The 121,128-nt window shown below is 40.1% G+C and overlaps 5 protein-coding genes and 1 long non-coding RNA gene across 7 annotated transcripts; 3 read left to right on the forward strand and 3 right to left on the reverse strand.

The window, feature by feature from the left end:
• Positions 1 to 4,010: 4,010 nt before the first annotated feature.
• Positions 4,011 to 9,731, reverse strand: LOC146390710 (uncharacterized). 2 transcript variants are annotated; one of them, XR_014799854.1, is made up of 3 exons: positions 9,417 to 9,731; positions 8,342 to 8,420; positions 4,011 to 6,643 (listed from the first exon to the last, which is right to left on the reverse strand). It is a non-coding gene; the product is annotated as an uncharacterized LOC146390710 (long non-coding RNA). The 2 variants fall into 2 exon arrangements; XR_014799853.1 differs by having other exon boundaries at positions 4,011 to 6,705.
• A 12,323-nt stretch (positions 9,732 to 22,054) lies between these two features.
• LOC146390711 (C-type lectin BfL-1-like) lies at positions 22,055 to 27,691 on the forward strand. Its single transcript, XM_084922044.1, has 6 exons — positions 22,055 to 22,086; positions 24,121 to 24,228; positions 24,321 to 24,466; positions 24,722 to 24,977; positions 27,339 to 27,517; positions 27,627 to 27,691. Exons 1-6 carry the CDS (start codon positions 22,055 to 22,057, stop codon positions 27,689 to 27,691), a joined length of 786 nt encoding a protein of 261 aa, XP_084778170.1.
• Positions 27,692 to 47,978: 20,287 nt separating this feature from the next.
• On the forward strand, positions 47,979 to 51,251 carry LOC146390712 (rheacalcin-2-like). Its single transcript, XM_084922057.1, has 4 exons — positions 47,979 to 48,081; positions 48,323 to 48,569; positions 50,912 to 51,090; positions 51,187 to 51,251. The coding sequence occupies exons 1-4, from the start codon at positions 47,994 to 47,996 to the stop codon at positions 51,249 to 51,251; spliced, it is 579 nt and encodes a 192-aa protein (XP_084778183.1). The 5' UTR covers positions 47,979 to 47,993.
• A 2,968-nt stretch (positions 51,252 to 54,219) lies between these two features.
• On the reverse strand, positions 54,220 to 75,664 carry LOC146390713 (ras-related protein Rab-38). The gene is made up of 4 exons (XM_084923697.1): positions 74,353 to 75,664; positions 69,187 to 69,317; positions 63,975 to 64,124; positions 54,220 to 60,836 (listed from the first exon to the last, which is right to left on the reverse strand). Exons 1-4 carry the CDS (start codon positions 74,543 to 74,545, stop codon positions 60,618 to 60,620), a joined length of 693 nt encoding a protein of 230 aa, XP_084779823.1. The 5' UTR covers positions 74,546 to 75,664; the 3' UTR covers positions 54,220 to 60,617.
• Positions 75,665 to 78,101: 2,437 nt separating this feature from the next.
• Positions 78,102 to 94,808, forward strand: rab39bb (RAB39B, member RAS oncogene family b). The gene is made up of 4 exons (XM_084923698.1): positions 78,102 to 78,610; positions 81,330 to 81,611; positions 88,750 to 88,930; positions 89,885 to 94,808. The coding sequence occupies exons 2-4, from the start codon at positions 81,397 to 81,399 to the stop codon at positions 90,128 to 90,130; spliced, it is 642 nt and encodes a 213-aa protein (XP_084779824.1). The 5' UTR covers positions 78,102 to 78,610; positions 81,330 to 81,396; the 3' UTR covers positions 90,131 to 94,808.
• Positions 94,809 to 99,378: 4,570 nt separating this feature from the next.
• Positions 99,379 to 106,309, reverse strand: vbp1 (von Hippel-Lindau binding protein 1). The gene is made up of 6 exons (XM_084923699.1): positions 106,180 to 106,309; positions 104,347 to 104,471; positions 104,022 to 104,088; positions 101,831 to 101,929; positions 101,540 to 101,678; positions 99,379 to 100,213 (listed from the first exon to the last, which is right to left on the reverse strand). The coding sequence occupies exons 1-6, from the start codon at positions 106,258 to 106,260 to the stop codon at positions 100,137 to 100,139; spliced, it is 588 nt and encodes a 195-aa protein (XP_084779825.1). The 5' UTR covers positions 106,261 to 106,309; the 3' UTR covers positions 99,379 to 100,136.
• Positions 106,310 to 121,128: the final 14,819 nt, after the last annotated feature.

Below are 121,128 nucleotides of genomic sequence, written 5' to 3' on the forward strand. Positions count from 1 at the left end.
GGCTTCCTGTTAAATCCAGAATTGAATTCAAAATCCTGCTCCTCACATACAAGGTCTTAAATAATCAGGCCCCATCTTATCTTAATGACCTTGTAGTACCATATCACCCTATTAGAGCACTTCGCTCTCGCTCTGCAGGCCTACTTGTTGTTCCTAGAGTATTTAAAAGCAGAATGGGAGGCAGAGCCTTCAGTTTTCAGGCCCCTCTTCTGTGGAACCAGCTTCCAGTTTGGATTCGGGAGACAGACACTATCTCTACTTTTAAGATTAGGCTTAAAACTTCCTTTTTGCTAAAGCATATGTGACCCTGAATCCTCCCTTAGTTATGCTGCAGTAGATGTAGGCTGCCGGGGGATTCCCATGATGCATTGAGTTTTTCCTTTCCAGTCACCTTTCTCACTCACTATGTGTTAATAGACCTCTCTGCATTTAATCATACTGTTATTAACCTCTGTCTCTCTTCCATAGCATGTCTTTATCCTGTCTTCCTTCTCTCACCCCAACCAGTTGCATCAGATGGCCCCGCCCCTCCCTGAGCCTGGTTCTACCGGAGGTTTCTTCCTGTTAAAAGGGAGTTTTTCCTTCCCACTGTCGCCAAAGTGCTTGCTCTTAGGGGGTCATATGATTGTTGGGTTATTCTCTGTATCTATTATTGTACGATCTACTGTACAATATGAAGCGCCTTGAGGCGACTGTTGTTGTGATTTGGCGCTATATAAATAAAATTGAATTGAATTGTTACACAGGTACACCTTACGTCCCTGAAGATTATTATTCACGTCATGCATTATGATGTTATCGTATTTTTCAACAACCACCTAGCAACTGGCTAAAAAGACCACTTTTTATCATTTATGCATCTGTAAGTCCTTATAAAAGCACCACATGATTTTAATTCCCTGCCACGGTTTCCACATGAAACGAAGCATTCTGAAGTTTAGACACTCAGCTATAATTGGAGGGGTTGAACAAACACATATCATTAACCTTTGAGTAATTACAGCCACAGTGCTCCTTTTTCAGATGGAAGGAAATGAATTAGCATAATCATAAATTAGCTGTTTATTTTTAATACTCTGTTGAGAATTCTTTGCAGGCAGCGACTGAGACGTCACCAGAGAAAGGCTTTCGTGTTTTGTGATGCTTTGCCGAGCCTCGGCGGTTTCCCTCTTCAGCTGTTTGTTTTGTTTATGGATCATTCTGCCGTAGTTTCATCATGAGCGAAATGCAGCTCCATTCGCTCCAATATTCCACTTCTTTGCTTTGAGTCGCAATATGTTCGGGGTCATTGTCCATCTTTGCTGCGAAGCGCGGTTCAGTCAATTTTCCTGCTGTGTAGCTCATATTTCATTAGTGTGCAGCCTGTCAGTCACGTCTAGCTTGCATTGAGGAGAACAGTCTGAGCTATAAATGTTGAAAACTAAAAGCTGTCAACACAAACCCTCAAAACTGTCCTTCATTCGCTCCACAGCTTTCAGATAATGTTCTTCATTGAACACGTTCATATGTGTAAGACGCTGTGGATTTGTGCGTGCGTGCTTAATTCTAAAATGTAAAATGATGCCGCCTGGTTGAAATTCTCTCAGATAACTTATTCATTACCACAGCTTTTACTAGATACGAAGCTGATGAATTATGAGACTGATCAAATTTAATTGGATCCATTAAGATGCAAACTCAATAGCCTCCATCTTGCACAGACGTGGGTCCATTATTCAGGTGGGCTGCAAGGTGATTCGTCGTTCATGGAAAATGTTGTTTTGCTGTTTATTCAAGAGTAGACTCAGACGAGGCTGAGATTCAGGTGGAGCGGTGGAAAGAGTTTAGAGGACTTACCTTAAATAAATTGAAATGAAGCTTATGTTCAACAAGGAAGATCTGTATTTACTCTAGAATTAGAATCAAAAGCCTTTAATTTCATTACATGTGAACCTAACTGGCCATCTGTGAACAAGTAATTCCTACCTGTTAATTCATAAATGAGCACTTTGCTCATTGCAATGAGCAATGATCACCTTTTTTTGGAAAGCTGAGCTCAGTTTCACAAACCACACACAGGCCTGATTACTGGTGAAGCTGCTTGAAATAGGTTAAAAAGATCTCACAAATCAACACTTTAGATCACGCCATGATCTGAAGAAACAGCTGAAAAACAAAGTCATTGACATCCATCAGTCTGGAAAGATTTAAAAAGGGATTTCTAAGGTAAAAGACCCCAGAACAGCATGTAGAGACCTGCAGGCCTCACTTGCCTAAGTTAAGGTCAGAGTTCATGATTCAACAATAAGAAAGAGACTGGACGAAAACCACTGCTGATCAAGAAGAACACAAAGGCTCATCTCACATTTACCAAATAACATCTTGGTGATCCCCAAAAGTTTTGGGAAAATATTCTGTGGACTGACGAGATATAGAGCTGATTTTTTTTTTTTTTAGAAGGATTAAGTCCTGTTGCATTTGGTGTAAAAATCACATAATTTCAAAAAAAGACTATCACACCATCAGTCAGACGTGGTGGTGATAGCGTAGTGGTCGCAGGCTGCTCTGCTGCTTCAGGACAACTTGCTGCACTTGATGGAATCGTTAATTTTGCTATCCCATCAGTAAATCCTGAAGGATTATCAGTCTGAAGTCTGAAGCTCAAAGAAATGATCTGAAACACACCAGTGAGTCCACCTCTGAATGACTCAAAGACAGAAACAAAAAAACAAAATGAAGGTTTTGGAGTGACCCGGTCAAAGTGTGGACTTAAATCTGATGCTTTGGCATGACCTTAAACCGAGTTTAACCAGGGTTGTTCTTGCTGAGCTGTCTCAGGAAGTGAAGTCGCTAACCGTAACACCCATGCAGCAACTTGCGGTGCTGTGGATGTCAGACCTTATGGTCCATTACTCATGTGGATCATTTGACCCATGCATGAGTAAGCAGCTCGGCTTTTTAAATTGTTTCATTTTCAGCCACATATTAGTCACTTGAGCTCACTAATTTGTATCAAGTTGTACCAGTGGGAGTTAATTAGGCCAGGGGCTGTTACAATGAGTGTGTTAGCACTAAGCTAGCAGCTCTGGTTTGGGGTCTTTGATCCTGATAGATACTGAATCCATGTCTTGTGTTTTACACATTGTTCGGTTACATTCAGTACGCTTAATCTGTGTCCTCTCAGTTTGAGACCATGAGTTAATAATGAACACATGAATTATTAAACATGCTATAATAAATATTCACATTGATCAAATGATGTGAGTAACGTCAAAAGTGTGTCGGGTTGTAACAAACTTACGTAGATCAAACACATAGGGCTGGGTGAACAGAGATCCATCTTTTTATCCGTCGTCTCCAATACCACATATTGAGACAATGTCCTACATTTTGATTGGCTCTGCACTGCAGGACATGCACTTCTCTAAAATCTGTAATATATGAAGCGAAGACTTTTTATTACAGAAAAATGAAGGTTACTGAAGCCCAAAGGCTGTTACTAGGCAGAACAGCAGCTGAAACAACAGTGAACAAAAGCAGTCCCCCAACGGACAATGACTTTGGTGTTTTATGATGTTTTTATTACAATATGATGATTGTATGATGTCATTTAAAACAAAAGAAGAAAATGTTATGTACTGCCCTCTCCATGGCTTTTCATATGACAGATTACTTGATATGGTTTCTTCAAATTTGGGCACTAAAAATGAAAGTCAAAATCAAATGTTTAGCCAGCCAAAGTATTGATGTCTACCAAGGTGTAGCATATTGTTGTGAAGTTAGAAGATCCATCCATTAAAAAAACATGAGTAATATAAGGTTTTTTCTGATTTTCACATTTATTGTGACCTTGATCCGATTGCATGCTAGACTGTTAATAAACAGAACTGATTAAATACTCCTCCTCCTCAGAGGAATTAACAGATAATATAGACGATAAGAACAAACTTCAGCTTCCCTTTATTCACGTTATATTTACTTTTAGACTGTGATCTGGTCACCCTACACAGGACCCAATCACACAAGGCAAGTTTGAAGAAGAAAAGGAGATTTATTTGTGTCATTCAGCTGAGCAGAAATGCCAAGAACAGAGAAATCAACAGGTTGTACTTTCACAAAAACTTCAACCGCTAATTTCTTTTCCCATAAAGAGTGTAAATGGTCAAAATAACCATGTGGGTAAAATATACGGAGAAAAAAATAATAGAAAATGTCTGTGTTTTAAAACAAAACACTGTAGTATGTTTTTATGGATTTTTTTTTTTTTTTACATAATACTGAACCAGGAACAAAACACAAACTAACTTGACAGCTGAAAATGGGGACAGCATTATAAATCATCATTATAAATCCACAAAATACTAAATGGCTAATTGTTTACACACAAAACCCACTTGTGAAGGAGAAAGGCAGGAAGTAACAAAAGAAAACATTTAAAAATGGTTTCAAAATAAAACAGCCAAATTACACTGTTTCAAAAATAGTAATGTCAAAGTATCTTAGTGTGTATTTTACAGTTTTGTACTGTCTTTCTAGAATATAATTAAATTTACATAAGTAGACTGTGATTTTACATGTCAAAGGTAAAATAACATAACATCACTGTAAATATAGTAAAACACAATTTACTTGTTTTTTAAATATATTTTTTTGTACATATGCATATTTAGATTGTAAAAATACATTCAGAAATGTATCATAATTTCACAAATATTTGTCTGTTATGTGAGAGAATGATCTGTTAAATTCAAATGTAATACTATGGAAAAATATATAAAATGATCGAAAATTTATGAGAATAATCAATAATTGAAGGAGTACTTGAATTATAATTTTGCTGAAAATTTCATGTCATCTAGGTCTGATTCAATAATTCAGAGGTAACAAGTGAAAATATAATTAACAGGAATAAAAACATATAAAACATTGCACGGCCACGCTGTGCTAATTATATATTTTTAAAAATAAATGTAGAGGTAGGAATTGCAATTAATATAAATGTCAAAGTATTCACAACATTCCTGAACAGAAATAGGCCTCTGCACCTGGGGTGAGGGTGTGGCCATGAAAACAATGTGACATGCCATTGGATGTTGGGACACATAATAACATGACACTAAGCATCGGCCAATGAATGTGAACTAACAACCACAAGGTCGCGGGTGTGGCTGCACTGTAGGAAAAAATCCTAATATAAAAGTATTTTACTGTGCATTTTACAGTTTAGTTCTGTTCTTCTAGAATATCATTAAAGTTACATAAATAGACTGTGATTCCACAGTTCAAATGTAAATTAATGTTAAATCACTGTAATGTAATAAAACATAATTTTCATGATTATTAAATGTATCTGTCTGTACATATGCATATTTAGATTGTTAAAATACATTCACAAATGTATCGTGATTTCACAAATATCTGTCCGTTATTTGAAAGATCGAACTGTTGAATTCAAATGTAATGCTATGGAAAAGTATATAACATGATTCCTATAAGCTTGAGTTACATCACAGTCTTATTATCATTGCTATTTGGGGCGATCGTGGCTCAAGAGTTGGCAGTTCGCCTTGTGATCAGGAGGTTGCCGGTCCGAGCCCCGGCTCGGACACTCTCGGTATTGTGTCCGTGGTCAAGACTCTTCACCTACCGCCTACTGGTGATGGCCAGAGGGGCCGATGGTGCGATATGGCAGCCTCACCTCTGTCAGTCTGTCCGAGGGCATGCAATCCATTATTATTTAAACCAACTGTTAACTGTATATTTCTGTACATTTACGTATTATGATTCATATTGCCACATTCATTGACCTTGTTTATAGGTAATTTCATTGTTTGATCACGTTAAAATGTTCCTAATTTGATGTCTAAACGCACTTGGAAAAGGCAGAATCCCATGTAAAATTAGCGCAACAAACTCTATTTTCATTACTGAAAATAACTGTATTTTCATGAGAAAGTTTTTTTCTGTTATTTTACGGTAGTATTTTGGCGCCCCAGCTGCCGGACTATTACCATTTTTTTTAAGACATTTTTTTTTTTAACAGTGTACAAAGAAAACCCTAAAGCAAACACACAAAGTATTTTATCATCTTATTAGCTGAACGTTTTCTTGAATTTCTGCCACCCAGCTTTACAGTTGTGTCTCATGTTCACTGCTCAATAGCTTTTTAGCGATTTGTCAGGCATACTGTACAACAGATGTTTGCCAGATATCAGGTAAGCAGGGTGTAGAGGTAAGAGCAAAAGAGCTACTTTTCTCCTACTTACTTATTTTCCAGCATCGACACTGTCACCAAGTGCTCTGGAACTGAAAAAATAAGTATATGGGAGCACAAATGACACCTACTTCCCTTTGCAAAATGTATGACAAGTCTGATAGGCCGTGTCTTTTACCTGTAAATGTCCTGTGTGACTTGGTATCAGCCCAACTCAATCAGACAGGGGCCGATGACTTCACACCATCCCTGCCAGGGATTCTGATTCAACGCCGACTGCGATGGGCTGGCAGCAGCCGATGCAGACGTATCTGAGGATCCAGAGATAGACGCCGCCGAACACGACGACGGTCAGGCCCAGCAGCAGGAAGCTGATGTAGGATTGGGGACTGACGCTGAACAGCACAGGAGGGTGGGGGGTGTTGATGGAGTCATCACTGATTTTCTGGGCTGGATAAACCCGCAGGAGAGATGAGAAAATAGAGAGAAACTAGTCACGGAAAAGATGATTTCTGTGGAGTGAAACAAGGAACAGTGTCTCACAATGATGTCAAAACAATGATGTCAACAGGACTGAGAGTCCACAGTAGGGCTGGTAATCTGAAAGACAACCAATCACCAATTAACCTACCCAACTTACTGCATGTCTCTGGCACTGTGGGAGGAAACCACAGCACCCAGAGAGAACAAACTGCAAACAAACTCCACACAGAGTGGAACCCAGGGCCTTCTTGCTGTGAGCCAACAGTGGTAACTTCCCATGATTTTGCACTATACAAATAAAATTAAACTGAATGGGTCAGATGCTGATAGCCAGACTGATAAACCACGAGTTAGCTTAGAGTTGATAACCAGCTTTGTGTGACCGCTCATCCTTATTCCAGATGTTAGGCTAAGTGAGTCCTGATAACGGAAAGGTAACCTGGGTGTGTTGAAGTCATTTTGTGGGTCCTGAAAACGATGCCATGTGATCATGAAAGCTAATAAAATCATCCTGAGTGGAACACAAATGCTTTCATCAAAGCTCACGGCCACCTATAGAGACCAGCCATTGTAGCACTGACTGTCAGAGCTTCAGGAAGCAGTCGACACATCGTTTAAAAATTTTCACCAATTTATCTTGTGTGAACTTTGATATTCAGGGGAAAACACACCTGGTGACAGAACATTATTACAGTGAATCCTGAAAAGACTATGAGTATTCATTCACCATTTCCTCTATATATAAAAAAAGAAACTGTCAGCCTCCTAATGCTGTTGAAGGCACTGGGTATTTAGAGGGATTTCATCCCTGTGGACCGTTATTTTAGAACCACTACGATCTCTCAAACCACACTGCTGCAGCATTTTACCGAGGTGTTGCAAGAAAGATGGCGAGGAGGAGGAAACAGAACAAAGGAAAACAGTGATGAGGGAAGAAAAATAGATTGTTTTTGTTGTTGTTGTTTTTTAATGCAGCAGTCTTGATATATGCTTCTGTCTAATCAAGACTAATTAAAATTCCTGGTGTTCTAGCACGGAGGAACTCGATCACTGCACCTCAAGGGTAATTGAAGACGACAGGGTGCAGAGGGTTGGATTTTCCCCGACAGGTACTCTCCAGAAATTCAGCCTCCTTTAATTTGAAATTGAATCTATTTAGCTGGACGTCACAATTTAAAGGTTAAACCTGAAAACACCAAAACATTTGATGGATTTTTGCAATTTATACATGTACATATATATAAATCATATATAGAGCTCAACATAACTATTAATTCTTGATTAGGAGTAGAAAAGTAATTGTAATGTGATAAGAAGCATTTTGTATTTGATTCCTTAGAATGTCGTTTAAATTTTACTTAATTTTTATGGAGTTCTGTATCTTTTTTTGTTGTAGGAACTACTCGCAGTCGGTCCCACTCTAGCTCTTTATCAGAAAGTAATCTGCTGGGCAAATCTTACTCACCAAGCCTTGTGGATTTTTGTGTCACAAGGAGAATTAATGCACTTTTTGCTCAAAGGCTTTTCACTCATGTGGCACCTGCAAAGTGTTGTTAAGCATATGAGCCTCTCAAAAGCACACACGCAGGAATAAAAACTATTCAGAGCTCGTGATTATCAGCAGGGCTTTCAGATCACCTGATGAGCAACAAACTGCTCACTCACCTCTGCTGAAGTGTGTGATTAGCAGCAGACTAAAGAAGCTCCTAACGCCAGCGTTCATTTCGACAGTGGAGCAGATTTACTGTGAAGACAAGAAACACTTGGCATTTTTGCATCCACACATCTAAATGTGGTCTTAGAGGAGCTCACGCAGCAGGAATCGCAACAGAGGTGGACTTCAAAGCCATAGGAAATGAAATTCATACTGTAAGCACACATTTTCCTGCACATTGAGTTTAGCTGAACACAGAAAAACTGACATACAGTGTAATCTAAACATAGAGCAGTGACACAGGGAAGAGATTCAACACAGATGTACTTTCGATTGGATTTTTGGAGCAGACAGGTGGCTTATTTAGAATTCATAAGAAGCTTTTACATGAGAAAAGCAGAGTTATGAATAAATTTAAGCAAACAAGGAAAACATCTTGCTTACTTTTCATGTGGAAGGGAAACAGCTGCATCAGGGATGTGATTAGAACTAAAAGCCAGAAATGTGCCAATGAGGGGGAGGAAATACATTTTTTAAGGGAAGAAAAAGCAAGACTTTCCTACCTTTTGTTCCAAATATTTTACATAACAGAGAACACTCCATATGCAGGGCTACAAATGGACTAAAGATGCCAAAAGCCTGTGTGACAGGGGCTTATAGCAGAATGGGGTCATGAGCCCTCGGACCCTTTCTTGTGACTTCTTTCATTCAGTTTCTAACACATCAGATTCATTTAGATCCTAACTATAAACCTGTAAAGTTTGTGTCTGTGTCTTGGCTCAGTTTTAACACAGTTGTGTTGACAAAATCTTCCCACAAAGAGCCCAGCCATGCAAACACCTGCCGAAGAACTCACAGCAGCTGTCTGCAGGGGCGCTCTGTGCCACAATGACTCACACACAGAAACAATAATCTCGCTTGTAGACAATAATGCATTCCTGCTCTGCAAGGACTGAAGGAAAAACAACTTCGATTCAGCCAAGGAGATTTTCCCGCCCCCACACACTCAGGCAAATAAGCCGATACCTCTGTTACTGATGCGGCGCAGAGATCTGAGGAGACCCCTGCCTCGCCTCCTTCACTCACCGTTGATGTTTCCTTGCTTCTTCCTTGCTTCTTCCTTGCACCAGTTCTGGATGGTTTTGCTTTGCAGCAGAGTGAGAATGTGAATCAATAACAGTGACAAAGCAGCAAGAGAGCAACAGCAAGTGAGAGGAGAGGACATAGATCCAAATATTGGGGCAATTATCGAGAAAGGAACAGATTTCCCTCCTACGCCGGCAGGAGGTGGGGACTGCGAGAACAGACAGTCCTGGAGAATGAACAAAAAATTATAGCAAAAATGGAAATTATTCTGTACAAACAACACAATAAAATAACAGAAAAAATAGAACAGCTTGCTGCCCCCTAGTGGCACTTTTAAGGCACAGCAATCTACCTCAATAACATGCACATGATTTCATGTACAACCCCTTTCATTAAGGTTTAATGAAAATAATTAAAAATTAAATCTGGTCATTAAAACGAGATAAATAAAACCTGAGATGAACACACGACATATTTCACAGAGTCATTATTTATTTAATAATTTAATACAGACACACACACACACATATATACAAAGAATTTCACATGAAGGTTTTTAATTTAAATCTATATGAGCATAAGTATAAGTATACGTGTAAGGGAAGCCCATCGCTCCCTCTCCATTTCCCCGCAGATGCAGCAAAGCTCCTTCCTCAGGCATGTCCAACCCTGCTGCTTGTAACAGTTGATATTGTTGTAATACAGTGCATCACCACATGGTGGCGCCTCTCATCTCATGACTGGCAGGTCACCCTCTGTTTATTCTTCTTCGTCGTATACCATCTCTGCAATGGATTCTTCTGTGTGTACGCGGCAAGTGTATCTTCCACTAACGGGTGGTAAAGCCAGCACCTTCAATTTTAATATTTCAAATTAATCAGTACTTGTGTAAAGTCGTTTGGCTGGCTTCACCTCCGCTGCACGTCACATTTCAAGACACTTCAGGAGATCATTTTTGCTGTTCTCTATAAAACGCTACAACAGCTCTCATTTTTGTGTTTCAACCTCAGTGATAGTGGCGTGGAGCAGTGTCTTACAGAGGTCGACTCACATGATCAGCAGAGGGCCAACAACCCCTGTGACCACCTTCAAAGAGACAACCCTCACTAAGAGGTGACCCTTGTGGTGTCCTCGGGATTCCCATATACTTGTTTGCCATTCACCTAGGGACCATTTTTGAGCCGAGGACGACACAATTTCTTTGGATGAGAGGTGAAATGTCTTTGCAAACCTAAAGAACACCAGTTTCTTCCTTTTCAATCAATCGAGACAGTGACTCAGTGTGGAAGTATCGCTCAGGCCTCTTACTTATTGGATAATTCTCACCTGCCTACTTACCTCACCTGTCCTCCATCACAGTGATCCCTTCACAGTGCGCCCGCCTGTCCCACTGTCATCCCGCTGAAAGAAACTCACCTGTCTCAAAGCTTGTGGAAGCTGGAATCAGACCAGACCCTGAACTAAATCCTTTGAACATTATGTGAATTTAATTTCTGATCTGACTGCAAATACTAAGCAGCTGTAATGAGTCGCTAATTAAAAATGTGGAACTTTCTCTAGCAGCCTCCTGCCGTTCAGTCTTTTGACATGAACAATAACAGATTGGATTCAATGAACAAACTGGTGGATGATGTCACAGTCGCCATGCCCATCTTTTCTATAAAGTCTGTGGGATGGACTATAGTACTGGAGCGATGTGGTTAAAAACTTCAATTAATGGGATATTGGTGGCATTTGTTCAACAGTCTCCGCCATTTGACCTTAGAACTGAAGAAGCTTCTCGGAGGTGAAACGTCTTCAAGCAACTTAAAGAAGTCCAGACGCTTTTCTTTCCAAGCTCCTTAGACTACGATGACCTGGATGACTGAGAACCTTCACAGACATATTCAACAGTCTTTGTTGCTTCTACCAGCTGAAAACTATACATCTAATGACCCAGCATGAGGATGAAATAAAAGACTATTTTCCAGAAGGAGATTTAAAAAACAAAGCAACCCAAAACAATTACAAATGTTGGCCATTAAGTGTAAAATCAGGGCAGAATTTAGTTAAATTATCTGAAGATAATTTGAATGTTTTCAGTGCCACAGCAGGAGATCAAACATCAAGTGATCTCCTGCTGTGACGTTGAAGAGAGGACACAATAGCGCATCAATAAACAAGTCATTCATTTGTGTTTTGCAAAGCGTTTTCTCCACTCTTAAAGGGAACCTGTTGGTCTGATGGTGAATGCATACTGCTGAATGAACATAACAGGGCAGAAAAAAAGCCATTTTCCCCACAGGGTATCATACACAATCTGGCACAATGAACAGTAACAATCACATGGGTGAGCACAACAATATATTGCATTACCTGCCAGGCAGAACAACGGGGAGACTAGCGGAGCTGAACAAAACACACACACGCTGCTTTTGTGGCAATCTCTCTGTAGAGCTGATTGTCAAGCTTTTAGAGCAAAAGAAAGAGAAAGTGAAGCAAAAATGGTGAAAACAAATATGAATTCATGCTATTACATTCTACTCTGAAAAGAGACAAATGCTGTGATGTTTAGCTGTGTGCAACTTCTGTAATTACCATCAAAATATTTATTATTAGACATGTTTTTAGAAGCATTCCTGTAAAAGTAGCAACAAAACACTATGAACATGCCTCGTTACTCATTAAAGTGCTTTATGCAAAATGACCAGACTGTACATAAAGTATTCAAAGCAAAAGTAATGTTCCCCATCGGTGCATGGATCAACGCCACTATCTAATCTATCAAATCATCTGTTTGTGAGTAATGAGCTCAGAAACATGAGTACACATGTTCATTTTAAATTCTATGTCAGAACAACCGACTCAGCCGTGGGCAAAGATGAGAACCAATACAATTCTAAAAGATTATTTATTAGTACAATGATAAAACAAACAAACAAAGGGATAAGACAGTCCAGTGTCCCACTTGCAAAAGGGATCAAACACACAATCCAAGCTCAGAGCCAACTACGCCACAAGTCATTTACACTTTACATGTTGACCACTTTAAGTAGAAGGCCGGTGATCACGCCGGCCTCAGCAACCCAACTCTGCCTTTAGGCTGCAGCATGTAGTAAGCATCTTCGCTCTAAAAAGAACATGGGACCACAGCTTCAGTTTCTAAAGCCCCAATGACTTGTTGGATATTCCAGTGGCTCATCATCATCTGATGGTTCATCCTCATTCAGTGGCTTAAGAGAGTATGCAAAATAACCGTTGTCATTGGGGCTTTGGAAACAATGTCATTTGGAAAGACCAGAACAAAGTGGAGATATCTGGCTGTAATGCACAGTGTAAAACTGTGAGGAACGGTGGTGGAGGGGTGATTGAGCTTGTTTAGGCTGAAAAAAGTCACAAAAGTCTATTTTATGAAGTCCAATGAAAGCAAAGTTTTAAAAGTGTGTGCAAGGCTTTGTGTGTTTTTTTTCCATTAATGCTTGAATAAATGTACATAATTCAGGCAAAAGATTTAAGCTTCAGCCTCCTTAATTTGACCTATTTGTGTCATATCCATGCACATGTTCAGAAATAATTGTCATATTTGTTTTCTTTACTCAGAGATTGTTAAATATTGCAAATTAAGACTTAGGGTGTATCACTGTGTCCTGTGCAAATAAATGGACTTCTTTTTTTTTTTTTTTTTTTACCCCTTTTACTTCTTTTTACCCCCTAATTTACAATGGTTAATATATGGTTTAGTTATTGTACTACTACACAGTGAACTCATCTATGGTGGAAGATTGTTGGATATTCCAGTAGCTCATCCTCATCTGATGGTTCATCCTCATTCATCCTCCCAACTCTTGAGCCACGATCGCCTCAAGAGTTGAGGCAATCCTTCCGATTGTAATCGGAAGGTTGCCGGTTCGAGCCCCGGCTTGGGGGCTTGGTCGTTGTGTCCTTGGGCAAGACACTTCACCCGTTGCCTACTGGTGCCCGGTGGCGCCAGTGTCCGGCAGCCTCGCCTCTGTCAGTGCGCCCCAGGGTGGCTGTGGCTACAATGTAGCTTGCCATCACCAGTGTGTGAATGTGTGTGTGAATGGGTGGATGACTGGGTGTGTAAAGCACTTTGGGGTCCTTAGGGACTAGTAAAGTGCTATACAAATACAGGCCATTTACCATTCAGTGGCTCAAGAGAGTATGCAAAATAGAATTAATGTTAGTTAATTTTTGAATCCAAAAAGTTAAACCTTGTAGGCTAACCACTATTATGAGGGAAGGGAGATGGGGCAAAACATAAATTATAGGAGAGAGAGGCTGAGTTTAATTAGCAGTGCTGTATTAGTGCATGGAGACCAAAAAGAGTTTAGTGAAGAAGAAACCCTCAGTGCATTATGGGAAACTCCACAACAGTCTAGACCTATTTCACCTTAACTAAGGAAGGATTCAAGGTTACCTGAACGTGGTTCCATAGAAGAGCCTGAAAGCTGAATGCTCTGCCTCCCATCAACGTTCCCTCTAATTTTTCACGTGTCTGAGCGTTTCAATAAAGGTTGGAATTGTTTTTGTGCACAGCGCAGACTTTCTGTGTGTGGAGACTTTGTCAGCAGTGCACACTTGCGCACACGCACAGCTTAGAGAGAACATTGCCTCCCATTCTACTTTTAAATACTCTAGGGACCACAAGTAATCCTGCAGTCTGAGGGTGAAGGGCTCTAATGGAGTAATACGCTACCAAAAGGTCATTAAGATAAGATGGAGCCTGACACAAGACCTTGTATGTGAGGAACAGATTATTTTCCCTGTCCAGCACTGTAGCAATCAGAATTATCACCTGAAGGCCAAGAAAAATGCCCAACAGATTTGTTTTCCCAAGGGGACCATTACGGGTTTTGCTATGCTGGTCCACTTTTAGGGCCAAATACAGTAACCTCAGTTTTATCCGAATTCAGAAGCAGGAATTTAAGGATCATCTGGGTCTTTGTGTCTGAGACATTCCTGCACTTTTACTAACTGGTTTGTATCATCTCGCTTCATGGATAGATAAAGCTCGGTATCATCTGCATAGCAGGGAAATGGTCTAATCATACTCTCTAACGGAAGCACGGATAATGTAAACAGAATTAGTGTGAAGAGGACTCCGCATTTACAAGAAAAGAAAAGCGTCTGGACTTCTTTGAGTTGCTTGAAGACGTTTCACCTCTCATCCGAGAAGCTTCTTCAGTTCTAAGGTCAAATGGTGGAGAGCCCCAGATTTAAACCCAGTGGGAGTTACCCCCCAAAGAGGGACAAAGGACCCCCTGATGATCCTCTACCTAATCACATGAGCCAAGGTATGAAAGCGGGTGTGGGTCACAGTCAGCCAGGGTTTCGGGTGAGCTCATTGTGAAACCTGGCCCCACCCTATCATGTGATTTCCTGAGGTCAGATGGCCCAGGATGTGAGTGGGCGTTAAGGCGTCTGGGAAGGGATCTCAAAACTGGATTATAGATGGCAGACAGTTGGTGTCGTAAACCACCGCCTCTGTTCAAAGACGGTCGCTCACAGTGGACGAAAAAGTGTGACCTTTGTCCTTTAGATGCAGGGACAAGACTCAGCAGTCCATCTGCATCTAAAGGACAAAGGTCACTCTTTCGAGGATGCCAACGTTCACATTTTGGACAGAGAGGACAGATGGTTTGAAAGAGGAGTGAAAGAAGCCATTTACGTCCACTGTGAGCGACCATCTTTGAACAGAGGCGGTAGAACTCTAATTCAGAAATGACTAAACACCACCCCCTGGTGGACACAAATGGGCTGCTGCACAGGGATCGACTCCATCTTTACTTTGGGCAGCTCAGTCCACAAGGGTGGCGCCATTTTGGTCAAATCAACATGAGTAACTACAGTGTCTCGTGGCGACGCAAACCACTGGCAAACTCTATAAAAACATCACACAATATACATGAGCGAGTATAGGATGAGTTACAACCATAGAACAAACAAATACAAGGCACTTACTTATCATTCACGCACAACACATGTTCAGTGCAACAAACCAGCGCCATCACGGTGAACCAGCGCAAACCCGGGAGGGGAGGAATGTACCATCTTAGCAGTAGTTAGAGGGGGTGTGTGGAACAGTCTATATACACAAATCACAGGGGTTTTATACATCCCTACTTCCTAACAAGGGTTTTTCTACCAAGCATAAAGTTATGTTTTCATTCAGCATCAAATACTTATTTTGGTGATAACTTCTTAGTTTCAGTTTTGTAACAAAAACTCAGACATGCTCATACTGGTTCTTGAGAATGACAAGTGAATACTTTGCGGGGTAGTATATTTTCTAGTCCTTGAGTCTGTTACATCTCTTTTAACATGAGGCCCATAATACTAACATAATACTGCCCCCACACTCTCTGCTGTCAGGTGTGCTTCCATCTCACATATCAAAGCGGGTAAAACCTACACATACTGGTGTGATGGAGGCAGCATGGAGGGTCGCTTTGTGAACGTGTTTCTTCCTGGACAGAAGAAGACTCTCACCCTGTGTGAAGTGGAGGTGTATGCTGCCCCAGCAGGTAGAGCTTTAAGCGACTGGATCTGATCTACTGAAACATATCTGCCTGATACTAATTCATTCCTGTTTCCTTTCAACAATTTAGTCAAACCGCTTCCAAACATGGCCTTAGACAAACAAACAGCACAGTCATCGACTTGGCCCTATACACCTTTTACATCATCAAAAGCTGTTGATGGGTACAAAAATGGAAACTTGGCTGATGTAGGCTGTACCCATACTACAGAAGAGGAAAATCCCTGGTGGAGAGTAGACTTATTAGCTGTCTATAAGGTCACTCACTGTAAAATGTAATATTGTGTTTAATTAAAAATATTAAACAGGCTGAACTCAGTTTTTAACAATTTGTTATTAGAACTCGATTTAAATAAGTTACAAGTACTTTTTATGCAAAAAACGCTGATAAACTCAATTTATTTGAGTTGTCTTAACTTAGAAAAACTAAGTAAGCTGGAAGTTTTGCTTCTCAGGGCGGAAGGATGAAAGATGTGTTTTGAAAATGCCACGTGACTACCGTCCTCCTCTCTCTCGGATCAGTCCGCATGTTCATGGTGCCAGCATTTGTTATGGAATATGTTGAGCAAACCTGGAGAAGCGTCAGCTCAAGAGATTATTGTCATTGCTGTGAATCTTTACCTGATACACTGACTTGGTGAGTAAATGTTTACTCTTATTCAAACTGATTTTGTGGGTTCTCTTACTTTAGCACCAGGTTTATAATCTTGCTAGCTAGTTAGTGTTAGCCTAGCGTTGCTGCTGCCGCTGGGCTCATGTTACTTAAAAATTAACACCACAGCCTTAAAAACCTTATATAAGAATATGTCTGTGAAATTTTCTGTTGATTGTTTGAAATAAAAAAGTGAGATAAGAGCACAGACAAAATTCTTCGGGAGGTGCAGCCGTTAGGGGTAGGGTGGGGTGTGGGGGCAGGGCTCTAGACTAACTTTTTGCCATGGGCGTACCGGTACGCCTAACTTTTTAAAGTTAGGCGTACCGGCACAAAAGTTAGGCGCACACAAATTTTATAATAATTTATATAATATAATGTGTTTTCTGGATACACTGTGCTTTTTCAGCATTCAAAGATTGATGACACCGTGTCAGAGCACTGGCTATGAATTTCAGAAGGATCAGGCCTTAACTTAACAGAAAAGTTAGCAATACACTGTAATCCCAAAAGTTATTTGCATTCAAATGGTTTAGCTATAATCACTGATGGTAATTAATTTTCTTTGTAAAACTAAAATCATATAACTGTGTCAGACAGAACTCATTGGTGGAAGCTTTTTGCACTTAACCTATATTGTTTTGCATGTGATGCACTAAAATGAATACATTTAACATGGTCCTTTCTATTTTAAGTTTATTCTAATAAATAGTTTAAGTTCAATTTTTTTTATAAGAGAATAAGTTTTAAACTCAACACTCAAATAATAAAAGTAAATTTGATGTTTACTGATCATGTTTAGTTGAAAGCACTTTCACTATTTTTAAGTTTTTGTTGCCCCTCCCATATTTTTCCCGGCACTGGAACCGAAGAGACGTCTGGACTTGTTTGTCAGGAAAAATTAAGACAAGTCGTTTTTGGTGGTTTTGCCTGGGATTGGACATGTTTGTTTCAGTCTACAGTCGATAGGGAGTACTTTTCCTCAAACCTCCACGCAAACTGGTGAGTTAAATCTTTGTATTTCAACTTTAAGCAAAAATAGTTGCATGTTACATTACGCAAATGTGCACGCTAATTCAATCTACAGTGAACCCTCGTTTACCGCGGGGGTTACGTCCCAAAAACAACCCGCAATAAGTGAAATCCGCAAAGTAGTGAAAAGTATTTATTATAAATGTTTTAAGGCTGTAACCCTCACAGCCTTAACCCCTGCTCATGCGTAATGGTTCTAGCATCTTCCTCGTCCATCCAAACCGCGCGGTTCCATTGTGTGATGTGAGCCGGACTCCGGCCCCGGTCAGAGGAGGAGGACCAGAGCACGGCCGGGCACCTCCAGCCGTTCACACGGACAAATAAACCTGTCATTATTCTCTGCTCAGCCCCTCGCTGAGGCTCGAGGGGCTGAACACCGCTCCTCTGCACCTGTACGGCCTCTCGTAAAGTTTACTTTATTAACATGTGCGCCGCTGCAGCGCCATACAGAGCTGAGCAGCGTCTCGTCCTCGGCCCTCGCTGCTCCGTGCGGTACATCGTACTGAACTCTGCAAACGGGACTCGTGTTTCAGAAAAACTCGTGTTTTTTCCTCTCTCTGGACTTAACACTTTACTGAGGTTTAGATGTGACTAATAGCACTTCATTTGACAAACTGAAAGCATTCTGTGCCGTACAGGAGTCACGGTCCTCAGCCAATCAGAACGCAGAACACGTCGTGCTTCATAAACTGTAAAATAATGCATTCAAAATTGCACAAAAAAAATCTCTTGACGGGTTGCTGCCTTATCAACATTGAAGAATGGGTCAAATGCAGAGGACAAACTTCATTATACAGTTGTATAATGACAATAAGCCTTACAGATTCCCCAAATTTTCCTGTTTTTTTATTTTTTTTATTTGAACAATTAACTTGTACTTGAATAATAAACAGCATTTATAGAAATACAATACTTTGACCTTTTATACTTGTGTTACTCTCCACCAACAGGTTAACTCACAGTTTTTTCCCCCCCTCTGTAGAATGCTGCTGATGGTGACCTTGAAATCCCAATAGGAATCATCTTCGATGGTGAAAACGGAAGTCCAGAGCAAGAACTGAACCCCTCCCAGCTGGGGATCCTTCTAGAGGGCAATGTGGTAATGGATTCCATCTGCAGTCTTCCTTTGGCAATGTGTCTCCTGTTTGGACTGACTTATGCACTCCACTTGGAGTACCCAAAGTGCATGAAGAATACATTCCTGTTTATCCAGCAGATTATGCTGAATCTGGGACGAAACGATCCTCCTCCAAAACTCCAAAGGCTAAAAAATGAGCTTTCAATGTGTGCATAGATACATTGAATGTTCACTCTTCATTGAGCAGCTTTTTCTCAAGTTCAGGAAGTCATTATTGTGTTTGTAATTGTCTTTTTTTGTTTTTAGTGGATGGCAAAACCAGGGCTTAAAGGAGTAGTTCACTGATTTTACATACTGAGATATGTTCTTACCTTAGCTTTGAAGAGTTGATGCATACCTGTCTTGTCTTTGTGCGAGAGAAAGGCTCTCCCATATATTCCAACTACCTCCACTTTTTGCTCCTTTTAGAAGCTACCGAGCTCCTCCACGTTTTCCCTATTTATGTAAAATTACATGAAAAGTTACACTATCTAAGTTTAGTTTCACTAAATTTAACGTATAGATTTTTTAAGCCGATAAAAAGGGGCACTATATTACAAGCGCGCAGTAACCCTAGTGCACTCTGGAGCATAGACTGAGTTACTGGGGGGATGAAGAAGTGCTCCTACAGTGTTATTACACCTTGTAATATAGTACCCCTTCTTATCGGCTTAGAAAATCCACACGTTAAATTTAGTTAAACTAAACTTGGAGAGTGTCACTTTTCATGTAATTTTACATAAATAGGGAAAACGTGGGGGAGCTCGGTAGCTTCTAAAAGGAGCAAAAAGTGGAGGTATTTGGAATATATGGGAGAGGCTTTGCTCCATTTGCATGACTGAGGGCACGCACAAAGACAAGACTGGTACACATCAACTCGTCAAAGCTAAGGTAAGAACATATCTTATTATGTAAAATCAGTGAACTATTCCTTTAATTTCATTGTCTCGCTGAGGCCATTCCTTATTCCATAGTTTTTATTTTTCCAAGTTAAAATATTTGTGAAAATAAGTTTTACTGTTACAACTTGTTACCCAGAGTGTCGCACCAAAGTTCTTTACTTGTGATACACAGTTTTATCTGTTTAAAAGGATTGTTTTAAAGAAAATGTTTTATTGGAAGTCCAATTGTGCAAACAAAAAACTTACTGTTCAAAAAAAACTACCTCAGAGACCACAAATAAATTCTTGTCAAAAAGTGGCTAGGAACAACTGAAATATTGTGTTTGTTTCTGAAAGAAATGTCTTCTTAGAAGCGCCATGTGTAAAAATTGGAATACTGTTCAAAGGAAAACAAAAGTCTTGTTTTGTTATAAATAAAGTAAAAAACAAAAACAAAAAACACTTTAGTGGTCTTTGGTTTTGAGTGTGTTTGCCTTGACATATTAAGTTTTAGTAATAATAATACATTTAATTAAAAGACGCTTTTAATTAAACACTACGCAAAAAAGTGAGTTTTGTAATATTAGCACCACTTAAACAATTTAGTTTTTTCTATTAGTATTAAGTTAACTGTACTTAAACAAATTATTTTTGAAATATTGAATACTTAAACACTTTAGGTAGCGATGACTCAATATAGTAAATTGTGACAATTTTACTTTTAAGTTTACTTGACTAAATCAGTTAATTTTTTGTTTTGGGTTGATTACTCAAATCATTTGAAGGGAATCGGTTTCCTCAAACGATTTAAGTGTATTGAACTTATCCGGGTTTACAGTGTAGTTCTTTTCCTATTACAGCTACATCCACTTCTGTCGTGCCTAGGCTGCTCACTAGGGCTGGGTATCATCACTGATTTCTATAATCCATTCGATTCCGGTTTTCAAAGTCCCGATTCGATTCAGCTTAGCCTCAGACAGTCAGAAATATTATAATTCTGATCATTTATCAGTGCTGACTTCATCAGAATTGTGAACATCACAGCAGATGCCTTTGTGTGAAAGTAACTGAGAATAAAACACAGAAAAACATGAAGGAGATTTTCCTGGTCTGGCTTTTTATAGCAGATAACCTTAAAAATATTCTACAATGTTCTGCATATAAAGTTTAAATTTCTTCAGTATTGAACAACAGAAAAAATAGGCTTTCTTGTCCGAGGTCATTTAAGTGAAAAAAAGAAAAGAAAAAGACAGCAGCCGACAGCGCTGTAAACAACGGTAGACTGGTGGGTAATAAGCGAATGAATAATACAGAAAACAGAGATTGGAGACGGGAAACTGTTCTTGACGTACAGAGAGAGATAGAGAGAGAGCTAGCTGTGCATGAAGTGTGATTTTAATAGTCGTGGAAGAAAAACAGCAAAATTCATGACGACATTGATCAAATGTGAAGCGCAGTTTGCTGCTTCTTTTGCTGCTGGCTCGGTGAATTTTGGTTGGAGAGAGACAAAACCTGCAGCTCAGAATCAGCGCAAAAAGACATAATCACAGCGCGGACCGGACGCATCAGAATCGCTAAGCTCCGACAGCGTGTCCGTCTACGAGCCGTCGGGTGAGAAAGCCGAGAAAGACAAAGTTGATTCTGATGCGTCGGTTCCGCTCCGTGTTTACGTCTTTGTGTGGAATCCGTGTACCTGCTCTCATTTGCTGTTTGGTTGTTGTTGAAATGGTTTTGTGAGCTTTAATCTGAGAATCTGGCGTTTCTGGCAAAACACAGTTATATTTAAAAGTCGATTCAGGATTTAATGAATTGATATCGCTTTATTCAAGCTACTCACCTCCCACTTCCACCTGCACTTTCAACTGGACCACGGCCAATCAGAGAGGTCCCGCCCCTTACTATCTCTGATTGGTTTAGTCCACGATAGGGGCATAATGTGTGTCTGTTGTTGACCACAGGGAAGGTTGCAGATTTTTTTTTTTTTCGCTACCCGAACAGTTGGTCGCACAGGTGCAACCAAATATTTTTTTTTAGTCGCACCACTGAAAAATTTGGTCGCATTTGCGACCAAATTGGTCGCACTCTAGAGCCCTGGGGGGGTATTTTCAATCCATAGCCATAACTAACTAACTAACTATATATATATCATGTTTAACCTGAGTAGCAAAAGAGTGCAGGGGGGGTTGAAAACAATATGCCAGGAGTTAGCTGTGCTCGCGGACTCTATCAAGCCTTGACCCCCCGTCAGCTATCGCGCTGGTGGATAACAGAGCTCTCCGAAAACGTGGAAGCACTTTTGCAAATATGTGATATTTTGATAAATTAAGTAGATATTTGACCATTACACAGCTACATTCTCAGCTGAAAATATCTTAAAAGGTTATTTTGTGACCCAGAAAGGGTAGTCTGGGGAAAAGGATGATCGCATTTGTCGCTGGTTGTCGGAGCCTGTGCGTACTTGTAAGCGCCGCAATGGCGGAGGAGCGCGGCTAAAAAACTTATTACTTTTTCTGGGTCACAAAATAAACTTTTAAGATATTTTCAGGCGAGAATGTAGCTGTGTAAAGTTCAAGTATCTGCTCGATTTATCAAGACATCACATATTTGCAAAAATGCGCCAAAGTTTTCAGAGACGTCCATTTTTTTCATGCTTTGTGGCAGCTTTTGAACATCTGTGGCATCTATTAATGTCAAATCTAGCCTTTATTTAACAACATAAGCAATCTCTATGTTACAATAATTGCACAGCCATTAAGGGTAAAATCAGTTTCTGAAAAATGTTCTGTTTTTTCTCCCTCTGCTTGCTTCTTACTGTCTTTGAGGCTCGGGACCAGCACTCCTGTTGTTGGACAGAAAGACATATAACTCAGTGGTAAGTGTTTTGGTTTTCCAATATATTAGCAACTGTCAGTGACATTTATATTAATCAGGCTGAACTTTAATCATACTTTAGATCAGCCTGTTTTCCTTATTGTTTTATTTGTGCTTTGGTTTGGGGAAGTTGTTTCTTTACTGATCTTTTTCTGTCTTCTGTTATTAGACTTGAGATATGACTGCACTATGCTGTTGCTGGTGACTCCAGTTAAGACATGCTGTGTAAGTAAACAAACAACAACAGTTTGGTCTGCATTTCTTGAAGATCACATCCCCCAAACTTAGTTTAGAAGGTCTACACTGTAAATAGTGAAGTCTGCAAGTTTTCTAACAGCAAAATTTGTTTTGTTCCCAAATCATTTTGCACATCATTAGAATGAAAGTTATTGGCCATGTTTGCACAGCCCTTTTTAAAATGATGCTTTCATGACATTATTGTATGTTGGGTGGTGGTCACGGCTATCCAGACTGACAATTGGGACATTGAATGTCACCTCTCCGGTGGGGAGGGAGCCTGAGATTGTGTAAATTGGAGTCTGTTTTATACCAAATGCAGAAAAAAATGTTTTAAGAAAGCAATTAAGTTCATGTTCCAAAAAATATGATTGTTTGCTTGCAGGACACCAGGAGAGATGAGTCCTCCGTCACAGATGGTGTAGTCAGTGAAGATGGTCGCCTGCAGGTTCAAGCTCATTGCATCTCCAACCCACATCCACTGCCACTGTACTTAAGGGAAGTTAAAGACTTTCTTCTGCACCTACATTTGGATCACCTCGATCCATGATAGTCATTCGGGCAGTAATGCCTGCACTGGAAACAAGCCATCCTTAAAATAATACAACATTCCAGCTCCTGTGTTGGAATGAAAAACAAATGTGTTGTTTAAATCAGAGACTGCACTTGTGACAGAACAACAAATATTTTATTTTGATTATATAAGTAATGTAAGTACAAAACAAACTTGTGGTAGGCCTAAACTTATTTTCAGAATAATTACATCTGAGACTTTGTTTCATTGTATGATTATAACAGTGATGGCAATATAATTGTTTGTTGTTCAGCAGAACAGTGTCCAGTATGTTGGCTGTTATACTTTGTTGTGTTTGAAAATAAAAGTTGGGCTCATTTTAGCATCATTACAAAAAGTGTTGTTAATTATTTTTAATCATATTCAGGTTACCACAAATAGTTTTTTCATTTAGTTGAACTTGAAATGTTTGTCAGTAGGTAAACAATTAATATTGTACAGTCAGAAATATCAAGTTATTCTTAATACTGCAGACTTGCAATGTGTAAGTTGTCCTAACAGTCATCTTAAGTAAGCTTTACTTCGTTTTTTTGAGGCAATGAGTTTCCTTAATTTTTTTGAGTTCTGGGAACTAACAAGGCTGTACAGTGTACTCAAAATGAGTAAGTTGCCCTAACTTGGTCATCTTACGTAAACTTGATCCAATTTTTTTGAGTTCTGGGAACAAATGAGCTTGTACAGAGTAATCAAAATAAATAAGTTGTCCTAATTTAATAAATTTTAGCTAAGCTTTACTAAATTTTTTTGAGGCAACGAGTTTCCTCAATTTTTTTGAGTTCTGGGAACTAATTTGATTTTACAGTGCTGTTGTCACGATCATTAACAGACAAGATAATTTAATTGAAAGGATTCTTGGGGCAGAGATTTGGATCGGGGACTCACTGGATCAAAATGGAAATCAAAACCCGAGGTGAGACATGATTTCTGACAGCAGATAAATGTTTGAACAAATATTAGGTCAAACTGACACATTTCTCTTTGACGTTTCTACAACTCCATCAGGTGTGGCATTATTGAATCATTGGATGGTACACCAACATACACATTCCAGTGTAATGAAATGGAAGGTCGCTACATCAGTGTGATCATACCAGGATCTCAGAAAATTCTGACGCTGTGTGAAGTGGAGCTGTTTGCTTCTCTGCCTGGTATAGTGGTTGTGTTTTAGCGGTATATGTGGAAGCTGCTTGTTTTTATTTTCCCTTTTTATATTTTTTCTCATATTTATTATTTTACATGGGAATAATTGGACTTAATTCACCTTGCTAACTTTCTAGCTTTCAGTGTTCATTTTCATTTACTTTGGAGCTGAAGGAAGCATTACAGTTGAGTCTCTCAAAATAAAATAAAAACAAATAAACACGGTTTAAACAAACAGAATCCTAACAAACTTTGCTCTCCAGCACCAGAAGCTGTTACTCCTTCACCAACTCCTCCAACACCTCCTACTGCTCCTCCCACTGTGAGCCTGCAGTTTGGTGGCAGGAACGTGACGGTTGTAGGAGAGAGGCTCTGCTGGTCTGATGCTCTGATGTACTGTAGACGTTATTACTGGGACCTGCTCAGCCTTCACAGCCAACAGGAGCAAAGCGAGTTGGAGCAGCTGCTGGGCCTCATTCCTTTCTCCCTCACAGACCACGTCTGGATGGGACTGCGCAGGTACTGATACAGAAGATACTTCTAACAACTCAATGAATGAACAGGGAGGACACAGAGTCATCCAGGATTCAAAAGGTGATAGTTCAAGTTTTCTTGTGCAGGTACTCAATTCCACCAAATTAGCCCTGATAGTATACATTATCAAAACACAGATATCAAAAGCACATCAAAATAATTTCACTCCCTACCAGGGCGTCTGTATCCACTAAGGATCCCCAGGCTAGGTCCCCAAGCCTACCTTGGATATGAGCGAGAGAGATATAACTGAAGCCATACCAGCTCGGATGTTGCTTGGATTAACAAGGTCTACATCAGGTGTTAAGGAACCAGGACACCCTGACAAGAAATGTGGCTACTGGACCAAGAAGGCCAAGAAGGCATAGATGGACAAGGGATGGGGACAGGGTGTTGTTGGAATGCTACTATGCAAATAACACCAGCAGAAGGGATTCCATGAAAAGGCTGTGGGACCTATGGAATCATCAATACCCAGCATCCAGACTGACGGTGAAACAACTAATAGCCAAGTATTCCAAAATTCAGAAGAACCAACTGATGATTTACAACTGTCACAACTAGAGATTCGTGATGTACAACACAAATCACAGGTCAAGAGGGAGTCAACTGTACGAGATCAACAGGAACCTTCAGGAATTCGATAGGGATGTGACCAAAACCACTAGAGGCCAACTTCAAGCCAATTACACAAGTCAAGTGTGTTACACAAGTGTGGGATTTACCAAGGAGATGCTTATTGACAAGAGTGACTACGTTTACTGCCTATGGAATGGAGCAATTGTCAGCCACCTCCTCTGCATGGATGATATCAAGTTGAATGCCAGGAGTAAACAAGACATCAATTTACTGATCCACATCACTAGGATGTACAGCACTGATATTGGAATATCATTCGCACAGGAGAAGTGTAGTCGGATGGTAACAAAGCGAGGGAAGGTAGTCAGAAGTGAGGGGATCGCACTACTATAAGGCATCATTGCAGATTTCAAGGACAGCTACAAGAACCTGGGAATTACACAGGCAATAGGAACCATGGAGAGGCTGCTAGGAAAGCTGGGACATGCCTACAGAGAGTAAGGCAAGTCCTGAAGAGTCACCTAAATGAGAAGAACAAGATCCAGCGTCAATCAACACCTACACCCTGCTGGTGATTATATACCTTGCTAGGATAGTAAGCTGGGCAAAGAAGGAGATCGAAGCCACTGACATTAAGACAAGCTTCTTACCATTAATGGAGGGTTTCGCCCCAAATCCAGCACCCTGAGACTAAGTGAAAGGAAGGAGGCCGATGACTGGTAAGTGGCAGAACCGCTCTCCAGGAAGAAACAACATAACATCCATGAGTACATGAGGAAGATGACCACAACTGACTGCGTGCTTAGTGAATACCTCAGACAATAGAAACCCAAGAAAGAAAAGGAGCAACTAGAAGAACCATCATGGAAGGACAGGCCCGTTCACGGTATGAACTACTGTCAGATAGAAGAAGTGGCTGACATCTAGAAATCCTACCATTGGCTGGACAAAGCTGAACTGAAAGACAGCATAGATGCACTAATCATGGCAGCACAGGAACAAGCTCTGAGCAAAAGATCCTTTGAGGCTGGGGTCTATCACACCAGGCAAGACCCCAGGTGCAGGCTGTGCAAAGATGCGCCTGAGACAATCCAACACATAACAACAGGGTGCAAGATGTTGGCAGGCAGGACATACATGGAACGCCATAACCGAGTGGCCTGTAGAGCATACAGGAAAATATGTGCTAAGAATGGCCATGAGGCTTTTGCGACAGATGTAGCTATACCAGGTAACTGCAACATCAGGAAGAAAGAACATGAGAAGATCGAGAAGTACCAAGGGCTAAGAGAGGAACTCCAGGAGATGTGGTGAGAGAGGGCAACAGTGGTCTCAGTGATAATCAGAGCACTCGGGGCAGTGATACCCCGTGCTGGGCGTGTGGCTTCAGCAGATCCCAGGAACCACACAAAATCTCTGTCCAGAACAGTGCAGTTCTTGAAGGATAAAGTGCCAAAATAGTGACAGACCAGAAGTCCTGTTACCGTTGCAAATCAAAGTCACAACAGTTCAGACAATGAATGCTTGCATTTTCTTATTTTCATCGCTGCCATGCCAAACAGATAGCTTTAAATGCCCTAACCCAACCTCATATGACCCTGAATGGGTAAGAGGAAGAAGATGAATGAATACTTGGAGTGTTCTTTTTTGTTCATCATTAAGACAGTGTCATAAAGATAAAATTGGATCATATAACTTGAAAATGTGAAACAAGTGTTAAAATCAGTAGGCTACATAATTAGCATTTTTATTCACTACGTCCAACAGATCCCTAAGAGGAGACGACTGGTTCTGGATGTCTGGACATCCCATGAATTTCTTTAATTGGCCACAAGATTTTGTCCCTCACTATTACTTCAGCATCTGTGGAGCCATGGGCAATGGAGAGCCTTTCATGTGGCAGGACCTGCACTGTGGGGAGCAGCTCAACTTCATCTGCCAATCAGGTTGGACTTATACCACACCAATGCATCTGCACACTTTATTGTACACTCAGGGTTCCTCAGAAAGTTTTGTGCTTCTGAGGACTAATTACTCTACCTTCTCTTCATTTAGGTGCTGGGGACGATATGCAAAGAGTGCATTTCCACAGCACCATGAATGTCACAACTGTAAAGTAAAGCCATACTCTAAGACTTTACAAGTTAAACTTTTTTTGTTGGTTTGTTTTTTTCACTTTAACAATGTAAACCATTCTGTAGAAGACTCAAAAACTATCAAACTGAATTTAGCTGTAATTATCAAACAGTTAGTATGGTACCTTGTGTTAACCTTTAAATTAAATCTGAAAGAGTGCAGTGCACCAGGATCCTTTTTTTATGTAGCTGACAGCTGGTAACTGTGCAGGGGTCTAGCAAAGTTTTGCCAGGGGCCAGGTAGGGCATTAACAGGGAAAGGGGGTCATTTAAAATATCATTTATCATTTAAAATGTCTCGCTTTTAAAAAAATAATTATCTGAATCTTACAACAAACGATTGATAGATTGATGCATATATACCATCAAAACAGTGTACATCACTGTCACAACAGCGTTTGTTTTCATTCAAAGGCTCTATAATTTTTCCTATAATGGCGGGCCGGTCTCTAGTCAAAACGCCCGAGCCGATTTTTTGTCCCAGTCCAGTCCTGTATGCAGCTCATCTGCAGTCTGGTGTTACCTACACCTTCCTAATTGGAATGGTCGGGGGAAGTGATCCAAACAGCCAGGGAAGGCTGGAAAAGAGCTGTTGTAGCCGGGTTTCAACTGCGTGGCAAAGCTCTTCCGGGGAGTTTTCCAGCCACAGACCGAGGAGAATCTTCACACTGTAGGTAATGTCGCCCCGGAGCTCCTTGGACGGATTTAGTGCCACTGGGTGCATGGGGGCTGGTTCGTACTGTCACGGGTTGCCGGGGCAAACAGTGCGTGAATTATTTAGAACCCAAGATGCGGCAGCTCTGGTGCAAGTGAGTTTATTTACCAAATGTGGATTCAACAGAGATGGCGAGGGTGAACATGAAACTAAGAAAACTAGTGATGTGACGTTCTGTATCGAGGCTTTGAAGCTTGTGTCGAGTAATTTAGGGGGCGTTTCCGCGATGCGCGTATCGAGGCTTGCTTCATTTATGGGAGGAGCTGAAAATGATGACGTCTGAAGCCTTGCTGCCCGGCTGTACCACGTAACTGGTTCATGAAGTGGTTCGAACTTTGCCGCGAGCTATGACAGCGATATAAACCCCTCAGACTTCATTCAAAATGTAGGTGTTTGATGGAGAGTTGCGGTTAGTGAGAGTTTGGAGACAGTTTGGAGGTTTAGGAGAGAAAGTCAGGAGAGAATGGAGCCAGCTAAGAAGAGGAGGATGTCCTCCCCTGTGTGGGAACATTTTGATCTTATATCTCCCAACAAGGTATGTAAATTTCCACAGAAGATGTATTTTCATAATACTGATGGTGCAATACAATTTATGTTAAGCTGTCTGTACTTTTGTACAAGGTGAAGTGTTTGCTATGTGCCAGGGAGCTGGGATATAACAACAACACCTCATCCATGCTTAGGCACTACAGAGCTTTGCATGAGAATAAGGGGAACACCGATTGTGGAGCAAGATCAGGTGAGCCATCAAATGTCATGATAATATAGCATGCAGTAATGTTACTAAATGATATAACAATATTATACAACTGTAATAAGTTACGTGTGTGATATTTATATTTGTGCTTTGTTTTTATTGTCTTTCCTCAGGAGAACAATCTCAAATAGATGAAGACCTGGTTAGCATGGTGATTGAGGACTCCCAGCCATTTAGCATTGTGGATGACAAAGGATTTAAAAGATTTGTTAAATCATTAAATCCTAGCTATGTTCTCCCCACTAAAAAGGTCATAAAAGCAGTGAAAATTTAGTTTTTACAGAATAAAATGTGGGCAGGACTGAGGCTCAAAGCCTGTAGCTGTCCATACCTCAACGTTACAAAAGCACAACTACTGTCCACACCCCAACCACACCTCACCTTACAGTAAATGATCAATTCCATTTTAAGCATTTCCAAATAATAATTTTCCATACTGCCAGTATAAATATACACAGTATACTTCCATCACTACAATATACATGTTTTACACACTCCTTTAGTTGTTGACATTTACAGGCTGTGTGCAAAAGGCCACACTCTTCAAATTCATGCCAACTAATATTTTTACGTCCAGTAGGTGTCCTACTAGAGCAAATGAAGCTTCAAGAAGCTTTGTGCTGGGGTGAACCAATTGGATGAAAAGCTTCAGTGCTTCATGAAGCTTCATCTGCCCATCACTAAAGAAAACCTAAACTGCGAAAAACTAACAGAAACTAATCAGAAACAGAGATGCAGGGAGTCAAAGGGAAATACGCAGAATGACCGCCGGAGATTATGCAGACGAACCAGCAACTAACAGAGGCAGACACAAGGCTTAAATACACAGAGGGATAACGAGGGAATGAGACACAGAAGGAGGGCACAGCTGGGAGTAATCAGAGGATAAGTGAAGACCCATCCACTTCATTTAAGTCAGGGGTAGGCAACTAATGGCCTCAAGTGCCAGTGTCCTGCCGGTTTTGGATGTGTCCTTGATCCAACACAGCTTATTTAAAATGCTAAATTACCTCCTCAGCATGTCTTGAGGTCTGGTAATGAATCAATCGTCTGGTTCAGGTATGTTGACCCCAGTGTTGGGCAAGTTACTTTGAAAAAGTAATTAATTATAGTTACTAGTTACTTCTTCAAAAAAGTAACTGAGTTAGTAACTGAGTTACCAGATTCTAAAAGTAATTAATTACTTGAAAAGTAACTACTGCTTTACTTTAAAAAATCTTTAACCCTCTGGGGTCCAGGGTATAATTGGCTATTTTTAACCACTTTTGATTTTACCTCTACAGTTCACCTTTAAATATTATTTACTTTGCCTTGTTTGGTATCATCCTTTTCAGCACAACCTCACATGTCTGAATTTACAGATGTTTTCATTTTGACATACTGTATTAACAAAATTGATCTAAAATCAGACAGTAGATAAAGTTATATATTTTTTACTGTAATAACTAGAAACATGTTTATTAAATCATATTTCATAACTTTAAATGCAAATATAAATTGTCAATTTTAAAATCATATGCACAAATTTTGCAGCCACTTTACCCCTTTTTTAAATAACCATTTCAAACTATTTACAGAACAATCAGCTGTTCTGCATTCAATAAGATGCCACAAATTATTTGTGCCACTCCAAAAAATTAATTTCTGTCCACTATAAAGGAGAACATCACAGCCTGATACCTGCAGGTCTGACAGCAGCAGGTGTATCACTCCTTTTTCTACCTGGAGACAGCAGTTGCCTCATTGTTCTGACACACAATGCAAAACTATCCACAACACTACACCCTAACTACACAAGACAACACATTAACTACACACTCCAAACACGCTAAACGTCACAAATCTCTCACATCTCAAAACTCGCTCTCTCTCCTTTTCTGCTGTCTTTCTTTCTCTCTCACTCTCTGTCACTCCCACTCCCTAAACCTCCCCCCTCTTTCTAAACAACCAAATGTCATGTTGCCATATCATTTTTGATTGGTCAACATGGTACATTTTTCCACCAACATGAAAGGGGTGAGGTTTTTTTGTTGTTGTTTTTTTGCTCATAAGCAGAGAGCGCTTGCTGCGCTGTCCTTGGACAGCAAATGTGACGAAACTATTGAGGAAAAAACTCCGCGTATATATTGTTTATCATGACTCTGGTTTTATGTGGCCTATCAACACAATTTAAAAACTGGTATATATCACCTTGTTGCTTTGTCTTTAAGTGGTCATGTGATTGGCTTACCATGACTAACTATTTTATTGTTCCTCAGTCAAACTGCAGCACTCATGCGATTGTTTTGCCCCCTTAGCTCCAGGTGTTGTGCCAAAAAGTGATGGTTGGGCAGAAAGTGATTGCCGTCTGCGGGAGCGCGCAGCTGCTTAAAGCTGTAGCGCCCAGATTACTTACAGCTACTTCCGTGCAACTGATATAAGATGCAGTAAGCTGAACACAGCTTCAACCGTCTGTTTGTTGAAAAATAGTAATGGACCGCATTTTCTTGTTAGTAACAGAGTTTTAATGATACAAATAGTAATTAGTTAAATTACTTGTTACTGAAAAAAGTAATGCTGTTAGTAACGCCGTTACTTGTAACTAGTGATGGGTCCAGCAACAATGACGCACCGACGCATGTATCAAGCTCACAGAGCGAAGCCTGTATCGGTGCGTGCGTCGCTTTAAGAAAAAGTCACGTGATCGATACAGCCGCTGTATCGCTCATTGCCAACGCGCCAAGCTGTGTTTAAAAGGTACCGCATCCGCATCTGCCAACGGAATGAGGCCTCCAAAAAAACAAACAAACAAACACAAAATTACTTTCGCAAAGATTAAAAAATAAATACAAATACACATCTCTCCATAACAAAATGGAGCTTGAAAGAAAAACAGAAATGTTTCTGCTGTGTGGGATCATTTTGATCTTTTAACTGCAAATAGTTTGCCTGTCTTTGTTTCAGTGTAATCTATCAAAATAGGAAAAAACAGCAATGTGACTTAAATGTGTAAATTATTTATTTCATTTTATGCAGGTTAAATGTCGCATCTGTTCTGCGGAACTTTCTTACACAAACAAAAACACATCTTCACTGTTTAGGCCAGGCGTCGGCAACCTTTCTGATGACGAGTCCCATTTAAAATTTCCTCAGAGGACAGTGTGCCATATGATTGCATTAGCAATAAATTTAATAACGCTCTATATTAACAGTTACACACTATATAGAACCACTTTATAGAATTATATTTGTTCGCAGATGTTGGCAGCTATCAGCGAATAGTTATCAGCTATTTTGAAACAACAAAAAAAAAAACACTTTTTATCCATAACAGCAAATGAACTGTACAACAGAAAATACAAATGCTATTTATGGTCTCCTCACAACAATGATAAGAAAAATAAACTAAGCCAATATGGCATGTTTGTTAATACAGAGACACACATGTTAATGTGATCTCTGGTCTCCCACTCAGAGACACAGGTCTCCGAGTGTCCAGCATTCAGACGGCTACCTGAGGACACTCATGTGAGAGAAAATCTGCTCACACAGATATATAGAGCCAAATACTGTCAATAAGGCCTCTGCAATGTTCTGAAGACAGTTAAACTTGTCAGGTAGTGATGTCCAGCAGGTGAAAATGCAGCTCCATGAACACACACAGCTGTGGATTCCAGCTGCTTTCATGTCGCATTAACTGGCATTAACTCAGCCAGTTAATGCGAGACAAATCCAGCTGCTCATTAAAGCTTTCTGGTTTGATCAGAAAATAAAACATTGGTCCATACACCTGAAAGTCCCAAAAATGCATTGTGTCTCGAGTCTACGTATCCGTGTATCTCCGTGGTGCTGATGCTGTACTGAGCGGAAAGCTCCTGAAGCTTTTGAAGTGTCGGAATGTGGAAAGCTAACAACGTCCCTTTTACCAGTAGGCGAAGTTATTTTTAGCCAATTACAAGTTGAATCTGGTAGTTGGGGTTGTTAGCTAAGATACCGTCATTAAGAAGCAGCACAACTAATGCGTCTATGCGAGCTGATTTGCGATGTGCGCCGCTGGTGCGGCCATTTATTTTTTGATGCACCTTCTCACATTAATTCACTGCGTGTCGTGCCCAGGGCTGGACTGGGACAAAGAATCAGCCTCTGGCATTTTGACTAAAGACCGGCCCACCAGGTATTAAAGCCATAAAGCCTTTGAATGGAAACAAACGCTGTTGTGACAGTGATGTACAGTCTTGTTGGTATATGTATGATTTCTATTCATTTTACATCAGATAAAAACTTTGGTTGTTAGCTTCAGATAATTATTTAATAAAAGCCAGACATTTTAAATGAAAATAAGAAAGTATTTCTTTTTGCCCCCCTCTCCCTGTTAATGCCCTACCTGGCCCCCTGGCAAAACTTTGCTAGACCCGCCCCTGCACAGATACCAGCTGTCAGCTACATAGAAAAGGATCCTGGTGTTATTTGTCTCTCAGAAACAGTTCATAACTTCCCTTCAACTCATTCATGTCACCTAAAAGGTAAACCTGTTTCTCCATCACCTGTTCAGCTCTGATGATTCAGTAAGGACATCTCCTGGTTTCATCTTCATGTTTCCCTCTCATCACATATCCAAACCGACATCATGACCAGCAGCATTTACAGCTGTGGCTCCAGCAAACATCAGCTGATACTAGAAATTAATATTAAATAAATTCTAACAGCAGCTGATCAAGCTTAAACGTGCTGCTGTTGTTTAGCGCGACATCCGCTGGTTTCCTGTTTCTGGCGCAAAGTGGGCGATAAACAAGAGAGAAAAGCCGATCATTGATCAGTTTCATGATTGAAGTAGAAAGAGGAGAGAGGGGAGAGAATGAGAGAAGAAGAGGCAGCTGTGCAGCAAAGACAGAATAAATCCAGCTGTGTGTCTTTTTCATTGTAGCTGAAGTCCGGGACAAACTGTGTTCCTTTTCAGCTCAACATGAAACGCGTAATATTTTCTCTGAATGCGGGACGATTCCGTCTTTTTACGGGACGGTTGGGAACTCTACTAACTAACCTTATGAATAAAATAAAGTTCACTATCAGTAACATCAAAGCACCCACCCAGCTGTATAGAAACTCCGTCATGCTAGCTAGTACGCAGTACAAGTTATTGTAACTGACTGTAAAAAGTCAGCATAACGAAAATAAACTCCACCTAAACTTGGTTTATCTGACCCAGATAGACTGCAGGTCATAACTTCTTACCTGAACTTAAGTTCACCTGACACTTGGACCGGCAACCACCTTGGGTCTCTCCTCCTCCTGCCTCCGATCTCCCTCATCCACGTGCTGGCCTCCACCACTTGTTAATTTTACTGAATCTGTGGAAGCTCCGTGATGCCACCACCAAACAGTTATTTTTACACACTGGCCAGCATCTGGCCAATCCACCACCTTTCATTGTTTATACCGTTACAAAAAAAATAAATAAATAAATAAAAATCATCGGGCATACTGAGCAAATGCTCTGTTTTGGAAGTTCAAAGCTAGAAATGTGTTTTGGAATTTGTACGTGCTTTGTATCTAGGGGCCACCGCATATATTTATATATAAACATATATAAAACCACTTTTCTTTTACATTAGTAATTCCTTTTGTGCATAATTTTATATTATTGTTAATAATAAATTAATTAAAGCAACAAAACAACCTGAAGAGCCAGTTCGGAGCCGAAAGAGCCGGCTCTTTTTAGTGAGCCGAGCCGAAAGAGCCTAAAAAGAGCCGGAAATCCCATCACTAGAATAAAATAAACAATGTGGGCTTCATAGATAATTGGCAAACCTTCTGGAGGAAACCTGGTATTGTTAGGAGAGACGGCATCCATCCCAATTTGGATAGAGCAGCTCTCATTACTAGGAATTGCTGTCAGTCATTTCCAGTCACGGTCGTGGCTCCTGGTGTCTGTGCTTTTTACGGAGTCATAATTCCATCACTGATCTCTCTGCGCGCTGTCAGTTGGAGCTGGGCACGCTCTCTTCATCCCTCAGTTTTCGTTTTAATGCAGCTGTAGATTTAAAGGGCAGAGCACGTCGTACACCCCTGCAGTCTTCCTTAACGTCACCGTAGGGTCACTTTCCACCTTTTTGGATTTCACTGTTGTTCAAACTCTCCTCATGACGATTTCTAGGAAGCCAAGTTGTACAACCATCTGCTTTAACTCCTCTCGGGGTTGTCAGCTGTGCTGGAAATGGTCCCTGCTTCTCGCTGGTCCTCTTGAAGCCCTCTCTCCCACTCTCAGTCTGCATCTTATGCATGATCTCCTTCCGCCACACTCCACCTGTAATTTAAAAAATGAAAGCTCCCCCGGAAAACCCTTTTTTTGCCGCATGGTCCTTGCCATGCGTCAACTCAGAGAAGCACAAGAAAAATGTACATTGTCTCTTAAAAAAATTCCAGGGCTTCTCCCCTGGAGTAGCTCCACTCCAGGCCTGTAACCCTGTGTAAAGGGGGAAAAAAAACACAAGCCAGTGTGTGTCCTGCTGTAAACGATTAAATCACATGATTGACTCTCTGCTGCGGAAATAGTGATGTAGATGTTAGCACAGTGCATCTGTATGCACACTTTCTCACAGCGACCTTTGCATTGTAAGCAATACAAGGTCATGAATAACACACCGCTGGTAAATTCACACAGACACAGAAAGTGTCAATTAAAAGGTGAAGTTGGCATGGCCCAAAAGCTCTCGCAAACCTAGGATTTTGCTGTCACCTTTCTGCTCCTGCATAAAAAACATACATACATACATCCACCCTTTTGTCACGTCTGGGTGCAATCTTGCTTATTGGTGTCAAGCCAGTCAAGCTTTTGTCAGTCCAGTCAGTTCCCCATTTTTTTTATTGCTGATAGTGGAATCTCTCCTGTCGCATTGAGTTTCTACTGCCAGCAATTTGACGTAATTTCAAAAAAGAAAAAGAAGAATTTAGTCTGGATTACTTTGCTGAATCCTTTAAAACATTCACTATCTGATTACGTTCCAAATAAGTGGCTTTCTCCAGAACCCATTGTACTGTGGAGAAGTTTAGTTTACGATCGTTCCCGACAAAATGTTTTGTAGCGCTTTCAGTTCCAATCGTGCAGGCCTGCTCAAAGAAGAGAGATTACCAAACAAAACTCTCAGTGCACTGTGAAAGTGAAAAATAAAAAGGTCAAGGGAAGTCATGAAGCATGCTCTTCATCTTAGGTGGGTAAATCAAAACTAATTGTTAGGTTCACCTTGGTATCAGAAGAAAATGCATCAGCCAGATTAATCTCAAAAACATTAATCCATCAGCCACACACACACCACACAACCCTAATGTCCTATTAGATATTGAGTTTCTTCCCATGTAACCAGGTGCTAATCCACTAGTTTACATATCAGTTCTCATTCCACTAAGTGAACTGGACAAGATAGTAAAACAGAATCACATGCTTAAGATGCTGTCTGGTCTTCATGAGCCTTATTGAGTGTGCGTGTGTGTGTGTGTCTGTTAGTAGGATTAATGCATTTTCTTGTTTGTGTGTGTAATTTTGTGTACCTGTCCTATTTTGTGGTGTTCCAAGACACTTTCTCAATTTTCCACTTAAACAGTCAGTTTTTCCTCCCCAGGTTCCTTATCCCATTTTGATTTCCCACACTAAACAACAGCGCCCCTGCATGTGTCGTCCTTTCGCTGTGGTCTCCTCTCCCCCTTGCAGCAGTTAGTTGCAGTAAGTTCTCTTCAGCTTTGTGTTGTGTATTACCACTGTCTCTTCCCATTGCCATTTCACTCCAAACGTGGCAAATGTCAAACTCAGACAGTCTTCTCAAAGGTCCGTTCACATTCAGTGAAGTTGCAGCTTGTTGGAAATGCATCTCCATCAATCCAGCCATGATGATGGTGTTTTCTCCTTGCTGATGCCGTTTGCACATGCTGCTGCTGCTGGACCTATCACTGCTCAGGACACTGCTGTTGTCTCTTGACCTGCCATGTTGTTGCTTTTGGAACTGTGTTTCTTGTCTTCAGGGAGAGGTTAATGTCCTTGGAGCTTGCTTTTCAGGATGAGGAACACATGGAAGTGAAGCTGCAAGACAATTCAGCCAAAACTCGGCCTGGGTGTTTCTAATAATGTTAACCTATAATTTTCTTCTGAGTGCTGCCAGTGGAGATTGATCCAGGTCTGTTTCCCCACCTGCAACTGACAGACTGAGACATTTTGATCATTCTCATCATTGCTTAAACAACACATCATCCCTCTTTGGTTTTGAATTATCCTTTCTTAAAAACCCAGAAAGTGAGATTGTAGTTCTAGGCTGAGAAACACAAAAACCTCTTACTATTACTATTATATTTTCATCAACAACACTCCTATTCTCTTTTAACCTGCAATACCACCTTCTCCCACTAGTTGGAGACAATTCTTCTCACGCACATTTCTAGACTCCACTCTTTTTTTCTTTTCTTTTTCCTTTTGTTTTTGTTTTCCTTGCCCCCCCCCCATTGTTTTTACAGTTTAACACCCACAAACTAACTTATTAACTCACTTGTTCAACATTTCTGTTCATTTCTCTCCAGCTGCTCTTCTAACTTTCAACTGGCTCATGCAGAGTGAACCCTTTGTCACACAACCATTCTACCTTCTCTGCCATCTCGCACTACCCATCTCACTTTTACCCATAGTTCTTACCATACAGTCACATATTGAGTTTTATTGGCCGCCCGATGGCTTTACTGGATCCAGCTTCCCTTTACATTCAGAGCATCCTCTGCAATGGCCTTCTTCCCTTCTTGGCAGAAAAGTGCTAAAATACCGTCAATCTGGTATTTATTATTTATTTATGGTGCTTTATGCTGCACCATAAATAAATAAGCATACGAATTGCAACCCTGTCTGTGTTGATCCTTGGGTCCTGTGCTACATCTGCGCGATCTACTCCATGTCATGTCACAGTTATCCCCTTGAACCTTCCCACATTTTGTCACATTACAGCCACAAACATGAATCAATTTTATTGGAATTCCACATGAAAGACCAACACAAAGTGGTGTACACGTGAGAAGTGGAACGAAAATCATACATGATTCCAAACATTTTTTACAAATAAATAACTGCAAAGTGGGGATATCTGCGGTTCTGAACCGTAGTAAAGGACCTCTGGCTAATACGTCGGGTTCCGTGTCGGGCTCGTAGTCGAAAACTAGCTTTACTTTGTTGTCTGGGTCAACTTTGCTAGCGAGAGACAGAGAGAGGCGTTGAAAGGCTGCTCCAATGAATTCATTGTTTTGGAGAAAAACTTTTTCACTCTAACATATGAAACAGGAAAAGACTGTCGTGTAATCCCTTTATTTCAACACAGTAACTGTATTCTGAATACCACCTTTTTAAACGGTAACTGTAACGGAATACAGTTACTCATATTTTGTATCTTAAATACGTAACGGCGGTACATGTATTCCGTTACTCCCCAACACTGTCCATAATTAACCTAATTAACCTGACTGAAACTGCTTCAGGTAATATTTAAGTTATGACATGATCAGATGAGTGTGAAACACAGAGAGACGACACAAAAGATAGGTGAACTGTACATAAATGACTGAGCGAACAGGGCACACAAACATGAGGACGAGACGATGATGTGACCAGAAGCAGAAACAAACTGAGGGCTTAAATAGACAGGATAATGGAAGAAAAGGAAACAGGTGGGAAGACAACTGGACTAAACCTAACTAATGAAGCAGAGGAAGTAAAACTAAACATAATGCACACAGGACAAAAAAGGCTATCACAATAAAACAGGAAAAGACACAGAAAAACAAAACAATGACAAAAAGTCTAAAGTCAGAACACTGGGTCAACAATCCAGGTACCATGACAAATTGATTCAACAGTCATTAAAGTTCTTGTACTTAGTGACACTTGTCATCTTGGCTAATACTGAAAACACATGAGGGGTGTTACCATGCAAAATGTTTTTTAGAAAAGTGCAAAGTAATTTCTTTGGAAAATGGAAATATCCACTTGGATGTCTTGGATGCAAATCCTCACTAGTGCTGCTGGAATGTTCAGACTAAACGAACTAGTACAGTGTGGTATTAGAAGTACTCTGAAGAAACTACAGAGGAAGTAAGCCGATCTACAAGTCAGCAGGGATATACCAGTAACTAGCGTAATTTCTTTAATGTGGTAATTGATGTGAGAATTTTTTACTAGACAGTAGTGGAATGGATTATATTTGGATCTTCACTGGTAAGCCAAATTGTCTTCAACTAAATGTATTACTTATAAATAATCAGTACCAGATATTTTGTACTTTTTCATCTTTAAAACAAAACCCAGACCAAATACCACAGCTATGTTGTGAAAACACACAATTAACAGACTTCCTCCTCCTTTAATCATATCCTGGCTTACACAGAGAAAATGAGGAAACACACATTGGACTTTGTATTAAATGTATTAGACGCAGTGATGGGGAAGAGCTGACTCGTGCTCATGCAGATCAGTCAGTCAACAAAAATAACAGTGAGATAAATAATGCTAAAAGACTCGCTCAGCAGAGATAATTGAGGAATATTTACTTCTTTAAATAATAGTTGATGTTCATTTCACCGTCTATATGATTTTTAGAATCACTGCATATGTTTACAGGAACTTTCTTCATGATGACAACTGCAGCATTTCCAGGTAAAGATTTTTTTTCTCCTCTTTTGAAAACAATCTTTTTTGTTTAAATAATAGTTACGCATTTTTATTATTACAAAACCTCCATTACTTAGCACTGAATCAAAACGCTATCCCGTCTTCAGTCAGTGTTAATTTGTGATTTGTGGAAAGGCAAAAGTAATTTGACTGCTTGCTTTAAATACCCAAAACAGGATGTATCCCTGGGTGCGTAATATACTGGAATTCTTCCTGACCTTTACGCTTAACATGCTCTGTTCCATGCTGCTCATTTACCATGTTACAATCCAACTGCTGGAATGTAGACCTAGAAATAGTGGATTGGTGCTCCAGTGATAACCAGTAGAGTGGAATTGAAAAATGTATGGTGCTGAAATCTGGATCAGAAATGTAAAAAAAAAAGTGACCCTGATATAGATCCATATAATATAATCAATAATATTGGTATGGGGTCATCTCGCACATTTGCGGTGCACAAATAAATGAATGAATCTTGAATAACCCCAAGTCCCCAGTGCAATCTATGAATTTTGACTAATTATGTCTGTTTTTCCCATTGAGGTCATCTTCTTCATAACCTGGCACTAAAGAAGACAGCTGTGCAGTCTTCAAACGGAGACAACATCGGATTTGCTTTCAAGGCCGTCGATGGCAATAGAGATGAGAACTATCAGAAATGGTCCTGCACACTTACTTTACCACAGTCTGATCCGTGGTGGAGGGTAGACCTGGCAAGAGTGTATACAATTGGTGCTGTTGTGATAACCAATATAGCAGGATTTGAAAACAGGTTGAATGGTGCAGAAATCTGGATTGGAAACTCGGCAAACTTCGGTGACCCTGAGCGTGTGAGGTGAAACAGCATGATACAGACTAACATTATAAATTTGCAGTCAGTTATAGTTCCATCAATTTCTTTTCTTGTTCATACACAGGTGTGCGGTCATCTCTCACATTCCCAGCGGACAGATGTTTTACTTTCCATGTAGCTCTATTGAGGGACGCTATGTCACTGTGTTCCTCCCAGGAAGTGGGAAGGTCCTAAATCTCTGCGAGGTTGAAGTGTACTACGGTAATCACATTTTTATTCTGAAGCTGATACAGAAGCCTGGTAGTTCACAGACTCCATGTTGACAGCCAAATGCGATCTTTAAAATCACCACACAGGGCACCTTCTAGAGAAACTGACTCATACTGGTTTTCCTTCAAGGATACCCATTACCCAATGTGGCACTGAAAGGAGAAGCTGCCCAGTCATCTGCACTCTCTGTTGCCACTGCGTCCAAAGCCATCGATGGCAGACGGAACTCGTTCTATAGCAATGGGTTCTGTAGCCACACGGCTGAAGACGAGACCAACCCCTGGTGGAGGGTGGACCTGCAGCGAAGCTTTACAATCACTGCTGTAAAAGTCACCAACAGAGGAGACTGCTGTGCTGAAAGACTGGATGGAGCTGAGATCAGAATAGTAAACTCACTGGAGAACAATGGAAACAATAATTCCAGGTAATGATTAGAAGTTAGTTAATTTTAGAATAATTAGAACAGCAATATGTTAAAGTTTACAAGATATATACTATGTGCAGCATGACAACTAACATACTGAGGGCTAATTTTAAACCCCTGCTAAAATTAACAGTCTCCAGTTTATGGTAGTTTCATTTTAATGACAGTGGACAAAATATCCATAAAAAACCCATTATATAAAAGTTACAAATTGTTTTGGTATTTGATCCCCTACAAACCAGTCAGATTTCTGGCTTTCATAGATTGACTCAGTTCCTATTAGGCACAAATCAGTTACAGATAAAACTGATCTTAGTTAAGTATAAAGCACACCTGTCCAGAAAATCTATTTCGTCCAGTCCAACCTTTCCACCACAATGGGCAAGAGCAAAGAGCTTTTAAAGGGACAAGACTGCAAAAGGCTGGAAAGAGCTACAGGAGCATCAGCAATAAGCTTGTCGAGAACCCCAGACATACGGCCAAATCAACAAACTAGTAATTGTCCGAGCCAGTCTCCAGATAGAAAATCTGTGGAAGGAGCTAAGGCTTTGAGTTGATGTAAAACTAAACCTAAGAAACCTAAAAATCAACTCCTGACATGCTAAAGTTTCTCTTTAGCAGGAATTTGAGGAAAATTGAAACCACCCTGACCTCTGTCGTTTACGCTTCACTGCTGATCGCTTGTAGATGGCACAGTCTCGCTCTGCAAACCACCTAGTTGGGCTGGAGCTTGGCCCTCTCATTGAAGCTCTCATTGAAGGAGGACACTTTTTCACCTTTCACTCTTACTTTGTGTTCCAACATAGTTGTAGGTGATAAGGACAGAGCACATCCTACACCCTTGTTGTCTTCCTCAGTGTTAGTGTGGAGATCTTTTTACTTATTTGGGTAATCACTGTGATTCTGGAAATAACCCAAAGAACACATGTCAGGGAATGGAATGTCGCCATGGTAACAGATGAAGATACTGGATATCCTAAAGGCTGCTGGTACCAGCCTTGATGTGGGTTTGGAGGGTTTTGCTTGTTCACCTGGAGGTTTCTCAGACAGTTGTCACTCACTGGAGCAGCAGAGGATTTTAGTGTTTTAACGTCTGTTTCAGCCGATCTAAGCAGTTATCAGTACCATCACGGCCATTCGGGACCAGCCTCAGTGCAGCAGATCTCGCTTTTGCAGTCTGCGTCAGCCATTTCCTCCTTCAATGCCTTGCCTGAATTCATTCCCTAGATGTGCTCCTGTGTAACAGAATCCCAGCTGCTGCTGCTCTCCTCTCTCTGTGCAGTTACTCTGTGTGGTGAGGGATGGGTCCTGCATGCTCTCCTGGTTCTGTGGAGAATGCAGGGTCCTTCTTTTGCCTTAACCTCAAACTGAGGTGCTCACATTTCTCCTGAGAGTGTTTGCATCCATCATGCGATGGAGGCACTGCAGCGGGGCATGATCCGAACAGAGGGTGATAACGAAGGGAGTGGATCACCTGCTGTATCGCGAGACACTCTTTCTCTTTTTCTGGCACAACTGGGCCGCTGGCCCAACTTATCTGCTGGGTCAAAACTGCCCCCAGCCCACTATTCCAGGTGCTGGTGTGCAGAAAAGGGAGGGAAAAATTAGGCATTATTTTTTAATTAATTAATTAATTAGGCAAAATTAGCATTATACAGCAGTTGTTTTGTTTGCTCTCAATTTTAGCAGCCCTATTAAAGATTAATATCAGTCTGTACATTCTCCAGATAGCTTTTCTTCGAATTCTTTAATTCTCACTCACTTTTGCAACTTTGTACTTTTGTGTTACTCGCAGCAACAACTCCACCTCATTGTTAGTTCCTTTAAAAAACTCAGTGCTTTTCCTCAACATTTTGTCCACAATTAACCTAATTAACCTGCATTACTGTAATCCGATTGTTTGTTTGTTTTTAAGTAAGGAGTAAAGTAAGGGATTACTATTGCAAAAAAGGTAATTAGATTACTGTTGCTTTCCTGTAAGCACGCTGCGTTACTGCATTACTAAACCGTGATTTTGTTAGTGAGAGTATCTCACAACAATGATGTAAGCGCGTGTGATGTCCCTGGTATCAGCCTGCAGATCAACAATGGATGACATGGAGTGCAGGAGGGAGTACAACCATGTAGCGTTTAAAGTGTAGAAGTACTGACCTTACTTTGAGTTCTAAACTGGTGAAAATAAAGTGACAGGACTTAGTGCTGCTGAGTCTTTGATTTTATTTATTTTCTGCTGTTATTTTACTTGCATCTATTTGAAAGAGTGAGTGTACACACTGTTATAGACAGTGTTTTTGTTAATGTATGTTTGGGGGCATTGCACCCCGGAACCTTCAGAGGTTTTTCAGGGTTTTCCCTGCCAGAATGTTAGTGAGAAACAGTTTCCTGTATGTGTTGCGACTAGCTGTGGTTGTTTCTGAAAGTGATCAGTAAACGTCCTAAAATTGGCACTTGAGTTTCTGAACATTTTTATCCTGAGGTTATAACACACACTAAAAAATATTTTATATGCTAGAATATGCAGAAAATAGGTTTAGAGGTTAAACAAATTTCTTCAAGTCAAAGACAGTTGCATATAGTTTATTTTTTTCTTGATGGAATGTGCATAAAATCAAAAGATTAAAACTAACAAAACAAGTTTTTAAAAGAGACTTTTTCATTTGATAAAATTTTATATGATGTATTATGCAGAAAAATAGAATTGGGCTGAAAGGTCTATTGCTTCATTATGTATTCAAGTTGTGCATCATGTTTTTAAAAAGTAACTAAGCAACTAAGTAATAAATAATAATAACTATGGGGTGATCGTGGCTCAAGAGTTGGCAGTTCGTCTTGTGATTGGAAGGTTGCCGATTCGAGCCCCGGCTCAGACAGTCTCGGTCGTTGTGTCCTTGGGCAAGACACTTCACCCACTGCCTACTGGTGATGGCCAGAGGGGCCGATGGCGTGATAGGGCAGCCTCGCTTCTGTCAGTCTGCCCCAGGGCAGCTGTGGCTACAACTGTAGCTGCCTCCACCAGTGCGTGAATGTGAGAGTGAATGAATAGTGGCATTGTAAAGCGCTTTGAGGGTCTCGAAAAGCGCTATATAAATGCAATCCATTATTATTATTATTATTATTATAAAGTAACTAATTACTTTTAAAAATAATTAATCAGTAAAGTAACTGGATTACTTTTTTGGAGAAGTTATCATTAATTAGTAACTAATTACTTTTTTCAAGTAACTTGACCAACACTGGTCACAACTCACTCAGTAGAGCAGGGGTGGGCAACTCCAGGCCTCGAGAGCTGGTGTCCTGCAGGTTTTAAATGTGTCCTTGATCCAACACAGCTGATTTAAATGGCTGAATTACCTCCTCAGCATGTCTGGAATTTCACCAGAGGCCTGGTAATGAACTAATCATTTGATTCAGGTGTGTTGACCCAGGGTTATAGCTACATCCTGCAGGACACTGGCCCTCGATGCCTGGAGTTGTCCACCCCTGCAGCAGAGCCTGTCTTTCATCAATATGAACTGCGGGTAGGTCCATGAAACTTAAGGGTGCACCAAGTGACAATCGGTTTCTTTCACTTGGTCAAAGGCTGAGCATAGGGTGTCATCACGAGACTGCTCTAATGGAAAATCTTCTACTGACCAAATCACCGGAGCCAGCAGTGCCACCTGAGAAGGCCCTGCCAGCTCCTCCTCCCCAGAGGGGTCAGAATACCTTGAACCACAGCTGAGTGCAAAGCAAACGCTACATGCTATGAAAGGTTGTGAGCGCATCCTCATACACTGCCCTGTCAGGTGTCCTGGTTGCCTGCACTCCTGCTTCAGTGTTTGTGCAGCCCTCTGTGGGTCGGGTGCCGCCTTTAGGACCCGGGGAGGCAGATCACAAAAAAAAGGTTAGTGGGCAACAGCTGCAACTGGAAAGCCTTCAAGAACACCTCGGTTTAGAGTTAGGGTTAGGGGATTGTCACTGATAACAGAGGAGGGGCAGAGCCACAGTGACCCTGAGCAGCCTCTCCAACACCTGCGTCTGGTGTTTGGCCTGGTCCTGTAGTCTGTTTAATTGCTGTCTCTGTGCCAATGCCTGCTCCCTGTGCATAGCTGTCATCTCTGCTATCATCTCCTGCCATCTCTGCTAGCATCTGCACAGGCAATTGCACCGGCTAGGGAGGTAGCGCAGGTTGCAGGTCCGACATGATGACACTGGTTTCTGCACGACTTTGTTATCGCAGTCACGACTCTGGACACTTTGGTGTGATTTTTAATGGTCTTTACGAAAAACAGAGGATTTGTCTTGCGCCATTGTACAGTCCGTGGCTGGAAAGCTTACCAGCTTACCTCTCTCCAGGTCCCGGCATCACTGAAAAGAGTGAGAGAATCATCACAAACTGAGGTGCAGCTGCCCTGCCAAGCTCTCTGGCACTACACCTCAAGCCTGCTTGTAATGGAGCCACAGACCACACCTCTGCCACAACAGCATTTAATCTATTATTAGACTCAATTGCCTTCTTTCAAACTGTAAAAGAGCACTAGCCAGCACTTTAATCATGGTTTCCAGCATAGAGCATAGAAACTGAACATTTAACAGTATTTCCTGACATTCTTTTGGGGCTGATCAATTCCTAATAACGTTTAAATTTTCAGCAATTAATTACACAACAGTGGGAAGTAGATTTCATCACAGTAGATGTCTTTCTGAAAGTGCTGTAACTAAATGTAAGTATATTTGACTCACTATTGTCTTATTTGACACCTCGTGCCAACACAGAGCAGCGCAGCACTTATGCTACTTCAACAGAGGCCGATTATCTTGTTAATAACTTTACTTTTTCCACTCTGTGTGACCTTGGATACTGTATCTCCTCTGAAAAAGAGAGCGTCAAATCACAGGGACTTGAATCCTGGTATAATTCTCAAATTGCGCACCTTAAAGCAGATAACTCGTAAGCTGGACAGGAGGCATTTACACACACACACACACACACACACACACACACACACTAAGAAGATTGTTGATTTATGTATCTGTGTTTTTCCAATTTTTGTGTTCTAGGTGCTGAATGTTTGTTTTGGGATTTTTTTTGTGTCTCACAGGTGCAACAGTTGGCAATACATAATGCATTTCTATTTGTTTCTATCCCTCCCCATCTCTATTTCTATCCTCTTTTTTTCTCAAATTGCCTGTCTTGCCTTAGACATTGTCATACTGGTCTACAAATAATGTAATATCTGAAATAATACAAAAAGAAACAAATAAATAAACAGATGAAAGATTCTCATGAACAAGAGGAACACAGAAAATAGCATTACATTAGAATATTCAGTTACGTATAAATATGCTTCACTTTGTGTTTTATTCAGTTTATCTTTCTTCTATTAGATTTTATTATTCTCACATTTAAATTTAATCCATTTTAATCCAGTTATATAGACATACTTCTGTTTACTTTTTTGCTGTAAAATTCTGTTTTTGTCCATCACAATTTTCTCAATACAGCTTCTTTGACTGAATCGTACATTTTAAAGAGTAAGAGAAAAGAATAAAAATGATTCACTATTTACCAATATAAAATATAAATATATATAAAGCTCTGTTATAGCACTCTGTGTCATTTTAAACATAAAATGCTGGGTTTAAAAGCTGGGGGGACTTCAGTGTCTTTCAATCCCACCTTTTTCAACAGTTAAATAAAAAACAAAGAAACTTTTCTGTGGAGGGAGCTGAAGCTTTGAGTTGCCCAGCAGAAGCTAAGAAACTGCAAGGAGGGGTTTGAAAACCTATAAGAACTTATAAGAACCCAGTGTGTTCATTTTGGCCATCAAGAATGAAGAGAGAAGAAGATTATTTTCTAGTCCTTGAGTCATGTTATTTTAACATGAGGCCCATAATACTAACATAATACTGCCCCCACACTCTCTGCTGTCAGGTGTGCTTCCATCTCACATATCAAAGCGGGTAAAACCTACACATACCAGTGTGATGGAGGCAGCATAGAGGGTCGCTTTGTGAACGTGTTTCTTCCTGGACAGAAGAAGACTCTCACCCTGTGTGAAGTGGAGGTGTATGCTGCCCCAGCAGGTAGAGCTTTAAGTGACTGGATTTAATCTATGGAAACACATCTGCCTGATACTGATTCGTACCTGTTTGTTCTTTTTAACACTTTAGTGGAGCCGCTTTCAAACGTGGCCTCAAGCAAGCCAACAGTACAGTCATCGACTTCGTCACCACATCTGTCTTCCAAAGCTGTTGATGGGTACAAAAATGGAAACATCTATGGTGCAGGCTTTACCCACACTTTAGAAGAAAAAAAATCCCTGGTGGAGAGTAGACTTGTTAGCAGTGTATAAAGTCAGTGCTGTCACCATCATCAACAGACAGGATTGTTGTTCTGAAAGGATTCTTGGGGCAGAGATTTGGATCGGGGACTCACTGGATCAAAATGGAAATCAAAACCCGAGGTGAGACATGATTTCTGACTGGAATATTTCTCCATAATTATTATTCATTTTTTTCTCCCATTTAAACAACACATTGTTTGAATAGATATTAGCTTTTTTCCCTTTAGTAAGTAAAAGTGACACATTTCTCTTTGATGTTTCTACAACTCCATCAGGTGTGGCATTATTGAATCATTAGCGGGTACACCAACATACACATTCCAGTGTCATGAAATGGAAGGTCGCTACATCAATGTGATCACACCAGCACTTCTGAGAGCTCTGACACTATGTGAAGTGCAGGTGTTTGCTTCTCTGCCTGGTCTAGCCCTTGTTTTCTAGTGGTATATGTGGAAGCTGCTTGTTTTTTTTTCTTTTTTATATGATTTCTCATATTTATCATTGTACAGTCAAGAAATTGAACTGACTTTCTAGCTTTCAGTGTTCGTTTTTTTTTGGGGGGTTCGGAGCTGATTGCAACATTACAATTTAACCTGTTAAACTAAAATAAAAACAAACAGTCATGGATGAAACAAACAGAAACCTAACAAACTTCTCTCCAGCACCAGACGCTGTTACTCCTTCACCGACTCCTCCCAGCCCTCCTCCACCTGTGAGCCTGCAGCTTGGTGGCAGGAACGTGACGGTGGTGGGAGAGAGGCTCTGCTGGTCCGATGCTCTGATGTACTGTAGACGTTATTACTGGGACCTGCTCAGCCTTCACAGCCAACAGGAGCCAAGCGAGTTGGAGCAGCTGCTGGGCCTAGTTCCTTTCTCCCTCACAGACCACGTCTGGCTGGGACTGCGCAGGTACTGATACAGAAGATACTTCTAACAACTCAATGAATGAACAGGGAGGACACAGAGTCATCCAGGATTCAAAAGGTCACAGTTCAAGTTTTCTTATGCAAATTAAGAACGTGTGTGTGCGTGTTAATGAGATCAGAATAACATTTAGACAGGAGAAGTGGAGTCGAATGGTAACAAAGAGAGTGACGATTGTCAGTACTGAGTAGGACTGGGCGATATGACCCAAAATTCATATCTCGATATTTTTTAGCTGGATGGCGATATAAGATATATATGTCGATATTTTTTAAAGCCATAAAGTAAGAACAAGAAGAGTTCTTAGTCAAAGCTGTGTCCCAGATGTCACACAGGCACTTTTATGAACATACAGCATATATGTAAATGAAAAAAACTACTCAAAAGTAAATTATGAGCATTTATTAAATAATAATGCTCCATAAATAAAAGAAAACAATGTTGTTTTTGTGCATAACAAAAAGCTCACAATTGTGCAGTCAAAATGTAAACTAAAAGATGCTGAGCATAATAACAAAGAGACAGATTTCACAGCTGCTCTGTTCCCAACTTCTACTGTGTGACTGACAGCCTGGAGTTTGAAATCCGCTTCGTAACCATGTCTCTTAACAGCTGCCATTTATGGTCCTTATACACACACAGTACGGTAATATTACGTTGAAGCACAGTACCCATCACTCCACGAGGCTCCTCGGTAGCCGTAATGCTCCGACAATCTATCAAGCGGTGCGGCTCCGTAGCTTACCAAAGTCGTACCAAAACATTTTTTGACAGATTGCTGTGCGCTGTGTACCACATAAAATCGGTTCGCGGTTATCAAGCACAACCAGAATTCATACATAAGGCGAGCTGTCAACTTTTGACAGAATGAACGGATTTTAGGCTGTGCAGCCCCTGTGGACTGCATGGTGTTAGCGTGGTTAGCTCGTTAACACGTTGACGCTGTCCAGCCCCACGCACGGGGCAATGCGCAGTAACTCGTTAACGGAAATTTGCCGTGTCCATCTTGTCGCTGCCTGCAGGTGAAGCGATGGGGGAGGAGGGGGAGTTGTCTTCAGTGAAGGAGAGAGGCGAGGTCAAGTAACGTTGCGTAAAGACAAAAGTGGACGAAAGAGAGGCAAACTTGTGGCTCCACAACTGTAATTATAACGTAACATAGATTATATTGATATAAAGGATATTGTCACATCTTATATCTCGTATAAAAATATATCGATATTTTTTTTTAAAAAACTCGATATATCGCCCAGCACTAGTACTGAGGTATAATACAAACAGAAGGCAACTTTACATCAAGGATAGTTGCAAGCACCAAGGAATCCACTGGTAAATGGAAGTATGAAGAGGCCGCTAGGACAGCTGCAACCATGCAAAACATTCAGACAGTAAGGTAAGTCATGAGAAGTCTGTTGAATGGGAAGATCAAGATTCAGGCAATCAACTCCTGTACTTTGAGGGTCTTCAAATACCCTGCTGGGATAATAAGCAGGCCAAAAGATGAGGTAAAACCTACTTACATCAAGACAAGGAGCTCTTTACCAGGCATTAAGTGTTCATCTTAGTCCAGCATCCTGAGACGCCGAGGACTAATGAGTGTCAGAACCACTGTCCAGGATGAGACAACAAACATCCATGAGTAAATCAGGAAGATGTCCACAACTGATCATGTAAGGCAGGGGTCCCCAATCCCAGTCCACGAGGGCCGGTGTCCCTGCAGGTTTCAGATCTCACCCAGGGTCAACACACTTGAATCACATGATTAGTTCATTACCAGGCCTCTGGAGACCTTCAAGACATTTTATCCATTTAAATCAGCTGTGATGGATCAAGGACACATCTAAAACCTGCAGGGACACTGGCCCTTGTGGACTGGGATTGGGGACCCCTGATGTAAGGGAACACTTCAGTCTGCAGAAACCTGAGAAGGAAGAGGAGAAAGAAGAGGAACCATCATGGAAGGACAGACCACTGTACAGTATGTATATAGTATGTTGTGATAGAAGTAGCTATACCAAGTGATACCAGGAAGAAGGATCATGGGAAGCTGGAGAAGTACCAAGGACTGAGAGTGAAGCTAGAGAAGATTTGAAGGGTAAAGACAACAGTGGTCCTCATGATAACTCAGTTCTTGATGGACCAGCATTGGGGTCGTAGTGAATAGTGATGATGCTGAACTGGGTAAGAGGAAGAAAATGAATGAAGGCTTGGAGTGATTTGGGGTTTTTGTTTATCCCATCATAAAGACCACATAGCTTGAAAATGTGAAAAAGCAGTTAATATCCATAGGCTACATAAATGGCAGTATTTTGATTCACTATGTCCAACAGATCCTTGAATAGAGATGACTGGTTCTGGATGTCCGGACACTCCATGAATTTCTTCAACTGGCCACAGGATTTTGTCCCTTACTATTACTCCAGCATGTGTGGAGCCATGAGCAATGGAGAGCACTTCATGTGGCAGGATCTGCACTGTGGGGAACACGTCAACTTCATCTGCCAATCAGGTCGGGCTGAGATGACGCTAATGCATGTGTGCACTGTTGTTCCTCAGAAAGTTTTGTGCTTCTGAGGACTAATTACTCTACCTTCTGTTCCTTTAGGTGCTGGGGACAATGTGCAAAGAGTGGATTTCTACAGCACCAAGAATGTCACAACTGTAAAGTAAAGTTCAACAATATATTGCATATCGGAATACTTTTAAGTTACTAATAGTTTTCATTTTCAATGTATCCAAATGTTTAACACAAATCTAATATATATATATATATTAGGGGTGCAACGATACTCGTATCGATATTGAACCGTTCGATACAGTGCTTTCGGTTCGGTACACATATGTATCGAACAATACAAAATTTTTAATTTATTTTATCAACTTTTCTTCTGACGATGCTGTCTGTGTTGAGAGCTCAGTGGATCTGCGTTCGACTACTCCGCCTAGGCTGCACTGTCGAGCGCAGATCCACTGAGCGCAGCGCAAGCTAGCAAGACAGAAGCTAAGCTGCCTCAACGCTACCCGAGATTGAACCTCCCCCACCCTCATTCAGATCTGGCGTTTGGAACTATCTTGGTTTTCATGTGAAGCATGACCCTGATGGTAAGCACGTCATGGACGAAAGTAAAACAGTATGTCAAATGTGCCACGCAATCTCAATTAGTGGGCACTAGTGTGTTAGCGCAGTTAGCTTGTTAATGTGTTGACGCCGTCCAGCCCCACGCACGGGGCGATCCGCGGTAACTCGTTAACGGAGATTTGCAGTGTTATGGCATTAACGTCATTTCAACGAGATTAACGCTGACAGCACTAGTGGGAACACAACGAATATGACTGCACATTTACGCCGACATCATCCTAGTGCAAAGACAAGTGGAAGCAGACAAAAACAACAAGCATGCATGCTACAAACTTTACCCGAGTCATTTAGACAGCCGTTAGCACATGATTCTCCTTATGGGGACCTGATATGTTTAATATGCTGTTGAGAATATAGCCCAGAAGAAGCGTATAGTATAGCTTTTATTTTGGAAAGAGCCATTTCTCTGTAATAAACTCTCTTTTCCAAAGATGAGTGATTTCTCGATCAGATAGATTTATTTATTTTTTATTATTTTGTTGTTTCAGCAACATTAAATTTAAAAACTGTACTTTTGAGTTAAAATATATATTTATAATTTTAATAAATGACAAATTAAAAAGGCATGACACCAAAGTATTGAACTGAACTGAACCGTGAATTTTGTTTATCATTGCACCCCTAAAATATATATATGTATGTATGTATGTATGTATACACACACACACATACATACATATATATATATATATATATATATATATATATATATATACACACACACACACACACACACACACACACACACACACACACACACACACATACATACACGGAGTTTCTCTGGGTTAATGCAGTTATGGCATAAACTGACATTTAGCACCAAATGGAGCGTCATAGTCTACAACTAAATTGCAAGATCTGAATCGCTTGTCACCATATATTGTTTTGCAGCATCCTATATAGTATATACTATACCATACTATAATGATCATAGCATATGTACCCATGTTTCCTGTTTGCTAGTTTAACAAAAACAGTAATTAATATTCATGAACCTCATTCAATTAAAAGATGTAACTCTGAAGATGGTTCTGGATTATATGAAAAACTTTAGCAATTAAATGTAGATTACAATAAAAAAACAAACACAGAACTAAACTCAAAATTCACCAAGTGAATTGAATTTGCATTAAAAAAAACTATACAAGTAGGGCCCTGTGGTGCTTTTAGGCTCCTACATTCACTTGTAGGTTTGTGTGGCTTGTAGTGAAGCAGCTTATTTAGAGTAATAGTTGCCATCTTTAATATATGCTACCAGTCTATGCCTCTCTCTTTCTTTCTCTCTCTTTCAAGTAATTTGGCTTTATTTGTTGTTTGCTTGCGTTATCTGTTGATTTACTTACAATTTATGACGTGTTCAACTTTTGGGTTTTAATAAATTTGCCTCTCATACAAGTTATGTCATTATGTTAACACAAACACTACATTTTGTGGGATTATAATATTATTTTATGCCATGTTAGACCCCTAGTTAAAGATTGTGAATTATTATGTAGTTTTAGTTTGCATTATTCTCCTGAATTAGAAGAAGGTGATAACTATTACATTTGTTAAACTGATTTGCATTACATTAGACTGCTGATTTATTGTGAATGAATGATATTGTTTTACGATGCATTATACTGCTGAGTTATAAGAAATACTGTTCGCAGAAAGTCATCGCCTTATTTGTCTGATTAGAAGAGAACAGAACATACTGGAGAGGTTTTCTGCCCCATCTCAGCAGGAGCAGATAAACAGGGAGCCAAGGTCGTAGCTTAGGTGCTGTGTGAGAGAAAGAATGTCAATGTTTAGGCTTTTATGATTAGGTGGGGGCCACTAGAGGCTATAAGAGTTTGATCAGTGCTCTACCATTTTGAGATCTGATGCTGTCTGCGTACGGTGTCCATCTCCCACGCGTGTGATCATTAAAATCATTGTTTGACTCAACCCGGCCGGACCAGTGTTGTTATTTTGGTTTTTCCTCTTGTATCCATCCCCAATATTTGAATCCGTAACAATTTCTTTCCTCTATAATGTCACTTTTGATATAGTTACATGACAAAACTCTTTCAGTATGTAAAAGTTTCATCTTATTTGTTTTTTTTAGTTAATTATAATGATCCTGATAGCGACAAGTCTAAACTTTGTTCTTTTTCACTCATTTTTTTAGTTTCTAACATTGCAATACAGCAGCTACCCATATTAAATTTTCAGGGTTGAAAAAGACTCATACACCCAAGTTTTGTCTTTATTTAAATTTTGGTCTAGAATAATAATAATAATGTCTGAAAATGTATAATAATAAATAACAATCAAACATAATCTGTGAGATTAAAATGTGTTTTATGGCTGGCTTTAAAGATTAAAGGGACAGAACCAATATTGTGAATTTCAATTTAGTTTTATTTATAGTGTCAAATCACAACAACGGTCAGCTCAAGGTGCTTTATATTGTAAGGCAGACCCTACAATAATACATACAGAGAAAAACCCAACAATCATATGACACTTTGGCGACAGTGGGAAGGTAAAACAGGAAGAAACCTTCGGCAGAACCAGGTTAAGAGCGGGATGGAAGATGTGGAAGAGAGACAGAGATTAATAACAGGTATGATTCAATGCAGAGAGGTCTATTAACACATAGTGAGTGAGTTGACTGAAAAGGAAAAACTCAATGCATCACGGGAATCCCCCATTGCAGCATAAGTAAGGGAGGATTCAGGGTCACCTGATCCAGCCCTAACTATATGCTTTAGCAGAAAGGAAATGTGGTGTGGGAAAGAGTGAAATAGGAGGATGATCTCAGAATACAGGAAGGAGTGGAGATGTGCAGAATATTAGAGAGATTATGGAGACTTGAAAATACGAAGCAGAATCTTAAAATCATTGCCGTATTTTATATGAAGCCAGTGAAGCTGCTGAAGGAAGGGGGTCCTATGAAAGCTGTTCTAATAAAAACACAACAGCTGCATTTTGAATCTGCTGAAATCTGTGTGGTAAGGCAGGAAGGATAGAATTACAATGATTGATATGAGATAAAACCAGAGCCTGTACTAGTATAGCATTACTGTTAGCTGTGAGGGAAGGGCATAGCCTATAGCCAGCTTTGTGCTTCAGTATCATTGGCCATATAGTTTCAGCAGTAAACATGCAGCACTGTTATGTCTGTGCGGAGATGTAGAGTAACAGGAACTCTGATGGTTTCTATGTAATTTCACAAGTATTCGTCTGGAAAGACATAAAAGTAAAGAATGGAAAAGAAATAAAAGTAAAAACTGCAAAAATGTTCAAGCTGTTCTATTTTTAACTGACACAATTATTATTTACAAGATTATATCAAGGAGAAAAAAGCAGTTGATGCTGATTAAATGGTACACTGTACAGTGCTCCTTGTTATTGTTTCCTGCTCCATAATTGTAACATCACAAGTAAAACACCAGGGGGCGCCATTGGAGTGTTTAAGGCTAGACTATCATCGGTAGCGCTCACTTTAGTTAAGTGGGCTGAAACAGTGAAACTTGCCTCTCTGCCAGCATCAAGAAGTTTAACTGCACGTTTGAACTCTGAGATATCTTAATTTGAGAAAAAGAACCACAATTTCAACAGTGCGCCTCGTTTTTTCTACATGGTAAAGAAATGCTGCTGGTAACTTTATTTATACCCATAGGCAAGGTAAATTTGCTTTACAGAAAAAATGATAGCATTTGGCGACCCTTTAAAAACACACATACCTAGTAAAGATATAAACCTCACTGTGGCACATATATAGTAATTTTAATATTTCGAATCAAAAACAGTTCTTATTTAATTCAGTGACAGCAACGGGGACAAAGCTATTTTTATAACGCTTTGTCCTGCATCTCAGAAATAGAAACCTCCGTCCTGAGGGAAGAAGCTGAAATTCACCCCTTAGAGCATAGGTGTCAAACTCTGGCCCGCGGGCCAAATTTGGCCCGCAGCCTAATTACATTTGGCCCACGAAGCCATACCAAATTACTATTAGAGCTGGCCTACTGGTATTATACAGCTAATATATATATTGTTTAGTATTAAGCTTTGCTTGTTCCATATTCAGTTTTTCAGCAAAACGTGTTTGAGTCCATAAGAAAAGATTCATTCTTATATCTGGAGGAATAAATATTTTTCAATAAATATTAATGTTAGCCCGCGACTTTGTTCCAGTTTTGAATTTTGGCCCACTGTGTATTTGAGTTTGACACCCCTGCCTTAGAGGATGGGAACCATTTTTAAGGATTGATAAAGCCATCCTCTGTACCTGCTTGGAGTACAGGGAGGCTAAACAAGACTGTGGCTCACCTATCAGACGACTGGACCACCTCACTATCTGATTTAGAGAGTTTTTCTCTGTGACAGAGGTCTGACCAAACCATGCCACCAAACAAAAGGATAAAACAGACTCAATAAAAGAACGATAAAACAAAGTTAACATTTTTTGGTCAATGTGGAAATGAGCAAGTTTCCTAAGACAATAAAGGTGCTGGTGACCCTTTTTACAAACTGATTTGCAATTTTGATCAAAGTTTTTCATTGATTATGGTCCCAAGATATTTATATGATTGTACTTGCTCTATTTTCTGACCCTTAATTAAAGTGACTCCGTGCCCATTTTGTTGTTTCCTAAAATCAATCACCATATCTTTTGTTTTAGATATGTTCAGCTGGAGATAAGACTCCTCACACCACTGAACAAAGTCATCAATGACCCTGTTTTCATGTCTGCTCTGACACATATTTGTATAGAGAATGAATAATAAGGGCGATAAGACACACCCTTGAGGAGAACCTGTGGAGGAGAACACTGGGTCAGACAGAATCCCATTTATTCTCACTCTTTGTGACCTGTCAGTAATCTGTCAGCATGACTCTAACTTTAAGAAATAAATGTGTAAAATTACAGAAAACGTTCTGGTCATTACTGATAATGTCCTTAAATTATAAAACAGAAACTTTTAAACACAGAAAATGTCCAATTTTATTTTATTACTATTGTATTTTCTTTTTAAAAAAAATGATTATGTTACACGTTGTAAAAAAAACCCTCAAATTTTAATCATAAAAACAATAGAAGAAATTGCAGTTAGAAGTCCTAAATGTATGCCCTCATTCACATTGTCCAAACCTGTCCAGTGGGCCAGATTGGAGTCATTGTGGGTCTGACTCTGGCCCCTGGGCCTTATATTTGACACCCTTGGTTTAAGACCAATAGTGAGGCCACTCCTTAATGCAACCCCTGACGGTTAAATTTAACATCAATAAATGAACCATAGTGTAAATCAAATTTGCTTATAATAGCTCTACAATTGAGTAAAGAGTTGTTGTGATTCATGTAACATCAAGCACCGACTCAAAACCATCTTCAATCGGACTTTAATTTAGCTGCTCCGTGATTTAAATTTTACATCAATAATTCAGTTATCATTGAAAATTCACCAGGATCAGGATGTGAGAGATACATCTGGCCTTTCAGCTGATCACTGAAGCCTCATCAATGGTCAGTGAAAGGGTGGCTGACATTTTTGTCAAAGTCTGGAGGAGGCTAGGAGAGAAGTACAATTATACAAACTCTGGTTTGCGCTTTATATACTACACTTTTCCAACTAAATATACAGAAATGAGTTGTGGCCAAAGATGTTTGGACAGTACCGTGATCTATTGCACATCGCCCGTTTTGTGCACATTAATAGCGGTGCAATTGTTTTAAATAAACTATAATTCCCAACAAACAGGAACAGTTCCTGCTAAAGATTAAAGCGTATACCTGTATACACTGGTTGCTTTGTGCACCACCTGCCATGTCCATTTTTGCTTGTTGTTACAGTGCTGGTAATTGCTGCAGTATTCTCCTGAACGAGTAATAAAAACAAATGCACAGTTATTACGTGTACCATAAAAGCACTATTGAGTTAATTATCTTAAAACAATACAAATCTTTACATCATCACGGCTGGAGATCAAACATCAAGCGATCTCCTGCTGTGGTGCTGAGAAGAGCGCCAATAAACAGTCAGACTGTATGCACACATATAACAGGCTGGTTGCAGAAAGAAACGTTTTCTTCGCAGACTATCATATATAATCTGACACAATCACGACTGTTCAAAGCATGCACATTGAAAAAGCATGACTATTGTGCTTCTACTGAAGCACTGTGGTGTGATGAGATTGCTTAAAGTTGTAAGTTTTGACATGTGTTAAATAACACAGATGTAAAAAAATGTTTATTGTTAGTAAAGAAGAAACAGAAGAAGAAACAGGGACAGTTGACAGCAACGCTGGTGGTTCTCCTTCGTTTACATACCAATGCTCACTATCAGTTTACAGTGTCATTTAGCACAATTACATTTTAATTCGGTGGAAAATTAAAAACAGCTCATCAAATATGAACATTTGGTTGGATTGCCTTTGGTTTATAGTATTTTAGGGAAAATGGTGAGACCCCAGAGACAATGGAGATTAAATAGGGTGACCAACCGTCCTCTTTTTTTTTTTGCACTTGTTGACTTGTAAAACCTTTATGACAGTTTTTATTTCACCATTCATTAACCACACAGAGAAGGCATAGTTTAAATATGTTAAAGTTTTCTTTAAGTAAACAGTATTATTAAAGTTCTTCATGACTGGCACAAGTGTCCTCTTTTTTTGGAAATCAAAATATGGCCACCCTAGGTTAAATAACCCAACTTTGCTTAAATTAAACCAAAGAAAATAAATAAAAATGTGGCGACCATGGCAGTGATGCAGTAGTTTGTGGTGACTTTAGCAGACAGACGAGCAGAGACGCCGACACCTGAAGAAATCACTTGGATGAGCGACGTTTCTCACACTGAAAATGCTACGAATCAACTTTGTGGACTTTCCTTAATTGGATAATTGAGCGCTCACAAGACCTGCTGCAAGAGCCGATGTCTCCCCTGCACCAGCAAGGCTTTCTTTGCTAATGTACTAAAGGAGATATTGAAAATGTTTCCAAACTGCATGATGTTTAGCAAGAGGAAACTCAAACACAAAGCGCAGATGGTAACTGATCTCAGAGCAGTGGAACCTGAGCCAGCCAGCAGCAGCTTGTCTGATTTATCAACAATACACAACCAGAAACATTTGTCGGTCTCTCAGCTTGCCAACCCACATCCCCATGAAATTAACGGGTGCTACATATTTCAGTGGGGTTCAAGTCAAGCAGAGTCCAGCGTGCTTCTGCAGAGAACAGCCACTGAAGCCACAAGATAGCAGTAATTTAAAGGATGGATGCAAACAAGGGAAAATCTTTAGAATGGAACAGTGTTAGGGATTAAAACTTTGGTAAGACTTGTACCTTTTGCCTTAGACAAACACAACCGTGTTGCAGGGACACGATACTTTCTTGTGTATGATGTATAAAACAGTGCAGTTTATTTCTCATCAAACAAATTCAAACCTGCATAGATCATTAGTATTAAAGTGAAGTGGACACCAAACTCAAAGACTGCCTGTCTATTTCAGTTTTTGGGCTCCAGGTTTGCATTCACGTTGCACATATATAAACATTATGCTTCCTTGCTGGTCTCTCTCAGATGAGCTGGGGAGGTCTGACAACTCAAAGATTCAAAATTCACACCATCAATAATAATCATCAACAGTCTGGTGTTTGACATGGAAAATGCTATTTTGTTGCAGTATTGTGGACGATCATGGCAGAAAAATTGTCGGTACAGATGAACCCTATTTCACTCTTAATATGTCTGTGGCTCCTTAAGCTCCATAAAAAGTCACCGTTTGGTATATTTCTTGGCTAATAATATGCTATACATTACAGCTTACATGAAAAGTACACTTCAAATAACCCTCCTCAATCTCAGACAGACAGGATCTTGAGATATAAACAGAAAGAAAACCACTGCTCTATAGCACCACTAGTGGTCAAAAGCATATACAACGGCCTTTAAACTCATCTCCTTTAGCTGAACACAACTTCCCCCTATAAACATTAAGAAATACTCCATTTTATACATAAAGTTGTTGTTTTTTAACAAATAAAGATCAAATACAGAACAACAAAACTTTTTAATTAAATATTAAAAATGAACAATAAGGAGCTACTTGGCACTGCTCTAAGGCAGCGGTCCCCAACCTTTTTTGCGCCACGGACCGGTTTATGCCCGACAATATTTTCACGGACCGGCCTTTAAGGTGTCGCGGATAAATACAACAAAATAAAACTAGTACCGGTACCGAAAAAAAGAAGATTTATTCATAACACACGTGAAAAGACCCAGGAAAACCGAGTTAACGATAAAAACGATAACAAAATAACGCTAAAAACCGATAAAAACCCTGAAAACCATACATTTCAGACCTGAACCTCAACTTTCTCGGCCTGGTACCAAACGACTCACGGACCGGTACTGGTCCGAGGCCCGGGGGTTGGGGACCGCTGCTCTAAGGCAAACAGTAGTAACTTACAAAGCAGTCATAACTCAAAGCAATTTAAAGACTAAAAAACACTTGTTGGACAAAGTTCTGCTACAATAGAAGCATCAATGCAAAAAAACCCCAAAAAACCTTAAAAATATCAGACAAGATAAATACAAATTTTGGGAAAACATTATTTTGACATATTTCCTTTAAAAGCCATAAAAAGTGCTATTGGTCACATTCTCCAAATAAGAGATTGCTGCAATGACTGAACTCATTTTGAATCAGAGTCCGATATAAAAACACAACAACTTAATTATTTGGTTAAAAATATTAGATGGATTTTTTTTCCTGAAAAATCTAAAAAAAAAAAAAAACCCCAGAAACATCAATTCTATTAAATTCTCTCAGGAAAGGTCAGTGAGGAGAAAGTGATGGAGAGCAGAGTCATCCACACCATCCTCTGCATGTCCCTGCAGTCTTTTGGTTCAGACAGTCCTTCAGTCCTGGTCTTGTTTTGGTTTAATTGACAGGCACCCCGAACATCCACCGAGTCCCTTCTCCTTTGTGTTGTAGTCAAAGCGAGGCAGAACAAGAACGCTGCCATCTGGATCGCCCTTACAGGCGCCACTGGTGGCTTCATCCAACGCTCTCTCCTCTTCCACAGACATGATGCTTTTCACCAAGCATGTGATGGCAGCGTCGATGTTGGTGTTGTCCTGGGGAGAGAAGAGATAGGATGAAGCTGAAGGGTTGAAGAAGGTCGATGGAGGTAGAAATAGAGAAATGTCTTAACAGTAAAATCCACCATATTGTCCATTTAAGTATTTAAGGGTTGTCTTAAGGAGCTTAATCAATCAGGAAAAACTTGGACGAATGACTAAAACTCGTCTTGTTTGGATTTAAAAGAGCTCTGGGTAATGACCCAAAGAAAGAAATAATGGACACAAGCAGCAGGAACAAGCTTTCTCTGAAGGGTGGCTGGGCTCAGCTTATTGATAGAGTTAGGAACTTGGTCATTTCGGAGGTGCTAATCCGTCAAAGGAAGCCAGCTAAGTGAGCCACTTCCTGTATGTCCTGGGGTAGACTTAGGACACACTGGTGTCCTAGGTCTACCCCAGGACCGGCTTGGGAATGGCTCAGTGCTTTGTCTCTAAGAACTGGAGGAGGTGGCTGAGGACAGGGAGGTTTGGGCATCTCTGCGCACATGTCTGCAGAGTCCAGAACAGCTGGAAAAGGGTGCATTTTCAATAGAATGGTGACCTATTGGGAACCACAGCTTCAACTTCATTTTGTCCTAAATTTGCTTTGCATGATTTACAGTTGCCTTGGTGCAGCAAAGATTATCTAACAAGGAAGAGACACATTAGCAGTCACAAAGAAAACACAGATATACTTCCTGCAGACCCGAACAACAACAGCAACAGCAACAACAACAACAACAAAAAACAATGCATAGATGTGCAATAGAGAACGTGTTCATTTATGCCATCACCACGTGGCTTCTTTTTTTAAACGCAGCTTTCTTGAGTTCGAGAGATACCGCTTACCCAGTACGTTCTCTGTTCACAACTTTCCCTCTAACAGTACAAAATCCTACAACTACCATAACAAACACTATTGTGGATTAAATCAGTCTACACAAAATCATGTGATTGCTTTAACAAGTTGCCACACTGTTCCTCTTATGCCAACTCATTTTATTATTATTTATTACCAATTTGCTTTTTTTGAGTTTGTATTGCAGCCCTTTAGCAGCAATTCCTATTTTCTTGTGCGTGTTGTGAACCGTAGGGAGATGAAATATTTCTGTATGCTCATTCATTTAATGGCAATAAAGATCTTCTTGTTCTAATCATTTAACTCCTTTCTCTTTCAGACCACCGTCTCTTTAAGGCAACTTTTTTCTGATTGGGTGCCCACTGGAAACAAAGGGTTTGAACAGCAGGGGGTGGAGCTTATGTGTGCCTGTGATAACCATATTAGGGATTTCAGCTATTGCTGACATCGAGTAAAAGAGTAAACAAACATTGAAATGGAGCATTCACGGTTGTCTGAATCCTGAGCTTTTGGCACGTACACTGAAACTTCATTACCTGAAACTTTGATAATCTTTAATGGGAGCAGCTACAGCTGAAACTCACTAAAGTCTACTAGAGCGCTCCTCATTTCCTGAGGTGATGTGTGTGTGTGTCTCAACTTGTTTCTGTTATGTAACGGGTAAAAAGAGGACATGAGGCTTTGAAGGTTCTGTAAGGTGAAGAATGAAAAGATGTGCTTCCAGCCTTCCACCTTCAATTTAATAATTTAAATAAATTGGATCAACAGATGAGCCACAGTAAGCGCCGTGTTCTCACTTTTTTTTCCTTTTAAGATTTAACTGAATTCCAAGTTTTTCTGTTGGTACTTTTAGCCGATACGAACTAATTGAATTCTGCGAGTTGGCAGCTACGAGAGCCAGCTGTGACTGAATATTGAAAACTTATATAACTGGATATTATGTGAACATGGCATTCACTATAACCTGATGTACCCAACTTCTTTTCTTCTAACAGCCTAGAAGAAGACATGCTTTATTTTTGTAAAGGGCCAGTATGTAAATGAGACGGTGCTGACAACACTGTTTTCAACCCTGTACCCTCTGGGTGTCATCACCCCAGGTCAGACTGTGGGCTTTTGAAGCTTTGGGGTTGAATTGTTTCTTTGGTTGATAGATAATTTTTTAATCCCAATTGTTCAATTGTTACAGCAGCACATGCGTATTAAGCTTATTAGTTTCTGGAGTATTTTAGTATTTTGTTTTTTCTTAATTAATTAAATATATTCCTCAGTTTTATTCATTCTGAATGTTTCCTGGATAACACAGCGAAGTTCTTCTAATTGTCGGTGGTTCTCCGTTTAGTTACAGTTCTCACTTCTTGTTTTATATTAATAGTTGTCTTGTCTCCAGAGTGTGTTTAGTTTTACTTCCCCTTCTGTCTCATTGTCTTAGATTACTGTCACCTGCCTCTTGTCACCCTTGCGAATACATAACAGTCTTCCTCTCAGTCTTTGTTTCAGCGTTTGTTAGCTTCCTCTATGCGTGTTTTCCACTAAGTTTTGGATCGTGTTTGTGTTTCTGGTGGACTTTTCTGGTGGAAATTCAACAATGCAAAATAAAGCTTTACCTAAAACCAACCTCCATTTGGGTTCCAAACACTCATTTGATTCATGACACCAGGGCTAAGAAAAAATGAAGCCATCGCAGGCGTGCTATATGCTGCAGTTCCTCTAGTGGCCACTTGAGGCTGCCTCTAAAAGCGAGTCAGTCCCCATTGACTCCCATGGTCAAATGCACAACTGTGCAGCAGAAATAAACATTTTTACAGCCTTACATTACTAGCTGCCTACAACATTTTTTAAATTTCTCATTCTGTATTTATTGGTCAAAAAACTAAATTTTCCCCTGGATACAAACTTTGGTGACCGTTAAGTTACAAATGGGGACATACGCTGATCATGACATGTGAAACAAACGCAAACAGAGAACGTGACATCAGATTTACAGGCGAGTGATGAATGTGGAAATCTGAAGAATTGGGATATAAGAAAACATTTTTTCCTTTCTTTTTTAAAAAACCTTGATCATAATCATCAGAATGATAATGAGAATAATAACTGTATATGTGATGATAATCATACAAAGTTTTGTTAAGATTGGCACACCAGTTGTGGAAGCGATACACACAGAGATATATACACATGCTAAACTATAAGCATTACAGTAAGACAGGGGGTGTGGCTTGTTTATTGTGACCAAATCTAACACCCATTAAATGCTGACAGGAAGACAGAAACAGAAAATAATCTCATCTTGCCTTGGCAGAGGTTTCATACCAGTCGACAAATCCGTACTCTTTGGAGAAGTTCTCCAGTTTGGGCAGCTTGGGGCACAAACCATGACGCCGCTGGTCACATTTGTTGGCCAACAGAACAGCTGGAACTGGCCTCCCATTGCTGAGGGCAACCTAATGAATCCCAGAGGAAGATGGAAAAAGAAATGCAATGAAAATTTATGAAAATAATTCATGATGAAGCAACAAAGACCTGTCGAAGCTTCCAGTAGATGAGCCTCAATTTGAAGTGCTTCACTCTAATCTGCAGTTTGTGAAGGGATACAGCAGCATCAAGTGATGACATCTGTCTGTTTTGTTATGCCTATTTATTCATCTATATCGATATCAGAGAGGCATCAGGCTTGTAATACAGTGATAAAAAAATAAATACTGATTTGGCTATCTATTACATAGTTGATAGGCAGCGGGCACTGAGAGTAAGATGACAATATAAAAAGGGATTGCTTGCAGGGATGGGCCTCTGTCTGCAGCCCCTGCTGAGCATTACAGTTTCAGCTCAATGTTTCAATGTTAAGCTGTAATGTATGCAAATGTGCTTTTCCCCAATCTTATAGCCCTCAAAGCACAATTTGTATCTGTCCAGAAGAAGCTCCAAGCCTCACCGAAGATCTTTGAACATAGTTAGCATCAAGCTGGTAAAACACTGTAGGTAATAAAGGAGACATTTCTCACAAGGAAACACACATATACACACACTATATATAGCCTTGACTTGTGGTCTTTGTTTTATACTTGTTTTTCTTCTCCTTAATGTCTTTATTGAGGTCTCTTCTTTTTCAGTGAAAAGTATTTTAAAAATAAGATTTAAAAAAGAAATACACCTCCAAATATAACTCTTTAACTGCTGGATGTGTAAAAGAAAAAAACAAAACAACTTCACTTTTGTGTAAAGTACTTCTACTGCTTTGAAGTGGCAAATGAAATCAGTCAGTCAGTCAGCTGTCTGTCATTTGATACTAAGCTGACAGTAAGCTGGTCATTTGAGGACTGCTTCCTCATGACCAAACTGGAAAATAGCCCAGATTAGCAAATGGGGATTCTGGGGATTAGAGGAAATCAAGAAAAAACTAAACAAAAAATTAATACACAAAAATGTCCAAAAGTTTATTTCCCATTATTTTTAGATCTTGAATACATATATTATCAAAACATATATATCGTAACAAAATGATATGTGTAGAATACAACGGTCTTTATCGCACCTGCTGCGTTCTCCCTGACATTGCTGAGTCACAAACTAGGCTAGCTATCCTGAATACAGTACTTCCAAAATGAATTAAACAAGGAAAAGTGAGGTAAAAAAACAAAACAAAAACAAAAAAAACAACAACACAAAACAAAACCTCCACCACCAACAACAGGAAAACAGAAAAGGGGATGCACAACTATTGAGAAACCACTTTTCTTTTTCTTTTTTTGGCTAAATCAGGATGAAAACAACATTTAACTTTAAGCAGTGGCTTTCCATCAACGCAAACAAGGCAGGCAATTGTTCAGTAAAATATAAAAATAGACATCAATTAAAGCCAAAGTAAAGTGACCACTCTTTTATCTCAGACAGTGCTCTGTCATAAAGCTTCTCCTGTTGCTTGTTTGCATCTATCGTTTAAATTGTTGACATCTTGTTGGCACAGTTGACCACTGTCTCTGGAAGCAGGCTCAACTCTGCTTGGCTTAGGTTCCACTGAAATATGCAGTGCATCAGTTTTACAGGCATAGGTATCCTGCTAACAATGGCTAGAGGTTTTCAAGTTGCGAGACAAAGCACATGCATACTGTGGAGAAATGTTGGTCTTTCACTTTGACCTGATGTGCTGCCTCTAACTCTGCTTTCACTGCTCTGAGATCAGTTACAATCTGCAAAGTGAAATAGAGCCAACACTAGCAAGTAAACAAGCTTCTGTGATTTATCATCTTAAGTTAAAAGAAAAACATGAAAAAAAAAACTTTTTCTTATTTATTTTTCATGTAATATAAGCTTCTAGTGAAAGCTATAAGGTGCCTTTTTTAAGTAAGGGCTCTCCAGTGTGCATGATTGTGCGCATTCCTGTATCACATGTTTAATTATTAGAGAAAGAGGAAACAAAGCCTAGTGACTTGATCTGGGCTTGTCTGTTTAACCTGTTGAGCATGAGCCCCCAAACAAACCATTAGTTATGCTAGACTCTGGTTAATAAACTACATTAAGATTATGTACAACCCAAATTCCAAAAAGTAGAGATGCTGTGTAAAAAGATTTGCTTATTGTGAATCCGGTGGCAGCAACATGTCTCGAAAAAGTTGGGATGTGTGCAGCAAAAGACTAGAAAGAAACAGCTGAAGGAATATTTTGCAGCTAATTAGGTTTGCTGCCAACAAGTTGGTCACATGATTAAGTAGAAAAAAGAGGCAGAGTTTTTCAGAAGTAAATATGAGCAGAGGTTCTTGGGCTTTTCTTTGTTTTGCTGTTGTTTTTATTAACATTTTAAAATGTTCCAACTTTTTCAGAAAGTCTGATTTACTTCAATCCTACAACAATATTAGATTTTTCACCCTGATTCATGCAAATTTAGTTGCCTCAGCCCCAAGTTTGTAGATTTTTATTCAGAGCAAAGAAATAAATTTCTTAAAACTTTTTAAACTGCACTCATTTCCTCCTTCACGAACTCCTTGTGGTGGGGCGTGGCTTGCAGTGCCATGCAGGGAGGGCGGACGCACCTGCGCGGCATTCGCAAACATGCCCGCTGACTACAAAAAGTGGTGCAAGTGGTGGTGTATTGTGGTGTGATGCATGTGCGGCTGACAGTCGAGAGCTGCAGCCGCGGTCAATAAAGATGGCTCAAAAATGTGACCCGTGGACTCGACGTGCCTTATTCTCACTAGGGCTGCCACGATTAGTCGATTAGTCACAATTATGTCGACGATTGACTAATTTAATAGTCGACGCATCGTTTGAAGCTTTGTAAGATCCCAAAAGATGCAGGAATAAGTAGTAGGATTTAAGAGTGTAATAACGGACTGAAACAGAAGATGGCAGCACTGCATGTCCAGGGATGCCAGCTGCCGTTAAACCCCGAAGAAGAAGAAGCAGTGTCCGGTTTCATAGCTGTGTCCAAATTTAGCGGCCGCATCCTCCGGAGGCCGCATTTGTAGGCCAATTACGTTACAGCGACACGGCGAAGCATGTCCAAATTCGAAGACTCCCCCAAACGCGGCCAAAAAATGCATCCTTCATTTCTCCAGTTATGAAGGATGGGTCGGGTGTATGCTTCGTGGCCCAACCTATCCCAGAATTCATAGCGTGGCCCAGCCAATTCCAGTTTTCAACAATGGTGGCAGCTAGTTAGTTTTAATATTACTCTTATAGGGCTTTAGAGCGTGATGTCACGGGGGTGGGCGTGGAAAGGATTTTGGCCTGATGCGCCATTTTCCGGGTCCAAACAAAGCGCAAGCGACAAAGGAGCGAAAGCACACACAACAGCCATGGTTTGTACTTGCTGTGTGGTCTGCTGCAATGTTCGATCGCACAACCGGCAAGAGAATAAGCTTAAAAAGGGTTTGTCTTTTTATTCTTTCCCAACCTGGAAGCAACATGAGGCAGCTCATATAGCGGACCTTACCAAACGAAGGCGTCTAGCCTGGATAGCAGCCGTGAGACGAGCTGATATCCAGTTCGCTTCCATCTCCAGATATCACTTAACTTACCGGACATTTTCATTCCGGTAAGTTCTATATATATGTTCATATCACTCTCTATAGCTTAATAATATTATCGTTGGTGGTCTCGGAGGTTATAGAAATTGCGAACAAACATCGAATGGAGTGACTTTGCAGACATACGTGCTATGTAACGATTCGCTAATTCTTTCGCACAACTGTAGGGAAGCCTGCCTATGAAATGGCTGTAATATCTTGCCCGATTATCAATGTGGTAGTTTGCATCAACTTTACAATTATGGGCACATAATATGACAACGAGATTTTAGCAGTTCATTGATAAATGTATAACATCAACTGTGGTAGGGGATGAACCATGGCCATTACACTCGATGCACTCCAGCGATTTGTAATTACAAAACTGGTTCGCAGTGTAAGCGCTTACTCCACAAACAAGATATGTGACGATATCGGGGTAGGACAGTGGCGGTAAGTCGTCTGGGTCTTTACTCCACTGCCGTATTCCATATGGGTCCACATTTGCGATGCACTCTATTTTTTTTCAAGTACCGCTGCTTCGCCTCTGGACGTAATAGGTCTCTATACCATCCGTTTTCTTTTGAGCTGCTTTTAAGCATGTTTCTTGTCGTCGTCGTTCCAACACAGTGTGTTTGTTTTGATTTATGGACCCGGAAAATGGCGCCGCGCTCCCACAATACATTGCGACGTGACGTCAACTCCAAAGCCCCATTATTCTTTCTGCTTCACAAAATAAACTTTTAACATATTTTCAGGCGAGAATGTAACTGTGTAAACTTCAAATATCTGCTCGGTTTATCAAGACACCACATATTTGCAAAAGCGCTCCGACGTTTTCGGAGACGTCTGTTACCCACCAGCTCGATAGCGAGAGGGTTCAAGGGTCACTAGAGCCGGTGAGAACACCGGACTCCCGGCACATCATTTTCAACCCCCCCGCGGTGTTTCGCTACTCAGGTTGAACATGATATGCAAGTCACTCAGATAATTTAAAAATGTTATTGTTTGGCTTTTTTCAGTGTTTTATTTGTTCCTGAGTAAATCGGTTTGGCTGAGATTAAAGTTATAGTTTTTACACAGCTGAAGAAACGTCAAACAGAGAACTGATTAAACAGAAGTGTGAGATGGGAGAGAATTTACTCCAGTGTCCTGTTATACTTTACATGGAAAGAACAGACGGCCGAGTCTATTAAACTCCACCGAGACAATCTGCAAATTTCGTTAAACGTTTAATAAACTATCATCTTGTCTTTATTTTTAGTTAGCACATACCTTAAACACTTAAAGCTGTAAGCTAATGATAGTTATATAAGAGCAGACGCATGCTGGTGCAATAAGCTGTACGTTTTACGTCCAATAGACGCATGATCTGATTAGTCAACTAATCGCAAAAATAATCGGTGACTAGTCGACTATCAAAATAATCGTTTGTGGCAGCCCTAATTCCCACCACACTCCTCTTCTCAATTCTCCACCTCCTTCATCTCTGATATTTTACCTTTGAGTCCAGGTCTCCTTTCCATTTAAGGATAGCCTGAAACGTGGACAGCCGGGTCATGTCGAAGACGACGAGCGCACCCACGGCCTCTCTGTAGTACACACGGGTCATGTTGCCATATCGTTCCTGCCCTTTTTAAAGAAAACAGAAGACAAACCCAGGCCACCGTTAATTTACAGAAGAGACTTTTTTAAAAAAAATTTAAAGCAGAAAAATAGAAAAAAAGGAGAGAAGAACGGGAGCAACGGTGAACAGACAACGCTGCTTCTGTAGGAAAGCACACAGCGCCAAAAAAGACAAAACAGAGGGAGGTACATAAACAAATATATAATTTTGCTATGTGTTCGCAGCATATGATAGGATATGAGTGACCGTGTGTTTGCCACAGACCATACTTGAAAAATGAGTTTGAGAGATCGCAATGTTACAGACCCGGACCTAGCCACACAGAGAGGTAGTAAGTGAGTAAAACTAGAGGGGAGAAATGTGACACGAGCCAGAGACAGTGCTTATCAATGCTTATCCCTAAAAGCCTCAGTCTCTAAGTTTTACGTAAAATTGAAAGGCAGTCTGTGCTGCCACGCAGCCCCGCCTACCTACCTCTGGGTAGTGCTCCTGCCTCCAAAGATCCTACATGTACGGTGATGTGTGGTGAGATGTGACTATGGTGTCATTAAAAAGGGAGAAACAGATGACTGCACACCACACCCAGCAAAGCCACTTGAATGGTCCAACCCGTCCTATTTGTGTGAGTGATGTGTTGTCATAGGAAGCGGGGGAAGGAGAGGACTAGGCCTGGAAGGAGAGAGCCAGCAAAGCACCCCCCATTTCGAGGAGGCGAGGAACAGCGGATCCAGGACCCATGTTGACTGGAACCCCACACAGAAGGCAGCACCCGTCTTCCCCACTAAGAGTAGTCCAGCTGGATTTCTCAAAGCCCAGCACGAGCACCTCACTCAACCAACAATGAAGACAAAAAAGCACAACAGACCAGCCAGAGTCTGAGATACGCCACAGCACCAACCCACCCAAGCCATCTAAAGTGATGATAGATGGCTTGGGTGTCATCTGATTGTTGGCTCCTATGGATTGGAACCAGCATGGAAAGCAAACATGACAACTAAAAACAAAAAGACAACAACAATAATAAAATCTGTCTATCACACACAACGCCTACTATGTTAAAGTAATAAACACCATGTTTTTTTGTGGGTGAGGGAAGTCGTGATCACATCAGTTTCTGAAGGTCACACCATTAATACTAAAACTGGTCACTTTTCATAATAATAACTAACATCTTTGTCAGTATCAAACATTTAGCCCTAGTTTCACAGCACAATAAGACACTTTTTTTTGTATACAGGAACTGCATATGTTCTTCTCACTGCTGACAGACACACACACTTGTTAAAAAAATGTTGCAAATGAGAGAAGCATGTGTGTGAACATTTAAGTCTCTATCCTGGAAACTAACTTGCTCCACATGATCCCAATATACCGGTGAATCAGCAGTGGAGCATCTGACACACACAGACACACAACCCTGCGCATGCGCCCAAACACCGAGCACACAAACTGTCTCCTAAAAGCAGATGGTACCTTTCCCTTTTTTTCTGCACACCATCTGATCAGTACTAATAGTATGAGGTCAAAGGTCAACACCACCAATGACCAATGTTTTCAGAATTTAAAATAAGCAAGTCCGGCAATCTAAAAACCAGGTTCACTCAAAGGTAAATGTACACATGATCATTATTTTTTTTTGTATATAACAGTTTATGTAAATAGACCAGAACATGTGTAATATCCTTTTATTTTTTTGTTGTTGTGCTCCTACGAGACTGACATCGCTCTTGCATCCTATGTGTATAATGCGACAGGCAGAGCCAACACCACGTGAGAGCTCCACCCAACAGGCAGCTCATACACCCCTCTGCATTTAATCAGCATTATCATTAATATCTAAATCTCTTCCACAGCGTGTCTTTTCCCCGTCTTCCCCCTCACCCCCAGCAGATGGCCGCCGGTTCCCGAGTCTGGTTCTGCTGGACATTTCTTCTTGTTAAGAGGGAGTTTTTCTTTCCTTATGTTGCCAAAATGCTAGATCATGGGGGTGTCATCTGATTGTTGGCTCCTATGGATTGGAACCAGCATGGAAAGCAAACATGACAACTAAAAACAAAACAAAGACAACAACAATAATAAAATCTGTCTATCACACACAACGCCTACTATGTTAAAGTAATAAACACCATGTTTTTTTGTGGGTGAGGGAAGTCGTGATGTCACCATATCAGAAACGAAAACGCAAAAAGATTATAACTTATAAAAAAAATGACTATACAGACAGAACATCTATGTAAAAGCACTCTGTGAAGGCTGACCTAAAAAGAACGTACACCAACTCACATTTTTTTATCTTGACATTTGTAACTATAAAACATTCAAATGGGAAAATGCAAAAACTTTGTGACTTGAAAACGCTCCTCGTGACCCTGAACAACCGGCTTCCCTACATTGAGAAAGGCCAGCACAGAACAGCTGTACGGTCACCACATCCACACCGTGAGGACAACATGCCGGCTGTTTGTGTGACCGCAGCAGCTTCATTGTCGTTTAGCAGCAAGTCGTGACCTGCCTCGCTGCTAAAGTCCGCCTAGAAAACAGCCTCATCCGGACCTTTTCATTTAAATGATAACTCTTATCAGCTGGCACGTCACTCAGCACACACAGCGTGTGTGTCTTTGCGTGTCTGTGTGTGTGAGAGGGAGACAGCAGTGAGACTGGAAAGAAAGAAGTTCCCAAAAAATCTAATTACATGCAATTAAAGAGACACATAGGAGGGTTTTATAAGCTGAATACAGAAAGCTTGTTATGTGCGTCTGCAGGAATGATGGCTGACCACATTTTTTTTTCAAGGCCACTTCTCAAATCGTGCAACATAATTGTTAGATGCATCAGCAAAAAGCTGAAGAGTGTGAAAATGCAGATTACTGCGCATTTGTTCTGGGGTTTACTGCTTACTTGCATTGTGCACAGTACAGATGCATTTGCTTAACTTTGAGCGAGTTTGTTTATATCTATAGTGGTACTTTTTTAAAGTATGCAGGAGCTACAAAGTACTTTCTAACAGATGCCTGACGCTGTCACATGTTGGCTTACTCTTGCAGCATCGGCATACGCCACAGCTCCAGGAGCAGCATACCACTGACCACTCTGTGATCTCCAAGCTTCTGGGAATTTACTCAACCTGACTTTAAGATTCTGTTACTTTTATGCTGCGTTATGCTTCTGATGTCAGAGGAAAGTGACTCTAAATTCACAGGGGAAGTAAACACAGTTATCTCCCTCTCAGCCATCTACAACATGACATGTTGCAGAACCAGAAGTGAAACATGTAATTCACCTAATAAATGTGTTTGAGGGACTCGTTGAAGATATCTGTACTTATTATGAATGGAAGACGTCTGCTTATAAAGAGTGCATCTTTGTACGGGAGTACGTTTTGACATTTGTGCCATTTTAAAAGAAAGTTTTCCACAAAGCAACACAGTGCATGTGTCTTACACAGGAGTGGAGTCTGACTGCGTGATAATCATGCAGGACAAAAAAAAATACACACTGCAAGTTCGGAAATATTCTAAGATTATTGATTAAGTAACAAAACCCATCTTCTTCTTCTGTTGTTACAATAGATAATCTGCATCCTCATCTATTACGATGATCCTCCTTCATCACATCCATGAAACTCCTCTGTGGCCCTCCTGCTTTGTCCAGTATATCCAGTGTCCCTCTCCTGCTTTGTCCAAACCAACTCGGTCTTGTCTCTCTAACTGTGTCTCTGTCTTATACACATTGTTTACAGTCTTGAACTTTCCTAAAGATGTTTTTTTCCCTAGACTTTACCCAGAACAGGTGCACGTATCCAGTGCAGTTCTATTAGACATCTTTAACCTGCCAACTTCCTCACATCCACACGAGGATGAGGAACAGGATGAGGTGAGGAAGCTGGCAGGTTAAAGAATCTGTGTACCAGACTCTTCTTGGGTGCGACGGCAGCAGCAGCTGTGTGTCCTGCCGTGTGCTGTGTTCAAGACACTCTACTGTAAGTAATCCTGACCCGACTGTCCCAAAATGACCCCCAAGCTTATGGATGAAGACGGCTGTACGTGACTATGACCCTCACACTGCTCTCTCTATCTCTATGTCATGTTTAGTCAGTGGTGGATGACGTGACGTGGTCAGTCCCTTTGCTTTCACTGCAGCAGTACGCCTTCAGATTTGTGGGCTCGTATTATTGGGTTACAAGTACTGATGCAGTTCTGAGTAAACATCAGTCTGCTGTTGCAGCTGGTGAAAGGGGAACTCGGCCAAGGTCATGTTTTCAGTGCTATTTGTCTGCATGCCTGTGGAGCAACAGGTTCTTTGGAGGATCTGTAAAGGAAGTACTTATGAAATGCGGGTCCTGTATACGTTGCACATTACTGGTCACATCTTTCTATAGTCGCTGTAGGTCGAGCAACGCTATATTACAGATAATGCATGCAGCCCAACTTTCCTGGTTTATTACCTCCTTACTTGTTGTCCGTACTTGCACTGGTCTCTATTTCTTGTTCTAACTGCACTTTGTGCGCACCATGGACCCTAAGCTTTATATTTTTGTCTTTCTGTGTACTTGTATGTGGCTGAGATGACAGTAGAGTTCACTTTGGCATTACTGAGATACAGCTTTGACCTTTCAGCCTTGATGGACGTTTGAAGCTTGCATAGTTCTGAGGGACACAGAGCCCCTCCCCCCCCCCCCCTTTTTTTTTTTTTTTTTTTTTTTTTTAAACACAATGCCACAAGGTGAAGTTAACTTTTTATTGGTTTGCTGAGGTCATTAGGAGCCGATTTCCATGAAACTTGGTAGCAACATGGCGCATGCGCAAAGGAACAGCTCACTAAAATTTGGTGTGGATCTGACGTGTTTTGGAAAAATATCCAGATATTTACGTTGGGTTTGGTTGAGTGGAGAGTTGTCATCTCTGCATCTACAACTAAAACCTTTCGTGATAGTGTTTCTTGAGTGGGTGAGTGAGTGAGCATTAACCTGTGCAGGTACATCTAAGCCAAACAGCGGTGTGTCATTCCACCCACAAAACAATAACAGTATGATTCACGTACCGGCGATGTCCCACAGCTGCAGCCTCACCACTGTTTTGTGGTCCCAGTTGAGCACTTTGAGTGCGAAGTCCACTCCGATGGTGGCCCGGTAATGCTGGGAGAACACCTGGTGGACGTAGCGCTTTATGATGGACGTTTTGCCAACTCCCAGGTCGCCGATCACCAAAACTTTGAGCAGGCGTTCGCGCTGCATGATTACTGAAGACCCGGTTACGAATTCCGCGTGAACGAGACGTGCAAAAACTGCGAAGAGTGTCACGCTTTTAAATAGTGGATTCTCGCAGGAAAACAAACACCATCGAGAACTCCTCGAGAGCAACTTTGAAGCGCAATAAGGTTTTTAAAACAAGTTTTCGCAAATAAATAAAACAGAACGCGCTATTAAAGTAGATCAGGCGCAAATTACAACAAGTGCGCATATCTTAATGTTCATGTTAAAAGTTATAAATGAAAGCGAGTGTGCCCGAGAGCCGCAGATGCACAAAGGGAGGCGGCACAGGAGTGATCTCATGTAACAGTCCACAGCTGATGACGTCTCGGGACGCTGGTGCTCACATCTCCGTGGCTGCTCTGTGTCCCGGCCAAACACCCACGAGCTGTTTCACAATTTAAACAGTGAAATGGAAAAGAAGAAGAAGAAGATCACGCTTTACGTAAAACTCTGATGAGATAAGGACGAGAAAAAACGAGGCGCTGTTATCTGATGAGTCTGCGGTCTGTGTGCGCTTCTGCAGCAGTTTGCTCTACTGCCACGACTTCAGAGAACAAACTGCGTTTCTGACAGCAGCTCACTGTCTTATACAGCCACGCCCACATACTGCCAGTGTGTGTGTGTGTGTGTGTGTGTGCTTTTCAAACGCACAGCGCGCATATTAAACGCTGTGATCTGCAGAGGATGGACACACAAACAGGAACAGCTCTGAGGCACTCTGACACCTTCTTCGGTCTAAGTTTAGTTTCCTCTGCTGTCATTGTACTCGCCCTATCTGTTGGTCTTTGCTCAGGGGAACTCAGTGGTTTTACATGAAGTGCTATTTACTTAAAATGACTCAGTAAACCAGCAGAAAATACAGCAAACAAGTTCACAAGGTGCAGGCAGTGTTTTAAAAGTTGGTGGATGGGACAGTGCAAAAGTATGAGACGCTAGGAGTGAGGAGAGGGAACTTTCAGATCCAGGGCTGAGGGTTTTCATCAGCTTGACTTTACTTTCTATGAGTAGGTTTGGCTTTAAGTAAGCAGAGGCGTTTGCGGCAGTCCGGGGTTACAGGTGCATCGTTCTCCTGTGTTAGTGTCGCTTCAGGCTGAATTCTTTTTGTGCTTGCAGATCACGTAGATCCTTTTTTGCACGGAAACATGTTTGAAATAAATTATAAATCCTCCAAGCTAAACACAAACCAGCACGTTACTTAACATGCTGTGCTCCCTCTGCTGACTGGAGTCTACCATGGGACAGCAGCTCTGGGTTTCAGGGGGCTGATTGGGTGACTGGGCTGATTTGTCACACAGATTTGGGAAACACTTGCAGTATTTTCTGTGTTTAGCAGGTAGTTAGTTTAAGGATCCCAGATAACTGCAGGCTCAGCCTGTCTCAGTTTATTCTGCTTGATCACCGGTCAGCTGTGCCTCGGGTGGAAGAGCCGATCATCTAACAAGCAGAAGGTCAGCGGATCCCTGATGACTGATGGTCACGTTGAAGAATTCTTGGGAAAGATACTGAACCCTGAGTTTCCCCTGAAGCATCAATCAGAGTGTGAGTGTGTGTGTGAATGTTGGCTAAAGCCATGGATTAAAAACACTGTATGAATGGGACTTGCAGTAGAAATCACTTTGCACCTAGGGATGGGTATCGAAACCCGGTTCTTGTTGAGAACCGGTTCCCACTGTTTCAATTCCTTGTTTGCCATTTTTGCAAACGATTCCCTTATCGATTCCAGTCGCCCCGAATGACGTCACCACGTTGTGGAGCGTCATTTACCTGGCAGAAAACAAGGCGGCTCAAACGCTCAAAAGTTTGGTTATACTTTACAAGAACGGATGACAACAGGGCAACTTGCAATACTTGCAAAGTAGATATTTCATTTAAGGGAGGAAACACTACGAATATGCAAAAGCATTTGCTCACAAAACACGTGATAACCTTAAATGAATGTCTTTTAATTCCGCTCCAGACTCGTGAATCTCAACCCAGCAGCAGCGGTAACGGTTGCACGTCCTCTCCCGTTAATGCGGCAGGTAAATAATCAACTAACAGTGCATATTATGTTAGCGCGATCTGCCTTATTACAAAACCTGCCATTACTGTGCATTTAGGTGACCATGATGAGAGAGACAGACAGAGTCTGGCTGGCTCAGATGCTGGCAGTTCTCACTGCAGTCTACCGGTAGCGTCTCCTTTCAGGCCAGGATAGACGAATGTCACCGAGCAGTGACTAAGTTTGTGGTCAAAGGCTTGCACCCATTTGCCACAGCAGATGCCCCGATTTTTGGTAAGTGAATGTGTTTAATTGTAGGCAGGGACATTACTCGATATTCTGTAATTGCTACAGAATAATTTATGTTATACTTTGTTATTGCTACAGAAGAATATTTATTTTATTATTTTACATTTACAATTTTTTTTCCTGGGGACCCTGTGACACCCCATTGAAGAGCCGTAGGCTGGATCTCTTAAGATCTCACTGTTGGGTTTGTAAGGCCATGTTACTCCTAAATTTCTATCTTGTTCAAAGAGAAGATATAAAACAAAGTTCTAAGCTAATCGACCTTAGTGTTCTCCTTTTTAAAAAGAATCGATAAAGAATCGAATCGTTAAACAGAATCGAAAATGGAATCGGAATCGTGAAAATCTTATCAATACCCATCCCTATTTGCACCCAACTGAGTAGAAAGGCAGTGTGTGAGTAACTGTCAGGCTGCGTCTCTCTACAGTCAGCAGGTGAGCTGTTGTTTACATCTCCTAAATATAACTAAAAGCTACAAGGACTCCCGTCTTCACTATCCCACATCAGCTCTGTGACATTTCAGTCAGACCTCTATCACATTTTCCCTTTTGTTTTCTTCCACTGTGCCCAAAAAGCACCTGACCCACGCAGCACAATCACACTTTAAATCAGCTGCTGTGGCTCAGCACACACACACACACACACACACACACACACACACACACACACACACACACACACACACCGAGAGAGAGTGGGCGTTCTATTTGTTATTGCATAAAACTACAACTCCCAGGTGCTGCCTCTCACAGGCTGTTCCGTGACTGCGCAGTGGCGCATAGACGGCGCAGTGAGTGTGCAGCTTCCCTCTGGTGGCAATATTCTTCAATAAACAAATAAATTATTAATAATAATAATGAAAACACTCATAGTATTGTTTGTTTTTCCTCATCCATAAGTCATATTTTCAGTTAGTTTCCTCACAATTACGATCTAATAACCAAACATTTTGACTTTTGGGTCAAAATGTTGTTAACTAACTTCTGTAAATGTTTTCAATATTCAGGGTTTTTTTTTGGTCTTTAAACTATAAAATTAGTTTTTGTGTGTTTTATTATCCGTTACTTTGATGACGTCAGCAGACTGTTACAGTACATAAATCCAGTTTTCCCTACATATATGTAGGATGCTCTCTTACAGAGGGATAATGCAGCTTCTGGGCGTTAATATTATGATACATGGAGGTTTGCTGTTATGTGCCCTCCCCCCTAAAAGCCGTGCCGCCTCCCGGTGTTGCGCCTCTGCGCGCTCCTTTACGGTAGTGGTACTGATGCGGGATGAGTCAGGCTATATGATGCTGCTGCCATTTCATCAGCAGCGAAAGCCTCCAAACCCCGAGCAAACACAGAAACGATACCGCGGGATTTCCCTCTCACAGCCTCGTAGACATCCTCTCAGCTCGGGGGCTCGAAACAGAGAACAGAGGCCTGCTCGCAGTTTATTCGCGGCTCCGAGCGAAAGCGCAAGATCCCTTTTTTCTGGTCGCACCTGCACTTGGATGCGTTTTTCTCCTTTCAGCACTCAATCGGGCCTGACATTAAGGAGGAAGTCAGCCCTGAGTCCTCCGGGGCCTGCCGCTCACCAGCCTCTGTGATCCAGCTTCCACACAAACATCGAGGTTTCGCCGCTTTTGGGTTGTTTTTGCGGCTCCCTGAGCATCGATCCCCCGGACTAGCCTGTATCATGGAGCCCTCAGCAGCCTGAACAGCGTGACAAGAGCGACCATTCTGTCCCGAAGCACTCCACTGCTGCTCCAAGTAGGCTGTTTTCCTCTACTGTTTTATCTCCGTGTCTTTGTGGTGTCGCGATAAAAGCGATGGCTGATTAAACCGAAATGACTATTTCCAGGCCTTTAGATTGCTTTGCATGGATGTGATTGAAATTCATAATAGCAAGAAAAGTCGCCTTTGGAAGAAACATCGTTGTCTGTTGTTTGATAAACAACATCTAATCGATGATAAGTCGTGATTTTGCGCACAAACTCACCTCAAACACGGATAAATTTACGCAAAATAAATAAAGCAATGGGATCAATAACAACCCCCCACCCCCCTACGCATGTAATCATGTCAGTCTGAACCGCAGCCATCTGTAAATGCTGGATATGTGAAACCCTGCGTGTCGTGTCGAACCCACGAGCTGCCCATCCCGGCGCGAGAGCCCATCAGGCTGCTATTCAGCAGGGATTCAGCCTTTAATGTTTGCATACCTCCCGAGCTACGCAACCTGACTCCACAGAGACGCGCATGGGGTGATGGGAGGCCGCGTGCTTGCCTGATGGCCTGGTCGGGAACAGCTGTATTGTGAGGATCTGTAGGAGACAGGGCTGCTGTACAGAGAGCAGCATAGCTTATGTTATCAAATCCCTTAAGTCACATATTTCAAGAGACGTTTTGCCTCTTAAAAGAGAAAACATAGAGCTGAATGGACTAAATAAACATAGTTCAGAATTGAATTACTATTTCAGTTTACATTTTTCTGCAAACCCTTAATGATCTGATATATTTAATGTCGTATACCATGTGCAGAATATGCATGAGTAAATATATACCTGTTCAACTGGCACATTAACAAGAATATCTAACCAGCCAATCATATGGCAGCAGCTCAGTGCATTCAGGCATGTAGACGTGGTCAAGACGACTGGCCGAAGGTCAGACTGAGTATCAGAAAGAGAAAGAAAGGGGATTTAAGCGACTTTGAACATGGTGGTGTTGTTCGTGCCTGATGTTTGAGTATTTCAGAAACTGCTGGGATTTTCCCACACAGCCATCTTTAGGGTTTACAGAGCAGCGGCAGTTGTCTGCGTGAAAATGCCTTGTTGGTCAGAGGAGAATGATCAGAATGCTCAAATAACCACACGTTGCAAGCAGAAAAGCTTCTCTGAATGGTCTACAGCAGCAGAAGACCACATTGGATGTCACTCCTTACTGCTAAGAGCAGAAAACTGAGGCTGAAATTCACACAGTCACACAAACAACAGAAGACGGGGACAATAGAAGATTGAAAAGATGTTCTCTGCTTTGTGTCTATATTTTTATGCTTTGACATTCAAATAATAAGGTCAGAATTTGGTGCAGACAACATGAAAGCATGGATCCATCACAGCTTGGATCACCAGTAATGGTGTGCTGGATGTTTTCTTGACACCCTTTGGTCCCTTTTGTAGTCAGATTGTTACATTAATATATTTATTATATTATTTTAAGACATGCTTTAACATGTCAGCACCTGTTTAGGGTGGTATTTGTTATTGTGTAGCTATCAGAATCGATTTTGGATCAAATAATTATTTTGTATGAGAAGTGGCATGGAGCAAAGAGCAGCTAATTACATTTGAAAGGTAGAGGAGTCAAAATAAAGTCACACGAACTATTGGAAACATTTGGCACATTTCAAAACTCCATCTATAACTGAAGAACTTAAATATAGTTAGTTACCTGTGACTGGTTTAATTATAGCTGCAAGAAAAATCTGTCCAATCAAAGCAGTTGGTTATATTTGTAATTATATGCCCCCCCCCCCCTGAAAAAAGCAGGCTTTGATTAAATCAACAGTTGATGCCATCAAAAGATGACTAAAGAAGCGTAAGAGGATTCCTTCTTATACCCTGTGGTGTTAATCATATCACACAGGCATGTGAGCAAATTACCAGTCGAAGGTAGCAACAATAGCTAACAATATCAACAGTATTGATATTGTTAGCTTATGTTTCTATTTGTTTATTCCTGCTCTGTCCACTCTGCTGTTTCTCATCTAATCTTATCTTATGTGCTCATTGCCTCTCACTCAGTGCTGCAGAAATGAGCCCTAAAGCCCAGAAACATGTTTCTGGGCCTGCAATCTTAAAACAGATGTTTACAATCCTCTTGAGTTTGTTCATATTAACCGTGGAAAGTGAAAAATACCAGGTTATAATACAAAAAGGACGTCCATTCACATCATATGTGGCCACAGAAGCTGTTGAAGACGTCATGTTAAAAGTAAAAGTCATTTTACTTCCTGCGCTTGGATTAAGGCTTCAAAAATTATAGCTGTGTGAGTTTGTGAAGATAATCCTGCAGAATAAGACTTGTAAATATCGCAACCTTTTATTAATTTTAGTGATTATTTCTTGTGATTATCCCCAAAAATCCCATTGACTTTTCATCAAGGGAGCCCGGGTATTTCTAAGTATCCAGGCTGGTCTGCAAAAAACCCTCCAAAACTCATTATTTTGTCACCCTGTGGGAGCTTGGACATGGCAGCTCAAAGAACAGGAAGTGAAGGGTCAGATGGTAGCATTTGGTTTGCAAAGAAACAACCAAGCTTAAACCAAGAAGAACAGTAAGATGTGCACTTAAACAAACAATCTAATGTTGTTTGTTGATTCCTCTCTTCCCTCGCCTCCTCCCTCCCTCTCTCCCTCCCTCTCTCCCTCCCTCACCCCCTCCCTCTCTCCCTCCCTCTGTCTCTCTCATGTTTGTGCACCAACAGCTCGTACCACAGCAAGCAGACCAACACTTACAAGCGCACCGGGGAGAGCTGCAGACCAAGCCAAGTCATGGAGGCAATATGGCTCTATCAGTTCCGGCTGATCGTCATCGGGGACTCCACGGTGGGCAAGTCATGTCTGATCCGGCGGTTCACGGAGGGTCGCTTCGCCCAAGTGTCCGACCCGACCGTCGGGGTGGACTTCTTCTCTCGCCTGGTGGAGATCGAGCCAGGCAAGAGGATCAAGCTGCAGATCTGGGACACCGCTGGTCAGGAGCGCTTCAGGTAAGTGTGTGTCTGGAGCTTTACAACGAGTCTGCGTTTAATGTGGTGTTATTTCCTTTACATCTTTATGGAAATATTATTTAAATTTACTGGAGGTGACGCATGGTAATTTAAGAATATTTGTTTAGCAGGAGAGGATGCGTTTATATGCAGCAGAAATAGTGACATGTGTGCAGGGTGTGTCAGGAGCTATCAGTGTTGTGGTTTGTGTCTTTTTGGGTAATTAAGAACCATGTAAGCGCTCAGAACTAGACAAACACGTGAACTGCCAGCAATAATTTGCACAGGGAAAGCAGGCATTCAAATGAGCTCCAGGGTCATGTGCTCAGAGAAAACAACCAGAGCGTTTGTTTCTAAAAAGTAAACAGTCGCAGGTGCCGCTAAAACCTGATAGTCGTCATTTTGGTGCTCCAGGCGACTCTGAAGTGAAGTGAACTGCCTTTACGGAGAATAAAAGGTCTCAGTTGCTTCAGATGGTGTGTTTACATGGTCATAGTCAGATTACACAAACCTATGGTGTGTAATATGGTGTAATAAAGGTGTAATAAAGGAGAAAGAACAAAAAGTAGTTTAGTAGTTAACATTCAGGTCCCACAGTGCTGCCTACTACTTCCAGAGGTGCAATCACATACAGAAATGCAAATAGTGGCTGTTGTTGTCGTGTCCCAGTATCCCCTCCTTAGTTCCCAATCCCTGTTGTGGTCATTTTTTTCCAGAAAAACACATTTGTCGATTTCTTTTTTACATTCCCGCACGTTCAATAGTTTCGACAATCCCCTTCCAGGAATTTGCTGACAACAGTGAGGCTGCTGTTGTTATTCTTTCACTGATAAGTTCAAAAACTGTGATGAGAAAATACCCAGAAATGCACAGGAGGAATCAACAGGACTGAACAGGCCAATCACAGTAGTTGCAGACTGCATAACTGTACTTTGCTGCGTATTTTCAGAGAGCATGCCAGTGTAGGGGTTTGCAGTTATTACCTAGATTTAACACCAAAGTATTAAACCTCTCTCAGACTGATTAAGATAGGGAAATTATTTTTTAGCTAATGAAAGAGTTAAACACATTTATTAAATGGGAGTCTTTGAAATGCCAAGTATGTCATGTAAAATGTACATGTAAAAATATGTAACTGACTAGGAAGCCAGCGTTTAATATGCATCCTGCGATTAAAGCTACTTTTGGGTGCCCCTTATTCACCACAGCAGGTGAGATTTTCATGCTGAATGTCTTTCCCGACACAAGCCCAAAGTGAACCAGGGAGCTTTTGGTTATTAGGTCAGTTTGTAAACAAGTATGCCCTTATTTATTTTATTTAAGGAATCAAGTGATCAGCAAGTCTGTTGTAGCTGAAATGTGATGACCAATTAAAATTTTTATTTCAATCATTTCAATTTACTCATTTTATTAAAATCTTTATATTTTTAAGTGTTTTTATTTCTCATGCACACTGAAGTTTTCTAGTGTTCATTTGAACTGTCATATCAGCTTTCAAATATCTGTGTGCCAAGCTAATTGATCAAAATGCTGATTTAATATGTTAGATTAAAGATGTTTCTCCATCAGAACAGAACCTACAGTACATGAAGGGTAAAAAAGGGTAACGCATAGCTATAATAATGTATGCCTCATAGCGGGAAAGCACTTTCACACATGCACGCACACACACAGCACAGCTCATCATCCTAACAGAAGAGGACGGGTCTCACCTGTCACCATGATGAAAATCTCTATGGCAACCGCAGCAAGTCCCTCCGAAAACGAAGGATGTCTCAGACCTTTTTCAGCCCGAACACCACGAGGCCTTTTCCTAGAAATAAATCTGTGATCCAGTGACTTTTCTTAGAAGCACTTCACACAGATAAGTAGCACTTTACTTCACTTCTCAGATGATTTCCTTTGAATTTATGTATCATGAAATCATTTTTTAGTTTCGTATGCTAGCAATTTTTCTCTAATATAATATAATATAATATAATATAATATAATATAATATAATATAATATAATATAATATAATATAATATAATATAATATAATAAAAAACAGTAAGCCATTCTCTGACAGATTTATGAAAGTGTGTTTGGTGAGAAAAAAGAACAGCATTTGAGAATATGGACAATTTTGACTTTGTGTTATTGGTTGTGGATGAGAGCTGTGATGTCCGTGACACAACCTAGTTGATTATCTTTCAACTTAGGATATTGAAAAAGTTTAAAGTCGTGGAGGAGCTGGCAGCAGTGCACTCAGTGAAAGAGACAACAACAGGGAGTGATTTGTTAATGGGGCTAAGTCCAGGCTTAGATAGGCTTGGGCTGCAATAGGATAACTGGCAGTTGTTATGATCAATAGGTCTATAAATCTGGGAAAAATGTCAGACAATTTGAGTTGGGTGCAAGATAAAGTGACTGAAAGTAACCAACAACTGAATACGGCACTGAACAAAAGATAGTTTGTTACACTTTTGATGGGGGAGGAGACTGAACATGGTGACATAGGCTGCCACACAGCTGTCAGGTGGCTCAGCCTGAGCAAAGAGTGTGGAAACTGAGAGCAGAATTTCAAGAGTTTGTTAGAAGAAGAAAGTCAAAGACATCCTAAAGCTCAAATGCAGAATGGAAAGACTAAAGACCTAAAAACCATATTTGCATTTGAAATGCTCATGACAAGGTTGTAGCTTCTTTAAAGCTAGTTGGAAACAGCATTTTTATTCACATGCCAACAGTGAAGATGCTTCATGTTCTCCTTGAAGAAGTTTTATAAATCGAGCTATAGATCCTCTCTCAGTGATGTTTTCCCTCAAGGATCCAACTCAGATATTGAACCTGACTTTAATGCACTTGTTGAAGCCTGTCAATTGGTAGACCCACAAAACCCCTATACAGGAAGTTGATTTCGGTGCTCTGATAAAGAAAAGTCTTGATCCCAGATCCTATGAGTCTTTCCCAGTAGATAATGCAGGGTTCTTGAGCTGATGTGGATGAAGGGACTCGTCCAGCCTGGCTGCCTTGAACAAGCAGGTGTCTTCCCTGCTTGTCCTGGTATGAAAAAACTCAAGTAGCCTTGCAGGTCAAATTTATCAGGAATTTCCTTTGAGTCTTGGCAAAGGAAAAGCACACACAAAAAAGAGAATAATCAAATCACATGAATTCTACTTATTGAAGTAACTCACTCTAAGCTAATGTTCATGTTGTTCCTATCTTTGGCGGAAGAGAGGTTGGTGGTGAGATGGACACTTCCAGCACTGAAGATGTGCTTAGTGCTCTGTTAATGGTAATAATCAGGAATGGAGGATTCCTTGATAAGTCCCACATCTTCACAGAGGAAACCTTGAAAGTCTTGAGAATCTGCAATCCACTTGGAAAATGATTAAATGGTAAATGGCCTGCATTTGTATAGCGCTTTACTCAGTCTCTAAGGACCCCAAAGCGCTTTACACTACATTCAGTCATTCACCCATTCACACACACATTCATACACTGGCAATGGCAAGCTACGTTGAAGCCACAGCTGCTCTGGGGTGCACTGACAGAGGCGAGGCTGCCGGACACTGGCGCCACCGGGCCCTCTGACCACCACCAGTCAGAGGGCCAAATCCTTCACAGAATTATAATCCAACATGGCAAAGATGATGATGAGCAGAAATAAAGCCAAATCCAAGTCCAATCTGTAAGTCCAGTCCACCATAGCGCTTCTGCTGGAATTTCCAACGGTGAACTTTTGGAACTGCTCATCTCGCAGGGCGCCAGAGACTGACCCAGAATGCCTCCTGGTATCCCAGTTTATTCTTTGTCAAGTGCCCACTCACTCCACTTCTCTCTATAATATTTAGTCAACCAATCAGGTGTTTACATAAGATTCACTGATCTTCAGCCCCACCTTATCACTCACTCTTTATCTCTCTCTTTAAGTATGGAAAATGCCATTACATTGGTACAAGTCACCCACATGATCCCACATGCATACTGTACTTACTAAAGGTGTATTAATCAGCTGGTAATAACACTCAGTGGAATCATCATTTACTCCTCTTCCACTCACATTTTCTAATAACTATCGCTGGTTTAGTGATTTCTTTAGCCTTTTATAGCACTGTGTATCTGCCAACATTTATAAATTCAGTAGGTACAGAGAGGCTTGAGGCTGAAAACTATGAACAGCGAAGATGGACAGATGAACTGTTTCCTAATAACAGAAATAGAGGACATTATCAGCCTAATAATTTATCTTACATGCAGCAAACAAGAATTTAATCATAAATTTATTCATTTGTCACTTGTTTGTCTGATTATCGTGTATGTGCTGGAGCTGCAGTGGCACAGAATGCACCCAGATAATCCTTCAGTTATTACACTATGGTTGACTAAAGTAGCTGTTTTAGGAAAATATTTAAAAGCCACTATTTTGGGGAACTTGTGACGCAGCAGTCCTTGCTTGTTTTAATCCACCACACAGTCCTCTGTTCACTTCTTCTCCACCAGCGATGCAGATCTCTTAGTCATTGTTGTTTCATCTGCGTGGTCCTTGCTTCTAAAAATACATATAAACTATGTGTGTGTCCGATCAAATGAATCACTCTCCGGCTCAGGTTTTTCTGCTATCCACTCCTCCTCTCTTACTGTCTCCTCTCTGTCAGCAACTCCTCCCTTCTTCCTCTTTCAAGACACGTCTCTCTTTCCGTCTCCAGCTTAAGCCTCTAATTGTCCTTCCAGTTATATTTATATTCGCGTGCAGTCTGTGAGGAAGAGAGAGAGAGACGTCATGAGGTAGTCGATGTGTCCCTGCGTGCATGCAGGTTGTCGCATCTCGTCAAAATCTAGCAGCACTTTTCCTCCCTGTCAGATTGCGTAGAGGAGTTACAGTTATATAAACCACAAATCCAGTTTCCACTTGGTATTAAAATGATACCCTAATGACACCTCCATCTTCCTCTGCGTTCACACCTCCTTTCTTGTTTTATTACTAATATGACTTATTTTTCTATTCATCCTGATCATATAATGGGTATGTTTATTTTTAAAATCAAGAGAAAAATGTATAAAGTGCAGGGTGTTTGTGATGTACAAGCTGCGTGTCTGGCTAACCAGCTTAACTGCTGCATCAAAGACTTTTAATGTTTTTTGAGGTAGACGAAAAATCGCTGCAGGAATAATTTGTAATTAATGTATTTCACACAGTAGTTCTGGATTTTTAGCAGTTCACTATATATGTTTATACAATCCAAACTAAGGACAGTGTTACCCAAGATGAGTTATCCAATAAGTCCTGTCTGTTATTTGTTTTTTTCTGTTGAAACTTTTTAATAAAAATAGTTTAAGAATATATTAATCCTTTAGTTGCTTACACAGACCCAGAGATACCCCGACCGGCTGTGAGTAGTTGTTGGAGGTTGTTTTGCAGGTACAGTAGTGCAAAATTGGTATGTAGTGCTGCACCGAAATCCTCCTTGCAGCTGCTTTGGTCACCACCTGATTGCTGTGGTTGCCTGTAGATTGCATGGAAGACGGTAACTTGTTTGTTAACATTCTACTCACCAAGCAGGGGAAACTATGAAAAGTGTGCTGCAGTAAATTTGAAGGAAAAACTTTTATTTGAATGATGAATTTCTAAGTTTCACTACAGCTTGGGGAGTAAATGGCGAGCGTTTGCAAACAAATTGGTACCTTCGAGCAAAACTACAGGCAACCATGTTAGCTAACAGGCGAGCCAGGATACAGCAGTCTACTGTACCTACAAAGCTGTTTTAAAATAAATCTGCTGAAAACATTAAAATGTAATTTAGTGTTTAATAAATCCACGGAGCTAAAAGGTGCTTAAATAACTAACTTGCTACAGTTTCTAAATTTAGCCTCATTTGTTAAAATTACAATCAGTGTTTAAAACAATTTGCTGAAACAGTGATGTTACACCCTCAGTCACAACTGGTGTTGAAGTGATTTCTGTACACAACAACGATCCTGACTCACAGTCTATTAAAAAATTACATATATTTTTTGCACTAAGAAAGTTAAATGCATTTGTCTTGGTTTTTATTTTCAAACAACATTTGAAAACACTTCACTATATACAAAACTGAATCTACAGTCTGTCAAATCATATGATAGTTACAATTTGATAGTTTGTCTAGCTTGTAAGGACCATATATCTCTAAATAAATAGCTTTTAATGGGCTCAAAAATATACCTTTATCTATATTTAAAAGATACTTTGAATACATGTATAACATTAAAAAATAACAGCTGAATTAAAAGGCTGAAGCATTCTGTGACAAATCTAATTATCAATATTTACAGAGGCATTTAACAATGAATACAAAATGAAGGCGATGTATTACAAAACAGCTGGTTATACTTTGTAAATTAGATCAACCAGAAGATTTCTTTTGAATGTTATTCTGAAAGTGCTGAACCTGCATCGGTTCTACTCGCCTGTTTTATGATACCAGATTTGATGTCTCCTCTCCATCATCAAGGCTTTGTGAATGTAATAAATGTAGTTATTATGCTATTTCTCATTGTATTCTTAACTCATCTGCATCACACATGTGATCAAAATGGTTAGCAAGAGAAAACTTATCTGTTAAAGTGATACATTATAAATGGCTTGTTTGCATGCTAATGCTAGCTCTGTTTCCATGCAAAGCAGATTGTAACTGCTCTAAGAACTCCTGTCACTTTCCTGTCGAAGACCAGAGGTTTATCCACAATATGCATCTGCAAACAAGCAACTGTAAGCTGCTACTGACTACAATAGCTTGACTGCAAGCAGAGTTAATCCTGCTTCCAGAGATGATTACCAGCTTCGACCACAAGATCGCAGTGATTTTAAGATTGGATACAGTTGAATACAAGACTTACGAGAAAACACAGAGATGAAAATAGATTTTTACATTTTTATTTATTTGTAAATTTCGCTGGACAAGCAGAACTTGCTTTGCTTGACCAACAGAACTCAGTCGATTTATTTTCTTTGTGAACTTCATACATGTTCTTTGCAAACAGAAAGTATATCCACTGGCCACTGCTTTATCTGTTTAACTTCATATAATCAAATTCTTGTGCATTTATTATAGTTGGTGAAATAACTGCATGTAGTATTAATGTTAAATGCTTCCCTCTATTTTATGTCCTTCCCAGGTCTATTACCAGGGCTTACTACCGTAACTCTGTGGGTGGGCTTCTCCTCTTTGACATCACCAATCGCCGATCTTTCCAGAATGTCCATGACTGGCTGGAGGAGGCTCGTAGTCATGTCCAGCCACATAGCATCGTATTTCTATTGGTGGGCCACAAGTGTGATCTGGAGGCACAGCGGCAGGTGTGTACACTGTAAAGTGGATTAAAACTGGATTAAAACAAGCACTTTCCCCTGTTGTGAAAGGTTACGCACTATGCAATACAACGAAGTCACAGTTTTAAAAATAACTTTTTTGTTCACATTTATTTATTTGTTTTTGTTTGCACTTATTTTGTTCAGAGGCACAGTTTATTGTCTTGGGTCAGTAGGCAGACAGAAATAAAAATATATCCCCTCTGAAAATTAGACAGCATAACACCACATCTACATTAATATCCCACCATCGTGAGAGCAGGAATAAAATGAAATGAACGAGGAAATTATGCAACATTTCCTGTATTAGCCACTTACCCCTATCTTGATCTGCCCACTTTCATAACTTTGTGTTAGAGGGCTCGTTTACCAGCTTTTCAGTTGCCATCATAAATTGGTCAATAATGCTTCAGCTTTATTTTGTAACAGGACTGAACAGTCATTATCTGTGAGTGTGGAATCAGGCCTATGTCAGCAGAATAACACACTTCAGAGTAACTGGAGACTCTTTGATCTTTGGAATGAAATAGATGATACATGTCAAATTAAAAATTTAAACTGTTCTGTGCAGGTTTGCTCAACTCAACTCAACTTCAAAGTACTTTGAGGAAAATGCAATATCAGTGCGCTCAAGTTCAAGGAGTGTTTTAGCCTCTTATTGGTTTGGGATTTTTAGTTGTGCTGGGTTAGCTTAGGGCATGTCACAATATGATGCATAATAATGTCTTGATGTGGAAACATGCAGCTGAAGTAGTCACTCAAATTTGACTTTGTGTGCGAATGGCAGTCCAATCCAAAAAAAACCTACAGCTTGTCTTCTTAGTCCTTGCACTTCCTGATAAGACCATTTGTTGTTGAATTGCTGTCGTGGCACTCAAATGTGTTTTACAGCCATTACAGGAGATAGCGTCATTAACTCACTTAACTCATTTGATCTTGTAGGTGACCCGCCAAGAAGCAGAGAAACTGGCTGGGGCGTATGGGATGCGCTATGTTGAGACGTCAGCCCGTGACGCCATCAATGTGGAACACGCCTTCACTGAGCTGACCAGAGACATCTTCGCCCTGGTTCGGTCTGGTGACATCACCATCCAGGAGGGCTGGGAGGGTGTGAAGAGTGGGTTTGTGCCCAATGTGGTTCACTCATCCGAGGAAGTGACCAAGAGTGACCGCCGCTGTCTCTGTTGATCTGGGAAGACTGAAGATAGGGGAGTGAAGTGGATCAGAGAGGGGTAGCTGACGGACTGAGGTGTCAGCCCTCTGACTGAAAACTGGTGGTAACCCTCGTTGTTCTTTCTTAGGAAAGACACAGAAAGGGATGTTTGGCATATTTTAACAAAAAGGCTGGTAGATCATGGAGAAGAACACCTTGAATGTGGGTGTAAGACTAAAAATGGTTGCGCCCATTAAAGATGCTCATTTGAGGGCTCCCTTTTCTTTTGTTTTGGGCTTCTTTCCTGAATAAACCTCCCTTGCAAAAGCCTTAGAAAGATGATCCATTTCATGTTTCTTCCTCCGTTTAAGTCTTCGGTCACCTCTCTGCTCCCTAGCCTTCTCCTCTCAATATGCAATTACACGATCGCACTGAAAGCTATCACTCCTACGTTAGTGTCCAACATCTTTTTCAGCATTTTCAGTGTAGTGTACTTAGCTTCAACTTCATTGATTATTTGATTAGCATCTACAGTACTGTGCCAAAATCTTGAGTCAGCCTAATGTTTTAAATATTGTGTTTGGAAAATGGGAAATAGTTGCAATAATGTACTAAAATGTGCAAATACACAATCCCAAGACTATCCCACTCTGCTTCAGTTATGTTAAGATCCGTGCTCTGGGGAGGCCAGTCCATGACTGATATTGCTCCACTGTGTGCTTTTCTATCCGGGTATATTTGTACTGCATAGGAAGTGCTTTTGGGATCATTGTCATGCTGAAAAAAAGCTGTTCCCCATCAGATGCTTTCCAGATGATATTGAGTGGTGGATCATAGCATCTATTTTGACAAAATCTCCAACACCACTGGCTGAAATGCAGCCCCAAACCATGGCAGAGCCTCCATCATGTTTTACAGATGGCTGTTGGCACTCACTGTTGTACTTCTCTACTGATGTCCTTTGCACATGTGAGAATTTGAACCAAAAATGTGAAATTTGGATTCAATGGTCAATAGTTCAGTGGCTTAACAACAACCCCCCCACCCCTGAAAGACCTTAAGAAAGGCTGGACAACTATTGGTCGAGACCACATTAAAAAATGACAAGAAAATCTGGCTCCATGAAAGCAAAATACAGAGAAATGAGAGGCTACTCAAGATTTCTGCACATTACTCTATCTCCACTTTCAACCATCAAAGCTCAATGGAGACGTCCTGGAGGTCCTAAATATATAAAATGTGATTTTGTTGCTATTTTATTTGACTTTGAAGCAGTTTAGGCCTCCTGTAAGCTCAGTGACATTGACTACATGGTTACATCCACTATCATTTTGCTAAACACCATACTGCACATCCAGTTTCTAATGGACTCCTCAAGCAAGAAAAGTCAACGTGTACAGCTGTGTAACCCAGGTGGATTCTTGTAAAAATTTTGTGCTGGTTTACCTTTCAATGAGACACTTTTTAAGGTGGATTAACAGGAGCGAAATGGAGCCAAACAGCACCTTAGTAACCAAGTTCGTCTTAAATGTGGTACCATTTGGGGCATTTGAAGAAGGAAAACAAGCGACCTAGGCAAAAGAAACAGATACATTGGAAAGAGATGCATTGAAGGGAAATGGACTCCACAAAAGAACCACATTACCCACAATGCAAGACGAGACAGACAGAACTGAAGCTTCTAATACAGGGGATACTATTTTTCTTTTTTTCTGAGCAAGTAGTATACAATTTTTTTAATGTGTGTGGGTAAGTGTATCATATCTAACTTTTGTTTTTAATTTAACACAAAGCTTAAAGTGGATGTCACTGCCATGATTACTTGAGTTATACTATTTATAAGATGGCCATGAGGGTAGATTTAAAACAAAGGTGAACATTTGAGATCTCAAATGACTATATTTCAAACAGTCTGAATTTGAATGTGGATATATAATCATTAAAATGTTGTTAAAATATGTTTATGTGTGACCTAGAGGTTTAAGAACGTGAAATTTTAGCCACATTTAGCCCAATTTTACTATAATTTTAATCTTGATGCAAAATTCAGTATTTGTGGGTTACTTGAATGATTAAATCACAGCTGTCTGCCTTATGTTATATTTATTTTTAAGGGATACCTTTAGTAAATTTCTTTAAAAGGCTTAAATAATAAATAATTACATCATCATTAAGACCAGAGGTACAGCTACTTTGCCATGGATGGAAATACTGGTAGACAGACCTAACTACAATAACAAATTTTTATTTATGCACATTTTTGTACAACTTAAGCGAGAAATAAGATGTTAACGTTTTGCACAGAGACTAGCTTTCACCCTATTTTGACTGCTAAGCTAAGCTAACAGCTGCTAGCCTCAGCGGTCCTTTGACTGAACATATTCTGAAAAAAACCCGATTGCTTTTAAAGTAATTTTACTCTTAAATTAATATTATTATTTTACACTATTACAGTTTTTTTTTTTTAAAAAAATACCAGACAACAAACAAAACAGTGAGTAGAGAAAATCAGCAGGCAACTTTCTTGCCATTTATATGACATGTTCTGCAGAAATCAGCACTGGACTAAATATAATACTCTGCTTACCCTGACCTACATACCCACACCAGTCACTTTGTTAGGTACACTTGTTCAGATACCCGTTAATGACAATATTTAACCAGCCAATTGTGTTGCAAAAATGCAATGCATTTTAGGTGTGTAGACATGGTCAAGACAACCTGCTAAAGTATAAACTGAGTGTGTTAATAAAATAAAGATATCTGATCCCAACATAGGGTTGGAGTTACATGTTAGACTGCCTTTAGTGTGCACTATGAGAATGGGAGAGAAAGTTAATTTGACTTTGAACATGGCATAGTTGTTGATGCCATGTAGACCATCTGATTATTTCTGTTGCTCTACTGAGTTTATAGAGATTGATGACTGTGGTGGGGCGTGGCCTGCGGTGCCGTGCAGAGGAGGCGGACGCACCGCCACAATGAGAAAAAGAGAAAATATCCAGTGAGCTTGAGTGAAAATGCCTTGTTGAAGTCAGAGCTCAGAGGAAAATGGACAGACTGCTTCGAGCTCACAGGAATTCAACAGTAAACCACCCGGTACAACCAAAGTATGCAGAAGACCATCTCTAAATGATCAGTGTGGAGTACAGCAGCAAAAGACCACACTGGCTGCCATTTTTGTAGACTAAGAACAGTAAGATGAGGTTACAATTCACACAGGCAAAGTTAGATGATAGAAAATTCGAAAACTGCTACCTGGTCTGATGAGTCTTTATATCTTTTGTGAGATCCGTATGGTAGGGTCCCAATTTGCCATAAATGACATGAAAGCATGGATCCACCCTGCCTTGTTTTAACGGTTCAGACTGGTCGTTGTGTAATGGTGTGGGGGATATTTTCTTGGCAAACTATAGGCCCTTCAATATGAATAGAGCATAGAATAGAATAGAATAGAATAGAATAGAATGCCTTTATTGTCACTATACAGTTGTACAATGAGATACAGAGCATCTCCTACTCAGTACAAACATGCTGGGGGGGGGCACAGTTCTGCAGCGCTATATACATATGGATAGTATTAACAGAGGGAAGTAGTAGTGGGGGGGATGGAACACCACGGCCCACCTGAATACTGTTACTGACCACGACCATCCCTTTATGTACCATCTTCTGATGGCTGCTTCCAACAGGATAACACACCATGTCACAAAGATCAGATCATCTCAAACTGGTTTCTTGAACATTACAATGAGTTCCCTGCACTCAAATGGCCTCCATAGTCTCCAGATTTCAGTCCAACAGAGCTCCTTTGGGATGTGGTTGAACGGGAGATTCTCATCATGGATTTGCAGACGACAAATCTGCAGCAACTGTGTGATGCTGTCATGTTAATATGAACCAAAATCTCTGAGTACTGTTTCCAGCACCTTGTTGAATCTATGCCACGAAGAATTAAAACTAGGAAGGTGTACCCAATAAAGTGGCTGGTGAGTGTATATGAGTGTAATTAAAGCCATTTTAAACACGGAGAAGGAACATATAGACGGTTATAGGGTTCTTAGCAATTAAATGTACCTTAAAATACTCATCTAAAGAACCTGGATTGTTTGGTGTACATGTAGATATCTATATATCATTTTGAAAAATTTCCATTTTTTTCCTCTCTGTCTCTTCTGTGTAACTAGGATGCTGCTGTAGATGTAGGAAACTTACGGTTTGATTAAATGTTTTACTCTGGTTGTCTGTTAACCAGATATACATTCCTGCTATGATCACAGCACTGATTATTCTTTTTCTTTTGTTTTTTAAATGAATGAGCATTACAGTCCTCTGTCGGCCAGTGAGGATAAGTATATGTCTTCATTTTCTCACATTGTATGCCTTCTTTTTAAGTGTTTCCAAAGAGTTTTGTGTCTGTCATTTTATTTTTACATGAATGTATCGTTAGGGGGGATTTTACACTGAGTTGTCCTATTAGAGTAATAATTTCAAGTCAAAGCAAAACACTCCCCTGAAATCTTTGAAAAGTGATGTACATGTTTTGAGAGTTTATGAGAAACTATTCTAATTATAATAACCCATTTCCACAGCTATACACACTGCATTATTCCTCATTGAAGTGAGTGAAAAGCTGTCGCCAGACGGAAAAGAACGATCTTCAGAAAAGTCCTTACAGGAATAATAAAAAACGCCTGAGCGCTCTCTCCCTGATGTCCTCCTGTTTTTGAAATGTTTCATCTCACAACCGCTTTAAGAAGTGTTTCCTTCCTCTGCCTTGCTGAATCATTAGGGACTGGAATTGAGAACCGGTTCTTGTAGAAAACTGGTTCCCAGTAGTCCAAGTCTGCCTTTCTATCGTTCCCACATATTGGTTCTTGCACTCTTGCCATGATCAGCTGATTCCAGTTCGCAGATCTTTTCTCTTCTACTAAGAGAAAGATCTTAGAGATGTGTGTCCTCATTAGGGATTTGTGTTGGTATGTGGGGTCTACTCTTATGTTATTACATCATCATTAAGACCTTTACTCTTTACAGAGTAAAGGCCCTTTCACATCGGACACGCATGCACTGCGCCAAAATTAGTGTGGCACTGGCCGCTGTGCTTTGCTTGTATGTATTTTTTTGTGGAGGCTCTGCGTGTACTAGATGCGCCCGCTACTTGTCATTTCAAAACATGTATCACTCTGCCTTTGTATCCTCTACGAGAGTTTGTGTTGTATTATGCTCAAAATTCCCAAGAGGATTTCATTGAGTCGACAGTTTAGAAGGTTTTCGTGGGTTATAGTCGGTGCAGTCTCCTGTGTGTGCTGCTCCTCCTCATGGGCGACAAAAGCTTCGTCAGCAGATGCTGTCTAGCTTTTAGACCGGCATGACTGGAGAGACAGAGTACAGGTTTTCATCTACTTCCACATAAAGAAGAGCATAAAGTCTGCAGGTTACAGCTCCAGCACAGTTTGTCTTATACTCTCACGATGATCTTCATGAAGATGAAACATGTCAATTAAATAAATTATATATAATACAAATGTTGCTTGGCTTTACTGAATAATGTCTGATAGCCTGGGAGCCAAAAAGAGCCCAAGCTTTGTGAAAATGTGAAAATTTCCAAAGAAAGAAAGAAAAGAGAGAGAGAGAGAGTATACATTTTGGACTTTTAGCTGTATTTTCCTCAGTTTTGCAGTTCTTATTGAAGAAAAAACACTATTCTGTTATATAACAAAAAACATCCATTTTTTTCACTATATGCTATTGAATTTTATTACGGTTTTCTGTAGATTCACAGCACAAGTTATTTTGCAAAATAAAATAAATTTTATATTTTGTAATTATAGGACAAAGTCTGGATAAGAGCTGCCTGCACTTTTTCTACAATTAAGCCAAAAGAGTGGCTCTGACTTTTACTACAGCAGTGTTATAGCTTTAACGTGTGGAACAACTGTGATGCATTTTTGAAGCTGTGCACATTTTTCTTAAGAAGCTTCATGCTGTTCACAATCAGTTTTATAAATAGGTGGTTTATTATATTTAATGTACAGCTGAACTTCTTCCCAGTAAACTTATTAGACATAGTTTTAGCTGTCTGGACCTCTTAAGATTAAATTTGGCCTGACTTTGATACGCCTGTCTTACAGCATTAAAACACTTTGGGAGGTGTGCATATTTTCTCCTAAGCTGAGAGTTTAAAGAGAAGCTAGATGAAACCACTGCCAGCTGTCTGTTGGCTGAGCCAGAATAAATTTTGGAAGCAAGGACTTGGTGACAAAACACACCCTCTTCTTACCAACTCGGACCATCCTGTTTCCAGTCTTTATGGGGGAACCCTTTAAGATCATCTTCACTGTCCAATTTAATCAATATGTCTTCAAAAATACAACCAAACCCTCCTGGGTGGACAAATTTTTCTCACTTCCTATGCTGGACAAAACCTTTTACAATAAAATTCATTTTTTTCATTCTTAGCTTGCAGAAAGTGTGAAATCTACTGTAATTTATTTTTCATGCTCCACATTTGTGGTCTTTTAACATGTGACACTTTCTAAATGTTGAAGGTTATTGTAGGCTTACAGCTGAAAAGAGCATCCATGCTCTTTACCTCTAAAACTGTTTCTTTTCAATAGAAGGACAAAAAAGTGTAATAATGACCAAAAAGGCACGTTCAATTTTAGTCAGGATTACTCCCAAAGAGAAGTCATTTTCCAGTAAAACATATGCTAGTGTGTGAAATAAGCAGTAACACAGGCTTTATGTTAGTAGCCTCTTCTTTCCTAGAAGTCCACAAGGCTCTTGTGGTCTGGAAGTGTTTTTTAATGTTTCAGTGCTAGTTTGACCTGCAGCCTGTGAGTGAAGTAATTTACTTTCCTTTTCCGGCTCCGACACACACTCCACAGAAAGTCACATGAACTTGCTGATCTCGAAAGATACACTCTGTCAACTGGTCCTTTCCCCCTTTACAGAAAAACCTCCTCGGCCTTGAAAGGCTCTGAATCTTGGCTCGGCAGGAAACAAAAAGAAACATTCAAGGGTGCCGACAAAGTCACCTCAGGACCTGTGAAGTGATCAAGGGAAAGTATTTTGTGAGATGTCTTTCATATGATGGAAAGTAGGTTCATGCTGACAGCAAAGCAATCACCTTTAGGGCTCTTATCCAAGAGGAAACTAACAGAGTGATTTACGGGCACACTGCACCGTTTTGTGCCAGGATCCTTGGCTTTGGTTTCACTGAGGCTGCTTTCACACTGAATACAAAACACTGATGTCACCACGGCTGTAGCCTTACAGGGGCTGAAAGGTTTTTATCTCCACTGTCATTTTGTTGCAACCTTGTTGTTTTCAACCTTGTATTGCGACACAAGCAAGGACAGAACATGTGTTGTACACAGACAATATATAGATGCATAAAAGAGGTGAAAAGTGAAGCCAGTGCAGGAGGGCAATAGCAAAGAAAAGCAACAAGAAATTCATTGCTATATGCAAATCTGAATTTTTTAACAGGGTTTATTTTGCAGGGTTTGAACAATTACACCTAAAAGCCAGATCTTTCTACAATGTTTTCTTTTATTACTACAAGGATGAGGATGGTAACTGATTTCTGTCAGCAACATATAATTGATGGCGATGACGTCGATACAAATCAGTGAAAAACTGGTTTAACCCCTTCAGTGTATCTGTGCACTTATGAAACTACAGTCTTAAAAACAAAACACCATCTGTTAATTCTAAAAAATAATATATCAGGACATTAAAAAATATTGAGGTCTTAAGATTAACACGGCATATCATCATTTATGTCACAAAACCTAATCAGTGTGATATACTAAATAAACCCTTTGATACAGTAGTAAAACCACCTTTGGCAGCAGTAACTTGAAGTATGACTTTGTCTGTGTCTCACATCATTGTGGGAGTTTTAGCCCACTCTTCTTCGCACTGCTGCTTCAGTCCATTGAAGTTTGCAGGCATTCATCTGTTTGCTGCTGTGCTCGGGATCATTGCCGTGTTGCATCACTCAGTTAGACGGATGGCCTCACATTTGACTCTCGAACACTTTGTACACAAAAGTTCACGGTTGACTCACATGTAGCTGTGCTTTAGAGCCAGACATCTCCACCTTGGGCTCATCTGTCCACTAGCAGGTGTGCCCTTCCAAACAAGCCATTCTCTGTCAGTCTTTTTCTAATTGTGCTGTCATGAAATTTAGAGACTGAGATGTAGGGCTGGTGTTTTCTGCAGTTTCTCTGAGCATTGCACGGTCTAACTTTGAGGTGAAACTGCACGGATGTCCACTCCTGAATGATTGTGGCAACTCTTTAATGTTTTGCATTTGTGAATAACCTTTCTCACTGCAGAATGATGAACTTCAAACAGTTTGGAAGTGGCCTTAAAAGCTTTACCAGACTGATGGGCAGCAACATTTGCTTTTTAAAAGATCATTATTGACGCGTTTCATTGTCAGGAATAATGCACCAGACCAGCAAACTGCTGAAACATCTGCATTTATAAAGTGTATTTAATTTAGCAGCACCTACCTCTCAACTCCTATAGAGGGAGCGAAGAGCTCTTAGTTATTAAATACTTTAATAATACTATTTGTGATTACACCATGTAATGTGTCATGTGTTTTCATTCATCTGAGGTAAATAATTTTGGAACTTGGAAAGCCTTACCTGCCTTGTCTTGTGGATGAGGCTGAAAGACTATGCACTGGTATACAGCAGTGTAAGCTACTGGTTTATTTACAGACAGAAAACAAAGACTCCCTCATGTATCTCATTGTGGTTTCGCCCACCATCTACTGCTCTCAGTCCTGTACTTCGAGAAGTGTAAACAATTTATGTGAGAGCTTATTTATTCCAACAGTGACGTGAAATATTTTTATTGTTGTAAGCAGACTGCATGTTATCAGCTCTGTTTCCTTTCTATTAAATCTTGTACTTCAGCGCAGATGCTACATTATTTTGGGGGAGGGCTACTTGTGCTGGTATATCAATGCAGGAAGTGTGCACACACTAAAAATCCATAAAACTCAATTTTCAACTAGTTTTTGTTCGAGTTCTTTCTTATAGGTTTATCGCATATTCAACATGAGCCCCATTTAAAAAGATCTCTACTATTTGAGCAGCTATTTTGTACCTGAAGCTTCTTTTAACAGAAGCAGCTCACTATAATAGACTCAGACACTCATTTGTTTCCCTGCATCGCTTCCTGATGGCCTCCGTACATGTTTCACTGCACTTATTTACACACTTTCTTTCTCTGCTGAAAAAATACACACAGCACCAGGTCAAGGTCTCATCTCTTTGCCCAAGTGTTCTCCTTTTACTTCATTCATCGTTTAATGAATACAGTGAGAGACAAATAAATACAGACAGAACAGTGGTAAAAAGGAGGAGGAGGAGGAGATGGGTGAGTGTGGAAGGTCAAAGGACGGAGGAGGAGCAGTGGTGGGTGTGAAGCACGAATACAGTCCAAACTAACTTTATTGTGTTGTTCGTCTCCTGTGGAGATGATGGTTTTCTTAGAGCTTTATTCTACTCACAGCGTGGTTTTAGAAACTTAAAGTCCTGCACGTGAATGTTGCTGAAGGAGGAACAAAAAAGAATAACTAAAAAACAGGAGAGTCCGGTCAGTAAGGAGGGAAAATGCAAAGAGAAGATGATGTGAGAGAGCCCTCGCTCACAATCTGCCAAAAACAATCAAATAAAATGACAGGAACATACTCAAATCTTTAAAAAGAATACAAAAATTGCCTCGTTGCTTTTGTTAGTTTTTACTTGAAAAAATATTTTAAAAAGTAACAAATCAACAGAAAACAGTACTGGTGGAAGTTGGAGGCTGGCTGCATAGAGGGCACAGAAATCAACTCAAAGCCGCAGCTCGAGGAAAGATTTCCAACACGCCCTCTACGTGCCGAGCTCCGGGGTGAACATACACGTGAGTCTGGGGGACGGGTTTGTTTTTTTTAAAGTTTTTTTTTTCTTTTTAGTACTGACTAAGGAGAGATATTTAGCAGAAGGTGGTGTGGACGCCGTCCCGTCGATATTAAGACTTGTCTGCTGATTTGAGGAGGTTTTCTTTGCTCCTTCTCTTCACGTCCCAGTTGTAGACTCGTGCCATATCTGGAGGGAGCAGCGAGTTAAGGAGCAACAGAGGGCTCGTCTGGATTGATGTTTTGATCTGGAGTCGTGAAATAGTTAACCAACATTACAAAACATTGTCACCCTTACCTGCTGTGTCTGGTCGACTGTAAACTGAGGAGATGAGAGGTACATCTTGCCCTCATTCGACTTCATGTAATTATTACCTCTTGGTTGGTTGCTCATTTTGAACAATATTATTTTGTAATATTTATCGCAGGCGTCCTCTATGAACTGTGGCTGATTGCCTTTGGCGAAATCTGCAGAGATGCAGATCTAAACGTCTGTCGGCCGTGCACTTTACAGTGCAACATCAGGAACGTCCAGACGCACAGACTCACTATGATTGTGTCTCAGAGGCTGTGACTCTGGGACTGGCCCAGCACCAAACAGGGTTTTCCATCACTACAAGTAGCAGTAAACAGTCATGTTGTACACTTCTGTTAGACCTCGAATAACCGGATACATTTTTTTGGTCTGACTCACACAGCTGGAGCTTCCAGTCACACTCATGAGCTGATGATCTTCCTTCAAGCGTACTGAAGGTCATAACCAGAGACCCAGCTCTCATCATCCTCTCATTAAAGTTTGATAGAGAAATCAGTGAACCCAGTGAAGTGATGCTGGTGACCAGCAGGGACTTCCAGGGAGCGATTCATATGGGTTTACTCCCCTAAAGGATCATCTTGAAGGTTATTTTCAGTTTTTAATGGGCAAAACTGCAGTTTATCATCTATCATGGTCCACTTCATGCTGTGTTTCTTATCAACCAATATTTCTTTTTCTTTTTTTAAATCATTGGTTTATCACTCAAACAAGTTACTCAATGAATCGTCTGATCTAAAAAACACGGGAGAGCAGTGACTCATGCCTGAGCAGCCTAAGCTGTTTATTAAATTATCTTTGCAGCTCTGGTGATTACCTCTGGGTTTATTTGTTTGTTACACTCCGTCTTAAGTCTGGACATTATTTTTTAAGTGAAAGCTGACAGAGGCAACTTACTTTCACTTTATGGTGAATGCACCTCAAGAATCGATGCTTTTTCTTCTAAACATCGAATCATTTATACTCATTAAGTCATTTCCAAATAACAACTGAAATCCTGTGTGTAATAAGCTGCACTGAAACAACACCAGCAGTACAGTGTGAGGTCATGCCCTCCACTCACATAAAATGGAAAACCAGTAGTTTGGCCACTAGATGTCGCCGTTTTTCACTGAAAAGTGAACCATACTTGCTTCAGAGAGCTTTGTCAGTGCCATCAGTGGTGTAACCTCCGCCTGGGCGGGCTACGCTGTGGAAGGATACTGACTTCAGTGGTGGTGAACTGGTCTCTCAGGAAGTCCAGATCCTCCTCGAGCGTCTCCAGGTTGCGAGACGCCGTGGAGAGGTTCTTCTCTAGCAGAGCCTGAGCTTCATCGATGTCGTACTCTAACATGACGTTTGCCTGTGAGGAGAAAACGTCAGGGTGGAAAAAAAGGGAAACGCTGAGCTTCATCTAATTAACACTTCTATGAATAAGGTCCACAAGACAGCCATTTTTGATTCATTATTTTTTGGCTTTATCCTTGAAATAAAATGCTCACTGAGAATACTTACCCCTAACCATAGGCAGACTTTGTCAGTGGGTGGCACTGACGCCTTGCAGTAAACATTGTCAGCCAACAGGAAGTGTGTCTCCATTGGCTCTGTGGTTTCCTGAAGGAAAGCAAACCTGGTTAAAGGTGCTTCATTATCAATTTCTCTGCCACACACTTTAACTTTGGCCGACCTTCAAGCATCACCACCGCTTTGAACTCGACAATCTCACAGTTAAATGAAGAAGTCTCTGTGGTTTAGTCAGACAAACACTAAAAGATTTAGTTATTTCTGTGTTATTTACATATTTGAGAAGTGGCCTGATTGATAATGTGATGAAATATTAAGTTATTGGCTCATTATTTAACCAAGTGTAATAAAATATGTGCAGATTGGTCCTTTTAAAAAAAACATTAGTATTATTTTTTTTAACAAGATACATTTTTATACACTGAATTACATAATTTTTGAACTGATGAAGTCATGTTTTAAACAGCTAAGATTTTGGCTTTGAAATTTACATAATCAATACCATGTTGGATCATTTGTAAACAGTAGAGCTGATGTGTGATGTAAGGATGTAAAGTGCAGTATGATTGCTTCAATGTTTATTTTAACAATAATTAAAGTAACTTAACCGTGTAATATTTCCAGCAGCTGCACAACATTGTCACACAGTAAAGCTAAAAATACTTTCTACATGGGACTTTTTGACTTGGATCAAGCGTTTTCACCAGCTGCTTAAAGCTCTGCTTTTCCACAAAGTTACAACATCAGTCATTTCCGGCCACTGCTTCCTCTGCCTTTTTCATATGGAGAGCAGTTAGCAACACTTGGTTGAGCCATTTGTTTATATATAGTATCTTCTTCTTTGTAACATGTCTGTACTCAATAGTATGATTTTGCATGAAGTGATGAAACATGTTTGTGGTTTCCACCTTTAGCAGGGACAGTTTTCTTGCGTACTCTGCACAGTATTGTGCTTTGTTTGAGGTTTCCACAATTTCGTTGTACATATACAATAAAGGGCTATTCTATTTTATTCCATTGTTGAAGTAGATCTTTTTAAAATTTATATATGCTGACACTCAGTTCTCGTTTTCACTAGGGGACTTAAAAGCATTGCGTTGCTATAGCAACGATATCCTAGGATAATATTTTTGTATTGCATAAAAATCTATACTGTTGTTATCATGGACGATATGATGCGTCTCTGTAGATGATGGCATTTCTTCTGTCACGGCTTGAATTGTGTGTTGGTATTAAACGTACAGCCCTTAAATGGATACAGTCACATCTGCAAGACGGGAGTTTCCTCTGTGTCCACACTTGGTTGTCGGGTACCTCAGGGTTCTGTGCTGGGGCCCATTATCTTCTTTCATTTCCACATCTCTATTCATTGCTTTGCAGATAACCTACAGCTATGTAGGTCATCGCCTATACAAACCAGCAGCTACACTTCTATTCAGGCACTGGTGAACTGTCTCAGAGATATACAATCATGGTTGGAGATAAACTTCATTAATTTGAACAAAAGCGAAACAGAAATTATTTTAATTGGACAGTCCAACCTGTTAGATGGGTATGACAGTGCCATTGGTCTCTTAACCTCTAACCTGTAAGGAACCTTGGTGTGATATTTGACATTTCTATTACCTCTCGTCTAGACTGTTGTAACTCTTATATGTTAGCTCTGATCAAACAAGCTGTACAAAATGCAGCAGCTCACTTTGATCAATCACATTACACCTGTACTGGCCGCCTTAAACCGGCTTCCAGTCGATTTCAGTATCCAGTTGTTTTAAGAGTCTCAGTGGATACAGAACTTTTAGCTGCCCATCATTTTTAAAAACCTATTTGTTCTCACTTGCTTTTGGGTCTAGTTGAGCAGAGTACTCTGTCTTTAATCATGCAAATGCAGTCTAATTTACTTGTTTTAGATTTTTTCTGTGTATACTTATTGTTGATTTTGCGACTGTTGTATACAGTGTACATTTTGTATAAATTGTACAGCACTTTGGTCAACTGAGGTTGTTTAAAATGTGCTACAGAAATAACCTTTGACCTGACAGGCATCCCTATAAATGAATTCGAACCATTACTTGTTTGATTCACTTAACATCAAGTCAAATTACAACAGGCTCAACACATAATTACACTGGTGTCACACAATGGTAACATTTTAAAGTTGGTTCACAACAACCGTACGCACCTTCTTCTTCTGCATGTGTCGTAGGATTTCTAGCGTTTGTCTGATTTGAGGGATCTGGTTTTTCAACCTGCGAGCAAAGAGATGTGATTTGGATGTTATTATGAAGCATGTGTGGAGTGTGTCCTTATTCTTCTAAATTCTGCTGATGCTCTCCTTTAAATAGCTCACTAAATGTCTTTAATATCTGTCCAAATCTTTGATTATCACTCAGAAATTATGTCCACCAGCTGATGATGTCCCATATTAACACCAAACTCTAATGACCTCTGTCAAACTCTGTATAAGCCAATAACAACAAGGTTAAGTGTTCCTTCACTGGTGTCACCTGAGTTTCTTCTGAGACAGGTTGAGCTCCATGTATTTATATTTCTGGTACTGTTCGTCCAGCCTCCTCAGCACCGCGTCCGCCGTCTCATTGCCGGGTTGCTTCATAAAAGAGTCGACATCCTCCTGAAAATCCAGGCAAGAGAGAAAGAAAGCATTAAGTAAGATTAACTAACAATGAACTAAACAATAACAATAAACCAGAAAGCAAACAGTTGAGCTGGTTTAGGCATCAGATTGGTATGCCTCATGAGCGAGGTGATTTGGGCACCAGGACACACTGGAGAGATTATGTACTACCTCAATTCCAAAACAGTTGGGATGAGGGCAACAATAGTGGTACTAGAAAGAAAGTTTTCCAACTAATTAGGTTAACTGGCAACAGGTCAGTCACAAGATTGGGTATAAAAGAAGCATTTTGGAGAGGCAGATTTCCTCAGGGTTAAATACAGGCAGAGGCTCAACAGTCTACAAATTGCGGAATCATTTCAGAATAAATTTGTCGAACGGCATCTTCGTGCCACGTTTTCAGTAAGTTAATGTTAAGAAACTTATGAAGTCAACTCTTCTGTAACAAAAAACACTGTACGTTATGGAATAGCTGGTGATTTGGACGTCAATGAGGACAAATAAAAGGCAACTCTACAAAAAGAACAACATTAGAACTTTAGAAATTACTTTATTACACTGTCAAGATGTGTAATAATCGGGCCCCATGTATCTTAAAGATCTCATAGTACCATGTCTTTCAAATTAAAGGCCTCTTAGACTCTTACTGGTCAGAAACACTTCATTTCTTGACGAGGCTTTTATTGTCAAAGATCTGTTGGGACTTGCAACAGCTCAAACTGTTTCCACCATAAAAATCTGAAACAAACACATTTTAAAATCACATTTATAATATCTGTGAATCTGATGTTCAGCTTTTGATAGCCAGTTAGAAATGTACATGTGCTCCTTGCAGGTGAGTGAGGGATAGAGGGAGCAGAAACAGAGAGATTACACATCCAGGAAGCAAAGCTGGACGTGGTGGCTGACAGATGGAGATGGAGACTACATTAAACTGCACTGTGCTCTGACATGCACATGCATGTAGGTATATGTGTGACTGATACTTTACCAGACGACCACACCTCAACCTGTAATCGACAGACCAACTCTAGTTTTAATTGTCTGTATTTGCTCAGCAAAGGCCAAAGGACATACATGAGTGAAGATTAGCAGTGAAATAAGTGATGAATTACTGAAAACTAATCACCTAAGGTGCTTCTAAGTAAATGAAGATCAATATTTTCTAGTTTCGGTGGAGCTTTGAACTGCTGACCTCATGAAACAAACACATTGAAGACACGGCAGTGGGCCCTGTGATATAATGCCCATCCTAAAGGAGAAAAATAACCTGCAGATCAGGTGACGCTTAACTTTCTGCTGTATTTGCAACTGTCAGGAGACAGGACACCTGAGAGCAGTAGCTCATACATGTTCGGACGTATTCACTATACACTTTAAATCTAAATGTGCTCATCTTACTGCCTGATTATGCACGGATGAGGCTAATGTCACCAAAGCAGCCTCCAGTTAGACTGATGTGTGGCTGGATGAACTGACCTAAAGCCTAAAGAGGAAACGAGGCATAGTGACAATAATGCAGTGATGTCCATAGATGGAAACGAGCTGCCGCCCAGCCTGCACACACAGCAGGATTATCTGTTAGCTTAGCTGTTAGCCAGCATGCTGCACCCGCACACCGGAAGCTACAGCTAAAAGTGTGTCTTCAGCGGAGTAATAACAAGTCAAACCAGCGACAAAGCGAGAAATGTCCGGGTTTACCCACCACAAAAACCGCTTCTGGGATACCGAGGTGCTTTCTCTTTGTCGCCCCTACGGCATTGCTGTTGTCTATGATCGCTGCCATCTTGGAGAGAGGATACTCCTTCCTTCCTGACGTACGAGCATGCGTACAACCGTCTTAAGCGGCGAAACAAGACTCTGTTGCTTCTAGTGGTCGCAGGCTGCAACTGGAGTAACACAAAAGGCTCAACGAGTATTTTTGAATCAAGAACCTTTTATTCTCACACATAATAATGATACATTATTGATGATTTATAATAGTGTTAGTAACATGGCTACAGCATTCAAGACACATATAAATTCAGCCAACTAAACAAAACATAATTACAGTACTGTGAAAAAAGTGTAGTCATCCCTCATTTCTCTATATATTACTTCCAAGGAAACAGACTTTCTTGTAATTTTTAAAGTGCTCTTGAGCAACAGTTTTCCAGGCTTTCTGAGTTATTCTCTGGAAATTGGCTGCTTTTTCATTTATTTTCAATCCAGCCCTTCAACCAGACCATTTCCAGTGGAATGCTTTTGATTTTTGTTTTTTGTTTTTTATTTGATAAGCCACATAACACTGGTATGAATTATTCAAGCAAAAATGCATCTATATAGAGAGTTTTGCACGTTTTAATTAAATGATTCTATCTTCCATTTCTCACACAAAATATAAAAAAGAAGGGATGGCCAAAGACTTTTGCGCAGTAATGCACATCTCAGAACACTCATGAAATAAAACCACGGAAAAGGGAAGAGTAGTTTAACACAAGAGATCATGCAATGTAAATTCATTATGCAATAAAACCAAGAATTAAAAAAAATGCTTTTTCACTAACAATAGACAAAAATATTTGAAGCTTCAGTTAATATGCAGGTTTGACGTGAAATGCGTCCTGGTAAAACACACGGATGAAATTTATCAGTCACTTCAAAACATCTCAGATAAACTGGTTTGAATTTAACTTTGTGAGAGACAAAGAACAATTCATTATGGGCAAGGAAGGTCAAGGAAGATATATTTCCATATTGTTTTTCATGATGCAAACCACAGGGAAATATAACTTCCTTACCTTGAAAATCACTTCACTTGACCTCAATTCAAAGCAGATGTTAAATTTCATATTTGACTGTAATATTTCTCTGAAGGCACCAACAGAGCTCGTCTTCTTTGGAAAATCATCAGAGAAATAAGTCATCAAACGAGAGAGATTATGTACCACACCAGAAAACAAGCAGTCACACAGATATCATGTGAAAAGTAAAGATTAAATGAATCACATCAGTTTTACAGGCTATAAGCCGCCTTTATCCAGCTATTGAAACAAACAGTGTGAACTATGGAGGACACGCCTCGTTTTTTGATAGCTTTCTTTTCTGGAAGTTTCCACCAGCTCACTTTTAGGTCGTCAGCCGTACCTCCCAACTCATTTTTGATCTGCACAACAGAAAAGAGAATTTACTGATTACACCACAAATTATAGTCTGTTATAGTTACATTTTAAATGAAATTTTACATGAAAGAGACACAGAAAAAAGCAAATAAAGCATTTTTTTCTGGGAATATTAATCATCTAAGACTGTCTTAAAAACATCTGGAAGGTTTTTTCCTTAAAAAACAAGTATAGACACTTTACTAAGATTTCTTAACATAAGTTACCGAATTCATGACAGACTCCATCACAGCTGGGTCTTTCATGTCCTCGGAGGAGTCGACAGCAGCCAGATTCACTTTCACCAAGAGCTTCCTCCAACTTCCTACTTTCTCACTGGGTGTCACACCTTCGGAGAGGGCATCTGGCCTCAAACATGGGGAAATCCAGTCACACTGTTAACATCTAATCAGCCCATGCCCTCTCACACTTTATCCTCCTCTCTCTAGCTGTCTGACTTTTCCACATCCATAATTTAAGACAAACTTTAAACTTCAAAATCACTTCGTTACATTTTCTTTTCTGTGTTAATCTTAACGTAGAAAATTCCATCACATTCGAACCTTAATTTACTTTACTTTCCGACAGAGCTGGTAATATTATGGAGTCCTCTTTAATTTTAGTTAATATCTGTAAACATTCCCATCATCATTCCCATCATCATCATGAACACCAACATCACGGCAACTTCGAGTTCTAACAGCGATGATCATAAATGTGTATGCCTCAGACTCAAAACTAGCAACCAGTCATTTTAAAATAACAATAAAGTGTGTGCATTTTGTTTTGCACTTGTTCTATATATTTGGTTGCACTACTATAGTATATTGTAATCAGTGTTGGGGAGTAACGGAATACATGTACCGCCGTTACGTATTTAAAATACAAAATATGAGTAACTGTATTCTATGGAGCCCCGGAGGGGACATGGGAGAAAAAAAAATTAAGACGGACTTTTGCGAGATCTCGCAAAACTAACTCGGGATCTCGCAAAACTTTTGCGAGCTCTCGCAAAACAAACTCGGGATCTCGCAAAACTTTTGCGAGATCTCGCAAAACAAACTCGGGATCTCGCAAAACAAACTCGGGATCTCGCAAAACTTTTGCGAGATCTCGCAAAAGTTTTAGCCGCAACGGGAGGTCGAGACCTACTACAGCCGGGAGGAACACCGCTTTCCCGGCACATCGTGCCTCAACCTCCCGGTCGGCTTCAAGCCGGCGTCCGAAGAATGTGGCTAAAACTGCGAGATCTCGCAAAAGTTTTGCGAGATCCCGAGTTTGTTTTGCGAGAGCTCGCAAAAGTTTTGCGAGATCCCGAGTTTGTTTTGTGAGAGCTCGCAAAACTTTTGCGAGATCCCGAGTTAGTTTTGCGAGATCTCGCAAAAGTCTGTCTTAATTTTTTTTTTCTCCCATGTCCCCTGTGGGGCTCCGTAGTATTCCGTTACAGTTACCGTTTAAAAGCTGGTATTTAGAATACAGTTACTTTGTTGAAATAAATGGATCACACGGCGGTACTTCCTTGTTTCATATTGTCACGGGTCAGGACTGTTTGGGTTTTGTTTGACAGCTGTGATGTTCTGTTGTTCCAGGCAGCAGCGTTACGGTTGCCATGGTTACAGGGCTCTCTCACCCAGGAAACACGCAGAGAGAGAGCGCCTTTTTGTTGTTGTTGTGCTAAGCTAATAGGCAGAATGCTACAGGTATAGCTCTAAAGAATGTAGCATCATAGGCAGTGTAGTCCGTGCTGCAGGGAGAATGGACTGCCATACCCGTTATGTGTCTGTGAGCGAGGGAGGGAGAAAAAGGAAAAGTACGAGCTGTCATCGAGCAAAAACGGGAGCTGGAAGCATGTAAATATAATAATAACCACTGCAGCCAAGAAGAGTGCCTGACGAGCCCAGTTGTAAGTAAGCTATTAAGACTCGACTGTACACTGTGTTCGTGTTTTCCTCCGAAACAATAAGTTCCGTTGGAGCAGCCTTTCAACGCCTCTCTCTGTCTCTCACTAGCAAAGTTGACCCAGACAACAAAGTAAAGCTAGTTTTCGGCTACGAGCCCGACACAGAACCCACCGTATTAGTCAGAGGTCCCTTTACTACGGTTCGGAGCCGCGGACCTTCAGTAATAGTAATAAATCACACAGCAATAGTACATTCACGTAGTTGTAAACAGCATGACAATATATTAAGTAATCCAAAGTATTCAGAATACGTTACTCTCATTGAGTAACGTAACGGAATACGTTACAGAATACATTTTGGGGCATGTATTCTGTAATCTGTAATGGAATACATTTTAAAAGTAACCTTCCCAACACTGGTGGTAGCAGCCGGGGGCTGAAGGCGAAGCTCGTTCAGAATGAAATTCTGTGCGAGCAGGTGAAGTGAGCTGAACAGCCTGGGGAGACCGGAAACCAATCGCTGTAGCCGGTTAGCCACAGTTTGCCGAAGTTCTTTCCCCTCATGCTCCAGCCACAAATTAATCAATTTGTTCACAGAGTACACAATATCCTCACGGAGCTCCTTGGGCGAGTCAAATGCTGCTGGGTCCATGGATGGCTGGTTCGTACTGTCACGGCCAGCGGGGCAAGCCGTTTGTAAATGATTAAAGGACCCAAAATGCAAGCACTGCTTCTGATGAGAGTGAGCTTTATTGAAGTGGATGGCAAACAACGAAAAAAGGGCGAGGCTGGCGAGAACAGAACTGACAAACCTAAACTGGCAAAACTAACCTGAAACCAGAACAGAGATGCGGGGAGATAACGCAGACTAGAGAACAAAACACCATATAACGCAGACGAACCAGCAACTGCAATCAGAGGCAGACACAAGGCTTAAATACACAGAAGGATAACGAGGGAATGAGACACAGAAGGAGGGCACAGCTGGGAGTAATTAGACAGTAATTAGACACGACGGGACAGGGGAAACGAAACGAAAACACACTGAACACACTGACATCAGACAAGGACCTTCAAAGTAAAACACAAAACACACACATGCAAAGACACAGACTCAGAGAGGCGGGCTTAACACAGAGACCTGACGACACTAGAAGGGATATACAGATGACACAAAACAGAGGGAGCACTGAATAAACACTGGGAAACCAAAACACAAATAGTCATAATTCATAATAAAATCCAAAGTAAAAGTACAAAAACCAAAAACACAGGACCGTGACAGTTAGCCTCTGGTCAAAGCTCTTGTGGTGCCTTTTCACCTCCATGTTTTTCATTTGGCTTTTAGGTCCCACCATCCTGATCTCCTCCACACAACCTGAAGCTAGATTTGCATGCCCTGCCAGTGTTTTAACTCATTTGCCTTTGAAGACTATGACGACTATACAAATAATTGTGAAAACAAGAAATTATTTTTTACAGTATTTGGCATTCTGTGGATATATCTCACCTAAAGAGATGACACCAGTGTTGTGATAGTGCCCATATTTGTTTGAACAGTATTACTTAAAATAGGATTAGGGTTAGTATCTAAACGTTTTCTCACCTGAACAAATGACACCAGCATCCTCATGATGTCCACAGTTGTGTGATCCAAATCCACTGTGCTGACACTGAGTTAGAGAACTTTCACTTCCTGAACAGACCACGTCATCAAGCCAAATTTGTCCAGTTCCTTGACCAAAGTAAGCTAAATGAGGAGCTTGTAGTGCAGACCCACAGTTTAATTGTCTGCAAACCACCTCAGCATCATTTAAGTCCCAGCCATCATCACAGACTGTTCCCCAGATGTTATTGTGATAAACTTCAACTCTGCCAGAGCATCGAGTTGATCCAGACCCAGTTAATCGGATGGGTACACCTGAAACCCCCCCCCCCCAAAAAACCCCCAGAAAAGATAGGAACATAAAGGACTTGTAATGGTCATCTATAGTTGTATGTAAATATAAAGTACAAACTGACTGATCAGATGTGATTTTGCATAAAATCACGTGTATGCACAGGATATAAACCTTGAAAATTTTACACATATTGTGTGTCCTCCTGGTCTCAGGTTACCTTATCTGTTTTAACTCAATTGCCTTTTATATATTTCCAGTATTTGGCATGCCTTGGATGAGAAAAATATATCTTAACAGAACAGATGACGCCAGCATTATTATTGTGCCCACCGTTATGTGTGACACAACTCATGTATGTCACACAAGAGGATAATGACCTAAAATATATCCCGTCTCTAAACGTTTTCTCACCTGAACAAATGACACCAGCATCCTCACCATGTACACAGTTGTGTGATCCAAATCCACGGTGTTGACACTCAGTTAAAGAACTTTCATTTCCTGAACAGACAACATCATCAAGCCATATCTGTCCAGTTCCTTCACCAAAGCGAGCTGATTGAGGAGCCTCCAGTGCTGTCCCACAGTTTAACTCTCTGCAAACCACTTTAGCATCATTTAAGTCCCAGCCATCATCACAGACTGTTCCCCAGATGTTATTGTGATAAACTTCAACTCTTCCAGAGCACCGAGTTGATCCAGACCCAGCCAATAAAATGGGCACACCTGCAAACAAAACACAGAAAAGATATGTTGTGGATATAAGATTCAGAAGTTGTAATATTGTAAATTGTAACTGTAAATTTTAAAGTGGTAGGATGGCTCCGTTAACAGTGAAGTTTAAAAAAGAAAAGTTACCAGATGGAAATTAAACTAATTCCAAAGTCAATAGAAACTGCTTAAATTTCCTAGTATTAGTTAGCTTTCGCTAATTCTTAAAGAACATAATGTGTTTGTGTTATTTTAGCCAACATATAATTGGTGCAGGCAGACCCTATACAGATCAGAGCTTTGGCTCAGGCTTAGTTGTCCCAATCCCATCTCCCAATACCCACACTCCTGACACTGAACCAGCACTTCTGTTAGTTGAAGAACAAGGTGCATTTTTTTTTATGTCAAGCAATGTGTCTAATTGCAGGGAGGCCCCTTGGGATTTTTTTCCTACACACTTTTTATTTATTTTGCAATATAATGCATTTGTCACACAACAGGCAGGTCGGCCGGTGAGGAATGTCACTCCATGACAGCATTATAAAATTAAATAAAATCTATCCGAGTTACACTTAGGTCTCATGACATAGATACTTTTCAGTTGGCTACACTTTATTTGGTAACTGAGTTAAGTTATATTTGCCAGTACCTTAATAATTTAAATAAAACTATTTTGATCAGTAAAACATAATTTTAAACCATTTTATAGATGAGATTTTAAATTTATATCCATCCAAAAAGTTAATGGCTATTTAATTTATATTTGTATTTGATGTAAAGGTACCAATCAATGTAAAAAACAGACAAACAAAAAACAAAAAAAATCTAATAATATTATCATGAAAAATATTAAAATGTAACAAATTGCACATTTCTCAGTCTTGCATAAATTAAAAAAAAAATCTATTCATCTAAGCAGAACATTGGTCGATGTCTGCACAGAGTTATAATTCTAGGGCTGGCAGTGTTTGCAACATTAAAGTGGTGGGGCCCAAAGTGATATTTCTTTTTCACGGTTCCCAAATCCATGGTGTTACTCCTGCAAGGAAGTGTACACTACTGATCGAAGGTTTTAGAAAAATTTTTTTTAACACATCAATTCTTCTTCTTGTCCAATGAATAGCCTGAAATGGTACAAAAGTAAGTAGGCACCCTCAACCAAATTGGGTACCACAGCATTCTGCAGAGCCATGCAACATCCTCTGGTATGTGCCTAGCTGTTTAGGGGTTCATCCTACAGAAAGATAATAACCCAAAATATAAGATAAAGCTATGCCAGAACTACCTCAGGAAAAAAGAACAAGTTAATAAGCTTCAAAACATGGACTTAGAGCCCACTGAGCTGATTTTGATGACCTGGACATAAGAGTGAAAACAAAGCACCCTACAAGTGCCACACATTTATGCGAACTTCTGCAACAGAGTTGGGAAGAACTTTCTGAAGAACATTTGGTTTGCATTGTAGAAAGAATGCCATGGGTGTGTTCAGCTGTTATATCTGCCAAAGGTAGGTACTTTGATGAGTCAATAGAATACATTTAAAAAAACTTCAGTGGTTTATTAAGTCTATTCTTTCATTTCAGCATATGAAATGAAACAGCAGAAAAAAGGTATCTTGAAAAAGTATAAGGAGCTTGGAAAGAAAAGCGTCTGGACACAATGATGACCTGGATGACTGAGAACCTTCATAGATGTATCTTGAAAAAGGTACCTGTCAAATATGTTACAACACAATAACTAACTCAAACTGGATCCTGCTTTTTTCTTGTTATTCGTTTTAAATCGTTTTACATTTTTTCATTGGTATTTTGTTGTTTGATTCTTTATGTTATTTCAGTGTAAATGGATACGTTTATGAATATAAATATTATCAGAGATGAGAGCTTTTTGCCAAATTTAGTTGTTTTTAAAAAATTTTATATTTTACAAGATTTCTATTTTTTGCAGCACTCTGTTCCATGTTAACTACTACTACTAAACCATATAAATAATCCTATAATCTACATAATCAGCTGTAGAGCTAGAGCCAAAAGACAATTTTCATCTAGTCTAGGCTATCCAACTCCCACATCTGAATTATAACAGAGTTTGTGAGGACTGCAGAACATCCACTATAAGACAAGTGAACCATGATTTAACTACAAGACCTGAAAAGAACTAAAAGAAAATCATTTTCATCTTTACATGCAAACACAGACATACACACAACAGGTATCTCTTATATTAAAAGTTCCTATTCTCTATATGGCAAGCTCTATGGCTACACTGTAGCTTTCAAAAATCTTTAGACTGTGCTGGTGCTCTTCACTTGTTATGGTTAATTGGTCCAATTAGTTAACTTTAGATTGTTACTGACAGTGATAAACAGTGATCTCCTGCTTCTTAGAAAAGGGGGACACAATCTCCAAAGTGTCCTTTAGTAGTATAGGTGTTAAAGATAGCAAAGGAAGGAATAAAGACATTTAATCCCCAGCTGTCTTTTGCTCAAACCAGTACTGCCTCCTTTTTTTTTTTTCTTTTTTTCTTTTTTTTAGCTCAGCAGAGAAAACAGCTAAGGTTGAAACTAAACTTGAAACTTGTTCTTGGATATTATAAATACAAATATCCTTACCAGACATCTGTGCATGGCCATCTGAAAAATAAAGGAGAAAATAATTATAAAAAATGTTAAACCTGTGTACTGCACATCATGATTTACATTTTGAAGCATTAGTCAGACAGAAAGTAATTACCTGAAAAGTCAACTTGGATCTACACTGCCTTTTCTTATTTCCTCAAACTTTCAGAATTGTTTACCTGAACATTTTGGGAAAGGGGCAGTCCAAATTATAATGATGTTGAATTGGTCAAAAATGTACTGTCATAAGTGCTGTATATAAAGTATACATGAACTTTGCTTGCTCACTACCCAAACATCAAGTGAAAACTATGGGCTCAAAATGTGGTCATAAATATTTTGTACTTGCAAAAAAGATTTGTATGTGTAAAAAAGATTTGTGTGTGCGTAAAAAAGATTTGTATGTGTAAAAAAGATTTGTGTGTGCGTAAAAAAGATTTGTGTGTGGACTTAGAAAAAAAACCCCTGCAAGTTACAAGTACGAATTTTGACCCTATTTTTCTTCCTTTCATCTGATTGGTCAATGTCATGTCAATCACAAATGTAACAATCCAATCAGAGAACAGATGGGTTTGGCTGTCGGAGGGGCGCTTTTTTTGAACTGCAGGTCTTTGAAGGGAATAAATGCCCTTTTACATGCCAACCCAGGGTTTTCCTTCATCACCACGAAGGAAAACAGTCTGTGGTCGTCCGAGTTTGGTGATTTTTGTGTCACAGGTCTACGTGTTTAGGACGGGCAGTGTTTTGGAAATGACAGTCTTCATTACAAAGCTTTCTTCGTTATGAATTAGCATACATGTTTTTATTGAACATTTGAAGAACCAGCAAAAAAAACAGAAACTCTTGTAGAGGACATAAAGTCAGAGATAGAAAAGACAAGGAGCAGGTGCATCTAGTATAGGTAGAGCTGCTGCAAAAACCCACAGAGCCCAGCAGCCAGCGTAACAAATTCTGGATCCTTTGCTTTTAGTTAGCAGTTAGCATTAGCAGCACATCCTGCGTCTGATGTGAAAAGACTTTTATGCTGCGCACTGTGACTCACAGCAATGGTCCCGGGTCAGCCCTGACTTTGTGTTAAACTAATCCTAAAGTAATAATGGTATTTCTAACCACTGATATACCACAACTTTTTCCTTTCAACAGCTGCTGAAAGTTAGGGGACCTAGCTGCTATCGGATATTTATATAGAGATCCTCCAGCTTCAAACTGTATTACCCTTCAAGGACCTGCAGTTCAAAAAAGCGCCCCTCCGACAGCCAAACCCATCTGTTCTCTGATTGGATTGTTACATTTGTGATTGACATGACATTGACCAATCAGATGAAAGGAAGAAAAATAGGGTCAAAATTCGTACTTGTAACTTGCAGGGGTTTTTTTGGGCTAAGTCCACACACAAATCTTTTTTACGCACACACAAATCTTTTTTACACATACAAATCTTTTTTACGCACACACAAATCTTTTTTACACATACAAATCTTTTTTACGCACACAAATCTTTTTTACGCACACACAAATCTTTTTTACACATACAAATCTTTTTTACGCACACACAAATCTTTTTTACACATACAAATCTTTTTTACGCACACACAAATTCTTTTTACACATACAAATCTTTTTTACGCACACACAAATCTTTTTTACGCACACACAAATCTTTTTTACACATACAAATCTTTTTTACGCACACACAAATCTTTTTTACACATACAAATCTTTTTTACAAGTACAAAATATTTATGACCACATTTTGAGCCCATAGAAAACAAACATTTAGTGAAGACTTTTGTTTTGCACACTTTTCCCTGTGCGTTCTCTGTATGAATATGCAGGGTTACAATGATCAGTTTCAACATCATAACGGGTATTATAATAATGTTACAGCTGTACAGCACATTGTTACCCATTTGGGAACAATACCCATTTATAAAGACCAACAGCAACTTGAGAGTTAACAAACCATGTAATTAACCAGTTAGTAAACATTGTTAACACTAAACTAAAACCTGTTTGATGTTTAATGATCAAGTTGTACTTTATCAGTAGTAGTTAACATCATGTCACTGAACGTGGCCCTCTCAGTGAGCACATAGTTACTCTCTACTACATTTCTATTTGTCAATACAAAAAATATAATAAATAACCCAATTAACTTGAAATGTTTACATTACTATTGCTTAAATATTTCAAACAGAAAAAGTTTTGGAAAGAAAAGGGGACACGAACTGCTGGCTGGACAGAAAATGCATTAGCAGAAAATTGACAAAATGATAAATTAAGTGCTGTGGATCACGGCAGATCCAGGGACTTTACTGATCTGATCTACATTATAAAGTGAAACATAGTCCTGCTTTCACCTCTAGGTATTTGCTTTTTTACCAGGTGGATTTTTTGACTCTCTTTCTTATCTTGGATCCATCTACAAGCAGGCTACCAAGTGGGCTGCTTTGAAGTATAGTAGAGTACTTTTAATTACAACAGTTGTTAAAATCTGTACAGCTGAACCTTAAATTAACATTGTACTCTGTCCAGTCTTCATATAAAATAGGTAATGAGAAACAAAATCGAATTTCTTTCTCGCCTTTGCATGAGAGAATGATCGTCACAAAGAAACAGCAGACAAACTGTTGGAGAGCCATTGTTAACCACACCAGTCTGAATTTGACTTTTTGACTTTTAAATATGTATGCTGAGTATGGTGAGCCCCTCCCACAGACCATTTACTGTTGGACACAGGCTGTCCTAAATGGCCTTCCCATCACTAAGCAATGAATGAACATACATATAAAACAAGGTAACAAATCAAAGGACTTGATACTTGAATTTGAGGACATTGCATATTTATACAAAAATTGCATAGAGTTTGCATGCAAAGAATGCATTTAAAAACCTGTTAAAGATGAAAGAAAATTAAACACGGATACAGACCACAATTCTGAAACAAAATCTTCCAGGGTTGCTTTCTTCATCTAACAGTTTGCTGTTGGTCTGAATAAAAAAAAAAAACTATTTACTTAACAATATACATGGCTTATTGCTGTGACACATTAACATGGTTTCTGTGGTGGGTGGGGCCCATGGCTCAGCTGCAGGGAGAGGGTATTGCAGTGGCTTTGCAGGGCAGTGTCAGAGGAGGCTGGTTGGGTGGCTGATTGAGTCCCAGTGTCTGGCAGAGGAGGCAAAAAAAGAAAAGCAATGAAAACAAAGAGTACTGAATTGCAGTCTGAGTCCTGTGTATGTGGGTTGTGCTGGATGTCTTTTGTCGCGTGTTCAGAATATTGAGGATGAGAACAAAACAACAAAGGTCCAGAAGAGTTAGGTCAAACGATGATTTTAATGAACACACGTGTGGGGAGATGAACACTGCAAAACATCAGCTGTAGATCTCCGCCCAATAATACACAAGCAGTTGTTTTTATAGCATCAGGGTATTATTTATGACGCCCCCTCATGTGTCAAAGCAGATACAATATATGCATAACTTTCAAAACCACAAATGTTCTGGTAACGACTTTTGACACAGTTTGAAAAGAACATTTTCTTCGCCTCCAAGCCAGGTGCTTCCTGTAGCTCATCTCGCTCTTGCTTCTCCAAAACCTCAGATGCATGCTCTGCAACAAAACTGTCAATTCTGCAGGCCCAAAATGCAGTTGCAAGCTTGCAAAATATGTCTGAACTCTTACCTAGAAATGAATCTACCTAAGATGTGTGTGTATGTGTCTCCCGACCTCAATTGCACTGTTTCACCTCTCACCTCGCCTACTAAAACTCACAACCAGACAGAGGCCACTCTCATATGTGTAACAATCTAACTAAAACTATATATGTATATGTTGAATAAATGCTTTAATTAAATGCCACTACTCAAAGCTTAATAAAAAGAATATAAACGAATAAAAGACAATAATGAATATCCTGGTTATTTAAATAGCCTCATCCACACAGCTCCTCAAAATAACCACCAAAAAATGCACACTTTACAGAGGAAACAAAGACATTTTAGAAGTACACTTCCTGACTTATTCTGAGTCATCTGTTACCAAGCAAACTCAAACGCAGCATGTTGCCGAATACACTCAGGCCTCTGCTCAGCTACTATTTTACTGTAAGATTAACCTTCTGAGCTCCACGTCACTCATACTCTGCTTAGTTTCACTTTCGCAAGCACGCTCTGCAAAAGCATGCTCTGCAAAAGCATGCTCTGCAAAAGCATGCTCTGCAAAAGCATGCAGTTTCCTGTCTACTTTGGCACAGAGTGTACTCAGAGTTGAGCCTTCCTTTTATAACTCAATATAATCAGCATATAAGCATTTAAGATTATAGATTTAACTCAACAGTTTAAAGTGGTTATAACTGCACCTGTAATAAAGGCTAATTGGGTGCCAATATGTTTAAACATCTGAATGCAATATCAATGCTGTAGATTATGTTATTAATGCAATGGTAATGATGATAGTTATGAATAGTAGCAGTAAAATAATTTCCCTGATCCCCATGCTTTGTAACCCTGAGTGTTACAGTATAATTTTGACATTTTCTGTCAATTCTTGAATGTTTTTTTTTTTTTTTAGCTAAATATCCATCAGGTAAAAAGTTCATTGGTGCCACCGGTAGAAAATGATATCACTGTAATGGATGAGACAAAATGCTGCTGGTTCAGAAGTTTACAAAATGCTCAACAATAAAAAAAATTTTAAAGTCAGTGTAGTTGGATTTAGTAAGATTCAAAGCACTTCAGTATTGAGGAAAAGTGCTATATTGGACATAAATTGGGTGGAGGGTATTATTACACACTTCAGTTGACCAAACTTTTCCTGCTAAACTTTGTGTCAGGGTGTGGTCTGCAGCTTGGCTGCGGGGGAAGGGTGGTGCAATGGGTTCAGGGGGTGAGTGCCAGTGGAGGATGGCTGACACAGCTGGTATTCATCATTCCTCCATTATGTTCAGTTAGGTTCTGCCTGTCAGTGTGGTTGCTATTAATTTGCTGTTTTACATTGGTAGTCATTTGTGACTGTCTTGAGCTACATCTTGCTGCCCTCCTGTGTCCAACTCCCTGATTACCCTTTTTTGCATAAATAACACTGCCTTTACCTTACTCCTGGTCCTAGTATCCTGTTCACCTTTTTGTGTGTTCGTCTTTGGACTTTACGTTTAAAACTTTATTTTATGTTAAAGGTTATTATATTTGGGCTGAGTGGACCTGGTGTCCCACCATCTGACTTGGGTCCTCTTACATCCTGTGTCAAACTTATTGTCACCAATCTTGGAGTAAAAATTGACACAGCTCTTAAAATGGACAAACAGGTAAATACAGCGGTGAGAAAAAGCTTTTTTTCAGCTGAGGCAGCTCTCTAAAGTAAAACCTTTTACTAGATAAAAATAAAACGACTCGGTTTGGATTCAATCACTGTTGAGAACTCCGGGTTGGCTGGTTGGAAGAGGCCAAACAGCAAAAAGTGACCTCTAGCTTCTTGTTGTCTTCCTGAGCTTGCCCATTGGTCTGGGGCAAACTCAGACTTGAGTCAAATGATTTAATAAATACAAAGACGCAGTTTCTTATACAGCGGTGGAGACATGACAAAATTGAATACAATAATAAATCGGGTAAATATCAGGCACATTTACGTAAGTAAAATAAAGAAAAAACAACAATTACAGTTATCAAGGACTCAGCAGGGAAAACATTTCATAATTTTACAGATATAAATAAGGTTTTTAGGAAGTTTTACATGAATCTATACACCTCTGACCATGACTCAAATATGGACGATATTCACAAATTTCCTAGTGCTTTAGATCAACCTCATTTAACACAAGCTCAAGTTAGGGTGTTGGATAAGCCTACAGCTCTAGAAGAACTATTCTGCACTCTTGATAAAATCTTCAGTAATAAGACACCTGCTCCAGATGGCTTCCCTGCTGAGTTATACAAACATTTCTGGTGAACCCTGTCCACACCATTTGTAAGAATGATTGAAGAATTTATGATTACCTCTAGAATTTCTCCTACCACAAATACTGCAGTGATTGCCCACTGTCTCTGGTAAATACAGAGAGTCCTTGCATCCCAAAAGTAATTCCAGCACTTTTTCATGCTGACTAGATGGGTTTTATTGTAGGCAGACATTCAGCTATTAATACTCCTAAACTAATTAGCTTAATGCAGCTTTCACACTATCAAAAAAAGTAACAGTCTAATTGATGCAGAAAAAGCATTTGACAAAGTAAGCTGGAACTTCCTGTTTGTAATATTTTAAGAAATTTGGATTTGGACAATCGTTTTTCAACTGGATAAGAGCATTTTACACATTGTCAATCGCCACAGTCACCACCAATGGATCAGTTACACAAAACTTTACTCTTCATAATGGATGTTCGCTCT

This window comes from Perissodus microlepis, chromosome 3 (assembly GCF_051167445.1).
Source record: "Perissodus microlepis isolate ML-2025 ecotype Zambia chromosome 3, ASM5116744v1, whole genome shotgun sequence".
In the NCBI taxonomy this organism is placed as follows: domain Eukaryota; kingdom Metazoa; phylum Chordata; class Actinopteri; order Cichliformes; family Cichlidae; genus Perissodus; species Perissodus microlepis.

Excerpts from the sequence above, each read along its gene's own strand:
- LOC146390711 (XM_084922044.1), top strand. The coding sequence starts at position 22,055 with ATGATCGCATTTGTCGCTGGTTGTCGGAGCCT. Across the intron at positions 22,087-24,120 it reads GTCGCTGGTTGTCGGAGCCT|TGCTGTTGTCACGATCATTA; the intron begins GTGCGTACTTGT and ends TTGATTTTACAG. Across the intron at positions 24,229-24,320 it reads AATGGAAATCAAAACCCGAG|GTGTGGCATTATTGAATCAT; the intron begins GTGAGACATGAT and ends CAACTCCATCAG.
- rab39bb (XM_084923698.1), top strand. The coding sequence starts at position 81,397 with ATGGAGGCAATATGGCTCTATCAGTTCCGGCTGATCGTCATCGGGGAC. Across the intron at positions 81,612-88,749 it reads GCTGGTCAGGAGCGCTTCAG|GTCTATTACCAGGGCTTACT; the intron begins GTAAGTGTGTGT and ends TGTCCTTCCCAG. Across the intron at positions 88,931-89,884 it reads ATCTGGAGGCACAGCGGCAG|GTGACCCGCCAAGAAGCAGA; the intron begins GTGTGTACACTG and ends TTGATCTTGTAG.
- vbp1 (XM_084923699.1), bottom strand. The coding sequence starts at position 106,260 with ATGGCAGCGATCATAGACAACAGCAATGCCGTAGGGGCGACAAAGAGA. Across the intron at positions 104,472-106,179 it reads TCCCAGAAGCGGTTTTTGTG|GAGGATGTCGACTCTTTTAT; the intron begins GTGGGTAAACCC and ends CTGGATTTTCAG. Across the intron at positions 101,679-101,830 it reads AAGTCTGCCTATGGTTAGGG|GCAAACGTCATGTTAGAGTA; the intron begins GTAAGTATTCTC and ends TTCTCCTCACAG.
- LOC146390713 (XM_084923697.1), bottom strand. The coding sequence starts at position 74,545 with ATGCAGCGCGAACGCCTGCTCAAAGTTTTGGTGATCGGCGACCTGGGA. Across the intron at positions 69,318-74,352 it reads GCAGCTGTGGGACATCGCCG|GGCAGGAACGATATGGCAAC; the intron begins GTACGTGAATCA and ends TTCTTTAAAAAG. Across the intron at positions 60,837-63,974 it reads GGTATGAAACCTCTGCCAAG|GACAACACCAACATCGACGC; the intron begins GCAAGATGAGAT and ends TTCTCTCCCCAG.
- LOC146390712 (XM_084922057.1), top strand. The coding sequence starts at position 47,994 with ATGGAAGGTCGCTACATCAATGTGATCACACCAGCACTTCTGAGAGCT. Across the intron at positions 48,570-50,911 it reads GTCTGGCTGGGACTGCGCAG|ATCCTTGAATAGAGATGACT; the intron begins GTACTGATACAG and ends TATGTCCAACAG. Across the intron at positions 51,091-51,186 it reads CAACTTCATCTGCCAATCAG|GTGCTGGGGACAATGTGCAA; the intron begins GTCGGGCTGAGA and ends CTGTTCCTTTAG.